This window comes from Chelmon rostratus, chromosome 13 (assembly GCF_017976325.1).
Source record: "Chelmon rostratus isolate fCheRos1 chromosome 13, fCheRos1.pri, whole genome shotgun sequence".
Lineage (NCBI taxonomy): Eukaryota > Metazoa > Chordata > Actinopteri > Chaetodontiformes > Chaetodontidae > Chelmon > Chelmon rostratus.
In genome coordinates this window covers 11,664,287-11,807,257 of record NC_055670.1, presented here as the reverse complement: position 1 = coordinate 11,807,257, position 142,971 = coordinate 11,664,287, and the positions used below count along the sequence as shown (strand labels likewise).

Here is a 142,971-nt window from a genome sequence, read left to right as displayed (position 1 = left end):
TACAATTATAAATTAATTCACACATGGCCCGCTAATCTAAATATTCTAAATCCACACAATTAAGTAATGGGGATAAGTTTTATGAGGTTTAATAGATGAGGGGTGGGTATAAATGGCTGCATGCTGATAAGTGATCTGGCCCTGGTGTGAAAAGCTGTGGAGCACTTGACAAAACCACTGGCCAAACTCAAGCACTAGCTCAGATTAAATGATGGCTTTATTTAATTCAACACTTATTAAGACGCTGCGGTGGCAGCCATGTGTCCGCTGCAGCGCCTCTTCTGCTGGCATCAGGACAGCGTCAAAGGTTGTGTTTAAAGAATATCTTTTTTGGTTAACGTAGTGAGAGTGTTTACTTGAGATAAAGACTGGTCCTCCTGCAGAAGCAGCCTGCGTGTTCATTTTTGCTTACATACTCCACTGATGTCTGCTTAATTCAGAACAAACAGGCAGTTAAGTTCTGAAGCGATAGCACTGTTTAGTGGCTCTAATTAAACCTTTATTCACATTGTTTCAAGAACACAATATGCAGAGAAGTGCTTCAAAAAAGAGAGAGAGTGTCAGTGTATTTTAATTTTAAAGCAACAATTCAGACAGTTACTTCACAATAAACAAAACTAAGAAAGGGAAGTTTAGTTTATATTTGAATAAGAAAGTAGAATTTAAAATCCTAACAATCCTCACGTTGATATTTTACTGTGGCTATACTGGGACAGCCGATACAAAGGTTTCTGCAGATGATTTAAAGCTATGGCTGCCTCATGTTTTCATAAGCCCCCGTCTGATGCCCTGATATCATTATGTCTTAGTGTTAAACCCTTTATGTGCCTGTAAGACATTTGTAGAAGTGAGATTAGGCAAATTAACATACATATGTATCACCAGTTCACCCATGTTGACCTTAGAGGGATGTACAATGGTTTCCTCATCCCTAACTCGCCCAGGGCTGCCCCACGAGCATGTGGATTATCACCTGGCTTCAATGGCTCGAGATGGATCATTTTAGTAGTTTTTCTGACATGAATAATACATCAATATCATCTCTTTGAGGATATTTTTCTCTATTTGTTTGCAGGAGTCTGCTTCTTGCTCACCTGGTTGTCATAGCATGCGTGTGCAGTGTGCAGCGCTGAGAGATATGCAGCCAGTGCTGGCTTCTCTGTGAGGAACCTCAAAGGGTCTGATCACTGACTTCTCCATCTCATTTTAGGCAAATCAAAGTGTGAAAAGTCTCTCCTGAAGCAATATCTCCATCATCGGGCTGGGTCAAGAATGTTTATGAAGGCTGTGTGCCATATTACCTGTAATCTCTGGAGTATGAACTGCTGTATTTCTTACTTCTCTATGCTCCCAGGAGGGAAAAAATGCCAAAATTATCTTGCATTGCACCTTTTCCGCAACACCTCAACGTGGCAAATCAAAGCCTCAAAACCGTACATGTCACTGTGCCCAAGGTCACCGGGAGAAATGAGAAATCTCTGTGTACTGTACAGTCCATCCCTATAAACATGCCACACAGCCTCTGAAGTCTGACTCTGCTTTTAAGAAGTCCAAGTTTGTTTAATAGTACATAATGCAATAAGTCGATGGACCCCTGGTGGAGTTCAGAGAGGCAACGCTTGAATTAGGTTGGGGGCAGGTGGGTGGAGGTAGAGGGGCTTGATGGGTTGGGGGGTAGTTGAGGTAATCATGAGTTTTGCAGGGGAGAACTGTGAGCTGCACTCACAGTACCCACCAGACTGTCTGGCATCTGAAAACATTAGCAACAATATCACAGCCCTGCTGTTATTTCTCGCTGCACGTTCTCCCATCAGTAGAACACGTCTTTATTTTTTGCACCTCGACTGTTGGCGACTGATCGTGCTTCGATCGATCCCTGACTGGAAACATACAGTCCAGGCTGCTGATGTGAGAATGCACCATTTTGCATTTTTTGCTGTGGGGTCCTGGAGACCTTCGTGACAGCTCAAAAAAACATACACGACACTGACTTAATATTCAGGTTTTGTTACTAATTTTATGAAAAAGGATTTTTGAGATGTTTCAGAGGTCTGCTACAGAAAATTGACTTGCTTCTAAGGGACCCCCAGCTGTAAAACCTGGTTAAATAAATTTCCATGTGCTCTATATCTGTGCTTTCTGTGCAGCTCTCTCCCTCCCAAATCCCAAATAAGTGTGTGCACACACTTGTCAGTAGTCTATTTGGATTTCTGTTATTGTTTTCTAACAGTTTGTCCATAAGCGGTCTAACAGGGAGTTAAACCTCTCTGGGGTCCTGTTAACCCTAAAGTCCTCTAACATCACTTTGTAGGATATATAGAACTTTACTGTATTTCTTTATTAAGGACTTTTGCCAAAAGAAATGTGTGTTTCATTGTACATGACATATATAACAGGATTGTTTGGTGTAATAATGAAGCTTTATGTCATTTCTGTATTTTATCATCTTCATCTTCATCAAATAGGTCCAGTTTCTGACAAGGGGAAGAAATATCACATGATACTTTTCAACATCTTAGGTTTTAATAAGATCAGAAGACAAGAACAAAAAAATATTTGAGAGGGGAATTAAAGGTTGATTTAGTTATTTTTATTTTGTACATACAGCAGTGGGATTTGTGGGACCCCAAACAATAAGGAAGTAGAGGATGGCTTTTCTCATCAGACTGATAAATCAAAGTGAAATAGATAAACAATGGATCTCCATGCTCCCGCTCCCAAAAAATCTGAAGCATTTCTGAAATAAATTTTAGCCATCATCTCTAAATGCTCTGCAGTCTTTGTGAACACAGCGGTTGTGAGGTGTGCCATAGGGACCATCAGGAGGATGCTGTATCCCAGTCAGTTTTAAAACAGAAGGAACTCTGCTCTCAGTGGGCTGTTCGGCTCTAAAGCTCCCACTGCTGTCTAAAGGACCTCACTGCACTAATAACTTCACATACTCAGTCTCATAAAAAGGAGCATTATTTCACAGGACGTGTTCATGCATTACAAAGGCCGGTTTCAAGACATACAATTTAATATGAGAACATTATATACGTGCACACGTGTTGGTACTTGAGGGGAAAAAACGGGTGCAGATGTTGTGGGGTGACACAATTGAATTTTTGGCAAGGTTAGACTTGTTCAAAAGATCCTATAGCTGGTAGGTAGTCACTGGAATCATTACGTTAATAACCTAAAACATGAGGCATGGGATTACTCTATGAATCCATCAATAAATTAGAATAATGTCAGTGAGAAGCCTTAAAAAGTGTTCTTTAAACTGACATGACATTTTTTGTTCCATTTCCAAATGACCGCTGGCAGAGATTGCTGGCTCTCCTATTAATTCTCAGGTTTTCAAGGAAAAATATATCTATCATAAGTAGAAATAATGAAGTTGAAGAGCTGATGCCCCGAGGAGCAGTCACAAAGAATTATATCTTTCTATAACACAGGACACAGGCAAAAGATAAGTACCTGTCAGTTGGCATACTCTCTGCTACATGTGCCTATCAATAAAAAAGAGATTATTTTCCCCAGTTATTACAACAAAGATCTGGGGGGCTCGAAGATTGCACCTTTAATGAGAAGGAATGATTTCCTCCTGCACACTCACCACCACACTTGAAGTGAGTGAGCTGTAATGCCATCAATTTCCCCTCTCTCTCTCTCGATTTTACAAGAACTTATTAAAATGAAATATTGCCAACATTAATTCACAGGGATTATTTATTACATTTTAACAGGATTATGGTGTGCAAAGCTTGATTTGGGATTCACACCCTGTATTGTGATATCGTGGTTTAGCAGTCAAATTCTGCAGTCTTGTCGTAATTAACGGCGGCAAAATAGATCATTGCCAAATGATACGTCGCTCCGCGGCTAATCTTTGTGTGCTGAAATGCTGGAATACTGAAGGAGGCATTTGGTGGATGGAAACTTGGATTTTGTCTCATCAGTGGAGGGCTTGTCATCCTGCTCGCGGTACTTTTCTGTTAAAGAGCCCCCAGTCCAAATTGCAAAAGGTGATTTCGTCGTAGCTGCGTCCGCTGCTGGATCCTGTGGTGTCAGGTATGGTGGTGTTTAACAGAGCTGACACTGATGGCATGTCTGTGGCTGTCAGATCTGTTTTCTCACACGCACAGTTTTGCAGCCATGGTGTAATGCACTGGAACAACCATATAGATGCCTCAGCAATGACAATATAAAGAATGCAAGTGTGCGCACCTCGATGACAGCAAAGCAATAATTTGTACGGGCTCCTTATCATATTCAGCAGAAAATCCAACACTTGCAAAACACGTCTTTAATCTCGAAACGTGGCCGGCTGCTGAAACGTGACATTAGTTATACTGATGAAGGAGCATGACTTCATACCTTAATTGGGAAGTAATGCGAAGGTCCTCAGAACAAATCTATTATGAATGCTCCTACCAGACATCACATGCAGGGGTCCTTCTGACACCCCATACTCCTCAGCCACAGCATCACGCTGTGTCTAGTCGTATTGTGTTGTGGAAATTTTCCATGTTCTTTGTTACCACAAAAAGGGTTACATTGAAGGTAATGGCTTTTCAACATTGTATTTACACTTGCTTTGTTTGCTTGTGTGTGGGAAGAAAGGGGATCTATAGAGGGATGTGAAACAGGGAAAGCAATCAAAAGTCTGGCCTTCACTCTCACTGTGCTGCTAACAAAAATGCTACAAGGCTAGGAGCTGCTGAAGTACCTGCAGACAGAGAGACATTTCTGTCTTTCTCCTTTGAGCCACTGAGAGGTCCTCTTCTCTAAATGTTTTTCTTTATTATTCCTCATGTAGGATACATGGTTTTATTCAGCCTCTTCTTCTGCAGAGTAAATGGCTGTCTAAGTTACCAACAGCAATTAAAAGTATGGCATAAATAAAGAACAGAAGCACATTACACTGAACTGTTGCTATACATATGATGGATCCACGGCAAAGTCTGGAACTTTCAGCATTTTAATTCAAGTACACTGAAGTTGTTTGCATGAAAAGTAAAATGGGTCAAGTAGAACAGTGCCCTTTGACAGTCCTTTTCAAAATGGAATGAAATAGAGGCATTTATTTCCTCCTCAAAGAGATGGCACCCATACAAACTCTCACAGGAGACACAAATGAACTTGAATGTCTAAAAGCAAACCTCTACACTTTGATATTAGTGCAGACAGGTGTAAAAATATACATAGCTAACACCGAGCAATAATAAGAGATTTATGTATGTAGGGCGCAAAAGAAACGCGGATCCGTTGCCTGGTGCTGTCAGGTTCATTTTCCTGTTGCGTCATTCACCATGCCACCGCACAGTGAAGCCAAATATGGCAGAATCCTCTATTTCTCATACCACGTGCATCATGAGCTCTTGTCAGGCAAACAGATGCCTGAGCACCATGAATTGTTGGATGTTTGTATGTGTGTGTAAGAAATGAGTAAACAAGTTGAAATATTTCACCCTTAATTTGATGCACAATGCATCTTGACAGCCAATTGAATCCATGCAGATTCAAGAGCCGGTGTCACATGTCAGGCCCTCTCTGCTCAGATAAGTAAGTTAGTTTACTAGCAGGGAGCTAACAACTCCGCGGCGAGTCAGGCGTTTCTATTTGTCCTGTAATATTATCACCTCATTCTGACCCTATCTAACCTTTTACCTGTACAGTCAATACACTCAGAGGTGATAAAAGACCATGAGTGAATGGAGTGTGTGTAATGTTGCAGCCAGCAGCGATTACAGAGGTAACATGAACACTTGGAAGCGATACTGAGACAGGGCTTTTTGTGCCTCCTAAATTGCTGGACAGCTCCAGGGCTGACATTTAAAACATAACATCACCAAACAAAAACACATTAAAAGAGAAAAGCTGAGCACGGGGCTTTGAGCAAAACCTGAAATTCAAGTTTTGGCGAAGGCAACTGACCCAAATTTCCTGCCCCTTCTTCTCCTTAACATGCTTCTGCAAGCCCGGGCCCTGGGGTGACGTATCCCTTACACAGGGATTGCCAGTGCATTTACATAGCATGGTTAATGAGAGATCAACACCAGGAAAGCGCCTTGAATATAAAGCTTTCTTGTAAAAATAATGAGCGAGCGATTGATCCATACTCAAACAAGCCGGTTTGCTGAGTTAATACCAAAGGCAGATTATAGCCAGTGCCAAAAGTGCCCTGGCGTGCGACGCCTTTTGCTTAGAGGGTCCCCAAACTTGTCATCACATTAGCACATGGTCAAGGAGTACATCCTGCCACTCTCATAATCTGCTTTCCTGCACAATTAGCCTTCTATAATAAGGCAGCCGCCTGACAGCCGGCAGGGAGAAAAGAGGAAAATCACTGAGTTTCACATAGGATGGATGGATCGTTTACTGCCGCTGAAATATAGACTCTGAGGCGATTCTCTCTCCAACTCATCACCTACTGCTGGTCCTCACATTAGGTCTGAACGTTATGACAACATGGAGGCTTGCTCCTCTTTAGTGTGCCAAGCATCTATTGCACTTTGATGAAGCCAGACAAAGGAGGGTAAGCGGGGGTGGGGTGGGGGAAAGAGGGAGAGAGACAGAGAGAGAGAGAGGGAGAGAGGGAGCACCCATGGCCAGGGTAGATGTGTTTTTAGCTCAGAAAATCTGAGAGAATCAGATGTTGGAGAGGGTAGAATGGCAGGGGATGGCAAGTTTTCTGAATAAAATAATAGATAATTTCATTCTGACAAAGGCGAGGAAACTATGGGCAAGAGAACAAAATAGCAGGAAGGGATGGAGAAGGGAAGGGGTTTGAAAAGAATAAGAAGAATTCAGTGCTGCTTCTTGCAAGGGAAAAGAAAAAAAAACATTGATGACACCCGGTTCCATTCTTCCGCTCTCCCCTTTCTCTGCTCCTCGCCTCGCAGCACGGCGGGCTAAGCTGGGAGCTGTAATGTCATTAAATTGCAAATGCTTTTTTTTCATTTCCGACACACACTGTTTACTTATCTGGCAAAAACATATGTTGGAAGGAATCCGTTAAATTCTGCCCATTGCCTTGGGTGAAAGTGCAATAGAAACGGGCCCACTGAGCTCCTTCTGTCGTCTCCTTTTAGCACTTTGCCTTATCTACAAGGCTGCTTAGCAGCAAACTGGCGAGTTCAATGAAAAATGAAGATACAGTGCAAGATTAGGGAAGAACAGTGAGGGGAGAAATGCTTGGAGAGAGGGTCATCCCATTGCAAATGATTTCACTCCTCTCCATCTGCATAAATGACTATTTTTAAGGCATCTCCAGCGTCTGTATATTTTTCTCACTCTGCCACACATTTAATTTCACGCCCCGTGTTCTGAATATGCTTAAATGCATATCTCTGATGCACCTTTAAGCCAGAGGAAAGAGGATGGGGTGGGGGGAGTGGGGAGGGTACGAAAGCAAAATTAAAGATAAAATGGTGTGATTTGCACTACAAGTCTATTACTTTATGGCATTTACATATAGTTTACCTCTGCAATTCCAAGATTTTTTTTCTAGCACCTTCCTATCAGTATTTGGGCTTGTATAAATATGTATAAATCTTTGTTGAGAAAAAATAGAATTCCTAGCACTGCACTGGAAAGTTTGAAGGGTGCACTTTCTTGCTTCAACTTCTTCTCTTGCTCCCAGGAGACTGTCAGCATATCTGCTGGGGGTGTTCTCTCCCAGCTTGCCCCAACAAAGGCACAGGCTTCAAGCACTTTGTGCCCCATGATCCCCAGATACTCCTCCCCTCAGTGGAACGAGTGGGGAGAGGGATCCCAGGTCAGGGCTTGGCCGTGGCTTTAGAGGAAGGGCCTGGCAGAGCCTGATGCGAGCGAGGAGCGGCATCCTTGTCAAACAAGTGGGTGAACCACTCTGTGAAAGCACAACAGGGACTCGGGGGAGGCTATGGAGATAGTCATAGGCAGTGTTTGCAGAGGACCCCCGACTCCCACACGGGTCCCTCACAGTGACGTGATGAGCGGCGGCCACATGTGTGCTATCAGGTGGATGTGTTGTTCTACAGTGGCGAGGAAGTTTGAGCTGCGAGTGGAAAGCCCGCCCCTGACAGCCGAGGAGAGGAAGGCTGTGAATTGGCCTGGGAATGAAAAGGAGAGAGAGAGAGAGAGAGAGAGAGAGAGAGAGAGAGAGAGAGGCTATTCAGAGCACGATTCCTTTCCTTCATTGTCTGCCCGCTTAGATTTGAATACGCTCACTCAAAGCAGACGAGAAAAATGCTTCAGACCCTCGCATTGTTGGCTTTCTCTCTCTTCTTTTCTATTTGCAATTAAATGCATTTCAAATGGAACAACTGTACAGAGAGCATTTCTGATAAGAAGGAATTCCATTGCCTTTAACCTCCTTTGTAATGGCTTTGCAATTTTTGAGCACTCTTATTATGAGAATTGCACAATCAAAACACATCTTTGAATAGAAAATGCCATACAACTTAAGTATTGCTTCATTGAAAATTAAATTGCATTTAAAAATCATTTTTAGTCCCCTGTGTTCCTCATTTCTTAAGCCAATCTTAGTGTTTCTGTTTTGTTGCTTTGTGTGTAACATTGTGCCTTGACAGGACCCTTGTGTCCTGAGCAGTATCGCACACACTGGTCCTAAGCATGGGATGAGATCAGTCAATTAGAATTAATGTCATCTGGTCATTTAGAGCTAAACACCCTCCATATGCATTGTGTTTGCTTTGTGTGCAAAGCATCAACTGCAAAACCAATCTCATCCTCCAGACATGAATTTTTGAAGGATTTGAACGCTGTAAATAACTCCAAACCCTCTCTTACGAGGTTTACCCCTGCAGCACTTTGTAACTTATCAGGGCTGCCTTGTGCCTCCTCTAATGCTTGCATTATGCTCAAATGTAAATCGGTAAGCTGCCAGAGAGGTGGGCGGGAATCACTGAAGAAAGAATCACTGAAGGGTCTAGCCAATATTCTGATTGGGGCATAGCAAAATAAACAGTATAGTTTTGTTTTTTAGAAGCCAGCTGAACAAAAATATATCACACTACTCTGTTATATTCACAAACAAGAGTTCTTTGGTGTTACACACTTCCAGAGATTAAGTAATAAAAAGTGAGAGTCCTGTCTTGGAAATGTTAGAATAATTGATAAAGTTTTCGAGGGTTGTAGGTTTTCATTTTCAAAATGCCAACACTAGTAAAAAAGGAAACTCTAATGTATTCTGAGTGAATGATGCCCAGGGGTCTGTTTTGTATTTCTAATTTCCATCTCTAATGGTACAAGAGACTGATTAGTAATTAGGACAGACTCATTTAAATGCATGTAATGAGCATTATAGGTTTCCCATATACTGTGCACTTCATACTGATGAAAATGGATAGCATCTTCATCAATTTAAACGCATGTTGACCTTTAATGGCGATTAATCGGCAACACGGCTCTCCACGCTGCTCGTCCTTGAGTCGGCGTTGTAGTGTAATGAGTATATCATCGGCATCTCCCAAATAATTGACCTCAAGCATGTTTCGCAGCATAACTATTAATCTTATTTTCCAGTGAATAATTTGATCAGTTTGCAAGAGAAGTGGGTTATACAGAGTACAAACTAGTGCAGACGGATATGTGGCCCCTAGATATTAATTTGGAGATGGATAGGAGTCTTAAAGAGGATTAAAACTCTATGCAGGCTAGTCATTTCATATGACTGCATACCACCCAGTCCTCTGTATATACTGTCAGTCACTGCTTGGCATGGTTGAGATTTGAAATGGTGACAGTTAAAGTACAAAGATGTCCAATCCTAGACTATTTCATGGCATATTTCTTGGAGCATCCTGAAGGAAATGCAAACTGTTAGGACCATTCCAGTGAACCAGGGCCACCAGAAATAGCAACACTGCCCCCCTGCTATTGTCTACAGACACTGCAGCTCCCTCTCTGTCTGAACAGTCTCACTCCTTCTCTCACACCAGGGTACACTGTCATAGTGAACATAAAGGAGCCATATTACCACAACTGCTGTTAATATCTGTGTGGCACCTATTCTAAAGACATGTTTTTGACATTTGTGTTTCTTCATGCAAAAAATGAACAAAAGGTCATTCTCAAAGGAATGGCACAACTAGAAATATGCACATTATATCAGACAAAATAATACTAATAATATCACTCCTGCATGAGGTTTACACCCCATTGTTTTGGAATATAATCAGAGGAAGTGTGCTGCAAATGTAAAAAAAAAAAAAAAGAAAAAAAAGAAAAGGGAGATTAATCAAAGTGGATTAGATGCTTTCTAATAGAATCTAATAATATTCATTTGTGGAGAGTGATGTGGATTTGGACAAGTTCTTAAGAATTAGGCATGCCAGGATGTTTTAAAATGCGATCATGCATTCAAAGGGTTTTATCTAAACGCTGGAATAATTACAAACGTTGGTTAGTTAGAGGTTTTCCTCATTAATTAGTTAGTTAGACAGCTGTCAGGAAAGTATTACGAGACATTAATTTACAGGTAATCGCCCGACCTGTGCCGTGTTTCTACACTTTTAATGAACTTTGTGCAGCTTTTATTTTGAAAATCAATGTGCATCATTTTTTGTTCATCTTCTATGATTGTTTTGTTGTCATTTATTTTGCGTATGTGAGGTTTCATGCAAGAAAACAACATTTGTGCGACCTGTTGTCCACTCAGAAATTCGGTTTATGTGTATTTTTCACAAGAGTAAAAAGACTTTAGTTTTGTTCTGTGCTCATAAAAGGAAACTCCTATGAATATGGAGAAGAAATCCAAAGTGAGCGTGGAGTGGCTCTTCACATTTCACGTCATTAATGAAATAATACCACATAAAAACAAGCAAAAACATTTGAATCAGTTGCCTTTCACCAGTTTCTACGACGCTGAGCCCTGCTCTCTGTAAATGCAACTGAAGTGGCCTTAATTCAGATTTTAAAAGGTCTTTTATTATTGAGCCAGCACATATTCCTACAAAACACATGCAGAGTGGGTTAGGTGTGCAATATTCACAAGAAAATGGACGCATTTCTCCATCCACATGGTAACAAGTATGTAATACAAGTACAACAGAATAATCACCTCCATCTGTGATTCTCTTTGAAAGACCATTAACAGCATGGTTTCATTTGTCCTGCTCTAAAGATGCATTAAGGACTGTTATGCACATCCTTATGTTGAACCTGAGAAGGAAAAGACAAAAGACTGTGAGTAAGAATTTTCTAAGTGATATGCAATTTAAAAACATCTGTTCTTGCCATTATTCCTTTGTTTTATATTATACAGATTTTTCCATGTTTTCACATCAATGTCTTCCTAAATAATCATAGAAATATAATGACAACAGCCTGTCATGACTGCTGCCCTGAACTGATGAGCAGAAGGCTCCAGATAAAACATTTTTTTTTCAGACCCACCATCCTCTTATTAAAAATATTTTCCGCTCACACAGCCGTGTCTTGCGTGCCATTATACGTAGCAGCTTGTTTCTCCACGGCTCTCTGGCACCATCCTGTGTTTCAGTAGGATTCTGTTTATTTACACATCTTGAGCAAGTCAGCTTTTGGGTGGAGGAAATGTCCATGGAGTCACGGAAATAAAATATCTGAAAGAAGAATGATAATTTTGTTGTTAAGAGAATTTAACATCACGTTGATATTTCACACCCTGCAGCTGCGTTTAGAGTCTGATGACTGGTTCAATTCAGTGATAATGGAATTCTTCCCACTTTAAACAAATTAAGAAACACAACAAATTATCATATTTGTACATGTTACTGATCCAGTGTTTATTTATATGTTTACTGGAAATTCTGTATTGGTCTACAGTATTTTTGACGTACATGTTTATATGCACCTGCATGAGTTTGTGTGGAAGGTGCTCATTCATGTCTGAGCACATTTGCTTGTTTTTTTTTATTTCCCTAAATGAGCTGAACATTTAACTTGGTGTGTGTTTTTTTTTTTAATTCGATAGCATCTGATTTTATCCTGTCTGTAATTTGATTTGAGTTTGGATCCTGCGCTGAAATGAATTCTGCTTTTTTGCACATAAAAAAACATTGGATTTCCCTTTGCACGATGAGCCTCGACTGTGATGAACAATCAAGCCATTGTTAAATTCATTAGAATCACGTACGCCCGGGGGGCCTGATCAGTCATTTTTCCTCTCACTGACACGCTCGCGCGCTTGTTTGCTGAAAGAAATGTGAAATAATTTCTATAGAGACATTCCATTTGACTCCCTCCAGGAATTCTGCGCACTAATCCTGTTGAGTGCAGTGAACCTCGCAGGACCTGTTGTGTAAAGGACTCAGTGGTCCCACATCAGTTCTCTCATGAGGCCATGTTTATGTCTGTTCTCTGGACTGACTCTCGTGCTTATCTGATACCTCACCACATTAAAGCTGTTTCGGACGCTGATTTTAAATCTGTCTCGTCTTCAGCAATTTCATGAGCTAAAAAAGGTGAATCTGATTTACCTGAATAACATAACAAGAAGATTGAATGTGATATTTTTATATCGCTAAGACCCCAGGATTTTACATTATAACATCCCTCAACTGTTTTATTTCCATGCATTTATAGTGAAATCATATTCTGTGGATCTGAAATGGAGCCTGTGTTGACATGATGCTCTGTTAAATTAATGTGATACATAGGATGTAAGCAGGCAAATTGACCCTATGGAAACACTGAGAGAAGAATGCTTGTATATGGTTGTGGTTTTACTGTAAAGAACACCTTCATCAGTAATAAAAGAACACCAGAAATTCTGATAATTTCCAAATATTTAAATACCTGTTAATCTTGCCTCAGTTCTAACATGGATATATCAGTTTGTAGCTTTCCTAACAACAGCAATGCGTGAAAACACTCCTTGACTTTGTCTTTGGTGTGTGGACTAAAGGCTGCTCTTAACTCTAAATGGTGCATGTGCTTATACTGTCAGGAGTCACATGGCGGCCCAGTGGAATGCATCAGGAGTGTGGTTCAAAGACACACATTTCAGCGTCAGGAGTTTCTTCTCTTCATAAAGCCTCTTTGACGAGTGTGGAGCTCCTGCTTCCGAACAAAGGCTGCTTGAAGGAAACTCTCGCTGAATCATATCTGTTTGTAGAGAACAGGGAGAAGTCACGTCCATATGACAAGATCAAACCACCGTCAGGAAATCGCTTGTGACGAAAACTCGGGGCAGGTGATTAGCCTGCTTTAAGTCACAAGTGCAGCCTCATGCATGCTTCTGCGTGTACATGAGGGTGGTGATGGGTTTGATCTTTATAGCTTGAGTTCTAACATTTTTTTCAGTTAAAATGTTAATTTGTTATCACTTTTGATCAATAGAATTTAGTAGAGCATTGATTTGTCTTCTTGAATAGGTTGATCCCGTTCAAGTCAGGCTTGAAGTTATTATTCATTTCATTCATTTGGAATGGTGTGCAAAAACTACATAAAAACTGCCTGCATGCCCACCTCCCTAAATTCACCTTTAACCTCGTATTTGTGTAAATGTTGAGTGAGTCACATGAAATCCAGTCATGTATCCTCAGCATCATCCACTCAATTATATAAAGACCTCTTTGACGTAGTTTTCTATCAAACACTAACAGAGGAGGAATATTCTGCCTTCAGGGCGTTTTGTGGTTCAGACTCTCTCAAAGAAACCAAACTTCTGCTTCTTCTTCTTCTTCCTCTTCTTCCTCTTCTACTCTTCTTACAGGGCTGTAACGTGTTGTGGTCTGTTTTATTCCTTTTACATTCCATTGCATAATCTTTACATTACTGCCGACCGATCTTTACGGGCACCGTCAACACCATGTTTGCTTTAACAAAGTTCAACTATGCATCTACTATAATACAGCTGTCAGCACAGAGTGTTTTTAAATGTCTGTACTACAACAAAACCCATTTGGTGTTTAATGAGTCATCATTTTCAATAATTTCTTAAAACTCAGTTTTAATAGATTTGATTTATGTGGCTGTTTACTCTTTACTTTTGCAAAGGGCAGAGTGGCGGAGCAGTTAAACCCTCTACATAAATAAAACAACCAATACACCAATGTAAAAATACTCCATAACAAGTATAAGTCCTGCTTTCAAAACCTAACTGAGTAAAAATACAGTTAGTATTGTCGGAAATATTCAAAAGTTTCTAAAGTAAAAATCACTGGCACTGCTGTACACTGCATGCTCTTATTTATGACATTATTACATTGTTTAAACTGCATCACAAGTTTGCATGTTTTCATTTTTTTTAATGTAAAATCAATCTGAAACGTCATTTTAACTGCCAGACAAATGCACTGGAGTAAAAAGTGCAAGTGCCTCAAAAGTGTACTTAAGTGCATTAGTAAATGACCGTAGTAAAGCACCAGTGTGGATAGGGTGTGAAAGATAAGGAGACAGTATAAGTCCTGGAGTTGCCCTTTTCTCAGCTGACATGCACAGCGGTGTGTGTGTGTGTGGTGTGTGTGTGTCAGCTGAGTCCAGGGTGACAGGTTTGATCAATGGAACAAAAAGCTGAGAATAGACCCTCTGCGATAGCAAGCTGCAAAAAAAGCTTATGAAAAACTGCATCTGGCTGGATTAAAGTGATTAGTCTCCCATTAAGATTTATTCAGTAGATCCTGGCTGAACGCTGATTTTTTTTCACTCAGTGCTTTGATTATGAAAGCTCAGGATGACTCCACTAATCAACTCGTTTGTTTTGAGACAATGTTCCTGCTATCAGACTCATCCGGTGAATTGTATTTGTTCTCACATCAATAATTCATTCTGCATTTGACCAAATGTATGCTGTGTCTGAGGCAAATCTGATGCATTTGCCTGTTTCATTATCTTCTTATCTCTCAGTCATAAACACAGACTTTTGGTACAAAGTGGCAATGCAACATTTAACGGCCCCCCTCAGGCAGTTCCTTGGTATTCACCCAGATCTTAGTCCAGCTCACAGCACTGCTGTCAGGTGATCATCACAAGACCGGTGGCTTAATCCCCCTCCGCTTTACAAAAGCAGGACCAGAAATTAGAGGCTGTCTTAATGTGCATGTAACCAACTGGAACACAACATGATTTGGCTCTAAGTGTTGTTTCCGCAGATGTTAAGACTATCACTGAATCTAATTTGAAGATACACAACCGGGGACCGTAGCAGACTGAGATTCCACACTCATCTGGGGGAACTAATTGACCGTTTTACTGCTGATAGTTGATGTACAAACTGATTTAGCACCACTGACTGGAGGAAACAAGCAGGTGAAATATGAAGAACGTGCTGGGTCTCGGCCTTATTTGTTTGCTCCTCTGGCCCGAGCCCGCGGAGGCTCAGTTTCCCCGAGTGTGCTGCACAGTCGAGGGGATCCGGTCCAAGCAGTGCTGCCCCTCTCTGGGCTCAGATCCCGCCAACGTGTGCGGCTCTCTGTCGGGGAGAGGAAGCTGCCTGGCCGTTCGCGTCGACAACAAACCCTGGGGAGGACCGTACAGACTGAGGAATGTTGACGACAGAGAGAGGTGGCCCACCAAATTCTTCAACCAGACTTGCAGATGCACTGGTGAGTCTTTGACACTGGTGACACTTTTATTAAGATGCTGCTTTTGTGAGCGAGTATGTTCGAGCGGATACTGGCTCATTCTGACCTGGAACATCACCAGCCACATCGCATCGATCTGACACGTTTAGCTTGCTCTCTGTGTTGCAGGTAACTTTGCAGGGCATGACTGTGGTCTGTGCAAATTTGGCTGGACCGGACCGAACTGTGACCAGAGGAAAGCCCCTGTGGTGCGGAAGAACATCCACTCCCTGACCCCAGAGGAGCTCCAGGAGTTCCTCAATGTTCTGGAGCTGGCCAAGACCACCACCCACCCAGACTATGTCATTGCCACCCAGCACTGGCTGGGACTCCTGGGACCAAATGGAACTGAGCCCCAGGTTGCCAACATCTCCATCTATGACTTCTTTGTCTGGCAACATTACTACTCTGTCCGAGACACTCTTCTTGGTAAGTGGTCACGTTTCTTCACATAAAAACTGTTGGAACTGGTTACTTCATGTGGTTCACTGTTTATTGGGAATCTGATAGGAATATCACAAAAAGTGTCATTCCCTGTATTAAAAAACAGTTCATTTAACAGAGAGTAGGATGTCTTATGGCATTTGGTGTTTTTTTCCTGAATATTGGACTCAGACTTTTAAATTGCCAGTTTCTTTTGTGAGAAATCAGAAGTTAGTTGTTGACATGGATGAACTTTTCTTTTACATCAAACATTTTCTTTCCCTGCAGGTCCTGGTCGTCCATTCAAAGCCATTGATTTCTCCCACAAAGGACCAGCATTTATCACCTGGCACAGGTATCACCTCCTCAGCCTTGAAAGAGAGCTACAGGTACGTGTCATCTTCTGAAAACACGTAATTAAAGTCATTCATGTCTGCATTACCAGATGGGATCAATTAGGGATCGAAATTAGAAAAAAAAGCTAAATAACACTCAGTGTCAGACATCTTGGAGGGTCTTTCCAGACCAAAGCTACATAAAAACCTTCTACAAATTGTTATTTTTCCTTCTCAATTGATCCATCAGGTCTATTAAGTCAATTAGTAACATTTTTGTGAATACATTCAAGCACAGACACACTTTTGCTAAAGTGAATCTCTGGAATCACTCAGGAGCGTAGAAGAGTGTTTTAATGTCACATGCTGTCCTTCCAAATGATGTTACACATTGACCATTCTTGCTTGAATCTGGAGGCGCTCCATCAAGTTAGAAAAATGGAAGAGAGATGAGAGAGAAATGTGGGCTGTGTAGATCGTAGGCTGGATCCAGACTGAGGAAGCTCAGTTACAGTGGCATCCTGGACTCGAACATTAGCCGTTAAAAGCCCAGGGTAGCGACCAGAACAGTCATTTTAACGACTGATGTAATCTAGTATCAGTGAAATCGGTTTGTTCTTTGCAGAGACTGACTGGCAACGAGAACTTTGCGATCCCTTACTGGAACTTTGCCACAGGGCAAAGTGAGTGCGATGTGTGTACCGACTCTCTGCTCGGGGGCCGAAACCCAGACAACCCGTTCCTCATCAGTAACCAGTCCAGGTTCTCCAGATGGGGGGTGGTCTGTAACAGGTCAGCACAAAATAATGATAGCAGGGGACAAAACTCATTAATTATCAGTTGGATTATGATGGAATTAACATTGTGGAGCAAATTAATGTGCAATCTGATAGAAACATTTTTGAATTGTTTTCTCTTCCAGTTTGGACGACTATAATCGTCTGGTGACCCTCTGTAACGGCACCAACGAGGGTCCCATTCAGAGGGGCACGATGGGGGGAGGAAATGCGTCTCTGCCCTCCATGAACGACGTCAGGAGCTGTCTCGGGATCAGAGACTTCGACAGCCCTCCATACTTCACCAACTCCTCCTTTAGTTTTAGGTATTTCTCTCTGACAGCAACTGTCTACAGGCCAGTTTAACTAAAGATGTAAGGGGGTTAACAGACTTTGTGCATTGTATCCAACAGAAATGCTCTTGAAGGGTACGAAAAACCAAATGGAGAGCTGGACGAATCTGTCAACAACCTCCACAACCTCGTCCACTCCATGCTCAACGGCACCAGCGCGTTGTCTCACTCTGCTGCCAACGACCCCATCTTTCTGGTCAGAGTCTGATTTCTTGGTTTACTCCAGAGCGACACGGTGGCGTCGCTTAAGTCATTAAAATCACTGTGGCGTGGTTTCTGGCTGTTTGTCTCGCAGGTGCTCCACGCTTTCACTGACGCCATTTTTGACGAGTGGATGAGAAGGTTCCTTCCATCCAACGCCACCTTCCCAGACGAGATGGCCCCCATCGGTCACAACAGGGACTACAACATGGTTCCCTTCTTCCCTCCCATCACCAACGAGGAGATATACGTTACTTCAGAGCAGCTGGGATATTCCTACGCCGTTGATCTGGATGGTGAGTTAGGAGGAATGAGATCAAATGAATCGTTTCGACATTTTGGGAAAGACGCTTATTCACGTTCCTGCTGAGAATATGGAGCTACAGCCAGCAGTCGGTTAGCTTAGCTTAGCATAAAGAGTGGAAACAGGGGGAAAAAGCTGTTGGCCTGCTAGCACTGCTCCTGTGTATTTATGAACTTCCAGCTAACAACAAGGCATGAAGTCATCTCTGAAGCTCTCTCTTTTTAGTGACGGCAGCCTCTAACTTACAAATAAAGCCTCATTTTTCATGAGAACACATTCAGTTATACAGTATTAGTCACTGATGCTGATTCACAGCTTCATCAAATCAAATCCCTCTTTGTTACATCGGCGCAAATGTTTTAAACATTTTAGTTTAACACCATGACCGTACGAATAACATTTCCACTGCAGCAAGGCTCTCACAAATATCTCCACCTGTGCTTCATCCTCACAGACACAGAAGGAGGGCCGAATGTGTTCGTGCTGGGCTCCACTCTGGGGGGAGTCTTCATCGGTCTCTTGGTGCTTCTCCTTATCTTCGTGCTCTACCTGCGTCAGCGGAGAAACAGAGGCTTTGAGCCGCTGATAAAAGCAGACTTCACAAATAGAAAGTACACAGACGAGGCATAGATTTCAGCTGCTGTTCTGAAACGCGCTCACACACACACACACACACACCTGAGAAAGATGGAGCAGGCTAACATCAGTGTTCTATGATGCAAGAGGAAACTACTAATCCTGTAAATGAACCACTTTTACTTCTTAGATGTTAGATCTAATTTCATATAAAAACAACGATGTGAATCATGTAGTATCCATTGAAAAATACGAACCGTGACCCAACACGAGTTCAAGTGAGACCAATCATAATGAATGTATACTTTAAGTGGTTTCATAACTTCCTTTTTTAGCAGCTAACAAAAGCATGGCCCCATTTCCACCCATCCTTCATGACTATACACCGTCTGCAGTTCCTTCATAAGAGCCACCACAAAAACAAATCTATTGGAATGTTTTTAATAAATATTTATTCTCAAGAACAGTAACAAAACACAAATGCAATCATCTTAATTGCACTGAAAAAACAATAAGGCATATTTGCTCAACTAGTTCTTCACCCCTCTCAGTTTGAATGAGCTTCAAACTCCAACCAAAAGTCACCTCATGAGGATAAGACTTCATACAGCAATGCGTTGATTGTAAAAAAAATGCTGACGTACTGTGTTTCCTGCTAATTGTATTTTTCAGATTATTTGTCTGAGCAGACATCCATTTTCCATATTTTATTGCAAAAATATTACCATTAAAAGTTCAATGATACAAAACATAAAAAGGGCATCCTGTAAGACCAATAGTCATAATAAAGAATCCTTTTAAATGACACATTTGACATATTTCTCGATATTTTTTGTTCTTGCAATGTGGATGCAAACGCTGACGTAAATGCAATAATGAAAAGCTCAACAAATATTCATTGATATACTGCTAAGGACATAAGACTGGTTAATTCCTTGGATATGTAAGCTTAGCTGGCCTGGTGGTTATGGAGCTGACGGGCTCTCAGAGAACAGTGGACGTACGTACAGGCTGGTTTTGTCCGCCCCCCTCAGCAGTGCCAGGCCTCTCACATTCTCTGTAAGTACGCTCCACTGAGGAGCTTCACTGAAGCATTCAGCCCTGTCCGGTCTCCACAGATTCTCATTTCACAGGTGACTGTGGTCGGCTTCAAGCCTGTCTGTGCTGCAGACATAACCATTCAAGCTTCACAGATAAATTTAGGGACCCTTTCTTTGCATTTCCAGTAACCGCTGTGTGCTGTTTGCGACTTCTTCTCTTAATAAATCCCTCAGCTTTTACATAACGGTGTTAATAAAATTTCAGCAACATTTAACTTGACTTTTTAACTGTCAGTATTTCCGTTTTTTTTGTCGCTTTTCAAACACTACAATGCACATTTTAATGACTATTTTATCCAGACTGTGAAAGCAGTTACAGGGTAAGCTTTGGCTAATCAATCACATATGCAAAAGTGGCAAACAAGTTTTTTTTTTCCTCTTCCTGATGCTCCTGTATATGCAAATCCAGAATTCCTGGAACTTCTAAAAACCTTGAATCTTTTCTGAGGATGCAGAGTACACCTTTAAAGGCCTCAGTTACTGTAAATGAATATAAAGATTACAGCAGCACAAGACTTCCTCCTGTGATGGTGATCCAGTATTGAATGGGTGTGTCTCTCATACTGTAATGTGCATGTCGACTTACACACACACAGAACAAGGTCACGATTTTCCACTTGTGTGGAACTTCCTTTATGAGGCTTTATAATGTCAGAGGAGCATGTTCAAATATCACTTAGAAACAGCTGATTCGTGTATCTTTTTGCATGCAGGTCACTGATGCTACTGCCCACTGATAAAAAGAAGTGAAATAAATTATCGGTCAATTGTTAGATATTTGCGAGGAGAATTAGCGGATTACACACCAGGAGCACTACAGAACCAGCATCACTATGGTGGCATTACTGTACATTTGTGGCACCTACTGCTCCACATGAACTTCGTCCAGGCCGTCTACTCCTGAAGCCGAGCCTGAGAAACCAGCACGATATGAGAATATTTTGCAGATAATAAATTTGTTGCAAGGCAAATGAGTATATAAAAAGGTCAGTCTTATCCCTTTGAACAAAATGTCAGTTTTAGCACAAGGCGGCTGTTGAAGAGTTTCAGTGGATAGCTAAGAGCAGAGCAGATCCAGGAGCGACCCATGATATACTTAAACAAACGTAAGATGAAGCGACATGATTCGGTGGCTGTATCTGATCTCAAAACAAGTATGGATTTATGATAACTTTGATAAATATTCAATAGCTTCTCATCAAAAATCAATCATTGGCACATGATATAATGACAATGGAAGAAGGATTCAATTAAAATTTTAGTTGGAAACCACACGTTCCTGAATTTCATCACTGTCCTGTGTATTTGTTTCAAAATATAATGTTGAACATACATTAAACTTATTGTGCCTCTTTTAGGTGCATCAAATAACCACATTCTCAACATTTTCCAACACACAAACAATTTTTGCATCAAAAAAATCAAAACAATCAAAGTGCGTGTTATATTTTTCCACATGGAGACCTACATTAATACCTGCCATATGTGCAAGAAATCTCTGCAGCAGAGTTTGTTGGGTCGGCATCAGTGCTAGATGGTGAAGTGATGCCATAAAATATCAAGTCAAAGGATGGCACTGCACAATCTTTGGGAAAGTGGGAAATCACGATGCATGACTGCTCTCTTTTTCAGAGCAGACTCTTCTAGCCTCGAGGCTGGCAGCCTGAATACTGTCTGCTTGACTGTAGCTCCAATCTGCCTGAATACAAAAACTGCAAAAAAAGAAAAAAAAAAAGAAAAAAAAAAACCCTGCAGTCCATGTTTAGCCAGTTCCTCTAGCATTATCTCCATTGTCGGTGGAGTGCCAGGGCTGCGAGGGCCAGCGTGGCTGGCAGGGCTACAGAGGGTGCACGGAGCGGGGCGGAGTCATCCACAGGCCCACTCCGGTCGGCTTCCACCACTGGGGCTTCAGTGGCGGCACCGTCCATGTCCGTGGGGCAGACCTCTGTGCAGCCACTGCCGCTGCCTGAGCCACTGCCCTCATCGCCTGCAACGCCATAACAACACGCAGAGTGAGCACGAGACAATTATGACAGATTTCACAATCCTAAACTGTTGCTTTAGAGTTAAAACATTCTGCTTTTTCACATTTAAATTACAGCTGCTACAACCCTGATTCCAAAATCAGCAATATACTCAACTGAAAAAGTACACAGACAATATATTTACTATTTGACCACATCAACTTCATTGCTTTTTGTAATTGCTTGGCTTTTTTAGAGTGTATCAAAATGACGGCCTGCACACCCAATGTGCTGCCTCCAAATTGTTTCTCAACAGTTTTCATCAAGGTTGCGCACTCCTTGATGAAGACTGGAACTGCTTTTATTGCACTCTGCCTGTGTTTGTGTTATTTGCTCCTTCAGTACCTCTTACTGATGCTGATTACCTTGGCCTCAAGGTCAGGTAGTATTTCAAAGCAGACATGTTTTCAAGGTGAGTGACAAGCTGGAGCATGAACTTGACGAACCAGGACAGGGAGGGCGAGACTGTAAATATATTTCCTGCCTTGTTGTTGCATGTTGTCACACACGTGTACATGGGAAGTGCATCAAATTGCTTACTTGAGTCTTGAAAGTAGATGTCATTGCCGTTGTAGGCGTTTTTCAACTTGTTCGTCATCACCCTCAGAGCCATGATCTGCTGGCGGATGAAGGTGTCTGGGCGGGTGATGTCCACGCCCACCTCAGGGTTATTCACCTGGTTGGTCAGTCCATCCTTCTGGACTTCAGGGAAGTACCTTTTCGGTTAAAAACACAACAAATAAAATAAACTTGATGTCTTATTTTTGACAAGGTGCCTGTTAAAGATCCAGTGTGCAGGATTTAGTTGCATCTCCCGGTGAGGTTGTAGATTGTAACCATGGCAATCCTCCTCGCATCATCCTACCTTTCCAAGTATTTAGGAGAACCTACGATCGCCACTGAAACAGCAAAAAAAAAAAAACACGAAACTTGCTGTCTAGAGCCAGTGTGTGGTTTGTCCTTTCTGGGCTACTGTAGAAACGATATAGATAGGCAGGAAGGTAGACAAGACTGGCAGAAAAGATATAAAGAGCTAATTTTAAGGCAACGAAAACACATGAAAGCATAGTTCTTAATATTATATTCCATTTCTGCTAATAGATTCTCTGAAATCCTATACATTGGACCTTTGAAAGGACAAGAAGTGCTTTTTAAGTCAATAAAAAATGAGATTTTTGACACTTGACAAACTTAGTATAGACTCTGAGGTCTCTCTCTCTTAAACAGGAGTCCTGTGTCAATAGCAAAGAGCAGAGAAAGGCTAAGGGTGCACTTGAGAATAGCTCGTTGAGGCAATAAAAGTGCTGGCAACATCAACATTTGACCTAATAATGTCGGGTAATGTTCTGACACACTTGTGAGACATTTCTCCAGGGAAAACATGTCAGCTGCCTGCATTCCTGCTTGATAAATACGCAGCAGGCCATCATGTGAGGGCGTTTCACAAACCGTCTCACACAACAGCATTTGTTTCCCATAAGCCCAGGTCACTCTGGATAATATGCGCCTCTGAAATCCCGGCGGCTTGGAAGAGGTAACGTCGGACTGGTTTCACTCGTTAAAATTTTTTCTTTTTGGTGGCAGAAAATAGCAGCGGCATCCACATCGAGTACCGGCACACAGGGTTAAATTATTAGCTTTAAGGGTTGCTCAAAGAATTTCAAACATGAACGCTGAGCATCTTTTGATCGTACAGTTGAGTTAAGAATAAGAGCAACGCAAATCAATTAACTGTGACCTCAGCCATGGCTGTGGGCATTTGGAGAGCTTGTGCAAATATTTTCCTTGAGAATGAAATCAGATGAATGGGGATGCAACATGCTGGTTGCACATTTTAAAGGAGAATGAAAGCACAATTCCACAAAATAACACAGACAAAAATGCACTTTGAGTTTGTTTAGTTGAAGAATAATAAAGTATGACGGGCGCTTACACAGTTTAACTCAACGAAAGTAAATAATCTGGTCCTTAATTCTAGGATTAGACTGATTAACATTTGCTGAGCCGAACAGACTTTGGACTTATTAGTAACCTTTTGTATAAGCCTGCATTAGCCACCGGCGCTGGTGCACTCACCTGCCCTTACTGTGTCCATTCCAGCACTCATCATCACTGGCATTTCCAGCGGTCACTCTGTCCTCCATGCACATCGCCTCAGGCAGGTTGGACCAGAATTTCTTCGACAGCTTCAGTTTCTCTTTTATGTCAACCACCTTAAGCAAAGACAGGGGTCGTTACACAGGAGACCAAAGGCTTCGGCGTAAACAAATCAAGGCTGTTTTCCAACATAGCAGTTGCAGCCTTAGAGCTGAAAATGACGCACATATATATAAATATACACATAGTGCATGCACGGTGTATATACAGGACATGACACGAGAAACAAGGAATTTGTTTAAAGGGGAAACATTAATTGGATGCACATTTTTAATCAAATTGGAATTTATTTAAGAGAAATTAGGAACAAAAGATAGGACAGAGTGTTGACAACGACAACCCTCTCATTCCTTTATTTACCGCAGCCTTCCAACATTCCTAATTACCATATAGTCTCGTAAAAGCATCTGAGAGACACTTCCAGATATCCTTGAAGTTTCTGATATGTATGACAAATGGTGTGTCGAGATGTCCCAACTCAGTTAGCGTTTTTTGAAACGCTCTCTGGGGCTGAACAATTAATCAAAGTATTATCGAAATCGCAGTGTGACCAAGCGCAATATCCCGATCACAGGAGCTGCAATTTCTTTTTTTTGATAAAGGTAAAATGTGTCACAGTGAAGCGTTAGAAATGCAGCATTGTGGTGCTGCAGAGAGGGAGCGGAACAAGCTTGTTTGGTACAGGCCCCAGCAAAAATTCCAACATCACCATCCTTTATATATTTTTTTTGTGAAAATGAAATGCAAAAATTACCATTAAACCATTAATTGTGACTCATATTGTAATATCTGTCAAAACAGTCAATAATTGTCAATACAATTCTTTTTGCATGTCATTCGGCCCCACATGATGTATCTCATTTGTAAACTCATTATAAACCTGCCCCATCTTCACTTATTACCACATCTTATCAAAGGGATTATAAATCTTGGGATTTAACCCTGAGACATCTTTAACTCTCTGACTCCCCAAAAAACGATTTGGGTTTAATTTTCCTTCCATGCTGACTATCGAATGTTTGCATCATGAAAAAGTTAAGACCATGCAGGCTTGCAGCAATAATTTCAGCTTGAATGTCAGACTTAAATGCTCCTTTGCATCCCGGCCATGTGACACAGTCAGATATCGCTTCCTGACTTGAGCCTGTTGAACTCCAATCTTTCATCAAACACAGAATTTGACATATTTCACTGAAGCTGAGGGAAAGCCTGATAGCAGCAGGTTGGCCCCATTATCTTTTTCCGTCTGACTTGCTGTTGGCTTACGTGAAATTGTAGTGAACCTGAGCAGAACATGAAAGGTGCTGTACTGACTGTGTGACGCCGCTGTAGGCCCCGACTCTGCTTTTGATGTGTTAATCCTGTCACACTGATGCCAAAGCACTTCAGCGGCTGTGATACTGCCCAGAGGGTCAAGGCTACACTCAATGCAAGAGATTGACTGGCAATGTTTGACTAAACCTCATACATTAAGTTTAGTTGAACAAGTGAGAGATTCTCAGTTTTTCTGAGCATCAGCTGGCAAAACCAGGCCGGTTAAAAGCATGAATTAAACTGGGAATTACATACTAACACTTAAGTAATGCAAATATTTAATTAGCACCTCCACTAAATATTGTACTGCCATATTTCATGAAGCTGAAAATAGTTACACAGTCAGTTTCTTCGAGGTGACAATGTCTTAATGATAATTAAATTTCATAGTATTCTCTACTGAGCAGTATAGACACATAAAGCTGCATTCATCATATCCATTATACAGAGCAACTGAATGGTGAATGTTTCCTATTTCTACCAACCATAACAAACACACAGCCATTACATAAACTCAAGAAAATCCACTGGGACCAAAATAAAAAGCACCCGGTGAACCTAAAATACCTCAGATGTCTGATGCTTAAAGGAGAAAAGTTGAAAAAGAAGAGGAAAGGTTGAGCCTTTTCTCACAAATTACAAATATGCCTCTGGGAAAAGTCTGCCTCTCACTTCATTGCGCATTGCCCATGAATAAATAATACGACTGCAACAAGCGGCCCTGGCATGCAACCAGACGCAGCGCACACTAGAGGGCACTATGTCTTTGAGGAAAGGGGAGCTGAAAGCAGAGAGAGGGAAAGCACAGGGAGGACACTCATCTGACACATGTTTACTGATGATGATCCCATGTGGTCTTCACGTGGTCTAATGTAGACGCTGTATTCGCCACGGAAACAGACGGAAGACTAACGAAAGTACACAAATATCTACAGCACAAAACAGGAAAACATGTCTGTATTGTAATTCCAGCGTGGCGGTGGCATGCGAGGGAGGAGAGAGGAAGTGTGTGTGCATGAGCAGAGATCCTCATTATAATCAGCTGCCTATTACTGACAGGGTTGATATCCTCATTAAAAATCACAATGAAGATCAAAACAGCTCCCCTCTCTCCTCACATCAGGATATTAAATTGTATTTGTTTCCAGTGACACGCTAAAAGATTGCTATTATAATCACGCGTGATGGCTACTCCAGCTCCTGATGACATGCATGGTGTTAGATGTGCGTGTGATACCTATGGTTCTGTAATAAGGGCTGACAGGGCAGCTGATAGAAGCGTTTGCTCGCCGGATGTGCGAGCCTTGATCATTTATATTGGAATTTTTTCCTTCGGTGACTTCATGAACTGAAGTGCAACATTAAAACATTGCTGACATGCAACTTAAGGCATTAGAAGTTATTGCACAAGCGGTATACAAAGATTTAATAAATGGTTTATAACACACAATAATGCAGTTGTGCACAGCTACAAGGACACTCTAACTGTACAGTACTGCTCAACAATTATTCAAGCTGTCCTGCGAAGACATATTTTCTATCATTACAACAGTGTTTGATTATGTTCAGCGCTTCCGGATGCCCACAGGAGAACTTATAGCTGTTGAAAAATATATCAATAACCACTTAGAGTTTGTTGTAAACAATTTATTAGATGCTTGAATGCTAAACACGTGAGATTTTAAGTAACTGTTGCAGAAAAACAAACTGTATTTTTTTGTGCTATATAACCTGATTTTTTTTTCTTTGCATCTTTTTTTCTGCTTTTGCAAAATCTCACAATTGCATTGGCATTAAATTGTATTAGAACATTTTTGTTTAATGTATCGTTCAGTATTTATCATACAGTGCACCAAAAGAAAGAAGAATTGAATATATTTCCGCTTTGCCAAGGTCTTTACGGGGAAAGCTCTTCCTATAGGGATGTGCAGGGCCTTGATCTCTTCCTCTTTCATGCATCATATACTCCATGTTTCTCGCAGGCATGATGTATAATGTTCACTGCAATTTTGTGAAAATACATGCCTAGAGATGCTGTAAGTAAGAACGACAGAATATTCTGTTCATATTAATGACACTGAAGGTTCTCAGTCGTCAGTGCATTGGATTTACATTTTTAGTATTAACTGTTTAATCTCATTTCTATTCGTTATTAAACAGAAAATCGTCTTGCCTGCAACTCGCGCTGCTAAATATTCACATTATGGATTAAAAACGCTGCAAATGTTGCTTCAGGTTTGGAGGTGCTAAAGGTTTCAGTAGTTCAGCTGGACAGTCTGGATAGTTGTCTCACACATTGCACAAAAGTGTGAAAAAGAAAATTCAAAGGATAAGTCTGGTGTTATCCTATATTTTTCTTCAGCACAGTCAAAAAATCCCATCAAAAGAGCAGAACCAACACTGCTTAATGTCTCTTTCAATACCATCTGACTTCCGTGTCTCATCTGTGGGACTCAGCCCTAAACCCTCGGTTCCTTCTAAACCTTCAAAAATGGCCAACACATATATAATTTTAGCGTTAACAATTTCAGTCCTTTTCTAAAACAGCTGGTCACTGTAGTTTTTAGCAAATGTTTCTCAAAGAGGATTTAATAGTGCTAATGTCGGGGACTATTTTTAGCAGTGGATTAATACAGATTTGAGTGTCCTAGTGCACTGGTACCCAACCTGGGTGTCCTGACACCCACTAGGGGTCGCCAAAGCTTCACAGGGGGTCAGGACTTCTTGACATTAAGAGTTGTGAGAAAACCTTTTCTAAGATATATACAGAGGCCTCTATCTCAGCATTTCATGCATTTCTGTGCAGAAAAAATAAATGAAATAGTTATTTTCTTGGTTTAGATTATGTTTTAAGATAGAAACTCTCACATGATAGGGACGCGGAGAAGACATGAACACAAACTATATCACAGAGCCTTCACTCTCTGCTAAACAGCCTAGTCAAGCAATAGACAAGTATGCAGCTAAAAGAACAGCTAAAAAAATCAATGGCCAAACACTGAATAAATGAAACACGTAGGACTGTTACAACAACAAAAGAAAACCATAATGCAGACAGTGAATTGTACAAAAATATCCAGCAAACTCATCTCTGGTGCAATATTCACAGGAAACAGTCCTCTGAGAGTTCATGCAACTGGCTTGTTTTACACAAACTTCCTACAGTTACAGAGTTCACTGCTTGGGTTAATCATACAGCTTATCAGTCGTTCTGTACTCTTACTGTTATGCATTGAACATAATATGAAACATCCAGAAGATGTGTGACTTTGCCAGGAAGCATCGGTTGACTCGGTGATGGAAAGAGGTTGGACGGTGCAGTGGTCATGTTTATTGTCAGTTTTGGTCTTTTAACGAGGCTTGATAACGACGCCACTCTTATCCTTTAAACGTGTTTGTGCTCAGCTGAGACAAGGAGAGGAACTTTTCATAATTAAGCGCCAGTTTAAACCTTGAGGATGAAGAGCTGCAGCGAGGTGCAGTTCTGCCCGCTCTCTCCTCGCCTTTGTCAGCTTCGCCCTCCGTCTCCCTGCTTCCTGTCATGAACCACATGTTCCTTCATTGCGTCTCTCTCGCTCTCCGTCCCCTCACTAAGACTCTGGTCTCGTCTCTGTTCGGTCTTCCTCTCTGTTCACAGTCTTAAGTGAAATTGAAGGTTTCATGGCTAGTTGACCTGAAACCAGACTCCCATTCTGAGGAGCTTTGTGAGTAAAGCCCCTGGTCTCTCTTAGCTGTGTAACACTGTATGCTCAGTCGTCTCTGGACTGTACAGCATCTGTCCTCTTTCACCTTTCCTCCAGGTCCTCATCTGAAACATCTGGAGTACCACAATGGAAACGAGCTGCAGAGCACGCGTGTAATTGCTCTAAATTCTTCCTGCCACTTAATATATGATTAATCCTTTAATATAATTGAGTTGAATCACAAACATAATCAAATCAGTCATCTATAATTTTCTCCTCTGTCTGTTCCCGCTATTTCTGTCTCTTCCGGAGCAGGAAAACAGGGAGTGAAACCACAATAAAGAAGATTAATTCAACAGTAAACAGCATTGAGAAGTCGCCTGTAATGTATTACAGCTCACACAGCTTAGCGCGCCATGATCCAAACATAACCTCACCTTTAAATTTGCTTTTTTTTTTTGTGTCACACCCACAGATAAAATCCAACCAAACATACTGGATATACAGTACACTGTTTACTCGCTGTAAAAAGTAATTGGCTGGCTTGAACGGACAAACACGAGGAAATGTTTGCAGATAATAATTATTTCCAAAAACAACAGCGTGGGCCAATGAGATAACGGCGTTAGCGGGCTTAAAGTGCGCGTGTTTGCAGACACTCCAGTGTATTTATCGCCAGTCTTGTTTTTGTGTGGATGCAGCTGAGGGTGCATGCGGGGCAGGTCGCGAGCTTCCGCTGTGCACGCGGTACCTTTCAGCTCGGCACGAAAAAAAAAAAAAACGTGAGAGATCTGTACTTTGACCAGTGCCTCTCAGATGCCCTTGCCTATCCTCAGATCAAAAGCTGACGTGTCACTGGCTTTGAAGCTGCAGTCACACTCCTGGCAACAGCACAATGTCAGGGGCCCGGGCTCTTATCTGGCCGTGGGACGATGCCCGGATGTGCTATCTGCCTTTCAACAACAAAAAGAAATAAATATACGGCCAGACTATCACTCTAACTTTTACTCTCGAAGCACATCACGCTCACGGCGCTGACCTACAGTGTTCGCCTCGGTCTCCTCTGGCTGTTCTGTCAGCTGGTAAATCTCCCTCTCTCTCACTTGCACACACACACACACACACACACACACAAACCCTGCTTATCAGACATTCTGCTGGTTAAAACACCTCTATCTTGTTAAATTAACAGCCCTTTTTCAAGCAACTATCAGGAGATGTCATCGTTGCTTGACACAGAGCATATCCCTCTGCTGCCAGTCTGAGCTAAGTTAGTGCATGTTCAGTCTAATCATAGACCCGGCAGCAGGTCTCGCCACGAAACCACAAGGGGCAGACAACTCCTCGATCAACTTATTTTCCCTGGCAACTGCTCCTCCTGTCTGCGTTAAAATAGTTTTTCATTTGATACGAACGCAGTTTTCTTCCTGCATCTCAATTACAGAGGTCAGGGAGTCGGTTCTGCTCATACCAAGACCTTGGCCGTGCCATGAGTCTCTCCCTGACCAGTGACCACTTTGAGGACGGAGCGAATAGTTTCTCACAAGGAGGAAGGCCGCAGCAAGAATAACTCTGCCTCCTCATCGCATTCTTCATCAAAGTTATATTGTTGAGCGAGGCGATCCTCAAAAGCTAATACAGCTCTCCGGGTCTGGGGCGCACTGTGTGTTAATGCAGCCAACAGATCAGCTTCTCCAGTGTCGAGTATCAGGGTGCTGAGGCCCTGCGGGTGTCTGTCCCCCGGACACGGCTATTTAATCTGGTGTCTAACACGTCATAAAGTCCCTCTCATTGGTTCAGGTCCACCCATAAACAACAGATTCTCTCAACCAAGACCTGCCATCTGGCTCTAAAGCAATTTTAGCACATTAAAAAATCAGCAGAGTAGAAATAATATTGGCTATCCCAAAGCACACCAAGCAAACGACCTCTGTGATAATGTTCTGAGCAGCGGTTGTCGCCCCTTTGTCAGGCCTCTCTCGTCCTTGTCGGCAAACATTCACCTCAAAGGTGACCGGCGGCGTTGCTTCGAGCAGGCAACTACCAGACTGCATGTAGATGCGGGCTGTTTTCATCCAATCGATATCCATCAACGGAGGGCCGAAGCAAATGTGCTTCCCCTCTGTGGCTTCACAACAGGCGAGTGCAGAAAGACATCGCCCAGCTGTTTATCTTGCAGCGCTCGCGCAGATGGGGATGGTGCACCAAAGGCAAATCATGGTTAGAAAACAGCACAACCACTTGCAGACTAAAATGCGGTTTGATATGACAGCGGCGGCGCTTTCTGCCCTCCACTGCCGGGCCGCCCGCCATGTGATCGCGATAAACCCATTTTTAGCATCGTTCTGCGGGCCATCGCACTTTTGTCGACTCTCAGCCGGAGCCGCCCTCCTTGTTTCCCTTGATTACGACTGATTATGTCCCAGCATAAATCTGCCACGGCAGACGTGGACGTCTCCACAAAGCCTCAGCCGGGGCAGCGCTGATGTCTTCTTCATATCTCCTGCTGACAGCACTGTGTGATTGCTATTACGCTGCTTCCTGGGAATGGATACTTGACACACAGTGAAACTCGATTGTTATTCAAAACTGGCTATTATTTTGCATTTCTTTTGATTTTCCAATAGCTGAAATGCTCTGAGATCTGTCTTAATGATATATATATGACAGCAACTAAAAGGATGCAGCTATCACCGAGGCAATAAACAAAAGTAATGAATATTTATCACTAATCAGTGTTGTACTTACAGGAAGAAAGCCCGTACAGTATGTGGATTTCTTCCCATACTGTCTGACTATGTTGTCAAATTTAGTTCTGATTCCACGCCTCAGTGAGAAAAAGCTGAATACTGAATTGAATCGCTCACTTCTGTGACACCCTAGAGGCATAACTATATTCTGAACTTTCTTCATAACTGTTGTAGGAGAAATAATTCATCACGCCTTTAATTTAATGTGACGGCGAATCTCTGTGTACAGTGGAAAAAAAAACACAAAGAAAAAATAATGCTGCTTCCAAAAATAGTGGAGGCTGTGTTGTTATAGGAGATGCATAATTACAACCACTTTGGTCTGTTTAGGCTAATTTGATCACTCTACTGAGTAATAATAATAATAATAATCCCTCAAAATGGATTATATTTCAAAAAAGCACCAAAACACTAATGATATAACTTAAAAAATGATGCAGCTTTCCTTTGGGAAGGACATTTGTGGTCGCCCAGTTGTTAAAATGATGCTTCATTAGTCACAAATGAAAAATGGCTGCATGTTGTTGTGGCTCATGTAGTATTTACGTACTGTCAATGCACAATAGGACACATTCAGTGGTCCATTTACATAACATTGCCCCAAACCATTTGCTCAGTCCCATGGCATCTTACACAGTTAGCCAATGTGGTGTACGATGGTGAGCAAAATTTATTACACAATGATCCCACAGTGAGAAAATATGACAGAATATTGATGAAACAGTGGTGAGTTTGCGAGTGTGATTCGCCCAAGGCTACGACAGCAGAAGTTTGAAAGAGGGAGATGATTAAAGGGAAGCTATGCGCTGTGGAGAACAGAGCAATCATCAGCAGGCCTGCTCTCTCCCTGCTGCCCGTGCTCCCCAGAGAGCTACGAAGCCTAGAGTGCAATGAGGCCAATGTGACTCATTAATGTATTGACGGATATGAAAAGCAGCAGAGCCTTTGTGAGGACGAAGGAACAACGTATGGAGCGATTTCAAGAAAATCACTCAGCTTGTTTGTCAAAAATTACAGCATTGGCATAACAAGCCTTTACCCTGAAAAGGGAGTTGTACCGATTACCGCCATGAGTCGGAAGCGCTGGATGACCTTTCACCTTGTTGGGGATATTTCTTTAAGAGTGTGCGTTTGCATCTGGCACAGATCCACTTCCAGATGTGACGGATCTGCCCCCATTCCACACAATGCGTTCTGCACGCAACTCACATACATTCGTTTTTTTCCCTCTCCTCAGACACACCTCATTTTAATATCGAGGTCTAAACACTCTTTCACATGTGACACAGTCGAACTTCTCCATCCTGTCACATGTCAGACTGTTGCACAACCATTGGTGCACTGACAAGGCTTCTCACAAACAGCAGGTTCATGAAATCGATGTTGTTCACAGCTGCATATTAAATGCTCTGGATTTCCTATTCCCGACTGGATGAGAGATGTGTTTAATGTAGCTGGACCGCTTCGCTCTTATACATCACTGGAGTTTGAGACAACATGTTAACATGTGAACCAGTAACTTAGCAAAACCAGGTGACCCAAAGAGAGCCAGGGACCCCCGGTGAAAAAATACTCTACTTATCATACTATACCTTCTAAAGAACGAGCTGAGTACACTCCGAGTTTACCTTCAGTGTACTCAGTTAGTCCTTAGGTACTACTTAAGTAATACTTGAAGTGTAAAAACCTGCTAATGCTAACCTGTTACAACAAACTTAACCCCTTGACGCCTGAATTTATTTAGAATTATATTAAAAAATTATTTCTTTGGCTTTAAGCTTTAAAATTGATCCTAAATTAAGAGGAGTTTTAATTTTTCTGTAGCACATATTTAGGTATGATGCAAATTAGCGACAACAGGCGTTACGCGTTACTAACAGCGTTACTCACGGATGTAGTTTTCACTTCTCACTTTGACCGGTCCGACGAGAAACCAGTGCTTGCAAAAGGTTCCTAGGTGTGTGTTGAATATGCACAAACCGGCATTAGAGGAATGCATGCGCGATTCGGCTGCATCGTGGATTAAAGCTGTATGATGCGAATTCGCGACAATCTGCGTTAAGGGGTTAAAGTGTACTGAAGTACCAGTGAAATCATGACTTTTAAAAGAACATTTAAGTACAACTTATACAATAAAGTACACTTTTTTTAAGTACTTTGAATACCACTTAAAGTATTGCAGAAATGGCATATTCATTTTTAATATAATTAAGTAGAACTTGACGTCTATTTAGAAGTAAATTTTTTTATAAGTTTATGTTAAGCGTACTTTAAACGAAGCCGTAAAAGCAACTTGTAATGACATTTCTATACTTAAATTATATTTCTAATACACTGAAGTGTACTACTTTTTGACCTGGCCCACTTTTATCACACTGCGCCACAGAGTCAAGCGCACAGCTTCGAGATACTAAAGACAGAAAGTTGACCTTCGAGTTGAGATTTTTTTTTCTTCACACACTGTGTTTGTCTGCACATGTCGAAGTGTTAGCATGTTTCTGAGCTCCGGTTTTCTTGTTGTTTCTCGTAGTTTCGGCCCTGTTTTTATGGTTCGTGGCTCCTTGTGAATTTCACGCGGCTGATCAAAGGTGCACAGATAAAATGAACTTTTTATCAAATAAAATGAACTAATTCTCACAATAACGACCATAATCACGATCAATCACATGACTGCTCGTGAGCTACTGCCGCACTTTGCTGCAAATGGGCTCCAGTTGCTTGACAAATGTGTGTTTTTCTTCACATTGTGGGACTTTTTTCTCCTTAGCAGGCTCCTAAGAGCTTTCTTAAATGTACTTCACAGAACTTCACAGATAAATACAAGCCCAGAACTCACTTTGTGATACAGACTCAGGCTCTCCTTTTTGAAGTTTACTTTCAACCACCTTGGACCAGGCTTTGGAAGTGGTGTTATTATTAGTTTCACACTACATAGACAAATGTGCATGCATGAAATATGTCTGGATTTGTCTCAGAAAACAGACCTGGTGACTTTTTATTACTTTTATAACTCCTCTCTTATAATTCCTAATATACTACAGAAGTCTGAATCGTTTTAAAGCTAAAGCCACACTGTTCTCATTTTGCCCGTCTCCTTGACAGCAGGACTGGTGTTGCTTTGTGAATGACAACAGTGAACTGTGGCTGATAAGTATTCTATTGTTGTTGCGCCTTTTGGCTTAATACAGCATGTGTGATGTCTTTATCTCACAACAGAACCAAGGTCATAAAGCTTTGGTGCAACTCCAGTTCTCAGACAGCCTGAGTGAGATGTTCGTCAGACACATTATTTAATCATGCCCCTCCATCTGACACAACTTGAGGGAGGGCAATGATGGAAGGTGTGTGCTCCACGTTCATCTACATGCGCAGCTCCTGTCTCTCTCGCAAAAGGTGAGGCTTTTCCCTTCAGAGAACCACAATGTATCTGCTTTGGTGGATGTGGGGATTTGTGGTTACTGTGGTTACTAGGTCACCCTAAGTGGGTTTTAATATAGTACAGATCCCAGAGGTCCATTTTGAACAAAGTGCACAGTCCTGACTGTACAACAATGTGCCTTGTAATGAGCAAGAAGACTCATCTGCATGGTTACACGCCCACGCAAACTCATCTTTTTTTAAAAGCTTTATTTAGTTTCAGCGAGGTCTCTTCGTGGAATGCACTGTTCCACAATTGCATACGATAAGAACTGGAGGCTGTCCAGAACAATTACAGTCTGATCTGTTGGCCACTGGGCTCCACTGCTCCACTGGAGCAGTTGGGGGTTAGAGGTGCCAACAGTGGCACTGAGCAGGAGATATATGGATGCGTCTCTGAGCGGTGTCCGGTCTGGGGATCAAGCTGATGACATGGTATGTGCACATGTGAGTTTTTTATTTTCAACTAAACCTGCAATGAGAGCCATTAATGGCCTGCAGCTCTCCACATCTGGACTTGACAAATATTGTATTTTCACATGATAAAGATCTACTAAAGTTAAAGTACAAAGTCACCAAAATGTAGTTCAAGTACCAAGAGTAAAAGTACTCATTATGTAGGAGAACGGCTCCTGTCAGTATTTTACATGTTTTTTACTGATTCATTAACATGCAAGCATTGTTTTAATGTTGCAGCAAGTGGAAGTTTAACACTTTAATATTCAACATGCTCATATACTTTTTAAGAAGCACAAAGAGTTACTTAAATGCAGTTGAGTAAATGTACTTAGATACTTTGCACCACTGAGTCTGGTGCAATTATAAGTTTAGAACAAAAATAAAGCAGCTTGATTGATTTACACAATAAACGGTTAATTTTCCTGGCATGCACAGACTGGAACGTACAGACCAAACAGTAATCTGGATTCAGATCATTCATTAACACATATAAATAATGCAGACTCTTCCTCTGAGTGGGGACCTGAAGGTCTACTACACATTAGAACTGTCTCTCGGCATAATTAGAATTCAGAGAATATAGCCCCAAATCCAATCTGTCCAGTTAAAGATCTGTTTACTTGTGCACGTTCATAATTAGCAGCACGGCTGAATGCTGGGGCAGAAAAGCTTTAAGCTGCAGTTCCTCTAAAGGCCTCCACATATGCAAGCTTGTGCAGGGGAGTCCCAACATCTCTGAAACACACACTTTTTCCTGCAAGAGGCAAATCTCAACAGGTACAGTAGTTTCACCCAGTCTAATGTGTTGTTAATATTAAAATAAGAACATTTAAACGATATCAATATTACTGCATGTGTTTTCCACGATTTCTCACCATATATGAAATTTCATGTTAACCACAGAACTGCAGAAAACTCATGATGACTAACAATGTTTATTCTAATTTTCCGATGTTTGTCGTCCACATTCAGTCGTTTATGTGGCAGCAAAACAGCAGTTCATCTGCTGAAAATTCCCAGTGTCCCGAAATGTATTTTACTGTTTAACTGGGAACAACAGAACATTAATTATTATTTGATCCTGACCAATTCCATCACAAAATTAACAAAGTTAACGATTCTGTGCCAGAGATGTGGGTGATGGACTCTGAGTCAGGAGGCATCAGTGCTTACAGCACTATCACTGCTGTGTGATGAGGTGACCTCCAGGTGTCCGCCTGCTGTGAAATATGGAGTATCTGCATGTCGTGTGAGGCTGCAGCTTCTCATTTGATCACGTTAAGAAATGGAAGTTCCTGTCTTTTGCCTCGTGAGCAGTAAACACAGCTGTTTTGACTGAGAAAACGGTGCCTTGACATCAGGCCTGCTTTGGGAAGCTCTTTATGTTTCGGTCTTTCATGTTTAAGCTACATTGCAAAGACCACTCAGTAGTATAGAGGCATGGCTGGTGTGTGAGCTTGAAAAGAGAAATGATCATGCATTTAAAAAGCAAGAGAGGTTATTGACCTTCCATAGCAGCCATTATACAGTCACTAAGGAACCTTTTCAATCCGCGTTTGTTTTCCACATTTCTCTGGTAATAAACCATGAGATACTGTTCGGGTTACACACAGAGCAAGTCACACAAAACCTCCAGATCCAGCCGGTGCTGTAGGGCTGATTCACACTTAAAAGGTACATTTAGAATTTGTCAGTATGTCATTTTACAGCAGTCAAATATTTATGCTCGAGATCCACTCCTCACAGAGAGATTTGTTGAATTTACGGTCAAACAATGCCCTAAACCATGATGCCACATATGCATTTCCAGACTATTTATTTTTGTGCGGTCTCAGAGAGTCATGTTAGAATCTGTGGAATCTACATAATTGCACGGCTTGGTCAGGAGTGTGTAGATACAGCAGCTCAGAGGACGGTGCTGTGGACAGGCCCACTTTACTTCCATTAAGCTGTATCCAAAACAAGAATGTTTCAGTGGCTTGACATGTTCCTGGCCTGCACAAATATAAAGCCTGGGTCAAGATTTTGGGAAAGGAGTGGTTGTGCCTTTTTCCTGACAACTGACTTCACAAACCACACGCGGATGTTTTACTCAGTGTTTCCTACCGAACATGGCAGAGAATGAAACAGAGAGAGAGAGAAAAAAACGGTTGTGTGCATGAATATTCAGTTTCACTTAAAAACAAATATCTGGGTATTGTTGTTGATAACAAGCTGTGTTTTGAATCCCGTGAGGATGCAAAGACTTTTTTTTTTTTTTGAGAGAAATGAACTCTTTTAACGGCTCTACTCAGATGACGACTCTCTTTTACAGAAGCTTCATTGACTCTGTTCAGGCATCTAGATTTGTCTGATAAGCACAGATTTGGATGTCTCGCAACATGGCCGGTAAGATCTCAGGAAGTGAGTCAGGCCAAGCTTTTGGGACGGCTAAAGCTATACTGGACTGCCAGGACCATCCACTCCAGAGGGAGTTTGAGCTCTTCTTCTACTCCGCTGTTTCTTACTCCATGCTTCTTTCATCCCAAGTGATGCTGATATGCTTAATACCAATTAGCACTCTGGCTGCATTCCTTGCACTATCCTGGCACATTTGCACACTTGCCCATTCTGGCATATTTGTACTTGGCACGAATTTCAATTTCCCTGCACTACTTGTGTGATTTACTGTCGATGTTGTTGTTGTCCTTTCTTATTCTCTCATCATCTCTCAGCTCTAGTGGGACATTAAAGATAGCCTCGAACACTGAACCTTGATGCACAAGTTATCTATGTACTAATCTGTATGAATGAATAGTTACGAGAAAGTGAGTAGAGGATAAAACTATAGTTTCCACCACACACCATATGTAAAAAAGATTCAGCATGCAGCTTGACAGACTATTCCAGGCTGGCGGAAAAACTACCTTTTTTTGCACCTGTTATTCATTCAGTCACGCTCTTCACACACTTACTCCCGATCACAGCCACGGAAGACCGGAGCTCAAGTATTGGATAAAAGCAAGGACAAGCCCTGGGCAGATCACTGGCTTCCCACCATGCTAACAAACACAGACAGACAATCACACAGTCACACCTAACGGCAGTTTATTGACCAGCATGGCATGGTTGCAGGAGAACCTCGAGAAAAAAAAAAAGAAACAAAAAGCAAACTAACATTCAAGTGCAGAACTTTCTTGCTGTGAGGCAGCATTTCTAAGCATTGATCCACCCCGCCGTCACCTTCCCTTACTGAGAGGGCTCGCCAAGAGTGATTGTCTCTTTCAGACTTGAATGTCTCACAGCAACTGAACTGCACATTGGCACGATCAGGCATATAGCAGACCCAAGGATATAACACTCAACGAACTGTCCTCGCTCTAACGCCACAGTCACAGAGGAAGCTTTTGGTTATTTTCTATGTCCCACTCCTCTCCAAATGTGTTTGCTCAGTTGGATGTTTGACCTTCACTGTGCAGAATAGTGTTTATGCAAGAGTTTGACACTAGTTTACATATTCATCTGCTAAAGAGGGAAAGTCTCTCTGAGCTCACCTTAAAACTGCGTTAAAGAAGCGTGATTTGTGACATCACAACCAGACTGACCAATCAGATTTCAGTTTCAATAAATAGAGCATGAGCAGTTTAACCGCGGAGGTTGTTTTATTTATCCCAGATTGGAGGAGTAAAAATATGCCGTATTTCACAAGCAAAAAAAGTAGCAAAGTTTATACAGAACCTTGAAAAAGAAGCACACAATGTTCTGTTTATCTTGCTAATCCTCATGTGACCCTCCGCACTGAATTTGTGACCTCAGGTTGGAAACCACTCTGTGTGTTCGTGTCTAGCAGTTTCCATGGAGAGTATGGTCTACAATAGTTTGTACAGTGTTTTTCTGCTCGGAGCAGGAGCTTGGAATTTAGACTAGGTTTAGACTAACCTTGGGGTGTATTCCTGAACGCACTGTAGATTGTTGACTTGGGTTTGCAAAAATGTTTATCCCGCAGCACACACACACACACACACACACTCACACACACTCACACACACAAAAACGTTTGACAGGGCACGACAGGCGGAGAGATGAGGAGAGGAGAGCGGCGGGAGTGAATGATATCTGAGCAGATGAAAGGGGAGCTACAATTTGTTTACAATTATAGCTTTTTCATTTAATGAGCAGTCACAATCCTCAAGCTTCGATCACATTCGTGCACAGAGGCAGACAAGAATATGAAATATTAATAGAATAATAAAGAAGAAGAAAACGGTGAAAATTGGATTCAAAGAAATGAAACCATTTTGGTGGAAATCAGATTTTCTGAAAACCATTTGTGATGCAAACATAGAGTCAATAATCAGAACCTCGACTGTGTTTCCTCTTGTCTTGTCTCCTCTATTGCTGGGAGCATTTTCTGTAACGTACTTGATGCACACAGACCTTCTTTAACGTAAACGGCTACAGCCTCTTCTTGCAGGAAACACAGAATAGAACATCCAGGTGAAATTCTGCAAAAGCTCGACGAGTCTCAGACGTACACATAAATTAACCCGACCCAGCTTCCTGGACTCATCATGGAAGCTGGAGCCGGCCAGCTTGGCTTTCATTTATACATAAGCAGGGAAGAACGTGTGCAAGAGCAACCTTGTAGTTGCAGGTGATGACTAAATCAGGCAGATGGAAACAAATCTGATACGTCTGATTGACTTTCATGACATGTCTTCTGAAGGCTGCATGAAAAGAGGGTCCTCTACTCTTTATGGACATGACGTTATGGATCAAAGGATTCATTAATGATAAATATTGTCCCCCGCCGGCTCTTTCTACAGTCTGTCTTGTTTGCGTTTTGCTCTTATTGTTTATGCCGATAAAATGTCGACCGTGTATTACACAAGGGAGACAAAAAGAACCAATAAAACTACACCAAATTGAACTGCACCAAACTTGTTACAAATGTCAAATTAATAGCTCCACCTCTTATCTATAATGTGCCTCTGAGCCTGACAGTCTGTTGTGCCTTTATCCCCTCTTTGGACTTTCAAATCTCCATTTCTCTCCGAGCTTTGAGGGTGTGTGCGCTGACAGAATGTCAGGCAATTAAACAGTCACGGCTCATTGAGCTGGAGGTGGGCCCGCTCCTCCAGGCTCCTCTAAAGGCAACAGAAGAAACGAACGCAAGCACTCCCTGCCATCCCTCGCTCATTCTTTAACTCACAAACTTAGCTGTAAATCCAGACAAGAAGGTCTTATCAAAGGACACTTTAAACCACTGTCAACTTTCACAAGGCTGAGCAGTGTCACTGTCACGGGTAATTATCCCGTGGCTGAATGTAAAGGAGGACAGCGTGTGGGACAACAAAGATGCACTCTCACGGGGGGGAAAAAAAAGGCATGTGCCTGGTGCAAGACAAACACATAGATGCTGCAGCACGAGGCGGGCTGCTAGACGAGACTAACACCTTTACATCTACTCCTAGCGTGCAGCACAGAGGCGAGAAAAGAAGTTTCAAATAAGACACGCGCTGACAGGAAGCTCCAGGCTTCAGTCGCTACCCTGCGCCTGGTGCACCAGGCCTCCAGAGAGCTGCTACTGGTCAAAACCTGCATTTGAACGTCTGTATTTTGTTGCATGCTGGATACGAAGAGAGAATCGTGGCCAAACTTTTCCAACAGTTGCGGACTAACGCCTCTATCTTTGCAAATCTAAAAAAATATTTGTTAAGTATCTGTGATACCCTTTTTGAAAAGATTACTAACAACCTACCGGGGTCCAGCTGAGTTGCCATATTGAAGTGAAGAAGCAAGAACCGGGTTCATGAGGAACAATGGCTAATAAATCGCTTTTCATAAAAGCCACCCACTGACCACCTGTCCAGTCTTAGCTCCAAAGAGCCGCAGAGATGCAATGGTAAGCGAGGGGAGATAAGTGTTCTGCCGCTGCTCAGTTGACTACATACCGAGCAACCGAATAATAGCATGTATTCTTGTGCATCCTCAGACGAATAAACAGGAAATATTTGCACCTAGCAAGCAGGTAACGTGTCCACCTGACACTGCAGAGGCAGAAAAAATAAACATGAAATCATGAATATAACAAGCCCACACCACCTCTGAGTGAAGATCACATGCTGCTGCAGGCTTCATTTGACCACAGCATGGCTTAAGTGACTAAGAATTATAATACAACATACAAGGAACCGTAGCTGTTTCTATTCACGTCAGTAGCCTATACTTCCTGACTCATTGTGCAAGACCTTCTGTTATAGATCCAAATGCTGCCTTCTCTCTCAAAGGAAGTCTGCAGTTAACGTTAAAAGAAGCCATTATTTTAAAATGAGTACTGCAAAGGTACTTCTTCCCTTCAAAATGTCCTTCAGTGAGATTATCTCATGTGAACTAGCTACCTCAGCAGTCAGTGTGGATGCATGCATGCTGCAAGACGGAGAGCAGCGTATTTTCTGCCCGCTGGGATGGTGGCTGATAGAGGCAGACGCATCAACTGCAGGACCTCGACAGAAATACATACAGTCTCTTCACAAATTAGATACGTATACTGCAAATGGAAGGCTACAGGCCACCCGTGCATTTTCAGGACATCGTTCTTGCCATGCCTTTGCTTGCCCGCGATAGGTTAATAACCAATGTTACTCTGTTAGATGTTTGACAGCTGGAGGTAAGCTGATGTGTGTGGTATCTAAAACATGCGTCCTCAAGCAACATAATTCAATGTTAGCTGCACGAACCGCTGCCACCATCAATATTTCCACAAAATGACTCACCGTTCTCTCTCTCATGAAGCCCATGTTTCACTGAATCTAACTTTCACCATCTTTGGCTGACAATGCTCGATGCAGACTGATGCTCTGCCGCTGTGGCTGCCTCACTTGCTGTCCTCAAAAACTGTCCTGTGGTCAGTTTTCATTTATGAAATTAAAGAGTTGAATGCCACTGATATAGCACTCACATATAACACATCAGTTCCTCCCCTGCTTCGACTTGCTTAAGTGCAGCATGATCGCTTGAATTAAACCTTTAAGTTGTATCAATCAGGATGTACAGGAGGATGCTGCCAGCTGTTAAATACAGTACATACTTTAAATATGGTGTTATTTATATGAAACAGGTGGCTCGGACTATAAAGGCCGTGTGACATAATAGCAAGACAGCCTTTTCTCTCTCTCTCTCTCTTTTTATCCACAGACTTTTATACCGTTTTTGCCTTTGTTTGATATTAAGAGAGAATAGAGAGAGGCAGGAAACACAGGGCGAGAGAGAGAGATGGAGGTGATAACATGCAACAGAGGGTCACGACTTGAATCAAGGACCCAGAACGTTGCGGTTGCAGCTTAACCACTCAACCACCAGGATGCCCCTGAACTAGTTATTTTTTCAAAATAGTCCAAAAGCTAGCTCATTCAAGTAAATCATACCTTGCATACAGCTATAAATAACTAACAATGGATCACATAACTACTTGTATATGAAAGGGGACATTTGCAGTAATGAACCCACAGAGAATTAACACTTGCTACTGCAGCTCTACTAAACTTTACATCATGATTCAACTCGCAGGTTTGATTTTAAGGCCTAAAAGTTTGCTGTTTCGGTTCACTTTGGTTGTTGTAAACGCAGCAGGGAGCTGTTTTCAGTGAAAAACCTCTAAAAACGCACTATACAGTACCTGCTCAGCACCAGCACAGAGGAGCATTTAGCGGCTAAAGACATATTTCCCTCAGGAGTCAGTGGAGACCAAAAACAGAGCTAAAAGCAGAGTGAATATTAGTCCAGCTGCCTGAACCACGACTCCAAAGGAATGCTAATGTTGCTCTGTGTCTCCTGGATAATCAAAAAGGCAACTTTTGGAGTTTTGTGCCTCCCAGAAAATAGTATGTATTTGTCTCAGAGTCAACACAGTATTTTGCTCATTTCTGTCGTATGTCGTATTGCAAAAAGCCTTCAAACACTTACTAAGATCTCTAAACGTAAAAGCAGAGTTGTGATTTTCAGCTAACACCTGGTTGCAGCTGAAATGACGGATGCGAGCCGCACTGAGACAAAAGACAAACCAAGCATTTCCTTTCTCTCTCCATGAACCAAGCAACCTTCATTATAGCACATTATAGAAGTGTCACTGTTCTCCGTTTCCTGTGGCCGCGATGATCAGCGTAGACTCCTCCAGCGCACGGATGTTGATAATAGAATTTTCTGCTCAGGTACATCGGTCTAGTTATCGTATGTCGAAAATAAGCTCCTGTCACCGAGCTCCATCTTGTGAGAGTCTCCGAGCAGGCTAATAGCCCAGTTATTCATGAGCAGTCTGGAGCCCCCACTTCACTGTGCTGTCAGAGCAGATGCTGGCTGCAACACTCCCCCAGCAGCTCTTCACAGCTCTCCCCTCTGCCAGCTCTGACGGGGCAGGTCACCTGCTGATTGGTTGGCTTCCTCGAGGAGTTGACTCTATTAGCTATGGCAATGAGGGTCTTGGATGGGGATGTGTCTAGAATAGATATGGCGGTTGACGAAGGTTCGTGTTGGATCTCCAGAGAGGAATCCTCACTGGCTGAGGACATCGTGGCGTGTGTTCAAAAATCTCTGTGGTGATAGAAACTCGGCTGTAAAATATGGTGTTTAACAGCTGATACTCTGATGCTACAACACGCTGCAGTGGCCATTAGCGAGTCTGAGGAGATCCTGCAGCAGAACCCCTGATATAATTAAAGGCAAAATGCTCTGTTATAGCAAATTAAGTGAGGCTAGGTGACACCAACTGTCACGCGAGGATTTACAGGCCGCGGTGCTCGTTGACTGTAAATCTCCAACGCTTGGAACACAATCCTACGCATCCCCCACACCACACAACATTAAGACATCATTTTTTGCTTCCAGTCACAATGCATGAAACAGTTGCAGACAATACACCCAGCAAAAACAAGTGAAATAAGTATAAAATCTTGAACCTTACACTGTGTTGCATCGCATTCCAAACAATCCTCTGGTTTGCAGCGTAAAGGCAGGGAAACAGAAAGTCTTAATTAATTCAGTGTAGGTGGAAGAAATCGTTGATGGACATAGAGAGCTAAAGAGGCTGTATATAAAGCATCAAAAATGTGTGCAGAATTAATTAGATGGTGCAAAAAAACATAATTAGTATTGAATAAAACACATAAGTCATTTATTGTTGTGGGATTCCAGGAGCCAGATGGCAAAAAAATACTGCTATTCAAATTATGTATTCATTAAGTAAATAACCTATTATTAACCTGACACAAAACACTGAGACACTTGATTTCGCAGGTTTTAAACACTGTGGGCGAAGCTGTCGCTCCGCTAAACTGATTCAAGAAATTTGCTATTTTTCAAGGGTCGAGAATGCAAAAAAACAAACAAACCCAAAACACCAACACAAGTGAGACACGACTTGAAAAGATTCACTCTGAAAGGGGCTGGAGGGGAGAGAGGAAGGGCACAGTGGCTGCAAAGGTAATCCATGATGAGAACTGTCTCTCAGCTGAATTGGTCTGTCAGCTCCGCGTTAACCTTTACCCTGATGCTGCATTTTAGGTTTCAAGGTTGTTTGAGATGGAAATCCATGTATCAAGATCCAATCCGACAAACATGCAGCTAATCTGATAGAAAATAAAGGCGTGCTTTACAGCAAACAATTGATACTATGGTCAGCCTCACAAAATCTATCCATCAATTCTTTCATCCCTCTCTTTTCTGTTTGCCAAGTACACAGGGATGAGAAGGGCAGCGAACGCAGCGCGCCACACCTTCCGCTGCCCTCTTGGGGTAAGACTGTTGATTCGTTAACAAACACAGATCGATAGAGGGGCCTGAATGGAGGACAAGCACAAAGAATTAATTTCCGGCTCCAGGGGCTTACGGTGGCAAATCACCAGCTTTAATCAACAGTGTCAAGTCAGAAAGACAAATGATGTTTACACTGAAGCGGTGTCTTGCCTGAAAACAGCAACACCGGCTCTGCCTCCTTACCAGTCTGTCCAGGCTTGTGCCAGCTGCAGTGGTGGGCCGCTCCTCTGGGCTGTACGGCCTGAAGCGAGCGTTGAACACATCCGAAACACCACGGGTAGACCTAGTCATTTCTGCGGGTTTTGGCTGGCCGCAGCCTTGAAAAACCTGCAATTACAAAAACATGGGCACCCAATTGTCAGGGGTTTAAATTACCCTGGATGCAGAAAATAGGGAAAACATGCTGTTTTGTTAAGGTCTTGCGAGGCATTCACCCCACATTACCGGCGTGACAGTGCTCTTTGTCAAGCTGAGGTAACCACGTTGATAGGTGATTCAACTAAGAGCTGTGACCGATGCTATTTACGATGGCAGAGTTACGTTTTTACGGGCTTTTGGGAAAATACCACATATACTTAAACCATAAACAAAACTGCATCTGCTGCATGGGAAAGCCAGCGGAGCATTTAGCTTCGAATGAGAACTGGCATCCAAAAACTGTGTAGGCTGAAAAAATTCTTCACAACCACCTACCTTTTTTTTTCTTTCTGACTACAATTTTGTGGGCAAAGAAAAATGCAGTAAAACACAGGAAACACATTAACTACTGTTAGTTGAACTAAGATTATCTGACCAAATTGAAACATATAATTCAAATACAAGACCTAAACTTGGACATAATTAGAACGTGTTGCACTACACACCTTAGACACAGCCCAGTAAGACTTAAAGCGAGCTCCTCTACAGTTCTGTCTGAGCTCTTACTTCTCCTCTCTGGCTATAAACCTAATGGACGTACCCTGTAAGAGACCTGGGCACTGTTATCTTGCATATTCATGATGGCCTCTGAAATCTTGACATCAATAGGCTCCATGACGGATTCGATGTTGAAAGGTCCCTCCAGCCTCTGTGCCACCAGCAGCATGGCATCTGTCATAACAGTGGGAAAAAAAGGTGGGGTGTTGAAGGGAAGACAAGCAGAGGTGCAAAAAGACACAATTCAGTTGAAAAATAAAAACACTTTTCAGTGGTACCTAAGTGGTCATAAGTGGTTGTTTATGAAAGGACTGCACTGGAAAGTAACAGACCATCTCTATTTTCAGTCAATATATTCTAATAGCATGTCCTATGTGGGACTGCTCACATGCTTAGTAAGACATTCCTGTCATGTCTGATGTGGCAGGGTCCAATATTAGTAACGCTTTGGAGAACTCTCTCACTGCAGCTTGAGAAAATACGAGCATATTCCAGTGTGATCGCACATTTACAAGTTCACTGAAAATGCAGAAAACACCGTCATTGACCGGCTCCGCGCATGTACTTGGATACATTTTTATTGTGCTGCAGCTCAGCTCATTTGTGTACATCTGCAGTGTCTCTATATTTGCTTGGATTTTTATTTTTATATGCAAGTGTTTTACATAATTGCTCGCATTTCGTCGATGCAGGTTTTCTGTATTTGAAGCGCTTTCCAAAACACAAAGTTGTCAAGCTGGTGAGCATGCTTTCCTTATTTGCTTTTTTTTTTCTCTAGTCCCTTCTGCTTTCTTAAGCTCCTGTGTGTCAGGCTTCGTCAGAGAGTTAGGAATAAAGAAAAAAACACAAAAGGTCGATTCTACACACAACCAAAGAAACACTGTTAATTTCCATATTGCAGACTTCTATTTACAACCCAGAGCCAGAAAATGTTGGGACGCTTTGTAAGACGTAAATAAAACCAGAATGCAGTCATTAGCAAACTAGCTGTGTTTACTAACAACTGTTTTACGAAGTGTGCCTGAGTCCATGTTGTAGCATCCCTTATACAACAAGTGTTGAACCTCGCTCCATCCTCACTTGTGAACGACTGAGCCTTTCCAGGATGCTCCTTTCATACCCAATCATGACACTATCACCTGTTACCAATCAACCTGTTTACCTGTGGAATGATCCAAACAGGTGTTTTTGGATCGTTCCACAGCTTTCCCAGTCTTTTGTTGCTCCTGTCCCAACTTGTTTGAAACGTGTTGCTGCATCACATTCAGAATAAGCAGATATTTACAATGAAAATGTAAGACATTAAATATATTGTCTTTGTACTGTTTTCAATTGAGTTTATGTCAAAAAGGATCAGCAAATGATCACATCCTGTTTTATTTATGCTTTCCACAGCGTCCCAGCTGTTTCTGTGATGTGCATTTTTTTCACCATTTTCTGACATTTAAAAGACTAAATAATTTAAAACAAACAGAAAACGAATTGTTAGCTTCTTATGTGACATTTCACCAAAGGTCATCCATTCAAACGGCACTGCATCCTGCCTTCTGATTACTACACGGCACTGTCAGTTACCTCCGCCTTCTCCTCACAGCCAACACTTATGAAGCATGAACGTTTCTTGAGGCAAATTAGATTTTTATGTAGATCGACTCAATCAAGTCAATGAAATTTGGTTATGCTGTGTGCAACAAAACGCGCTGATGAGTCACTGATTTAATAGAACTTTTGAAAAGCCCAGCGTTTATTTACATCGACTGCGGGAAATGAATCCTATAAGGTCAGCGGCTCATTAATATCCTCGTGTGGACACAAGCCAGAAGGGCTTGTTGAACAGGAGACACTTAGCATTATCACCTCCACAGAGTCCGTTTCCTTTTCATCGCTTTGAATTAACGCCTCTGATCGCTCTATATAAAGACGCTGCCTTCAAAATATTTCATATTTACAACTGTGGTGGTGCAGATTCCACAGTAGCTCAAACTAGTTAACAGCTGTTACCCTTCAGAGGCTAAGCGAGTTAATTGATATTACCGAGAAACTTAAATGCTCTCAGACCTAATGCATCTCAATAATGGCAGCTCCGCATATGAACGGTGTGCCACAGGGAGTTGGACATCACCAAACCACTAACTCAGGCCCAGATCTGGAGACAGCACTCAGGCAGTCTGTCAGGAGAGGTTTCCCCATCCACAGACCTCCCAGGACAAGACCTCACCAGCAGGCCGTCATAATGACTCTTCAATTACCTCGCTACTAAATCAGGTCACGCTGTCATTTGGAGAGTACAGACACAACGGATTCTTACATGCTGCCTTAACAGTTTATTTAATCTGCACCAAGATGCAGGCAGCAGCGTGCTGTTTTCTTTTAAAATAATGCTTCATATATTTCTTTTGGCTAGCTGCTCCCACCACCCCACCCATCACAAGAAAACGGCATAATTTATTCCCAAACTGTGAAGGCACAGATATTATTCCAGAGAACAGACCCAAAAGGAGCGGCTGAAACGATTAAAAAAAACATTTCTACGAAAATTAATTGAAACTAATATTCTGTGTAAAAGGCAGCCAAAGGCCTGAAGGGAATATAGGAGACAAATGCTGTACCTGAAAAGAAAAGAAAATCAAAATTATACTCAGTTTCTTTGATAGCAGGCCTGTCTAGCTCTTCATTCTTCTGGGACCTGAGATCAGTAATGGCAGAGGAAAAGAGCTGAGAAACATTAGCTCAGCTCTGGCTCCATTTCCTTTCCAATTATGGCAAAATCGGAGCCTTTGAAGAGCCCTTCTGTTTGTTTACACTGTGGACTGCAAATAGCCTGTGATGCTCACTGAGATTTTAATATACAGACTATATCAGTGCCAAATGGTTTCCTACAGTAGCACTTCAACTGCACCACTCTGCAACCACATGTCCTCAGTGTAGATGACACCTGCACCGGCAGGACAATCAAACGAACAGAGGAAATAAGATTTGATGCTGATCTGCTGTTATAATATGTTTGACACCGAACTGCAATTAAGACAGAAGCACTTTCTTTTGCTGTTTTTCTCTGAAAATAATTTGACTTTGGTGTTGCTGTATAGCTTTGCTGTTAAATCTGTTTATGATGGAAATTCATTCGACTGCCCCAGGTGTGTCTGCTTCCTTTATGACAAACAGACATTAAAAAAAATCTACATTCAAACATAAGCTTAAAAAAACAGTGCAAACACTGAAAATTTAGGTCAGGGGAGCCAACTGGGAAAAAACTCATATTTCACAATAAGAGAAAAGAAGAGTGCCTCTAGCATCAGAGATGATGGCAATCTTTCCCAGCGATGGTGACTTATCTGTAACTTATCAGATGGGCTCGACAAACAGGGGGAGCTGGGATCTCTGTCTTCATATATAACTGAGAGAGAGCAGACAGAGACGGAGGAGAGAGCGGAGGGGGACGGGAAGTGGTGTCGATTGGGTTGAGTCAGGCCAGGGTACGGCTTTGTCCCAGAGGAAGAGGGGCTCCTGCACCGCGTGTGGAGAAACCTACATGGAGAATTAATGACTCTCATTTATGAGGAGTGCATGAAGTCCAGTCCGCTGTGGCACGGCTGCCACGGCAAGCCAAATTTCCCCTGCATCACTTTTGCAGCACTGAGATAGGCCACAGGCCAGCTGGAGGAAATCTTTTTATCATCACGACACAGCCATGCAAATAGACGCATCTTGTCCTGTTCTGAGCTGAGAGGTTTTAAAAACAACTGAGACTGGGCCTTACTGGATATAGACATATTCAACTAAAAGACACCACGCCATGAAAGCACAGCGTGATCCAAACATTTAGTTCCATATTGGAGGTTAATGTTTCAGTTTGTGATGTGAAACATGCTTATTTGCACTGTCTCGCTAAACAGCTACAAAAAAAAATCTGAGGAGGTAATATTACTCTGGGCTCTGCCTCTTTATCGAGATTGATGTCCACTTAAATTCAGGCTATGTCAGCCAGCAGCAACCTCCAGCAGACAAGGACAAATAAGGAAAGTGAACAGGCCCATCTATGGCTCTTTGCCTGTGAAGAGCTCCACAGAATGAAAAATGGCTCCAGTGTAATTTAGATTCTGTAAAGCACAGCTCATCTGTGGTTCAGCCAACCAACAAATGGTGCTATATGAAACGGTATAAAATTGGGGAAGAAGAAAAAAATGCATGTTGTTGCTTGGTCATACTTTGTCCTCATGAAAGTCCTTGAACATACACATATGACACAGAGACACACACACACGTTTGCACATACTGTTAAGTATTAACAGCAATAAAAGCGAGCCGGCACACTCAGACCATCAAGAGTTCATTTTTCCTGCAAAACCTTAAAAGCTTGTTCAAAATCATTTGTTCTTTTATTAAAACTCTCATATACAAAGGGATTTTCTCCATAGCAGACAAGCTGGTGGCTGCTCGTCTTCTCTGTCATCCTCCGGTGACTCTCGGAGAAAAGGTCAACACGCCGTATATGAAAAGCATCCCCAGCCGATGCGAGGATCACAAAGAGCATGTCACGACCATATAAACACAGCACACGGCAAGAAAGAGTGCTTCTACAAGATGTAGAGCTTTGTTCAGCTTAAAGTCTGGGAGACAATGCGATATGGATCTGCAGACCTGTATGCACAGCAGCCGCTGAGCCGCAAGCTGGATGGAGGAGAATGAGCCTCTCCCGGACAGATTGTCTGCTCTGCTGTGGAAATAGCCTCACCTTAAACATACTCATGAATACTGAGCTAAAAGATGGCCATTAAACACTTCCTGCTCTGCTGTACCACACGACAGCCATAACACCCATGAGAGGCCGCGCGTTGGGAAATGATGGGAATTTCTTGGAGAGGTGTTGCCAATAGGAGCTTATCACTTATAAGTGCAATCTACTGGGGTGAAGTTGGCTTTTACAAAGACTCGCTTTAAGAAGGATGTGGCTCTACTATGGATGGCAATTCTGTCAGTGGACCACTTTAGTCCAGACTGCAATATCTCTGATGGACTGCTGTGAAATTTGTCCAGACATTCATGCTTCCCAGAGGATGTATCTCCTGACTGCCCTCTAGTGCCACTGTGAGGTCAACTTTTGTAGTTTTGAGTGATGTATCACAACAACTATTGGATGGATTGCCATGAAATTAGGCACAGGCATTCATGTGCCCCTCAGGAGGAATTGTAAGTTTTCACAGAGCCATCATCAGGTCAAAATTCCCCATCAGCCACGGCTGTGCTTTGCTTTTAATGCTAATTGGCAAATGCATGCTAACAAGCTATAGGACGGCAAACATCAGCATGTTAGCATTGTCACTGTGAGCATATTAGCATTACCATTGCGCCTACAGGCGGAGATATGCTTCCTTTTAACTATGTGTTTGCATGTGCATGAAGGCCGCCTTCTGCATCTGTTTGAAGCACCGGTTGTGCACATCCTCAGAATTTAAAGCTACGGCAGGATGTGGATGGTGGCAGGTGGACTTTAGAAAATACTGGTGGTGTCATCATCAGTTTCGCACACTGGCAGAACGATAGAAACATACTCACCATTTTCACGACGCGCTTGATTTTGGGGTCTTATGTGTCATCTACGTCAGCGCCACTGTCGCTTTTTTGCTGTGATCTAAGAACTCACAAAATGGTTACTTCCTCAACTCCACCATGTTTACATGCTTAAATGCTGCAAATCTAGACTGTACTAATCTATGCTGTTTTAGTCATCCGGTGTGCCCGCTAGTGGTATCTTCCAGCAACATGCACAATACATGGGCGAGCATATCAACAATTATGTTCTTGACGCAGGTAGTTGTGTATGCAATTACATGATTAAAAAGCAAGCGCATCTCCACCCTAAGTAGAACCCCAGAGAGCTGCAATACTCATAATTGAATATAACATGACACTCATCATCATTCTTTTTTCATTATCACTGCACAGATTTGCAAAGGAGTGATGACAGCACACGAAACACTATGCAAGGCTGCTAACATGAAAGCCACATACAAGAGCAGCACTGATACTGCGCTGCACTGCTAATGAAAGCAAGCAGCACAATCCGATAGTGAGGCATTCAAAAGCAGCTCGTGTTACTAATGGGGTTGGAGATGTAATGGAATTTCTGTCTTAACTGTCGTAACTTGCCCACAAGTGTGTTAAAGATGTCCTCCCCCCTAATGAACAGCCCCTGTTTGCACTCTGCAAATGCGACGTGTTCCGGAGCATCTCGCCGCTCCAAAACTCAGACTTGATCTGGACAGCAAAGACAACGAAGCAGCTCCGTGCAAAGACAACGACAGGCCTCGCTGCTCGTAAAGACGCCAGAGAGAATAATTTCTCTCTCTTCACAAAATTTCTCCCTTTCTGCAGATTTGTAATTGCACAGGTGGGAAGTGAATCTGTAATTAGATCCACTCAACCACATCTTCGTGTAGCTGTGAGTGATTAGGAAAGCCAAGAACTCTAAAAAAAAAAAAAAAAAAAAAAAAAAGGAAATTAGTGTTGTCGCTACAGATGCCTTTGCAGAGGCGAGAGCACGGTGTTCACCGGGTGCTGCTTTATGAAGGCGCGCAATATGTTCTACAATATTTGTTTGAAATCTGTAGACAGATGATGTACAAGGGTGGCACAGGCTGCGTCTATACTCTGCCAGAAATAACTCCTGTCTTTGGAAGGCTTACAATGTAATGTTTATTAAGGAAACTACATGGTTTTGTATATTCCAAGAACAACAACACAGCACCGCTTTCATTCTTTTGGCCTAACAGGTTAAAGGCACAGTCGTCACCACAAAAACTAAATACCGAAGTGAGCAGGTTCATCTTAAAGTTAGAGGTCTAAGTTCCTCTGCTCAGTGTTTCTTTGCTACGATGTGGCGCAGGAACGTGGTTTAACAGTCGCAACTGCCAGGATGAAGACGCAAACTTGATCTGATGAAGACTGCTGAACTTAAAGGAATAATTAGATAAATTGGGTTTGTTTGCTTTCTGGTGTAGAGTTAGATGAGAGGATCAATACCACTCTCATCTCCCTCTGTTAAATATAAGGCTATGAGGTTTAGCTTAGCACAAAGGCTGGAAACAGGGGGAAACAGCTATCCTGGCTCTGTCCAGCAGTAATAAAGTCTGGCTATGAGCTCCTCTAAAGTTCACCAATCAACACGTTATGTCTCATTTGTTCAATCAGCGTGCAAAAATGGTAATTCTGCATTATACGGGTGATTATATTCCAGACTATTTCCTGGACAGGTCCAGTTTCCAGGCAACCAGTAGGGACTGTGGATTTGTCCCCAACTTGGTTGCTGCTTTAGTGAGGAATCTCTGCACGTGCAGTATGAGCAGAAGGAACCATTGCAATGTTAATGGTGATCTCAATACGTACATACAAAAAATCCTAACCGATTCTTTAAGGCAGGCTGCTGCACTAGCGTTAGACTGGTTCAATGTTTCTGGCCCCTCTAGGGAAGAGGAAAGAAATCATCACCTTTGGGTGAACTTTTTGGCAAACAGTTGCTTATTTACACATCCAGCAGGCACGGAGCAATATTAGCATTCATTGAGTCATGTCTCTGATCACCTGGTGAATGAAAGTTCAATATTCGCTCTCTTCTCAGCTCTGCTTTTATTTCTGCGCGCTCCTGAGGGAAATACCAGACTTTTTAGATGCTAAATGCTTCATGTTCACCAGCGAGCGGCTAACTGTAGTGGGCAGATTCTCTGTGAGTTCATCACTCCAACACTGTCAACTCATCCATTGCTATTATAAAAACATTGATTATAGCCACTTTAAAAAAATGGCACTTCTAGAATATTCTTTGAAAAAGTAAGCCTTGTTTGAAGAGGACATCTTTTCACTATGACTGAATGGTTAAAAGATTACTGTTAAGAGCACCTGGTGTGTCACGCTCTCCTGGTGAAACTCATTTTTCATCAGGTATAAAGAAGCAGAATTAGGATCTAATTTCAAGGTTTTATATCTGATATTGTGCACAACAAAAATCCAGATTCAAGAACTTCTATCTTGAATTTCTTTTAGTATTCATTTCAAGATTTTTCTTTTAAAGTTTTGCTGGATTTAAGGACAGATCTTTTTTTTTTTTTTTTTGACCGTTTTACTGGACTGTAGAGTTTGCAGTGCAGCTTTGTATTTTCTGCCCATGGGTGGTGAAACACAGCACAGAGATTAGACTGTGCAAACAACCATTATAAATCCATTTAACTCCAAAGGTGTGCGCAAAATGGCTTTTAGGCACCACTGTTCTAAATCACCGCTGTTCAAAAGCATCTGTCCTCTGGATGGAAATGCAGACCTCACGCAGGATGGAAAAACACAAATAGAACAGAGGATGCAGGCATCCTTGACACTAATTTTCCTTTGGCATTTCATCACAGACTGGACCCCATGCAAGGTGAAGACAATGACGGCCAGCTGAAGTCTGCATCGTCAAATTAAACTTTGTTCCTGTGGGTGCTGCAAGTCTGAGGAGCTGAAATGGCAACTAAATATAAAGACCTGTGGCTGCACTTTGCTGCCTGTGGGAGTTCAAGCTCCCTGATTTCAAAACCACTGTACAGTACATGTGACTGCACAGTCAGGTGTGTTATTAGGCCCACATCAGATGCAAGGCGACTTTCTGTCTCTCTTTTTCTTGCAGGTAATCTAATAAATCATTGAAATTGTGCGCACAGAGAGCACAGAGGCCCATTGAGACAATCGTATAAAAGGACGGTGTATGAGTCAACAGTTATTTCAAGTCAGAAAAAAAGGATCAAGTCTGAACGTTTCACGAAAAACAGCTTTACTCCACATTTTAGATGCTGCACTGACAGATGCAGCATGTGATCAAAAGTGGTATTAAGGACAATTTTTAAAACTTGATTCCTGATATTCAATCATCCCTAGCTGCTCTGTCACCACTGTTTAATTAGAAAAACTAAGAGAAGTAACAGAGAGTGTTGGTTGCAAGAACTGGCAACTAATTTATATTTGTGATTTCATGGCTCCAGCTTGTCAGACTTGAGCATTTGCTGCTTTTCCTTTCAATGAACTCGCACTCTTACTCGCCCACTCATGTGCCTTCTCTCCCCCTTTGCCAGACCAGCTGGAGACCTGCATGAATATATTCTAAACGTTAATAACATTGAATGAAATGACGCGTAATAGAAACACCTGATCGCTAAAGCGGAGTATTGTCTGAGCCACATTAAACCCGGGTCAGGAGGAGGGTCATCAAATCAGGTCGGATGATGCGCGTTGAGCCTTTCGGATTGGCTGCTAGCGAATGTGTCCCTGTTTGGGTGTGAAAGGAGAATCAGCTCGCTTTAATTCTGGTCAAGTGCAAAGATGTATCAGTGTCTGAATTCACGCCAGTAAAAGCATAAAATCTCAAAACCCTTCAGCAGCCTTGTGAGCAGGAAATAGTCATGCGGCCTGACTCTCAGACACGAGTTGTCCACTCACAGCGGGTTGGAGAAGGTTTTTCTACTCAATATTTTATTCATGAGGAATTTTTCACAAAGGAAAGGATATGTTGCTGGCTGGAATTTTCATAAACAGCGAGGCTGCGGCTGGCTCCGGTTACCAAGTGAAACAAATCACCTAATTAAAAAGAAATGAGCAGATAGAATCGATGCACATCACTTCCAGTGTGGTGACACGTCTCTCCAGAGAGGACAACAGCCTGTAAACACCACTGCAACAAGATTGCAAATAAAGCGGCGGCGGCGGCAACCAGTTGGTGACCAGTTAATGAATTACTTTAAGCCAAGCGCGCGTCTCACTGAGAATATTGTGAAGGTGCAGGAGGAGAAGCTCCATCACAGGTGTTGAACACCTGTCAACGCAGAAATAATGATAATGGCGCATGGGGTGGACGCCGCAGTGGACAATATTCATCACCGCAGCATGCGGCTGATATTCAAACGACCTAAGAGGAAGAAGACGTCGACGCAGACAGCCTGATGAATAACATTAAAAATGGTTAAAAACAGCCTGCTTCAGAACACGTTTCAACAAAAAGAAGAGTTTTTAAACACAAAGACAAGTAAATACCGTCAAAGCGGTCGCCTTAAAACAGATATCTAGCCATATCCACATGCAGGGAGCGTAATGCTCCATCCTGATTATGTTCTCAGGTGAGGAAAACAGACTGACAGCTGTTCATCAGTCGCTCCATGCTTCAAAGTAATTCATGCAATTAAACTCTAATCCCACTCTTAATCTCATCACGTGGAGCACTTTTTTAACCAGATGTTTATTATGACGAGCAAAGCAGCATTTATTACGAGTTCATTTCTCAATCAAACTCTGCAATGGGTTTACTGCAGGAATGCTTATAAAGCACTGCTTAAAAACATGCTATAATTAGTGTGTGTTTCCATAATGAACGCCCTGAGCAAGCCTTGTCGTTAGCTGCAGAACGGGGATAGGTCAGCGAGGATTTGTCCTCCAGTGGGAACAAATGGATTCCAGACTGGCTACTCAGCAGTGCCATTTAATCTGCTGTATGATTTATTCAGATTTGATTCATCCGCTGTAACATTAAGGAAGAAACGCAGGTTACACACTGACATTCTAGCTCTGTTTGGCTTGTGTTCGCTAAAACCGTAGGTATCATTTTAGCTGCTGCATGTCACACAAACATTTAGCAACGCTACTGAGCAAAGAGTGTTTCATGTCAATATTAATAATGGGATGGCGCCCTGGAACTAAAGCGGTATTAGCTCGGGGAACAGCACCTTTCCAAGTGAATCCGAAATGACAGCGTGAGACTGCTGTAATTGACATTGGCCTTTTGGAGGCTGGAGTCAGCTCATGCTTTAAATGAAATTTCTTGGTCAAATTTTATTTGCTTGTCTAATTAATCTCTTGCTTAGGGGCAAGCAAAGCATCTGCACAAGGACATTTGATCTAAAGTTGCTAGTGAATACTTAAATAAAGATATCCTGCATATGCATACTGTTTGTCACATATAAATAAAGTGGAATGAGTGATTCAGGATGGACAGATACAAGAAAGAACCAATCAAATCATCCAAAAATTTGCAATCTGAACCAGTTCTGAAAGCACAGTAAGTAAATTCAGAGATAGTTTCTAATCATTTCACATTTCTGAGGAATATACAGCAATGCAGCTGCTCTTCAAACACACATCTGCCTCAGCCTGCCTCTGGCGGTGCCACATCAGCTCCTCTCTGCTTCACACTCACGCCACGGATAACTAAAGGTGAGACCCTGCTTAATGTGAAGTGGCATAAGGTTTTTTTTTTCCCGCTTTTTTCAAGTTCTGTCACAAGTTGGAATTTTTTTAATCAGAGGGTGTTATTTCCTGCAGGTGGAGTCGTTGGGTGAGAAGGGGTTGCAGGGGAAAATCGTTGCTATCAGGCGCACAGCCCCCAGGTTTAAAGGATTTCTCACTCTTTGCTTGGATTAGTTTTCGCCTCCCCAATATCTTGTCTTCTCTGGTCAGTGGAGCAGGTGTATGATGTTGGTCTGAATGGATGCCACAGGAATCAAGATGAATATCTTAGCTGCGAGCCTGTACCAGCTCTGTGTCAGGACTATCAGGTGTTTCTCGCAATTTCCCTCTGAGCCCTCAGGCCTCGGCGCCTTATTCTTTTTCAGCAAGCCGATATAACCCGGTTAAAGTTGAGAAGGCGACTAACTGTCAGATCTGAGTAATAATTATTGACTGTTGCCGATGAGAGCGACACATTTGCACAGTATGATTCATATCAGCGTACCGCTCATCGACTGTACACACATTACGACGATCTGTCCGTCCGTGCTGGACACGAAACAGCCTTCCTGACAATTTAACACCAAGAGCCAAGTCAATATCTTCTTTGTGGTTGGACCTTAAGCTAATTGAAAATCCTTCATCCCATAATGAGCATGAAATGTCAGAGCCAAAAGATATAGAACTGGCATTTAATCTACACGGACGGACAATAATCCAATTGACAAGAGTCCTGATGAAGACAGAATGAATGCTGCTCCGGGATTAAATGTGAAATCGTCAAATTCGAGCGGAGCCGTGGCTGAATTTCATTCTTGGTTAGAGGAGTAAATGTAGCCCAGTAACATCTATTATATATATTAGTAGAGAGACAGAGAGTTTTTGTGCCGCTCAAAGAAAAGCAGCACAGGTGAAACGTTGACTCTTAAATGTCTGCAGGTGTGAATGTCTGTTTATATGTGCTGCCTCGCTGAAGTAATCCAGGGTGTCACACGTGACCCTGAGCAGGAAAAAGGGGTTTTCATATAGATGGATGGAGGCTAACATTACAATGTATGCAAACAAACTTCAAACGCAGACTGTCCGGTAAGATGAGCATATTGTCGAGCCTGCTGAAGCTTTCATTTATGCTGCTATAGCTTTTGATGTCGCTCTGTTCACTTTGTTGGCTGCTTGTTGAAGGTAAGCTGTCATTTCGCAACCACTTTTGTGCATTACTGAGCTTTAATAGCAACAGAAGCAACAGGAATAGCATTCTTTCTTTCCATTCTCGGCTTATCTGTGTATTATTTTCTTGATTAATTGTCAGGTCGATAAAATTGTCAGAAAAGAGTGAAAAATGCACAAACACAATATCCCAGTTTCCTGTCTTATCAAATATTTTGCTTTGTTTCAGCAACAGTTTAAAACCCAAAGATATGAAGTTTGTCAGATGCAAACCAGAGAAAAGCAGTGGCTTGCATGAAATTAATTAACAATAATCGTTTTCATTAACTGAGTAATTGTTAAAGCTCTGTGTTCGATGCCTTTATCTTACTAGTGATACAGCTAAATGACTAAAAAAACTCACACTGAAATATAGCCTATACACACAGATTTTAATTAATTACATTGTATTTTCAATGCAATTAGGTGATATGACATTTGGATTTGAGTTACTTATTTGCATTGTGTTGCATTTTCTGCTGGAAAAGTAACATGTATATACACAAAGCAAAGACACACAGTGCTCATGATATTAACTCTGGCCCTGAAGAATGAGTACAGCAGTTGTATTAATGTGGATCACATGACTGAGTCAGTGAATGACTGAGTTTCGAAAGCAGACACATCTTTATAATCTTCCTTCTGCCGCTCAACAGGCCAACATTCAGCGCTGCAGACTCCACTGGCTTCTCTCGGTTCGCCCGTTTTAATATTAGCTTACAAAGTGTGCACTGTGGGTTAATGAAATATCATGTTGAAGCGCGGTGATTCCACATTTATGACTTTGACTTCAATCACTGCCGCGGTCATGAATTCACTCCAGTGACAGGAAAACACTGTCGGGGGCCAAACGTGGTCAGTGTGACTGTAAGCGGGAATGTTGTTTATTGTGATGGACTGGTGACCTGTTGAGGCATTTTCCCTGACTTGTACCAAACGCTATAATAAGTTACAGCAGCAGCAGCACCTCCTTTGAAAGGTCATGTGCTGTCGTCGTAACACATCACAAGCCTGGAAGACGCTCAATGTTCTGCTCACATGCTGTGTGAGCTAAATAAAGGTCTGAATGTCGGGCTAATATTTTGACTTCAGGACTTTTAAATTCACCTAGAAAGGTCCACTAGAAACCTTCTTATAATGATTCTACCTAAAAATTAAACACAAAGAAGTATATAGTTCTTTACATTACGAAATAAAATAAAAACTAATAAAGATGAAAGCTAATATTAAACAAATACAATATTTATGAATGAACTAAACATTTTCTTCAATGGATCTGATCCGCCATCTGCCCCGCCACCTGTCCAGTCCTGCCCTCCATTGTCTGCAGCAGTAGTGTACTGGTCCTTGTCCATCTCCGCCCCCTGGGTGGCCCATCAATGGACCCGCTACAGTTCGCCTATCAGCCTGGCATGACGCTGTCAGCTACCTCCTACATAGATCCCTCTGTCACCTGGAACAGGCTGGGAGAACTGAGAGAATCATGTTTTTTTTTTATTTCTCCAGTGCCTTCACAACCATGCAGCCCATGCCTCTGAGGGACAAGTTGGACCGCAGAGTGGTGGATCACGGATCACGGACTACCTCACCAGGACTGTGAGTCTGGATGTCAGCAGCGTGGGGGTCCTGCAGTCCTGTTTCCCTTCCTCTTCACCCCTCTTCACTTCACACTCAAATCAGCCTCCTGCAAAAGTTCTCTGACGACTCGCAGATGTGGACGACAGGAAGAACAGAGGACTGACCCAGGGATCTGTGGATTGGTGCCATCAGACCCGCCTCCAGATCAGTGCAGGGAAAGCCAGAGAGCGGATGATGGACTTCCACAGTTGCAAACACTCTCCTCATATACCAGTGAACATCCAGGGAACAGACACTGAGATGGCGAAATCTTACAGGTATCTGGGTGCTGTATAATAAACTGGACTGGACTGACAATACAAATGCACTATATAAGAAAGGCTAGAGCAGGCTGTGTCTGTGGAGGAGACTCGGATTGTTTAGAGCACAGGGGGGCACTCCTGGGGGCCTTTTTCCACTCTGTGGTGCCACCAGCCATCTTCTATGGTTAAATGGACAACAGCATCTCAACCACTGACAGGAAAAGACTGAACAGACTGGCTAAGGAGGCCAGCTCTGTCCTGGGATGCCCCCTTGACCCTGTGGAGGAGGTGGGAGAAAATAGGATGATGGCTAAGCGATCATCACTGAGGGAGAACATGCCCCTCCTCATGCAGGGCACTGACAACATTGGGCAGCTCCTTCAATGACAGGCTGCTTCACCCCCGGCGTGTGAAGGAGAGAAACCGCAGCTGACAAGTTCACACATGTGCAATACCAGTGCATACTCAGCAGTGCAATATTAATATTTCCTCAATAATGAGAATTCAATCATTATCCGCTCACTTTAACTTGTCATCCTTTTTTTAATGATGTTTCTTACTATGCCACAATCGCCTTTGCCCTGCAACACTGCAGTTAAACCCACTGGGGGATTAATGAAGGGGTATTTTATCTTATATGATCAAATAATATGCATGGATCTGTGTGAAAAAACGAAGGCATGCACAAACTCAATATATATGCAGATTCCTTTGGTCAAATGCAGATATCTTGTCCTGTTTGCTTTAATGAGAGCCCTTAATGTGGGCCAACTCGTGTATTTAGCCGCTCTTCTATGCCATTTTAACAATTTCTGACTGAATTCTTTTGAATTTTAAACTGACAACAAATACTAAACGATGTAGGTCAATACAATGCAAGTTTCCAACATGGCCCTCGGTGTCAGGAAAGATCAAATATGGCAGGAGTTGATCAACAGAGAGAGCTATATGACAGTCTTTAATGAAACATGCTACAACGTCATAAAGAGCCATTAATCCAAGTAAATCTCAACTGAATTAGTCATGTACGTGTACAAGTACAGCTAATAAACACAGCAGTCCTGGAAATATGTCCATGTAATCTTCATGTTAATTAAAACTATATAAAAACATATGGAGGGCGCTCAGTTATTAGAAATATCAAATAATATGTATTCCTTTGCAACAAGCTGTATAGTGAGCTAATACGTTTTCATTTTTCATTTTCATAATGCTCACTTGGATATGCAGTGAACTTTATCAGTACTACACAAAGCTGCTGGCATTGGTGAAGTTTAAATACAAACTAATACATGCATAAAACATTGTAGGATATATGGAGTTGGTTTTAAAGCAAAACCCGAAGCAAGTTGTTATCAGTATTTGTCAGTTTGGTTTAAACTTATCAGACGTCCATCCGAACTATCAGTGTCTTCTGTTAAAGTCCCTGACATAACAAATTACTAACAAAACATAACAAGACTGAAACAAGAAGACTTACATGCTTTTATCAACATTAAATAATTGTTATCTACTGAAAAATAAAGGATTTGCTTTTATGCACCATTATTCCTCATCTTTGTCCTGAAAGTTTAAACATGTGTACCAAATATATCTTTACATCTCCATCAAGAGATAATCTTGATATTAAGGCTGAATCAAGTGACTCTGTGCTTTGTGAAAATCTGGGCGGTGCTTCTGATCACACTGAGAATCAACCCTCCACCCTGAAGCTCTTTGCAGCTTTCACCCTGTTTGAGCTGCTCATTGTTTTGGTTCGCTGGTCCATATAGTCCCAGCGGCACTCACAAAGACTGGCACGAAACTTTGTGCAGCCGCTCCAAGGTCACGAGCTTACACAGGCTGGTTGTACACTAATGCCCAGCGTAAAATGGCTGAGTGCCAAAGACAACGAGGGGCTGAGGAGGAGGAGGAGGGCTGAAAATCCAGCAAGCCAAAGTTCTCTCAGGAGAATTCACTGGGGCTACATTCGTCAGGTGCTCTGAATCTGCAGGACGTGTACGTAGACGTTTCTTTGCTAACACACACTCGACACTGAGTGTGACTGTTGCTGTGAGTCTTTCTGCCCTCGAGTGGTCAAATTTCACTCTCGGTCCGAGCAGGGCAGGTGAAGCATCTTTAACTTCTGGTGTGTGACGTGTTTGAGAGTGAAAGAGCATGCGGGCGAGGGGATAATTCAAGAGGCGTTCGATCGCTCTGCAGAGGAAACCAGCGATGTTAGATCAGGAAGTGGAGGCTGAGAAGAAGTCAAACTAGACAAACACACTCTTTTAGAAAGAGCTTTGATTGAGTGAGATTAGTCATTTAACAGGAGGAGAAAAGACTGGAGCTTTGAAATAGAAATGCACAAAAATGCTCTTTTAGGTTATACATCTGGCAAATAATAAGAGGTAACAAAACAACACATAAATTGTACTTAATTTTGATAATTCTGCTTAAAAATCCCAACATCTAAAATATTTTCTTTATAAACACCCTCAAATATGCAATTTCATGTTTGAGTGGTGGGATTTCACTGTTTTATCTGCCACAGACTACAAGGAACAACCAGAGCTCCTTCCTCTGTTTGTCACAGCAGCCGAGTCAAGCTTTCGCCGCCACCGCCTTAGTTCAATCCTCCAGGATGAGCCTCACTAAATGACAGCGGGAGTCGTCTGTGCCGGGCATTCTATGAAATGTTGCAGAAATATATAAATATTGCACTCATGTTTGTGCTTTTTGTGCCTGAGCTGAACAAGTTCCCATTGAACTTCTCCTCACAAAACTTGACACTCCCCGCAGTGCACTCCTGCCCTATTACAAGTCCCCACTTAGCCCAGCAGGAGAGCAGAATCCCATGAATAAAATCTTTTTTTATGTTGATAAAAGAATGACAAATAAAGTGCCTTCTTATCCGAGGGGCCCCAATGTGTGTCAATGGAACTGATGTTGTCAGAACATGATAACAACACAGCAGCAGCTGTAACCCCTCTTAAAATAGAAAGCTAAACTCGACGGCATAACACACCTATTTCTAATCCTGCAGACTGACAGGGGAAACATTCTGACCTGACTGAGCTTTTTACACTTTATTCATCACGTAGAGTTAGAATATAGTGTTATGTACATTAAACACTAAACTACTCAGCAGTATGGAAGCAAAGAAAGGCCATAATAATTTGAATCCTATAAGAAACTCAATACCTAATAGAAATCTAACCTCCTGGAAGTTTCAGCGAGGGAAAGTGAACCATGTGACCATGTCAGATCGATGCTTTATAAATCAGAAATCTTTCAACACTAAGTATTCAGCTTTTCTTTGCCTCCATAGAGCCTCAAAGTGTGTGAAGCATTTATGTTTCATCCCTAAGCTGTTTATTCTTTCACGGGAATAACAGACAAAAGGTGTAAAGCTACATTAGGTGATATTTGGGATATTAAATTGAATCCAGTCTCTCCCCGTCATTGTAAGAGGGCTGCTTGCAGCAATCAACACTTATTCTGCAGCTTTCAGCTTATTCTTTAACCTGCTTTCAGTTCATTGTTATACAGTTGTTTGCTGGTCCAAAACACGCAGCTTAAAAGATTATTTAAATCATACTGTTCTCTGTACAGTTCAGACGGTTTTCAAGTAATTCATATTACTCGCTGGCGTCCGCTATTAACACGCTGCTTTACCGAGGTGTGTGAAGGAGAGATAGCGCAGGTCCTTCCTTGCTGCCCCTGTCAGACTTTACCATCAACACTGCTCCAAGTAGACCACACACACACACACATCCGAGCTCACTCATGTGCAATATCAGTGCATGCTAAACTTGGCAATATCAATATTTCCAATTGTTTACTTATTTATCACATCTTGCTTTAGTTACTGATGCATCTTACTGTTATACAATCTACTTTTGCTGCTGTAACACTGCAAATTTCCCCACTGAGGCATTAATAAAGTGTTATCTCGTCTTATCTTATACAGCACTCTGTAAAGCAACAAATAGCAGTAGCTTAAAAACTTGAAATTTTAATCTACTAATGTTTCATTATTGTGCGTGCTAGTAAGTGCTTTTTCCCCCAAATCCACCACATCAATTAGTCCCATTTAACCCCACTGTGGAGCCATGCACGCAGGTATAGCTGTGTACAAAAAACGCCTAATAGGTTTGATGGGATGTAAAAGAGCAGCAGCAGCCAGGAGAAAGGTGGCTGGAGTAACGCTTGAAAAGACTTACCGATGTACAGGTTCCACTCTGGGTCCAGATCAGCTTGATTGGCCAGACAGCCCTTCATGACATTCAGGCAGTAGTTCTTACAGGGTTTAACTGCCGGCATGCCCTGACAAAAGGGGCAGTACAGCATCTTGGTCTGCGCTCGGATACATGCTGGAGTGCTGCTCACCTGCAAACACACACAGTGTGACAGAAGCCATTAGCAGCTGGACAACTCCTTCAAAATCCATCATTTCAATCACTTTCTGCCTTAATTGCTTTAATTCCAGAAGGAAGGAAAAGTTTGCCTGACAAGTGAAAAAGAAAGTTTTAACAGAATACTATCATCAGTTTATTGTGAAAACAGTTACAGTCAAAAAGTCACGTTCAAAGAGCGCTCGCGAGCACTGTCAATCACGGCGTGTGATCAGAGTCACACAATTTGAGCTGCATTTAAATGTCAAATGTTAAATAAAGACAATTATTTATTTGCCCACTCATCAGCCAGAATTAACTGTCAAGCATTTCATATTTCGGTTGTTCATCTTTCTCTGTTTTTAATTTGACTTCACACAGAAAAAGGATATGATGTTGTTGGGTGACAACAAGTAAGTATCATCAGTGATTGAGTTACAGACACACATCAAGGAATTCAAAGTCGAAGTTAATGAATAACATATGATATAGACAAGATAAGCACAGATGTTGCTGGCACAGCAAGTGTGGTTTCACTGCAACGAAATCTGGTAAATCATGTTCAGCACCTCGCCCTAACTTACAGCACTCATTTGGTTTGCAAGGAAGAAATCCTACGCATCGAAAAGGCCTTAAACAGCAAAACTACACACTCAGATATATCAGTGTGTTGTAGTAATATTATGTCCCGTTGTGTCTGTTGAGGTGTTTGTTTCACTGGCTTCATGTTTTGTCTAGTACTTCCTGTTTTATTGTGAAACCTAACTCTCCTCTGGTTTCAGACCCTTGACTTCCTGGTGTCCTTTCCGCCTGTCTGATTGTCTGCCCCACCCTGATTGTCTCCACCTGTTCATTGTTACCTCGTGTATATATAGTCCACGTCTCCCTTTGTCCTGTGCCAGATTGTCTTGTGAACCCTGTGATCCTTGTCAGTCCAGGGTGTTACCTTAAATTCCTTGCCTTGCCTTGTCTTGTGCGTCTTTTGTTTTCATAGTTTTTGAGAAAGAGAAATTATCCTTAGCGCTTTTGTTTGCCTTTTTGATGATTATGCACCTTCTGACATTTTTGTATTCTGAAGAGACTTTTGTTATTAAAAACCGACCTTGAGCCTTTTTTGTTCTTACCCTGGTGTTGAGTCGTGCATTTGAGTCCAGAGTCTTGTGCCTGAGTGCTTGTGATAAGTAACTCGATTAATGTATACAAAAATAAAACAGAATGTGCTAACTTACTAATCATTTTTGACATAAACAAGTTGGGACAGGAGCAACAAAAGACTGGGACAGTTGTGGAACGCTCCAAAACAACCTGTTTGGATCATTCCACATGTAAACAGGTTGATTGGTAACAGGTGACAGTATCATGATTGGGTATGAAAGGAACAACCTGGAAAGGCTCAGTCAGTCACAAGCAATAATGGAGCGAGGTTCACCACTTTGTGAACACATGACTGTATAAAGGACGTTACAACATGGACAGGTTTGAGGCAAACAAACATCATACTGAATGAAAAAATCGTTGCATTTTCAGGCTGCTTGTACAAGATCAGAGACAACGTATGCCCTGACTTTGAGTTTGTATTTATGAGCGATACGTCGAATAGCAAAGACAAACCTGACTGCATTACCCAGTAATTTTACTAATTTTATATGATTATTTCTAAAGAGCGTGCAGCACTCAACATTCTTAGCGCCATCGCTCAAACGCTCGCGCTCCGGGGCCCTGTCAAGATGTTTGAAGTGAAAGCTCCCGGGTCGCAGCTAATGGACTTTTTTCTGTGTTCCACGATGCGCCAACAAGCATCTTATTAAGGATGTTTCATGCTGGAAACCAACATTTCCAGCCATGCAAGCACTTACTAACGTCTCATTTCCTTTACAAAAATAAGAATTTTACTCCAGACACTGAACACACTCTGAGTGGTTTTCTTAGAAGGGATGCACCAACAATTTCTGACCGCAGCTAGCTCTTGTTCTATTGACAATTGATGGATATTTGGGTCATATTCCTATACTTTGATAAGTTTGATTACACACATATATTCTGCTAATAGTTCGATTACATGCATATGCTTATATTAATGATAAATGATGATTAATGGTGATCCTGATATGTTGATCTTATTCATATTTTCTGCTGAATGATTGTGTGACTGAATAATCAACAGAAATTCTACTTCTCCTGGTTAAGTTTTTCCTTTATGATTCATAGAAGTGATTTAGACGAGGAGTGATTCTTTGTGTGCAAAATATATCTAAGGCCAGTGTGACCTAGAACAGGAGGTTTTGAGATAGAGGCCTGGCATGGGAGACATCTTGGAGCCCTCGACTTAAGATAGAACAGGTTGGCGTCAGGGATATGGTTGTCTCTCTAGATTTGTCCTTGCAAACTGGTTGCTGCGGTGACGTTGGATTCTTGAAGATGAGCAAGCAGAGGAGAGAGAGCGCCCGACGGCAACGAGGAGGAGCCAACGACTGTTTCAGCATTTCCTCATGTTCTGTCTATAAAAATACTGGGTCAGGGAGAGATAGTGTGTCAGACTTCATGAACTGACCCAACTCTGTTGTGGATCAGGGAAAGAAAAGTTGAGACCCAGAGCTCTGTTACCTTGCACATTCTACTGATGTTAAAATAAATGCAGATTCTATTGATGTTAGAATAAAACTGATTTTTTGGACTCAACATCTTCTCCTATTGCTTCATTCAAAGAACCCAGAGGACCAGAGAGATTTTTTGAGACACGTCCTCGACACGATTAATGCACTAATCGTAAGCTGTATTGGTTAAATCAACGTGAATGTAAACATCCCGAAGAGGAGAAGTTCCCACATGACATTCAATACCTTAAGCCTCGCTTTATGTGAATACATGTGCACGCACCAGAGGATGGGACACGTGGCCTCTTCACTTCGATGAAATTCAAGGTACGATAGCATACCTCAAGCCAAAGACACTGAATGGGTTCGGTATGTGAAATGAAAACTCACAGTAAGTGCATTATCACAGCAGGGTCAGGAATTTTTTGTTCGTTTAGTGGAAACCTATAACAGAACACACGCTGACACAAGGCTGACATTCTTGTAAATGCTTTGTTGTTGCTTGGCAACGATAAATTGAGTTAATGGTCAGGTTGCTCAATCAGAGCATAGAAACAGCAGCCGAATAACATGTGATTAAATGGGCTGCGGCTGTTGTACGGGACTTAGTAGACAAAGCACTTCGCGACGTCGACGCCATCCTCGTCCTCTATGCTAAGCTTCACATGATTCAAATACTGTATATACAGTTGCTATTATTGGTAATATTGTTGTAAAGCAAGTTAATCAAGCCTAAAATGTGGAAAGTAAAAGCAGACTGTGTAAGTGAAGTGAGACAAAAATCTACACTTTGCAGAAAGTTTTGCTCGGAGTGGCTGAGATCTGACTGCAACAATTTAGTATCCATTCATAAAGCACACAAGGTGATTCGCAGCAAAACAAGGATAATACAGCAACAGATGGTTCGAGAATAAAATAAATAACAAATAGTAAGTAAATACAAAGAACCATGACAATTAAAATTCCCTCAAAAAAACGACAACAACAAAAAGGTTTTTGGATTTAAAAGAGGATTTGGCTTGCCTGAGGGGGCCTGGACAACAAAGGCCCAGCCACTCGCTGTGACAAACTGAGATTCTGGACCCAATAAAAGGCTAAAAGATCTCAAGCAGCGATCGGGCTTGTGGGGAATTAACTGATCACAGAGCAGGAGTCTGACCGAGCAAAGCCTTTAAAAACAAGCAATAAAATCTTAAAATCAATTCTGAAACAGACAGGGAAGTGCGGCGCGGCAAGGAACGGTTTATTATGGTCAGTTGTCTTGAAATGTGGTGAAAGTCTGGCAGCAGCATGTTCTGTCTGTTGATATTTCACCTGCTGAGGCCAGAGTAAAGTGAGCAACAGTAGTAAAGCTCGGAGGAAGAATAAACATGGGTGACCTTCTCCGGGTCTGCGAATTAGAGAGACGACCTGATGTTGGCGTGTTAATGTCTGATTGGCTGGACCCCTGCCTCCTCCTCAGCCCAGCGGCGAGCATCATGAAGAGAGCAGCGGAGGTCTTTTAGCAGCTCCACGCGGCGCGGCTCAAAGGAACGCTCGCACGCGCTCAGTCCTCGCGCATCACCTCGCAGGCTGCGATCTGTCACGTGCTAACTTGCCGCTGAGTATTTTTAAAAATGCTCATGCCAACATCTATCACGCCTGACACAGGTGTTGGCCAGTCTGAAAAACAGACTGGAAGGTGCTCCCAGCAGATTTGTGAAGAAGGAAATAATGTTACTACTAATAATAAAAGTGGGAGTAGAAGAAGCAGTGATAGTTCCTCATGTAATTAACACTCTCGATGGAAACTCTCTAATTTCAAACTCTGACTTTCATTTTCAACACACTTAGTGATACGATGGTATTTAAAAAGATGTGCGATAACATGAATATTCATCGGTTAAAAATCAATTAAAAGATCGTTCCTCCGCACCCGTACCCTCACATTTTGAGGTATTTGAATAAATATCACTTGTGGAACCCACTGGCGACATCTGATGATGATTCAGCCTCTGGGGGCAACAGTCGAGATTGGTCAATTCTACTCATATGCAGGTATCCGCTTATAGAGAATATGTAAACATTGCAAACAATAATAACTAAAACAAGAATAGAAGTGAGTCTTTCTATCATACGATAAAAGGAAATAAGTAATTAAGTGACTGAATGACTGAATGATTCCTGTGTGATTCCTGTGCCTCACTGACACAATGCTGTGTAATATTAACAATCCATCTTACAAGGTTGATGCAGCACATTAACGGTCACTGTGGCTTTAATGGAGACACAGCACACACACACATTGGCTTTGCATTTGGCAAATCCATTGTCATGTGACCACTGTCAAATAAACAGAATTAGACGTAGTGTAACGATCGGGGATGAGTGTGAGCTTTATTTGGGAGACGCAGCCTCCACACAAGAGTTTCTTCCTCCCCCAAAGCTCTCTTGGGTTTTGTGTTTTGTCTCTTAAGCTGCGAGAAGAAATAAAGCACTACATCATCCACTTTAATTCAATATATATCCCAGCAGCAATAAGCACGGGTGTCACATCTTAAAGGCGCTGTGCAACACTCACCTCTAGCAGGGTGTCTCATTCCATTATGCTTACACCCAATCCCTCGTGATGAGTTTATACCCTGGGGGATCAAAGGGCTGCGGTCCCAGACACATGACCTGGATCTCAGGTCTCACTGAAATGTCAAGAGGTGACGCTGGGACATGCCGGCTTGTAAGAAACGCAGAGTGTAACTCAGTAAACGCATACTAACAACACAGCCTCCGTGGCAGCTTCTAAATGAGCCTCACAGCTACTACTGGCGAGGGGGGTGGTGTGGGTGAAGGGGACGTGGTTGAAGTTCACTGAGTGCACCAAGAAAGCGAATGCTGGGCTTCTTAGTGAGCAGCAGGGTCTTCTCCTTCCTGTCTGCCTCTCTGTCTCTCAGGAGTGGCGGTTACTGTATTTTCATCGCCTTCTGTTCATCTACTGTATAGCATGTCTATAAATATTTATAATAGTGTTGATAATCCAATCTATCTGATATCAATACAGTGGTGAAAGGAAACCAGGGTGGCTGGGGATTTGCAGAGTCGTGTTATCGGCGCTTCTCTCATCCCATAAGAAGGCGTGCAGAAACAGCCCTGCTGTTGTTGAGTGTGACTAAATCCAAGCCTTAGCCCTCTTGCTTTTCCTTTAATCTCGCTCTGTACATGATCAAAACTACGCACACTCCCAGTGGCAGCATGATATACTGCAGGAGCTGCATTAAGATTACATCGCATCAAACAGAACGCTAAGGCTACAGCGTGATTAATGGCTTCTGTATACTGGCTGAACAAATATTAGGCAATAGAGCAATAAACAGTGATGGCAGAATTTTCTTCTCTCTTTTTTTCATTGTCTGGGCATTTCTCCTGAGCAATCCACATACCCTTCATGGCTGTTTTCCAGACAGCACCTAAACAAGCCGCCCTGAGTCCCAAAACTTCCTGAGGACACGAGCCGAGAGAGAACACATTAGTCAGAAAAGTATCTGCGAGGAACTTGTTCACAGTGGAAAACCGGGGGGAAAATGTGTGCTTGCTGCAGAAACACCAAACAAGACCTCGGGCTTGTTAAAATTTGTGGATTCACAGTAAGTCTTAATTTCATCTGAGGTCAAAAGCTGAATATTTTCCAACAGGACCAGTGAGTGTCAGCTGGAATACGGTTTTGTTTCAGGTTTGCAAATGGCGTGAGCAAAGCAGTTGATGAGGTGTATAATCCAGTAAAAGTTTTACTAATAGCGGTGAGCAGTTTTACCTTAGACACTCTCTGAGCCACCTCCCGGCCAACAGAGAGCCCTTGGACGAATGTGCGTGCAGCAATGAATGCCCGGGTAACCTGAGCCTTCAGCTTCCTGGGCACGTCTCCAAAGGGCTTGAGCTGGTCGGTGTACTTGCTGATGCACTCCAGATAGTCCTCGGTGATGACGTACTGGGAGTTGAGCAGCGTGAACATGCGCTCCAGCAGCCGCGACCAAAAGTCATTAAGCATTTCCTCCAGGTTGACATTTCCTCCCGTGTAATAGCGCTTCAGCTCGGCGAACAGGTTCTCGAAGACCTCCGAGTTCTGCATGTAAGGCTTCCCGTAAGTCCTCACAAACATCTCATTCAGGGACCTCTCTGTGTTCTCCAGCAGCTCCAGGAAGAATTCTGGGTGGGGGAGGGGAAAAAAAGTGTTATCGTCTGATTTTCTTTCATGAGTGAGTGTGTTGGTATATATTATACTGTACATGGCATACACTGATATGCCTTGATAAGATTCACTGGGAACCTCGCCTACATTTGAGATTAAAACAGGAATGCAGCAAAATGACTGCCTGATTGCAAGACAGAACGCATCTTAAAAATGAACGGCTGCTTGATTGCGATGCAGACAACGCATCTGATGATGATTTCATTTTGAAGAGACTTCACAGCTTTGTTGATTTTCATCTCCAGTAAGCCACTTTTGGCATCGCATTGGGGCCATTCCTCATATATTTCTGGAGAGCAATAAGTTCTGTGTTTGCAGTGCATGAGGTCTGTATTGTCCATATCTCACCTGTAAACCCAAAATGCATTCCTGTACTTCGGCAGAAAGGGCATATACAGCATTGCTGATATTTCCCCCTATACAGATTCCACGGGAGTGCTGCTCCACATGCACGTAGCATAAGGCTGTCAGATTAAGTGCAATAAATTATCCTTCAGCATGATTATGATTCCACAGTGCGGTTCATCGGTGTGGTTTGCAGCCATTCTGCAATCTCCTTTTTAGGCACCGCTTGTTGTTTGCCTCATGACCTCTATGACTCACCAAAAATTGGGATGAGATGATAATATTTCTGACCATCTGCTATCCATAATGATAGTCCTGTCTTTCAGGGACCGAGATTAAAATTTAAATAGGCTTCAAAACTCTGCACATTCAACTGCAAAGTGAAATAGTTCGGGACTAGTCATAAGAGACTCCAGGGCCTTGAAGGGCTTTGAAGATTCTAGAAAGTCTTAAATTCCTCGGTTATTGTCTTTTTATCGGGTAATTTGTCCACTCCAGACCTATAAAGCAGGATTAACTGATGTTTCTTTCTCACCATATCAACTTTATGAGGTTATGTTAGCAAACAGTTTTCCATTTACCCATCAACCAGACAGATTTGCATGTCTTTGGAGTCATGTCACACAAATCTAAGTCCAATAATCACTTTACTTTAAGCTCTGTTTTGGTCTCAAAGTGCTAAATGCTGCGCTACGTTCACCAGCTCGTCGCTAACTTTGTGTGTCTGTGCTGGGCAGGTGGTGTGCAGTGGGTTCATGAGACATTTGTCACTGAAACCAGCTACCTGCAGCCAGTGGTGGAGGAAGCATTCAGGTATTCAGGTCCAACGCACGCTAAAACACTCAGTTACAAATGAAAAGTCCTGAACTGACCAATGGTTTAAGATCACATTTTGTCTGATTGTTGACAGTGCATCATGTTTAAAAAAGTTTTTCATATGTTTTGCTAGTAAATTTTACTAAGTAGTCACTACAGCTAAGCTAGCTCAGATAATTGCAGTCTATCCTTCCCTCTGAAATGTAGTGCGGCAGACGCAGAAGTGTGCTAATGTGAAAATACTGAAGCAGTATAGATACCTCAGATTTTTACTTAAGTACCGTGCTTGAGTCCAAGTACTTAGACAGCAGACTGAATGAAAACAGTAAAGTTGGAAGCTGAAAAACCAAAAGAATGAGCTGAATGACTTGTAGAGTTCCTTGTAGAGTTCAGGGTAGGGTTGCAAAGGTGTGAGATTTTCATGGCACAGTAACCGTCTCAAATAATATCACAATTAATTGGTATTGTGCAATTATCATAATTCTAATTATTGGTCACAATGACGCTCAGAGGAATGAAAACAGAAGGAACCCTAGTTGAGGGGAACTCAAGAATTGGGTGATAATTCTCTGTGGATTCGTCAGTACAAGCAACACCTTTCCCATTATAGCGATTTGATCCATTTTTAATATCAATAGTCTTGCTTATTTCACAATCAGTAGCTTCTGAATTAGCATTATACAGCAGAACCCTGGTTGCTGGGGCACATGACATACTCTGACCACACATCCACTAAGAGATCCATCCTTCTGAGGCTTTCACATTACAGTCACTCTTCAGAACGGTCCTGACAAAGCCGTAATGGATCTGAAGTGGTCATTAGTGCTCAGCAATGCAGTAGAGATTACATATTACAGTGGCACGGAAACAAAATGGCCCGGATCTCAATGACACCACACCAAATCATTAGCTACCTCGAGAGCTGCCCCTGTTGCACACCAGCAGAAAGTAAAATGCGCCTCATCTGCGAGGTAGTGCAACACACAGGATGTTATTTCACCACGTTAATACCTGATTGAGACAAATGTATTTTTAGCCGAAACGAGCAGCGATTATAACTCACTTGATGTTAGCTTGGAGGGTAAAGGTCATGTTTGCCACAGAAGAAAGGCTTCTAATCCTGAATAAATCTACTCAGTCCGAAACTGCTTCTGATTTATCACGTGCTTGTTAAACACTCTCTGTTCTTATCGCAATTAATTATTGTTCTTTAGCACGTGTTATCAGGTACCAGGGAGTATTAACTGTAAGATTTCCTCTGGGGATCTGATAAAATTAGCTTTACTTCACAAATATTTTCCTGCTACCTTAAGAGGATAAGACTTTTAGTAGCACATACACTGTGCAGGACTTGTGATGTCAGCCAAAGCGTGGTTATTATACTTTTTAGCGTTCAGTAATGAAAGACTACAGTGAGCAGTTATTTAAATATGCAAAGCTCCAAGCATGATTAGTGCTTGAGCGACTCATTTTTAATAGTCACTGGTGCTGAGCGATATGCACACTGATTAATGACAGCTTCAAAGCTAATTCCATTTAAAAATGTGCATTTTAGGGGGGGCGGGCATCTTAATGCAGTCAAGTTCTCAGCCCATGTGTCAGCTGAAATATTAATTGAATATAAGCAAAGTAATTAAGGCTAAATTTATTGTAAATGTGAACAGTATATTTGATGTAATTATAAGCTCTGTTTTGGAGTGATTTCCATGAATGATGGCATTGTGGATGACCTCAGTATAACTCACTAAAATATTTAGCTAAAAAAAGACAACTTAATCTAATTAGTGAAAATTCATGAGAGGGATCATATTTCACAATCGCAAATTTAGTGAAATGTCAGAGACTAAAAATGATCAGGAAAGCTTACATAAATCTTAACACATCTTAGTAATTAAGAGGTGTGCGCAAATGAGAGGCTGCAAGTGCTGCAAACAGAGGACAGTGATGCTGAAATGCTGGACAGAGGGTTATTCTAACACTCCCAACTTGCAGAGAGTTCATTAGATTTCGCTGATAAAGCTCAGTTTGGCTCGAATTCCTCACTGTTCGCAGACAGCTGCGCTGTGCAGAGGTTACACCGAGCCATTCTCTGCGTGATAAAGAGAAAGCCTGTGCTTCCACAGCTGTTTGCTCTCACACGAACCTGCTGGATGATGCTCTCCTGGATGTCAGGACTCTCTATTTCGGCAATTCTGAGACAGCGCATCCCTGTTTTGGGGAAAGGCAAGTTGCATGCTTTTCATTTATAAGCAGACCACAGTTTTTGGAGACAGTAGAAAACATGGAGCTGAACTGAATCGGTCGAACAGAGGTGGCTGTGGATGGGATGACATCTACTGGGAAATGTCCTGCAGAATGAATCACTGCAAAGTCTCCCGTACTGTAACCAGCCACAACTTCGCAGGATAAAACAGGTTTGCTTCCCACCACAATTCACTCTTCTTAATTTGAGTAATTCTAATCTAGTGTGGTCAGCAAACTGTGGCATTAGCTTTCTGCACCACATTCTCACTGGACCGCATTTGACATCTGTGCAAGCACAAATCTTATGTGTTCATGCACAAAGTAATCAAAAGCACAAATCAGGTAAGATGGACATCCTTATCATAGACTATGGCTTAATACATCATGAGCAATTGATTACAATTGGAAGATGCTTTTTGAGGAGAGGGCAATTTAAGAATCAATACAGTGAGGCCATGTAATCACTGCAAAAGCTTGGGAACATAGATCATCTGCTCACCTTCATTTGTCAAAGCTGGGCTCATGTAAAAGACTCTAAAGAGACTTTTGTGATCGTGTCAGACGGACATTAATACATTTGCAGTGGGTTTCTTGATAAAAGGTTAATGCAGTTCATGCAACCTTTTATTCGTTTTGTATTCGATGGAGGAGATGTGAAAGAATGGCCAGGTTGTGGAGGGGGGAAATGATCATTTGATGGTTCTTGTTGAGGGCAGTCTATAACCTGGGAGCAAAGGAAAAAAGGCCCTATGGACCAAAATATATTTGCAAGATATTTGGCTTGTTGGGTTTCAGGAAGGATTTCATTTGACCTGGGCCTGTAAAGCTGGCTGAGAATCTGATTATTTTATGCATTATAAACAGTCTTCCAATTTGAACACTTTTTGCAGAAATATTGTGGAATTGCTCAAAAATGCAAGAAACTGGTTGAATTTGCATCAGTTCTTGTGAATATACAATCTGAAATCCCATGAGGGACTAACTAAAATGCTGCATAATGAAAAAAAAAAAAGTTCTTCCCATTATAAGAACTGTCTTTCGTAGCTCCTGTGCAAAGACATTTGTGCATCGTGACACTTTTACAACTGCACATTTTCAGTGCAGCATTTGACTCTGAGGTCACACGCCAAATAATAAAAAAAAAGAGCCACTCACGGAAAGTTAATGAATTCAGCAGAAGAAGATTTTTCTGATCACCTGTCAGACGTCAGTTGTCTCTGTAAAACATATTCCTCCGAGCAACACATTGTCAAAACTATCTGTAATTTATCAGTGAAGCTGCCCTGAATAAACCGCGAAGTGACTTGTTTGGCAGCAGAGTAAACAGCCTGTTATCTCCAGCAGAGCCACCCAGCGTCTGCTCCAACACGACTACAGCCAATCAAAGAGCGAGCCCATCCCTTACTCTTATTGAATTATTGAAACAGCGTAATGTAACACACAGGGCTTGGTATGCAAACTCCTCGAGCTCTCACGCCTGTACATGAAACGACCAATTTTGCTGCCGAAAAAGACCACTCCTAATTCCACGTGTCACTCAAAAACTGGGTCATTGATTGGTCTGGCAGGATGCGCTGGTCTACAGAGGGCTGCTATGAGTGCTTCTGTAGACACATTCCACGTCTCCATTTTCTTGTGTTCATTTGTTTGGCGTGCCTATTGTGAGCCACATATGGTTAAAATCTAAAATTAAATGGTATGCTGGTGAGTGAAGACAGAGAAGTCCCACTTAAAAGGTCTAATCCAATCTAATCTAATGTAATTTCATCTAATGAGATTCTATTTCCTCTTATTTGAAAGTTGCCATATCCAAATCTATCAAGAGTATCTTTGTGTTTTCCTTGTATATAACATAATGTCCTCAATCATATCAGAGTCATGTGACATCTCAAAAACAAAAAATCAAACCTGAAGTTTTTCCAAAAAAGCACAGAGACACTGTGGCACTTGAACCCGACCTCCCCGTCCATTCTCCAACTGGACTGTCCAATATGGCTTCCAAACAGAGGAAGGGCTTTGCCCTTTTCCACAGCGGCCAGCTTCACATTCATCCAGTCACACACATCGACGCCTGGCAGCCGGCCAGCACAGAACAGCCTTCTATGGTCGGCAGGAGTAATTTCAGGTTAAGTGCTTTGCTCAAGAGTACCTGGACAATGGCTGCTGAGGGCGGAGAGAATTTCTTTTTCACTTTGGATGCTATGAAGATGCAAAAAAAAGCCATTTCTTAGCCAGTGATTTTTACTGTGTGGGAAAACGGCACTTTTTTGCATTTTTTATACAAGAGCATAAAAAGTGAAAAGGAAGTTCTCTCCTCCCTCAGCAGCCATTGACTGAAACCGGGTCTATACAGCACAAACTCAGTACTGGGTTAACATTACCAGCAGCGTACTGGCTGATTTTACCCAGTGTGCGCATTATTTTTCATATTAATGTTGGGTTAATTCCCGTGAATAAAACATTATTTTGACTCAGTGTCACAACAAGCTCACTTTAAAACTGTTATAAATCATCAGTTGCAGGCAATATTTCGTTTTCACAAAAATACCTCATTTACCTCATTTTGTGTTAATACCCAACAGTGATAATAAAAACAAATTCAAAACAAGTCTTTAGTGGTTTTCTAAAGGTTGTCTTGATAGACTGACGGGAGATTTTTGCCCAGAGATGGAGTCAGTGACTCCAAAAAATCAATTGTAGAGGGTGGACCACATTAATATTCTGTTTGGCTCCGCAGCACCATGGTGTTCACGGTCAGAGGAGGGCCAACAATTGATTAGCAATTAACCCAATCTTTAATGAGAAAGTGGAAAAAAAATTCCTCATGCCGGCCGGTTGTCTCATTCCTCGGAGGGGTTGTTTCCAAGGATCTTGAGGAGCGATCCGGTGAAAACGATGAGGATACTCAGATTTTATTAATAAACTGCAGTAACTGTGCCTCTTCAGATGAAGCTGTTTGTCTCCTAGATCCACACAGCTGTACTGTGGAACACAGGCTGCTGTGGATATTTCTGTATTTCTGCCCCAACGGTCTTGGCGTAGCCGAGACTGTGCCCTCTCGCTGTGACACACAGGCTACGGTGTCAGGTGTGCGTGGGCTGGCCGGCTACTGTCAGCTACAGTAACACTCCTCACAGCCTCTGCACGAAGAGAAGAAAAACGCACACACATGCACTGAGTTTGTAGGCAGGACTCCGGAGGAAGGCGCTAAATAGATGGTAAAGAGCATCTAAATGAAATAACATCTTTGCATTGTTTGGATCTTTAACTGTGTGCTCAGACTGAGTATCAAGGCCGACACAATTATTTTTAACAGTGCTTCGTGAGGAGAAAACACTCTTTAAGGAACCTGGAGTCAGAGAAATCTTACAATAAACAAATCACGCTTCAAATACTTGAAAGGCATTTTTTTTTTTCTCCTAGTATTTACTTGCTGCTGAAATCTCATCTGACATCTCCTGTTTAAAATTAATAACCACACAACTTCCAACGCTCAGATTCAATTAACGCCACACAGAGATAAGGGTGACATTCAAATCCGGTAATCGATATTTGAGATTTCCCAAGCGGGTGGTCTGTCGAGACCCTCAGCAGACACGAGGTCACCAGACAGCGCACGGCCACCGAGCCGAAGCCCGCGCACGGCACCTACTTTGACACTGATGAAGTTATGGAGAGTGGCAGCAATGCCCAAGAGGAGGAGACGGTGCCTGGAGTCGTGCATCTAAGTGCTGCTGGACAACCTGCATTTCCTCCCTCACCGGAGTCCTCCTCGTGACATTCACTGCCCTGACAGCGGCCGATCAAAATAACACTTATTTATTCATGCACGCTTCCAGGAATCACATGTGAGCTAAAGAAGTGTATATTCCTGGAAAAAACCGACAGGCATCACCCAGGCGTGGTGACATTGAGCTTCTGGGCAATCATCTGAGAGCCGCGTGCTGTAACTGAACAGTATTTGTTTCATATAATATGTTTGTGCAGTTTGGAAAGAGTGAGCACAGAAAGACAAGACATTGACTGGCGAGTATCAGATTGCGCTATTAATCACTCAAACATTATCCACTCGACACGGGACGTATTTAAATAGCCCAAAGTGAAAGTCTGTGCTCCGACCTCCCACCGTTGGACAAAGATTTCTTTAAACTTATGGACTGACTGAGTCTTTGGGAGAGTTGCTGTTCAATCATGTGATCTGAGAGATTATATTCATGCTGCCTGATACAGGTCTGACACTTCTGTGCTTTGCCTCGTGCTTATGCGCTGCTGCACTTCTTTTAAAATGCTGTATTTTACTTGATTTTATGCATCCTATGTAATCTATTTTTGCCTATATTTCATCATTTTATGCAGTGATTTGATGCTTTATGCTTATCTTTATTTTCATCCTGATTCTATTCGATTTTCAGCAGATTAATCCTGTGGTTTAATGCACTTCTTCATTTGTATTTTTATCCTTATTATCATTTTTAAGTGGATTTTATTCTCCATCTTATTTTGCGTTCATTTTTCTTCTGTTTTTGTGTCCATTCTGTCTTTTCTCTGTAAAGCACTCACATGGTGCATGTGATTTCTTTCTTGTAAAGCACTTTTCATTTGCATATTCTGCATGAAAGGTGCTACACAAATAAATTTTATTATTATTATGTATTGCTATATGTTATTTATGGATATCAGCTGCAAAGTATATGCAGCATGTGTTTTAATCACAGGAGATATACTGTGGTGGAAGATAAGCTTTAATTCAAACCAGCAGTCAGGGACATTAAATCGTAGATGTTCAAGGCAAAACAGCTAGAGTGAGCCTTTGTTTTAGTTCGCCATGTGCATTGTGTTGTATTCTCAATGACATCGTTAGTCTGCATGTTGCGTACCATCAGCTCAGCACTCTCAGCGCTGCGCAGGTAGCACGATTTTAAATCCAGATGTAATTGAAGACTCATCGCTCCTAATCTCCTCCGTTTTCACAGAGAGACTGTCGTTTAAATCCCACACATGACGGGCCAGTAAATAGATTTGAAATAAACAGCAGGGGGAATGTCAGCAGAAGTGCAGCTATGGGACGCCTGACTCGCGAACGTCACCCAAAATGAACTCTGGATGCGAGCGGGCGTTGCTGCGTGAAAGCAGGGAGCTTGCTTCTGTGCTACCGTACATGCAAAGCATGTCACAGCAGCACGAGATAGTATATATTGATTATAGCAAATGTGAGTCATATACTGGAGAATAAATGGGCTTCATTTCATTATCGACCACATTGATGGAGTGCTTGCAGATGGCAACATGTTGAGCGTAGAATACCCTTTCATTCAGTTCATTATGCTTCCTTTGTTGCTGCTCCCGCACGGCCTCCGACTCTTATCTTATTTTAAAAAGCATCTTAACTCTTTCACTTTCTTCATTTAACTTCATATTTTCTTGCTTTTTTTTCTCCACTTTGTATCCATTATTTTGGAGAATGCTATGATAAAGTTTGCTTATACTGGCACTGATGAATTATCTGTTGTTTCAGTCAAGGTCGCCACAATTTGACGGCTACGAGCAGCTTTTCTTCATGGTAATAGCTAGAAATGATTAAACTACACATTGATCAAGCAGCACAGGAAGCAAAATCTGATCTGTGGTTTTAAATATAGCGGTTTGTTATATATACACAGTACGTCAAGGGTTAAGTGCTAATGATGGGGGTCGTTCGTTGATTTTCACCACTCTTAACGTACATTAAGAAAGTATTTTAATCCAATACTCTTTGCTTTGAAAAGAGGGACCATTAGGGCATTTTACTTGAGAGTGAAGTTTTGTCCTGTCATTCACCTGCAGAGAAAGAGAATTCGGATCTCTTTAAAAAGCTCCTGAGTGACAAACTAATTGAAAGGTTTTATGCTGCATTCCTAATAAATTGTTTGACAATGCTGACAGGTGGCTGCGCTTGACAATTTTCACCTCCGCCACCCCTCACCGTTGTCCACAGTGATAAGCTGCTGCTTCCCACACAGTATAATGTTGGGAGCTGGAGGGATTATTATTTCTCATTAAACTGTAACAAGAAGGAGCTGACTCCAGAGAGAGGGGGACCAACAGGGAGAAGTGGAGAGGCAGAGTGAGGCTCGCTTCAGTAATGAGTGCACCCCCTCCCGTAGTGGAGAGGCAGTGGATGTGCGGTGGTCAAGACAGTCACCATGGGGCTAAGACTAGATCACACACACAGCACAAGACCACCAAACAACCTTAATAATGCAGAATTTGGCTCTGTGGTGCTGTTCAAGCTGTCAATCTGCTGTGCAAGAAGCCATGTTTGTCTAATCCAACAAGAGGGTTTTCCACTCCGAGGCATATTAATGAGATTTTCACATCTCGTCTGCTCTTGAGGGAGGGCAGCTACAGAACTACAAACAGTGAACCTTTTCAAATTAACTCATACAGTCTCAATCCTTTGATTTTCCTCTTTGCAGCATTTTGTTCTACTGCGACTGACCATTAAGACTGTTAGGGGAAAAAAAAGAGACAGAATAGGAAAATTAATCAGCGTAAAGCATTCAGCGAAAACAAGGAGAAAAAAAGACTTACCATCAAACCTTTTATGTCTGGAAACAAAGGTGCTTCTCAACTCATGGCTCGTTTCATCGACAAGATTCTCAAAGTCCTGTTTACTCTGTTGGCCAAACTTGTCCTCCATTTCCTGGGTGCAACATGTGTTTCCCTGAGGACATACACGGAGATGTTCACCTGCAAAACAGGACAGAAAACAGCTCTCAATAAATGTGACAACTGGAGCACATAAATTAGAACATTCACTCTTGCAAACCTTCAAGAAACAACTCCTTATTACATTTGTGATTTCTATATATAAGGAGGTGAAATCACAGGAAGTTCAGATACACTTTCACGAGTTAGACATGAAAATATCAGGGGAGGAGTGAGAGGTGGGGGGGGGGGGGGGACACCACGACGAGCAGGAATATTTTCACATCTAGCTCACTGAATGAAGGGTTTATTTCAACCAAACCAGAGTTGGTGATTGTCGGAGAAGTGGAAGCACTAACCGTGACGGTTTTTGGTGAGTTTTATTTTTTTCTGTCAAGTTTAAATCAAATGTGTTTCACGATGATCTGCAAGGCAAAATGGCTGCCTTTGTCAATGGAGTCTGGTGAGCGATATAGATGCTGGTAACAAAAGGTCTATCTCTGTAGCGATCATTTCCATAAAGTTGTTGGATGCTCAGAATAACGATCTGAGCCTGTCAGTGGCAAAAACAAGCACTTTATGTTGCAGCCAGTTTCGTGGCTGCCGGCTGAAGCGACCTACTGGACCAATTCCAAAACTTCTTGTGCCTGTTGCACTGAAATGTGTAAAAAATACAGCCCAGGTTTAAAAATACCAGAATTACCTTTTGATATTTGCAGCTGACTAAGGAGAACCCTGTAAAGAGGGGTTTGAATATTTTTTGCTGGCTACGTACATGATATCGTGCAAAGAGACTGAGGCTGAAGCTGCATGCCCCAGGCACCATGTCAGCATGCTCACCAGTCCAACAGCACGCGACCAGCAGCCACACAGAGGCACGCATGAGCAGTGAATGTGTGTACCCAGTGACGAACCACTGATCCCCGCTGTTTGTCTGGAGCACTCCTTTGCTGTTGTAAATGACTTCATTGACTAAGTTTTGTTAGCGCCTCTCTGTTCATGACACTTCAGTTCCACGCTGAAAACAGCCTACAAAACACGTTTTGGAAATTAGAGGAGATGCATATTAATGAAACGATAGCGCTAGTTGGTGTCAGCTTAGTTTAGCTTGACAGTTTTAATAATACATACATAATGACATCATGATTAGGCAGATAAGTGCGTGGCACAATCGAGCGTCATCTGGCACCTTTCCAAGCAGCCTTTAGCTGCTTTCCATCGATAATAGGTGCAAAAACTGTTTAAACTATTCACACTTCTTATGTTTTTGGTTTTGTTGCTTTGGACATATTTAGACTTCTTAAATAACCTGCAACATTTCAAGAATTTGTGGCCTTTCTTTGGAGACACTGCGCCACAAAAGAGCCCGTATTGAAACATAGCAGCATGAAAATGGGACTTTTTTAACAACCATTTTGTGATGTCAAAGGTTTCTGGGTAGCTGATTTCAGTGTCCTTGAGTTGGGGAGCTTCACTCTTTCATGTACCCTTTTAAACATTTCAGCACATTTAAACACAAAACTACACTAAACAAATGAGGGGCTGAGAGTAGATGGGCACAAACCACATGCAAATGAATTATAGTTACTCCTATTCATAAACCTTAGCCTCTCGGCATCTCACAAACCAACTGACATTTAAAGTGTCACCGACATGAATGCCTCGTCAGGGACCGCTTCTCCGACAGGAAAAGAAATATGCGTGTTCACTGTAATTTTCTCTTTATAGAAATGGACGGAGTAAAACAAAGGCTGGTGCCTTCTAAGATCTTTAGCATGGTTTTGTGTAGAAGAACAGTCGCTCTTTTTTTCTCATTCGGTTTGACAATAAAAAAAATACAGTCGACAAAGGGTTATCAAAGTGAAATCAGTGGGGAGAACAGATAATACTTTCCTTTAAAATATTCTCTTGCACATTGCATAATTGATGACACTGGGGAATTACTGAAGTGAATCAAAAGTTAATGATCTACATCACTCTGTTCTCCCGAGCAGCGTTTATAAAAGAGCCATGGATGAAGCAGACTGTCTTTAACTGCATTAATTTCTACATCCCAGTCCAAAACATATGGAAGTATATTGACAACTGAAGATCCGGGAGAGCGAAATACAAATTTGAGCGCAAACCAGTCCGCAAGTCAACCTTTGAGAGGATAAATCATTAGTTGGGAAATGATCTTGTTTAGTCACTTGCTTCAGAAACAAAGACCTACATTATTGTTGCTGTTATTGCTGTTGGTATTATGTGTAAGGGTACATGAGGCTGTAGCAAACCAAGCAGCACTTCTTACTAAAAGAGCAAAGAATATACAGAAATGTACTGAATCTAAATGTATTGCAAAGCGATTCAGTTGAACTGTAGGTTAAGTAGTCTTCACATACAGAAAGCTGTATGAGTGCAAATTGTTATGGCAACTCCTTTAACGCTCTGAAAAACTTGAACAAATCAAGTGCACAGGAACAGGCGATGGAAGCACAGCCATCCGATAAACGAATTACATCAGCATAAGAAACGATACCATACTGGAATCGGCCGTGACTCTGGAATCTGTGCCTGTGCGCTCTCAAATGTCGGCTTGCTGACCAATGGCGCCCAGAATTTGTTTATTGCTTTTGTCGGCAACATAATTCAAACCCAGCGCGACTGTGGGCGGCTGCGAGCGCGACAGGAAATGAAATCATGTGATAAATCTATCCGGACCAGAAACTGATAAAGAACGTCAGTGAAGACGGCTGTTGGAATTCAGTCAAGCTATGGACTGACCTGACATGATTTCCACGGGTCCCATGACAAATGCAAGACTAACAGCAGCCTTTTCCAGAGAGGATGTCATGTGATGTGCAATGTGCATGTGTGTTGTAGCTAGTTGTGGCACATTTCAATAAGATTCCCTTATAATGACCATATCTCGAGTATGATAGTCGTGCTTACATGGAGGGCTATTTCATTTTTTTATGTCCACACACATTATATGATCTGCCTTCTCTTCCCCGCACAAAGCATCTAATGCACATTGTCCACAATGAGTATGAGCTTTCAATCAGGCCAGCAGCTGTAAGCAGATGGCATCTGTAAAATTCCCCCTGCATGCAGCAGAACAAGAAAATGGCTTTCACTTAGCGAGCACCATACTGAGTAAGTGATATTATATGTGGACATGGTCCTGTTGTACGTTGGCGTCTGCAAATGCTAACAAGCTGACGTTTTAACCCGGATTTTATGTCACATGTGATAAATTACCCGCACCCAGCACGGCCATGTTTACATCAGCCAGCAACTAAAAAACACCAAAGGGGAAGAGATGAAAAAGTTCCAATAGGTGACACCAGCAGGTCAGAAAATAGCTTGATTCATAATGACTTTATTCAGCTCCTCAGTGATTCCTCCTTTATTCTGATAACATAATAGAGCATGAATGCTGACACCATGTGTGTGTGTCGTCTCAATAACTGCTGCTACTTGTTCAGTCCACAGTTAAAGGAACTGCTACAGAGGAAAGATTGAAATGATTACAGCATGAAATACAGGCGTGCCACATCATATTGTTCACAATAATACCGGTGCGGATCAAGAAACGCATGCAGAATGGTGACCACAGTGTGCGACAAAGTAATATCATCTGAAAGTCCTGTCAACCAGCAGCTCCGGTGCGATTATATCACCTCGGCGTGTAACGTCTGTCACGTGATAGCGGTGCAGTGATGACACCTGAGCCGGCTCCGCTCGCTGATGAAGACTGAGAGAGGGTTAAAAGCTCTGAAAAGCGGCTGCTGAGTAGAGATTATGTTGACACGCATAGAGAAACCAAAATTAAGGATGAACTTAAACGCTCAGGATAATGTTGCACTTATCATTTCTCTTCACCAAGGGAAAAAAAATGACAAAACAAGACGGCAGTTTCACAATTACAATATTAAGCCAGTGTATGTAGAACGCCATGGAGGGATCTCAGAAAGTCTTAGGTTAGCTAAATATTTTCATATACAGTATCCTGTAGAGGTCAACTACAACAATATTAAAAAAATATAGATTTTAACTGTATGCACTAAGTTTTGTAAGTGTATTTTGGTTTAACGTTCTCTGAGTAGAAGACAGGGCAACATGATTTATGTTATTTACTTAATACTGGCTGACAAAATACAGCAGAAAAACTGTGCAGTGCTGATGATTTCATTTAGACGATGTTTAGTAGTAAGTATGGCAATTTTTGTATGCATGTGTGGCGTGTGTGTGTGTGTGTGTGGCACACTGGGGGCAGTGAGACACACAGAATGAATGCTTTTGTTGCTAGCTGGATCAGCACAGGCTTGTGCAGAATAAAAGCAGTGCGGTTAGTTTCTCTTTTCTGCCCTTAAACTGAACATAAATCCTCTTTTCAACAGACAGACCAGCTGAAACAGAGGGCGGTAAACCATTCTGATAACACATGTCTTACAGCATGTTTTCTCTATATATCTATATCTATATATCTCTGTGTGTTTGTTATGGAATTCAAATGTGTTATTAAAAGTATTTAATCTAATTTACCATGGGGGTTTGTTTATAAATCTGTGCCATTAATTTTCCTATACACAGTCAATAAGGATAACAATGAACATGCGTGTCAATAGGGAACTGCAGGATCAATCAATTAAATCAACATCCTACACCTTATAAATCCAGGGAAAGGTTTCAGGTATGCACCTCCACAAAAAAAGGCTTTGATCTTAGAGGAGAGAGAAACTGCAGTGCAAATATGTCAATGGAGCGTTCACTGGACCTCCCATTGCAGATGTTTTGTGTAATAAGGCCAACGAACGATGACGATTCCAGCATCACAGCCCCATTCTCTCTACACACTTCCCACACTGATCCCAACTGCACTGACTGAAAAGAAAGTAAAAATAGTATTTTAAATCAACACAAAAAAATAAAGTCATTAAAAAAAAAAGGATTTGGCTACCGGCAAGTCCCTCGTGCCACACATTTTGAGTGCAGCCTTTTCATCAGGTATGTCAAGAGGGAAAAGGAAAATCCATCTTGAAACAACAAACCTACTGTGTGCTCCAGCGGTCTCAACAGAGCAAAACATCACTTAAAAATAAACCTGTCGTACATCAACATATGGGAAGGTTCTTTCAAGGGACTCTACCACTCAGCAAAGTGCCATGACCTGACTCGCCAAGGTTAAAACAGCACTGAGGCTTCGCAGATAATCTATCTACCGGAACACAGACCACACGTTACCAAGAGACAGGATGGACTGTGGCCCAGACAGCTACAGCAACGAGAAACTGTCAACGATTTTACAGCTCATTACCTTAACTGACATTATTTGGATGAGATTTTAGATTATTTATTGTGAATGAAGTGAAAAGGCAGCAACCAATGACAAACTGACCTCCATTGTTGTCCAAAACTACAAGCCCACAAACACGTGTAATACACTGGTCATATGTTCCTTCTTAATGATGAACGGCACTATAGATTGTTTTGACTCAAACCCAAAGATCAATTCATGGAGCCTGAAATTATCCAATTAACTGCTTTTCTAAATCATATATCAACCTGTCCTCTACCTGCTGCGACTTGCTGTGTCCATGCATCATTTCAGCGAAGCATGAACACATGTGTAACCACCGGGAACACCCCAGCAACCAGGAATCGCCATAACACTTAGCAACCACATGGATAACCTTGACAACCACCCAGCAACCGCTCACAGGACCACAAAGGCTATTACCCCTTTTACAATATAACTGTTTGTGATGTTTTTGATTTCTTTTCATACTTATTTGACTTATACTTACTTAATACTTAACACTCACCAGGGAGAAGTGCACTGCTAATGTCATCTTGTAGGTTAGCTAGCTTAACAGCTAACTGTTAGCAGGACTTATCACTTCATTTCATACAGATGTTGGGTATGGTAGGTGCGGTTCTAACTCTTACATACCACTGCTAACAACACACTGTTTGCCTGTGACTTAAAAGCAATAATGCAAGTATGGCCGGTATCCAGACCAGAGCGACAGCTGCTGCCAATCAAACACGAACATCGACAAGCCCCCACTACAAACCAAAGGGACCATTTCTGATATTATTTTTATATCATAATAATTTTTTTCTTCCTTTTAATAATAAAAAAACTGTGGCTGTAAACTGTTCTGCTAATCTTAGCACACGCAATGTGACTTGATTTTACTCACAGGCCGACTGCAGCCAAACTGTTGACAGTGAGGATGTTTTTTTGACTTTTTTGCTGGTTTTAAAATGTAAAATCAGGTTTGTTGGAGCTGAGGTGATGCTGATCTTGTTGCCGTTTGGCAGATTACAGTGTGGAAGTGTCTCTGTGGTAAACAGTGAAGGCCTGTAACACAGGTTGGTTGTGGTGATCCTGGTGTTTAGCGAATACTTTGCCAGCTCTTGTTCAGCTTTGGCTGCTGCAGCAGCACCTGTGACTGGCAGACAGATCTGAACCTAAACCCCTCATCTGAAGGAACTGTGGGCAGGACAAACAGACTGACAGTTACTGCAATATTACACATACATCATATGAGACAAATTTAAAGTCACTGTTCAGTAGCCATAAAAGAATATAAATTATTAAACAATCAATTTAGACTAAGATAATGTTGGATGTGTCACAAGGCCACCCTACAACAGCAAGATCTTTAGTTGGAGTTTAAATATTCTAAAGCCTAACCCTGAACACATCATTTTCCATGTGGTCACACAACACATCACACAAACTGCTTCTTTATTCGCGTAACCCATCAGATTTCTACTAACACTCCACCTCCTCTTAACTAATAAAATCCAACAGACACAAACTCTTTTAGTCTACTGTAGCTTAGATTTCACCAAACACCTCAGATGGATTAACAACTTGCATTCAGCAGCCATCTCTTTACACTCACTACACTTTCACTCACTTGTCAGCTGTTGTCAGGACTTACACCTCAATTGAACCTTTGACTGCTTTCAGTACACTTCAGCTCATTTCAGCGCTCACACTTTTTTCTATTCATTTCCTTAACCCTTCCATACTGTTCTTTATTTCAAAGCACGCATAAAAAACTCCTACTGTTGATACTCTTTCGGCTGCCTCTTCGCTTGCAGCTCTTCCAAGGTACAAGGCTCATTAATTCATTATTCTATGATTTATCATTCTACAACCCAGGGTTGTACAATGAATATGATGTCTCTGGAGCCCTGATCAGACGGCAGCAGGGTGAACAGGCTGTGGGGTGGTATTGTTTTTGAGTAGCCTTTGAACTCAACGCAGGCACTTCACCTCACCAATGTCACTGATGCTGGTAGAGGGGTACCAGCGATGCTCTGTGCAGAGTTAATCGCCTGCTGCAGAGTCCTCCTGTCCTGGGCCGTGCACACCCCATGCCAATCTGTGAGGTTTCCTGTCAGGATGTTTTCTGTTGCTCCTCTGTAAAAATTAATAAGAACCTGGCTCGGCAATTTTGCCTTCTCAAGTTTCCTTAAAGAGATATGGTTGTTTCTGAGCTTTCCTTGCCAGGGTGGACCTGCTTCAGCTCAGCTCTACTGATGTAAACAGGGGTGTGTGTCTTTGCCTCATTTTTTCTCTAAAATCAAGAATCAGCTTCTTGGTTTTGCCAACTTTGAGCAGTAATGTCTCATTGTTGTTTGAAATCCAGCCAATGATGAACAAACACATTTCGCAATAGAGTTCTCTCCAAGTGCAGGATTGCAGTCGTGTGTGTGTGCATGTAGCATGAACAGGAGGGGGCTGAGCACACAGCTCTGGGGGGCTCCGGTGCAGAGCAACAGAGTAGAGGAGGTGCAATCCAAACTGTCTGAGGTCTGTTTGTGAGGAATGGCCAGGTTCAGAGTGTTGTACTCGAGCCTAAAGTGATAAGTTTGCAGTGAAATCAGCTTCATGGATTCGCGGGCTTGATTGTGTTAAACGCTGAGCTGAAATCAACAAACAGCATTCTGATGTGCCGTAGGTGTTGTTGTTTTCAAGGACAGAGACTGAGGGGAGGGCTGTGGAAACAGCATCCTTCGTGCATCTGTTTGTTCTGAATGCAAACTGGTGAAGGTCCAGGCTGGCTGAGATGTTGTCTTTGATGTGCCAGAGAACCAGCTTTTCAAGGCACCTCATCAGATTTGGGGGTGAGCTCCACAGGGCAGTCGGCAGCTTGGACTGGTCACTGCAGACGTTTTAAGTACAGGGATGTTGTTGGCAGTACTGAAGCAGGTGGGAAAACTCTCCTGTGACAGCGATCTATTAAAATGTTCAGTAATGACATCAACTAGCTTGTTGGCACATGTTTTTAGTGCCCAGGTAGGGATGTTATCAGGCCCAGCAGCTGTACTCATATTCACGCTCAGCAGGATTCTTCCCACCTCTGCTGTGGATACTGACGGTGGCTTTTAGCTCTCTATTCATACAGGCTTTCTGGTCGGGTAATGATTTCATTGTTTCGTGATCAGCACGTCATCAACACATCTGCTGATTTACAATGCCACATGTTGATGATGCATATTCTTCAAGACTGATGTGGTCCTCCTGAGTGGTGACATCTGATGGTTTGACCCTTTTTATGGGTGTAAGAAGACAGAATCAGTCGGGAAATACGGACTGATAGACCAAAGCGGGCTCTGGGGACAGCTTTGTTGCTGCAGAGTGCTTCCCCTGGTGGGGATGTGGACATGCTGGTGAAATTTGAATTAATCAGTTCTGAGGTCTGCTTGATTAAAATCATCAGCTACACTAAAAATACCATCTGGCTGTTTTGTCATGTGACTGCTAATGACTTCATACAGCTCCTGTCGTGCATTTTTTGAATTTGCATCTGGAGGAATGTAAACAGCAGCAAACACTCTCATAGCAGATAGGTCAACATCTTAACATTAAAACCTCGACATGGGAACCACTGTCCAGTCACTTTGACGGTGTTTGAGCACCAGACTTTATTGATTGAGTCTTGGGTTCTGTCGGTGTGGAACATGGTCCGCCCATCAAGTGCAATAGCTTGATCCAGTATTCTGTGATGGAGGCAGGTCTCTGTTAAGATGTGGGCAGCCTGAGTTCACGCTGTTGAGTTTGACCAAATTCTTATTTCATCCATCTTATTTTCCTGCGACCAGACATTAGCCAGGAGTAGGCTGGATAGAGGATTAGCCTTAGGACCAAACTGGCTTAGCTCTCTTCCCTCTGTTCCTGGGGCGATCGCACCACTCGCGGTGACGTGCGGCCTGGCTGGTCTTGCGGGGCAGTTGGAAGATGCTGTGGGCAGTTATCGTCCCCACATCCACAGCACTTAAAATAAATCCCTGCACTTTCTTTTCTAACACTGATGAGTATATTTCTGTCATAAGAAATATGTGTCACTTACGAAGGCGAAAACAACGAAACTGCTGTTTGAAACACTATTTTGGTGCAAAATGTCTGGAGTGACTAAACTAGGGGTATCATTGGCTCCTCACTGGATTCATATTAGCATCACCACTAATGTTCCTAAAAGATGGAGGAGAAACTTCTCAAAATAGGCCAGCAGCATAATCCACTTCTCTGCCATTGATTTGTATGCCTAGTATGTTCACAACTAGTCAACTATGCACATACGTATATACATGGCTGGTTCATAGCCTTGGAAAAATTGGTGGTGCACTCAAGTTCGCTGCCAGACTGGCTGAATACAGTTCCATTGTCACATTCCATTGATAAATTGCTGTATTTTTTTAAGTATATGTTGCAACTGGGGATGAAACATTAAACAGCTTGTTGGCATTGCTGCAAAAGAAGTGCTTCTCTGTCTCCGTCTGTCTCTCAGTCACACAGACATGTAGAGACACATGAAATGCAGGGCTAGTTACTTTTTCTGACAGCGCAGGACTCTGAAAAACTGTGTAGAATCAAAAACGTCTCTTCTGTGATGAGGTTTGCCAGATGCAAGGCTTTATCAATGATAAATGTCTTAGCACAGCTTTGGGATGGCTTGTTTCTTTACTCACTGGATCTGCACTGAGCCAAGTCTTATGCAGATGAGGTTTTGTTTGTTTTTTTCTGGGATGGCACCAAGCATGACTTCCACCTGAAGGTGTCTGTGATCCTGACTTGAGCAGCTGGGGGGGACTATTTCCCACTAATAGCCTTGCATCAAAGCTGGCCTTTAGCGAGTTATTCAGAATCAAGAGGACTGTGAGGGTGAAACAAGGATATTCTCCCTGCTTAGCTTTACTGTACCAAGCCACTCCCTGTCCTTTATTAATCCAGAGCTAACAGGAGGATGCAAAACCTAGCACCATATCATGTTTAACATGCTTAGAAATCGACAGATCTTACTCATATTGTTAACGGAACAGGCAGCCGATTCAAAACATACTAATGTTACATCATTAGTGTTAACATGCACCATGTAAAGTTGATAGGGGGTTTTGCATGCACTTGATGATTTATTAACACTCACACAAGCTGTCATCATGAGAAGCAATTACTTCATGTCACTTCCCTGTATGTAATCAAATGGAGTGTCAATCAAAGTAGCTAGCTTATTATCACTGCTGAAGGAGCACTGCAAAGATATTTCAATTCCTCCTTCTTCCTGCTGAAATGTGCTCACATTTTACAATGCATATCATCTATTTGATAGATTTCAGCATTGTTTTTTAATTGGCTGCAAATACAATACCCTTTCCCATGTTAATATCCAAACTCCCCTCTCCACTTTCTTTGCTCCCGCCGTCCCCGTCACAATAACAAGTGGTGCAGCAAATTATCATTGCAAAACTGCATATATTAACACATACAGTAATTGTTCCTAAAGTGTGTCACATTAAGTTATCTTCCTACAAATCGCACAGCCTTGCATCTCGAAGAGTTAGCTTTGAAGATACAAGACTCAACTTGGCATGCAAGTATTTCTACTTTTCTGATATGATGCAGAGAAAAGCTAACAACAGCACTGAATGGCAATGCTATTTGGTTCCTCTGATCATTCTTGCAGAAGTGCACAGGTAAAACAACTGAAATTGGACAAATTTTGGAGGGACGGCAACTATAGAGATCATGCAATCACCCAATAGTCACGGCACTTTCAGTAAAATTACAACATGACTGTAGAAAACTTTTTTCAGTGTATATGAAGACATTTTGGCTTTTACATCTTTTCCAAACTCAATTCATGAGTCAGCTTGGAGGATTAAGTGTCCGAGTTGTTGCGCATACCAGCAAAGGTAGGCCACCTCTCAGAAGTATTCATCAGTGTACCTGGCCAAAGAGACCCGCAGCATATGTGCTCTGCCATCTGCTGTGTCCCATGGTTCCCCCGACAAACTTTTTATGGATTCACGCTTGAAGCCACACTGAGTCCTAATGAGATCAACATTACTACTGTCAGTACAGTTTCTTCTTATTCCATGTCACATCACTTTATCATCAAAAGGCAACTGCAAAGTCGCCGAATTTTTGCACCTTTTTTTGAGACATAGTCCTGTACTTAATTCTTAGATTCAATTCCTTCATGTTTTTGGTCAAATTTTAGTCAACAAAGACCCTCAACTTAGTCTTATTTTAGCCATCCATTAATTAGAAATCATTTTTGAGAATGTGAAGTAAAAAAACGTCCAAGTGTCTGCCCATTTTCCTACCAAACCCTGTTGTTGCCATCATGCATTTTATCTGTCATCCTCTGACGTTAGCCAAGCTCTGAACACATGCTGTAGGCATGTCATTTATATAATTCATGGGAATATATATAATTTCATGCCTTGTCTTCATCATCAATCGTCTTGGTGATGCTTGATGTGATGCGGTCACTGGTTGGAAGAAAACTCTCAAAAAAAAAGCAAGCCTACGCGAAAACAAGTGGAATCAAGTGATTTGTGCTCTGAAACTGCTCAATTGTTTCGATTAGTCTAAACCAAGAAAAATGTTTTTCAAGTCTATCTAAAGCTAAACCAATTTGCCAGATGGGCAACGGGATCACCCTTCAACCGGGCAGGGCTTCACACAAAATACTGCACTCGTGTCACATCAAAAAAACAGCGCTGCTCATTTCTGCTATCATATCGACATCTTCAATACAACTTCTTCAGAGCTCCTCCCGACGCTCAAGCAATTCCCAGCGGATCGTTTTCCTGATAAATATCTTCCCGTCTCTGAGTTTCAAGAGATTTAGGCTGGCTTGTGTGGAACTAAGGTTGTTTAAACCACATGATTGAATCCACAGCCTGGACACAAACACAAAGCAGCGCACACATTACTCCAGAGAGGAAACAAACTCTTGATGCCGGCTCACTCAAGACGCAGCATTGACAGGCTAACAATGAGGAAATGCACGACCAAATGAATTAATGAATTAGTCTGACTGCAAGGAAGTAAGTGGGTGGATATACCGTACGAATAAATTACCGTGCAAGTCATGTTCTGGCTTTATGAGCATCGTATCTAGAACTGATGCACTGTAAGGATCTCATTATATCTGACCCTAAACAGGCTGAGTTTGCCAACTCATTTCACCTCCTTGTTAAAACTAAATCAAGAGGTTAGCCAGAGGTTGCTGTAAATCACTATTCTATCCAGCACTCATCACATTCACTCAATGTCATAGCTTTCAGACATCCAAAGGTGCTTAATGTACATAGTTTGAATTCACCCTTTTTGTTTCACCACTCTATATAGCACTCCTGAACATGCCCTCTGACTGATGGATAATCAGACTTCGACAAGAAAACTACATCACATCCTTAGGAACTGCGGCACACGAGAATAAAATCCAATGCATATGAACATCGGCACGGATCTATAAATCTGCGTATTCCACACAGTCATTCCTTCGCACTTTTAATAATGTCTCTAGAGGGCTTTGTGTACAGAATAGCCAAGTTTCTCGTTCGAGTCAGAACTCGCATCAATCAAAACTGAACGACATTATTCCTATCACATTTTGGGTCATGTCAGAAGTCATAATGAAAGGCATGCTCGCGTTTTAAATAACTGGGGGATGCTGATACAGAGGAGTGTGTGTCCTTGGGTGAATGAGGACAGGTTCAAGAGGAAATGAATTCTCACTGACATAAAACAGTCTACAATAAAAGCAGCACAGTACAATGGTATGATGGTATTCTTCATCCTCGGGAGAGTCAGCGTGAAGGGAAAAAGGACAGGAATAAAGATGTTGGAACAGTTTCAGACTCCTAGCAAATGTGTCAGTAATTTTTTTTTTTCTTGGAATATGTCAAGATATTCCACTGCAACATGCCATGTGCAAGGATGTGTGCGTGATAAAGAGGACTCGACGGTATGTCGTTTCATATTGAAATATTTTTAAATGCACGATAAAAAAAAAATGTCTTTCAGGAGAGAAATATAAATGCATAACTGCCCTCTGTCACAGCAGAAGAAACATTTTAAGAGGCTTTGAAGAAACCGCGGCGGAGGAATATGTTTTCTAAACAACATATTTTGTTTTAAAGTTGATCGTTCCCAAAACTGGGCTTCACGGCGGCATTTGAACATGAATCTGTGTCTGAGGCTGATGCCTGATACATTCCAGTTCAAAGACGAGAATTCTGGGTATTCTAGTACAAAGGAGATGACCATTCAAGTTAAAAATGTGTGTTGCATTGGTAATTTACCTTCTCTACAGAATTATTTTGATAACTGATTCATTGTTTCAGCTGATTTCAGTCAAAAATGCCAAACATTTTCTGCCTCCAGCTTGTTTATAGTGAGGATTTCTCATTTTCTTTGAAATGCATGATGATAAACTGCCTATTTCTAAGTTGTGGACTGAAATTATGATGTGCATTTTTTTCTTAGTGTCCTTTGCAGACCAAAGGATTAATGGAGAACACATTCAGCAGATGAACTGATAATAAAAATATTTGTTAGTGTACACTGAAGCTATCCCCTACACTTAAAAAAACAAAACAAAAACACAAAAACACAAAGACCAGACGTATCCTTGTATAAATCTTTGCCAAGAAGATAAATATGCAACCAAAAAGTACAATACATGTGACCCTGAGGTTAATAGCTGTGGAATATTCATGTGCCATAGCTTTCTGCAAGGTGCACCAATATCATTACAGCTTAGATTAATGTATGGATTTCCCTTACGCCATGTGCAGCACATTTAGGGATGACAAGCACCGCATAATCAGCATGTGTAGCACTATGCCGCGGCTTTGATATTTATTGTGGCGCATGTAATAAAGTGGAGGCATGAGGAGACTGGTGTGGATATTCGATCCACATGGGCAACGCGCCTAGAAGCCCCTGAGGATGAGACGAGAGCGGGCGAGCCACTCTCTTCTGTGTCAACTTGCTAAGTGGAGCATGGCAGAGGACTGCACTACAGGTAGCAGCTGGTGGCTGTTTGGAGACCCGCAGGGCCTTGAGACCTGCACTGATCATTACCTTTCACTCGGCATTTACAGCTCAGTTTACCGACACTGGCCGTTATCAGCCCTGATACCTTGTTACAGTGTCCTCTAGTCAGCAGCCTGCTTAACTGGGAGGGAGAGGAAACAACTAAACTGCACGACACGCAGCTCCCGGCGGCGGCTCACCGAAACACACCGCACTGAACCACCCTCTGGAGCAGTGTAAGGCAAACATCCTCTCCAGTTGCACATCATGTCTAGTCAGACGTTGTCAACAAGACAGGAGTGGCAGACGTGCAGCTAAAGATAGATCCAACGACAGCAGTGAGGCATTTGGGTGTGGGGGGGGCTTTGTTTCACGGTGGCTAGGTTTTGACAGGCAGATGAGGTGTCGGGGAAAAACGCCAGCTATACGTCACAGCCAAAAGCCAAAATCTGATCCCCATGTCAATGAAGAAACGCACATTGATCCCGAGGATTGCTTCCTGAAAGCCAGCGATGATCCGCGGACGGCTCGAGAAGAGAGACAGCGGAATTTTGTCAACTGCTGGAAAACGTGTAAACAATTCAGAAAACCGAGCAAACGGAATCAGACAAAGCAGGAGTAAGAGATATGTGCCAAAAACGTCTGAGCAACATCACCAGTCATCTGATCATCTTACACATACACAGCAGCATTACTCTGGTGGCATTTCATGTTTTGGGTGAGAAAAAAAAATATGACAGTCAGTCTCCCAATTTAACCAAAGTAACACCTCTCAGCTACCTGCAGTCTGAGGAGATGAATAAGTCCATTTTGGGCTCGGTAGTGTCTTTACAGAATGATGTCCGTCGATTCAGCATCATAAGATGTAACCTACCAAAAGGAGCTGAACACTTCTATTTTTGCAACAAATCAAGCATGTAGCACGCAGTATGTGTAGTCTATAGTGGTCAAAAGTTTTTTGTTTTTTTTAAAAAAGGAAGAAAGGAAAGTAGGATCAGTGACTGGTGGAGATGTGTTTACGCCAGCTTCTTAAACGAGGAATGAAAAAGCTCGTTGTCAGTGGCTCCAGGTTAGAATTTAATTGGACAGCTGTTGACAGGAACTAATAGATCAAAATAACATCTATTCAATCTCTTGTTGACAGCGGGAGCGCTCATTCTTTCACATTTCAAATGATTCTTAAACCATTAAATAGCTATTGCCACGTTGTCTCGGGAGAATCACTTCAATCCATTTTCCTCGTTTCTCACGGTCGATTTATCTCGAATGAGTTTGACAAACATTCATTCTTTCACGGCCGTGTTCGCGGCGTCGCTCCCCCAGTAACCTATACGATAACAGCTGCTTATCAGCGGTGTAAACAAAGCTTGTCTGGCTTACAGTATTTGGTCAAGCTTCAATAACCCTGTGTCTCTTTCTTGGAAAGCTTTTGTCGCTATGTTGAAATGAATTAAATGCAACTTTAAATATCTTAATTATGATTTTCTTATTCACACAATATGGACTGGAAATTAGCCAAAACAAACAGCATCGTTAATAACTGCCAGCTATAACCCCCTCTGGTTTTAAACTATGGAGGCTGTATTAACATCTCAGCAATCAGGTTTGTGAGCATCAGAAAGTTGGACGTAAACCCCGCTGAAGGCCACAAACAAAATAGACAGAAGGCTGGCGTCACAGGCGGGATTAGGGCTTAGAAATATTACCCCCAAACTATTTATGGTGTCTAAAAAAAAAAAAAAACATTAACCCTGAAGATGCAAACAAAATTCATATCTAAAGCTATCTTACTTTTGTGAGCTGGAACAGAGCCTTGCTGCACAGACTAGAGACTCCAGACTGACAGAATGAAATAACTGTGGAGTGTCGGTCACACAAAACAAGATAATGGCTTCATGAAGGTGAGCCAGCGGTCCATTTGAGCAATTCAGGTGGCCGGAAGACAACAGAGAGTGACAGTCATGCTTTGAATATCGGCTGATGAGTTAAAGAAAAACTTAACAAAAACAGATACGGCACATTCAAAGAGATGGAAAAAAAATGGGAGGAAATTACAGAAATTATATAAGTGCTCCTGTTCCCATCGTGTGTAAAGAAATGACAATACAATGAAGTCCAGAACAGTCCACATTAACTAAAACTGCACATGAGCTTGTTTCATTCATGACTACATAATCAACATTAAAATGACAGCTAAGGGAAAAACATTTAAAGTTTAACACTCAAAAGCTCCTATTTGTTCATCTGGAGCCTGGTTGCTAGCCGCTAGCTGTCTCTCATAGCAGCCGTGCCCATAATTATGCACAGCTTTAAGCCTTAATATAACCCAGACAAGTGAGTTATATAAAAATTCACCCCATGTAAAACTGTCACATACAAGAAAATGTGATGAATGAAAGGAAACTGTTCAAACTTCAGCAGAGAAGTTTGTGTTCATGTCGGACTCAAAGGCACTTTGTCAAAAACTGAGTGAAGAAATAAGTTTTCAGGGTCTTTCATGCAGCTCTATTATGCTGAATAGCATCAAATTGTACAGGTGTACCGAATACACCTCTGCACTCACAACTCAGTCTCACAGCAAACTGTGAAACAGTCACAAAATCTAAGTCAAGGTCAAGTTATATAATAAATATGCAACGTCTGGTGAGACTTTCAAAATAAAAGCTTGCTGAGAAACAATGTGGTAGCAGTTTGGTTAGCTTTGCTTATGCTATATATGCTATAATAACACTGACTCTTGGTTTCACACAGGAATTAAACCCCAGTCTCCTGAGTGAAAGTCCTGAGTTTGACCCTTCCATCCAACCAAGCCAGGTCAGATATTTTGCTGCTCTTTAAGTAGTGGTCTTGCTACCTTGATACTGGGCTGGCACTTCATACAACATCATATATAACTTTATTTAATTGTAAATCAAATTGTCTCTCTATTTAAAAACAAATGTAAAATAAAAATCAAACAGCCCCCCCCCACCTTAAGCTTTTTGATATGCTTTGAGTGTTGTGTTGTTGTGCTCCCAGTGCTGCAGCGCTGAAACACTTGCAGGACACAATGTTTCCTGCAGCTCTCAGAGGGAACACCCGTAGAGAGAGCCCATCATGAGACCATTTTGGCATTCATGAGCATGATTGATGACACAGAGACGGAGGCAGAGTTGGAGAAATCCCCTCCGCTGTGGGGAAAGTGATGATTGTTTGGATTCTTCTCCCCCGACAGTGCCCCCCTCTGCCTCTCAGTAGGACGCATTCACATTACATTACATGGCCGAACGCTGCCTCACATACTGCCGCCGCCGTGCACAAACTCAATAACTCCGATCCCAAAAGTCTAATTATCTGCAAGTTTATCCCAAACATTTTGATGTTTGCAAAGCAAAAAAAGTAAAAGCATAAACACGCCACAATCCCACCAAGAAGCTCTCAGGACTTCACTCCCAGTCATACCTCCACATGCGTGTGTGACAGGAAGGTCACAATGATGTGACAATACATCATAGCAATACCGGCGCGTGCTGCGGGGGCTAACAAAGTCACCTGGCCATTCCCTCTGAAGGCACTCCCATTTAGCCCTTTTTAATCCTCTCCATCCCATTACATGACTGTAGAGAACCTGTGCACATTTCACGCTTCAGCAGAGATCGTTTGCCTCGTTGTGCAGGCAGCCAAGTATCACATAAAATATCAGCACCGTTATTTCCGTCCCATCTCCATCTCCTGGCCGGGAGTAAACAGAGCTGGACGTCAAATGATAGTTCAGAATATGACATGCTAAGAAGTTCCACTGAATCCAGCAGTCTGCTGCATGACTCACTTTCCATATCTCGCCATCTTGTCTCAGATGTTGAGTGGAAACGGAGACAGCAGGGGCAGGACTGAGCGCGGTTCTGATCTTTCACCAGGGCAGCCAAGGAGTGCATTTAAAAAGGCTGAAATGTTCGGGATTTGTTGAATTCAACTGATTTAAATACAGGCTGGTGCGTGGAGGGAGATGCTCTGGGCATTTTTAAATGTGCGAACACTTAAAGGGCTCCTCAAGTTCATGCTCCCGTGGTTTCACAACGGAGCTGTTGACAGCCTCCAGCCCGGCGTGGTCAGCAGACAGAAGCATGGCCTAAGTCTAGCGGAATTGCTGCACCAACCGACCCCTTCGGCTTTGGTTCACAACAACATTTCTGTCAATAACACACCGACTCTGCCACTGTCATTCCACCTGACCTGGTTCCTCCTGTTTGACCAAACACAAAAGCAAAAACCTGGGATCCGAAGCTTTTCGTGAAAAACATACCGTAGCGGTGGTTGAGCACTCCAAGTTGTGCTGAACGCAACACTCCTGCAGAAATACCCTGCTGAGTTCCCTGTTATGTTTGCACTGAGTGCCTCATGTTGGTCAAAAAGCATCCAGCACGATCCTAACTTGAAAGGCAACTACCATGAATGTGATTAAGAATTTCACAGTAATCTAATGGGATTATCTTCAAACAGATGGCTCAAGTCACAAAACGTGGCATACACGTAACTTGACGAGAGAAATGTGTGTTTTCTGTCTAATTTTCCGTCTAGCAAGGTCTCTGATGGCATCTCACATCAAAAGCAGCGCGAGCGAGCACGCCCGCCTGTCACTACGATTTGATTTTGAAGGCCCCGCAAATATTGGATAATGACAGCGATTTCAAGAATCCCAACAGCAAAAAGCGGTGATTCAACATGATCGTACAGAACGTGGAAGCACAATTTGTAGAGGTGGACCGCGGAGGTTGATGTCTTCCGCCAAATCATCAGAGTTAATGGAGTATGATGGCAGCTGGGAGGCTGACAGGCAGCAATAAGATCGAGTCACAACGAGTCCCACAAGGACCAACTAATCAACAAGTACTGGAATATTAACTCCAATGGAATGTCATCACTGAAGATGCTCCCCGTCCGCCACATGGACGCTCTAAACCGCGTCAGTGCCACCTCCTTAAACCTCTAAGGTGTGAAACCTGCTGCACGGATGTAATGGACAGAAAGTGAGCACAAATGTGTTGATGTTGTGGAGTAATCTGCCAGTAAAACGGCCAAAATCTCTGACACATATAACATAATGCATCATGATCTTTTTTTTTTACCTTCACAGACCCTCTAAGCAAACAGTGAATCTACTCTGAACAGCCCTTTAATGAGAGAAACTACATACTCAACGATAATTCACCGACACAAAATGATATCAATCTCCAGAGTTTAAGCAGTTTAAATGTTGTTTTCTGCTTCTGGGACTTTTCAGGAGAGGCTTTTTAACATTTTATATAAAGATATTTACCCTCATACTTCACTCCCGGCTTAGCTCGAATGTTCCTCGCATGACTGAGAGGCAATACGTTGCAGCCTGAAGGACGTGCCCATCACGGCGCGAATGTGCTGAGCTGCTGATAATGCGTTGTCTCTCCGGCAGACATGTAAGGTTATGACTCACTCAAAGAGCAGATCAAAAGACGTTTATTCGGGGTGACATCATTCGGAGATGAGAGAGATTGAATTTTTCACTCATTTGCGAGATTAGTTGTGATGTCAGCGACACGGATCCAAAGGATTTAATCAGTTGGTTATTCAACCCATCTCTGAACAGGTGTGCCTGTTATCAAATATGCAGCCTTTTACTGGTGCCAGGTTCCCCGCTTTACAGAGAGAATCATCAGTCCTGAAGCATAACAATGGCCTGGAGAGACAACTCAGGGGAAAAAAACACTGATTATTCCTCATTACTTTTCTTCAGCTGCAGTATTGACATAACAGGCCACATGTAGGTACAGCTAGATGATCATCTGTTCACTGATCATGAGAAAGCTCTTGTAAAATCATCTACTACAAATTCTGTAGCAATTTACGTGCTGACACATAAAATAGTGTTGCAGTAAAACACTGTTTTGACTCTTTGCAGGACTAATTTTTATGCATTGATGTCCACTTCCAGCACTGCAAATTGCATTAAAAAAACTGTTACTTTAGTCCCATGAGAGCCAGAAGAAAATCCAAATTAAACCTCTCTCATCATAAGCCTGGGTGACACAGGACCCAAATGCAAACAGTCCTGAATGTGGTTTTCACCCAATAAGGTGTTTAAGATAATTGGCCCAGAGGATAATGGCTGAAATGATGGTTATGGACTGCTGCTGAAGCACTGCAGGAGCCAGCGCTTCCACTTCCACCTTATCACTTCATTTTCTCAGGACGGGAGTTCATCTCCAGAGTGGACCGTTCATTATCTCCGCTTGGTCAGCACAGCCGGGCACCTCCGCCGGACGCGCGGGGACGCATCTCGCCAGCAGCTGCCTGTGGGACTCTTTTCACATTCAGCACTGATGCCGCCTGATAGGACACCGCTATCGCAGCATGAATATATTAACAGCTAAACCGGCTCCCATAAACTGATAGCCCCTGGGGTTGTGTGTTCAGGCGTTTTAAATGAGGGGCTTTACTCTTTCTGATAACAGCGGGCCTGTCACTTCACCGAGGCGGGCTGTGAGGACGCAGGAGGCTGCTCGTCCGCTCGCCTCGATTAGGACTCCTCTGGTAATCGAGTACGCGTCTTGTGTGCGGTTCAAAACTTTGGTCTGTCAGACTCGCAGCTGCAACTTAGTGAGTGACAGGTGGTTGAGGTGCTGTACTAGTCTCAGGCTGCCCCCCCTTGCAGCATTCCGACCCGCTTTAAGGACCGACAGCAACGACTTTTGCATCACAAATGAACTGCAATGGGATGCATTTTTTTTTTTTTTTTTTTTTACTTTTCCATGCGTAGCTCCGCATCACATACAGACGTGTTCATTTCACAAATCTTCATTCCGACGCGCACAGCTCTGCGCGACAGCCTTACCTGGGATCTCCTGAAGAGGAACATGTGCGAAGCTGAAGCCTCTGCCGACACAAGCTTCCCGCACCTCGCTGCAATTCCGCGCCTTGAAATCCGCCCTCGCCGCCACAGACAGCACGGAAAAAGTGCAGATGAGAGTCTCTAGTCTGAGCATTGTTCACTTCTGCGGAGCTCCTTCTTGTTCTCTGCAGTATCCCGCTTGCTGGTAAAACTCCCCTGCAGCAGATCCGCAGGTACTTAATGACCGGCCGTCTGATGGTCGCAACTCAACTCTTAGCGTCTACAAACACATTCCCTCCCCCAGAGCGAGGTTTTCTATCGCAGCCGAGAGCGGTTTAAAGTCCCCCCGGCGCCGCAGAGAAGAGGGCTGCGAGCCTGGAGGTGCCACATGAATCCGGGCAGTGCGGTTCCCGGCGCCTTCACTCAACTTCGCTCCCAGACGAAGCCTCCCGGTCGCTGTGCTGGAGTGGAAATGGTGCGCGGAGGGGAGCGCACTGTGCTCACATTAGATATACCGGCAGGGCACAAAGCGGGACACAAAATATGGAGTGGAATCCAGCCTCTTCCACTCCGGTGGGGGCTGCAGGTCGGCACCTCCCAGCACAGATGTAGTAGTAGTTTTTTTTTTTTTTTTTTTTTTTTTTTTTGTTGCTGCTTGTTTTTGCATGAGTGAACTATGGGGTGCAATTAAAAAGAATCACACAGGTTTTGAAAGAAGTCATTTTTGTGACATTTCCAGCTGTTACAGTAAATATTCAAAACCCATTTAGGAATATTTTGTAATAGTAGTCAACTGGAAACTCCTCATTCCTACTGTAAATCCTCTATTTTAGGTCTAATTGTTTTTAAAACAACATTTGACAGTTTTTTCCTAATCTGTTAAAATATTTGTGAAATGTAAAAGGTGGCTGTCTGTGTCTAAATGTGATTTGAAACACTTAACCAGCCTTTACTCGGCTCCTGCTGTGCTTATGTTTCAGTGATGGGGATTTTACTGAAAACAGAAAATGTAAATGCTGCCATTTTCTTTCTTTTTTCAGCTGACACCAAAGCGAAACACCAGTAGCATGGAATCACACTGTATTAACTAGAGGATGTAAAGGATGTGATGAAGACCAGCAGGCAAGCTTTCATGGCTTTATTGATTTTGGAACAACTTGATCCGTGGGTAGATCAACAGTGGATTAACATGGCTGCCATCACCGTGCAAAGGATTCCTATTGGTATGAGATACCACATTTTGAAAGGCTTGTTGCAAAGGGCGACACCGCGCTGGGATATTGTGGATCAAATATCCAAATCTACAGGGTTGGAGGAGAAATACTGAGGCACGTTCTCCTTTTGTGTGGTGAAAGAACCTTCACTGGCTTTTCTGAGGTCAGATTTCACTGCTTTTTGGAAAGTCATTCCTTTTGTATGTCGGCGTTGGTTCAAGGTGCAATGTCCTTTGACCACAGGTGCAGTTTCATGTCTCCTCCTGACAAAAAACACATATAAATAGCTGAACTAAAAACATAGCTGGCATTGTAAACTCTGGTAAAAGCACAGCCATCACAAATTCAGAAACCTTGTAAGACACCAGTGTTTACCCTCCTGTGTGTCTGTGTCTCAGATGAGTGTGGTTGTGGTGTATCGCTGCAAATATTCAAAATAAACCAGCTGACTGCTATTGTTCACATCATCTAAGGTGCAAATGTGGTCTCACACACAGTGGCAGCGGTTCGTCGAAGCCATCCTACAGCCTCCGTCCTGAATTCTCCACTCTACTCTTAAAGCGAGACTTTTTGACCCGCACATGTCACAGTTAATTAACGCGTCCAACTCCGAAAACTCAGGGGACGGCTTCATCCAAATGAAAATTTTTAATACAATGAAAAATTAATTTCATGGGAAATTCTCAGCTGAGATAGCCGTCAAGTCTATCTTGTCTAACTAGACCGTAAAACACTGCAGGAAGGGCCTCTGTATGTATGTGTGTGTGGAGGCATATGGGCAGCCTGCGGTGCTGCCTGTGCACTATGTTTGCAATATATGTATTTTCCATTTTATGTGTCGGCTTGCCAAGACGTGCTTTTCTCCAGCTCTTTTGGGATTCCCAGGCACTCCCAGACTAGCTAGAGATGTAGTCTCCGTTGTGTGCACTGGGTTTATCTTTGGGTCTCCTTCCAGCTGGTCAAACCCAGCACTCCTCCAAAGGAAAGTGTAAAACATAGTCAGTCACGAACTCAAGTGCAGGAGACTGAGGAAGCACTAAAAATGCAGTTTTATTATCTTGGCAAAACCGCAAAGACCACTTGGCAAAACAGCAACCACTGCAGCCATCAAGGTGAATAAAACTATAACTCTGGCAATCACTTGACAGTGCAGGAAGCAACAGAGAGAGCAGAATTAAACTGTCATGCTTTAACAGTACCCATGAAGAACACATTATCAGCCAAAGGCACACAAGGAACAGTGACTGAAGACTTGGCAACCAAGAGAAATAACTCACACTGTATATCCACATAAATATGTGCATTCAATAGTTAAACAAGTTCAGTCATTGTCTGGCGACTTCCTGCTGGCAGCTACAACTTCACCTGGCACCTGGAACAACCTGCAATGAGTACCTGACAGTTCCTGTGCAGCTGAGGTCCACTCAATCAGCACCCCGGAGAGCGCCGCGTCCTTACCAGGTACCTGTGCCTCGACACCAAGCTCCCGCTGATGTGGAAAGTGGTCGAGTTTGCCAGAACTTTTCGGGAATGATCAGTCCTTGTTTGGCTGCTCTCATTTGCAGCCTTTTTCTCCTGGTCATCAGCCAAAGCTTGTGGAGCTCATAAGCAAAATAAAATATTAGATGAAGCACTTTGATCTCCACATGATCCAGCATGCATCACTGCAGCAGAGACCCCGAATGCTCATGATGAGTCAGCTGATGATCAGTCTTCCAAATAATACTGGTGGATAATGACGGCCGGCCGTACAGTACACACATGCTAAGTGTTATGCTAATGAACATGACTTTATGAGTAAAGTAAGTGTCGAGGGATTTTAACACATACCTCTCTGATATGTTCTATGCATTTTAGTATGTTTTATACTGAAGTCTGTGTGTGATCAGTTAGTGAAGAAGGTGGAACAAGCTTTGAGTGTATAGTAAGAGCGGGGAAGTAGACAAGTGTTTTCAGCTCAGAGGGTTTTATACTTTTGGATGGAAACTGAATACTGATAGGAGGAACGCTGATAAACTGTCAATCCCAGACGACCTGATTTCTGCCCCTCCTTGAAGTCATGATAACAGAAACAAGAAAATTACCGAATATTATGTGTCAAACCGTTCTGCCTGACTGGCATCCTAATGGGCTTTGATTTCAGCCCTATAGAACACTGAATGGTTGTACTTGGGGCAGCTGCTCACTCCTCATATGGACCCATGTTTATTCATGGCGACGAGCAAGGTGTCAGGCGATTCCCAGAGCCGATGCCATGATCTAATGAATGCGGAAGGATAGTGTCATCTGCAAAAAACAGACTGACTCATGAAAATGAACGCAGCCCTCTCTCAGTGCACGGAGACTCCCACAATGGCGTCTTTACCAAATCCTAAAAACCTGCAGAAAGCTAGCATAGAGCAATTTGTGTTGTTTCCAGCGCTGAACCAACAGGTCAAAATGTTTATTATTTCCAACATTATGTGCAGATACGAGAATGTCATGCTGTTTTAAGATAATTGATTAAACCATTGTTGTCCTAATAAGCGCTGCTCATTGTTTACATGTAAGCCCAATTAGCGCTAATCACATTGTCAATCAAAATGTCTGTGCATGTCCTTGGGTTATATAGGTCCTTGGTGAGCTGAAAGCTGGTCTGTGAGCTTTTTTCCTTGTTATTCTTCCCATTGCTGTTGTTGAATTATAGGACACATTTTAATCAATTATAGCAATGAATCTAAACAGCCAACACTTCTTCTGTCTTCTTTACATGCTGATATAATGCATAGATGAACAGTAATCAGAGCGAAGCATTAGCCCAATTAAAATGTTTATATAGGTTACATACAGGACTGTTCCATTATTCGTTCTGGATTCACGCTATACTGCATAGTCTGATTTATGGCTGAGGACTCTTCGCAATACAAAGTCAGTGTTTCCGCTCAGCACTGAGTTTCACTTAATCTCCATGTTATGGTGCTACCATAGCAGGCTATAGGCTTTTGGGTATTCACAGCTGTGGGTACTCATTTCACAGAAGCATTAGGATAGAGCATGTGAAAAAGTGACAACACTCTGCAGTGTGGCGTTTGCTTGTAGCCTTGAGAGTCGGAGCGGGACAAAAGCCAAAATCTGAATCTTAATATGTGGTGACGCCGTTTGTTTCTAACACAGAGATACCTTTATTGCAATATGTTCTGTTGTGCTACTGAGGCATTCACCTAACTTCAGAGTACCCACAGTTTGTTCTGAACTCAGCCGAACTGCCTTTTCACACAGTGCGCCATGGCCTTGGAATAATTTGCAAGATCAACGTCTTTTAGACCCACTGCTGTTGTGTCAGACATTCAAACAAACCTTTTGAAAAATGTTTCATAAGAAATGGAAATGTGTAGAATAGGCCAACAGCTTCTTTCAGTTTTTTAATTCAAACAGATACAGATACAGAGAAAGCCTGGTCAAATACAGGTGAGATTAAGATACTGAAAAGAATATTGAATATAAATTATAAAACTTCAGAATTCTATGACACTCTACAACACTCATAACTCTATAACACTGTTAACACAGTGGTTCCTGTGCTGTAAAGTGTTCGTTTGCCATTTCAAGGGTATATTTTCATAGACTTCATGTTGTATTGTCGATGACTCCTTTGCCATACATCACATGGTTTCTGTTGTCGTGGTGCGTTCAAGTTTGTGGACAAAATATTGTTTTGTATTTGCTGGTTAACTTTAGATTCCCAGCCTTCCTAGAGAAACGTCATAAGTGATAAAAGAGACGAAGAGAAGAGAGCTATAAGGAAGAGACATCTGAAGCCATAAACAAGTATATACAATAATCTCCAAACTAAAGTTTTTATCAGATTATTATGTTGCAAAGAACTGCTTTCTGAACTTCCTAAACAACATCTCTGGAGTTCAATAAACAGGAAATTGTGAATAAAAATACCAAAAATCAAAATCTATTTTTTATTCTCACTCTGAAGCACTTCAAGCGAAAGCAACTCGCCACAAACCAGCCCACTTCAAACTGAGAGCCTCCGAACAGTTAGAAATCAGCTGCTTTGAACCGCTTTGTGCATTGAACTTCTCAACCTTCCAAACCAACCCACCCCTCCCAGGGGGACTGCGAACATTTACAAACTGGGAAATAAGTGCATATGAAAAAGTTTTTTTTTTTTGTTTGTCTCTTAAAAATTCTTATTTGATGTCTGTTTTTTCAGTTGTATTTTCTGGCACTGAGAAATTGAGATGCTTCCTGGGAGAAATAGTCTGCATCAGTCCATATCTTTGGCACCTATGCGTTCCCATTCAGATTTCTCTGAGATGTGAAAACAGGCTTTTGTACGAATCGTCTGGAGCAGCAGGGGGACGTAACGTCTCCTGCTGCACGGAACAGATGCTCAGAGGACGGGGACTCTTAATCTGCTCCCAGTGAAACGAGCTGCTGTGTTTCAGCAGAGGAGGGAGGCAGAGGACCCACTGAGAGAGGTAAAAACAAACGCTTGCTTCATCGATATGCAACTACTAATCAAAATAATTAGACTGTCTGTTGAGTCTAATGGCTTACCTAGTCACCAAACCCTTGACTGTGTGCATCACTCCTAAGCTGGGAAGTGTGCACCAGAGGTTCACTCAGTTTATTAAACAACTTGTAGAGTTCTTCTTGAATTGCTGCTGCCCAGAGCGCCACCTGAGACCACTTAGCCCTGGGTGTCCTTACTAGGAGCATGAAGCTCAAATCGACCTCATGGTTACTGAGGCTCACAAAGGCCTCCACCATAATAAGTCTGCAATTTCAGGAGGAATATGCCACACAGATAAAATCTATTTAAACCACTCTTTTATTCTTATTTCAATGTCAATATTTGAAACAGATGGAAAACATTTAAGGTTGCAGCCAAAATACAAATGCTAAAAGAAGCTCAAACGGCAGGTGAAACGGAAGCGCTGAAAGAAATCGAAGTGTAAGCACTGAATGAAATTTGAATTGTCCTTTAAAGACCGAGAGAGAGATATGAAAGCAGCTGAACTGTCCATCCGAAGTGTAAAAGACTGAAAGCAATTCAAGTGCCAGTGGATGTGTTTGTGGTGAAAGCAGCTGAAATTTCATCTAATGAACAAGATCAGTCCAGGTGTCAATTGACGTGTCAGAGAAAGTGATGGAAGTGTAAAATGCAATTTAAAGTGCAAGTTAATGAGACAGTTAAATCTCACCTGAAGCTCCTTTAACTGGATACAAGACCCGACACCCAACAAAACTGATAGCAAGCAGAATTATCTTCACTCGCGTCTGACTAATTCCACTCGCTTTGCGACTCCTGCAGCTTAATTTAAAATGTATTCATGTCTCACGATTCCCAGTTCGAAGTGGTAACTGTAATAACAAGGTATCCTTATGGGACGCTATGCTGAAAGTGTAAATGTTATGTTACCGGCAACACGTCACTGGTGCACATTCTTGATTATAATTCTGTTTATGATGAACTAATAACATTGAACAACAGACACAAAGCTAATTGCTGTCACCTGAAATCAAGTCAAGTGATTCTAATTAAATCGCTTTTAACTGCAAATACACTAAGGGTTTCCCTATTGCATAGTTTACCATGCAGACCCAAACAGCTGTAATAATCTGCTGTTGTCGTGCATTAATGTTGTGATGTTTGCAATCTCGTTTCCAAAAGGTTCAGATTAGGACAAAGAAATGAAAATAATTTACAGGCCTTAATTATGCTCTGGAAAGAAATGAAAACCCTAATTAATTGGTTGAAATCTGAAGTCACAAGACCCTTGATGATTTCAGGCTGCTCCACCATGATGGATGGCTGTACGAGGATCAAAGTATTACCAAGAACCCCAAAACAACCTTAAATATACCCAGAGAACTTACAAACGCACAGCTGACAAGGCTAGAGTGCCAGACCATGTATATTCTCTAGTTATGTATGCTTTGTGGTAACGCAATGCAAACCTTTAATCTTGCCATAATTATGTAAGAAGATGGTCTCCTCAAATCGTGAGGAAACCCAGCACAGCCCAGCACATAAAGAGCACAGCGACAACTTTAAAGCATGATGATAGTACACATAGTACATTTAGAAGTGGAGTACAGACTCTGCTTATTAATATGAAAGGCAAATACTGTAATACAGTTTCATCCATGTTTGCTTAGTCTTTCATTCCCTTCATGGCTGGCATGAAATTGTTTGTGTTATTTTATGGGACACAGTAAGCACTTATTAAATTAAAACATGCACAAACTGGTACAAGACTGACACTTGTGCATTTTGAGGTGTTGATTAATTTCTCTACATTCGATTATTCTGACTTGACGACAAATAAATGTCACATTTGTACCCACACCTAACAGGTGTGAAAATCAAGGTGATAGACTTGTGCGTCTATGACAGCGTCAGCACTCCTCTCCTAAAGTACTTCACCAGTGGAGCTTCCGTAAAGTATGGCCATTGAGGTCCCACACATTCCCACCGAGCCCGAGGCAACGGGAGTCTCTGAATATATTTTCATTACTCATTCTTCATCACCTCAGCAATTGCATTAGAAACAAACATGTCTTTGGGGCATGTCATGGCCTGTCTGTGAGAAATGAATCCATTATATAATGAGGAATGATCAACACTTACAGTATGCAAATACAGTAAGCAACAAACAACAAAACGAGTTCTCTCCACGATAAATCCTGTGTCTGCTGTAATCGACTGTAGCAGAGACCTGTTCAGGTGGCACTGTCCAAACCAACCAAACCTCATAAGCAAGAATTTAAGCAACAATCTTAAAGATTTTCATTTAAATAAATGTTCGTTAAGCCACTATCTATAACATTTCCTGCTGTTGCAGCTTCACATTAGAAACGTTTATGTAGCGAAACAAGTAAGTTGAGTTTTGTTATGAAGAAGTCACAGAAATTGCACTGACTACTACCTCATCAAAAATGCTTTTTTTCTGACATCAGATCTGTTTGAAATACTGCAGGTAGTAATGGGACCAGAAGGAGCAGCCACAGTGAGCTGCTTGATGAGGAGCAGGCTGCACACCTCCAACTTCTCAGAGAGGTAGCAAACACTGTGCCCTGCTGTCTGCAGACTCATGCTGTGCATGTGAAAACCAGATCACAGTGGCTCACAGAACAGAGGATAAAGGCCAATCACTGCCTGACTTCTTTATCAAAAAAGTTTGTTTTGGCATCTGCCAACTGAGAAAATCAATTAGCATCTTCACAACACTGGATTGTAATCTAGTCTGCACGTGGACCACCGTGAGGAGAAGAATCCCACCTGACAGAACCTGCAAACACTAGCAAACATCCTGGGCAAAGCAATAAAGCTGGGTAGATTAGCACATAAAGATAAGTGCGCTGTCATTAAACCTGACCATTTCAATGATTTATCTTTAGTCTGATGGCCTTGGCTGCCCCGGTCTAGTCTGGGCTCTTTTATGGCAGTGGTGTTTAAAGATCTTGGTTGGCTTCAAGTGCAAACACTTAGCTGGCCATAATTAAGAGCTTTTTATTATGTTGTGATAGAGTTTGCAAATATTAGAGGACTGATTACTTAAACACATGTTCATAATTGAATTTAATGATGAGTAAATGTGTTCATTCTCTGCAATTACTTACCAGCTATTTTCACATGCAAGGATCATGCTTTGACTCATTCTGCAGTGGGACAGGTGCTTTAAAAACACTGCAGGCAAGACCCATCAATAAAGTCATCCATTCATACAATAAGTGACATTGCATTAAGTCAATCGTTTTATCTGCCATGTCGCTGCCTGCAGTTTATGTTATCCTCCATCCAAGAGTCACGCATTTCCAACCAGCGACTTGTTATTTTATATCTGCATGTGGATCTTCATGGGATTTCTTCATTCCACTGATGTTCAGCAAGACAGATTTAATATGCTGTGCCATCCTTCAAGCTTTGCCCCTTCCCTCCTCCTAGGGCATCTATTGCAGCATAATGAATCAGCGGAGGATACTCTCAGATGAAGCCCGTGTCAGCGTCAGTGGTATGGATCTATGAAACTTTCATGAATGATCCAAAACATATGATGCATTTGCACACGACTGCACTAAATGTCAGATACATTTTCAAAGACATGCTTTCAGCTGACTAATTACATTAGTTAACATCAGTTGCTCAGAGCGAGTAACATGAATGCCACACAACATTTCTAAACGTGATAGTTATGTACCTCTGTAGTCTATAGTCACGCACAAATGTCAGACTACTAAATGCAATGTAAAATCAATGGCTTCAGGGCAAGATTAGGTTTACCCTTTTTTTCTCATTTACACTTGTGCATCTGGCCATAATTGCCTTATGTTACACTATAAAGGTGTGTCTGTTAAAGGAAAAATTCGCTCAACCCAGGTGGAAAGTTTGTTTTTCTCAATAGCCATTGTTTAACCCGAAATAACTGTTTAATTTTTCCATCAGGCATTACTTCCCTAATACAGAACAACTCTCCCACAGACCTTAAAACAGCAAATATCTAATCATAGTAGCTCACGAAACAGTCATGGACACCAGAATCCAGGCATCACGTCCTGTCTGTCATTAGGTTTAGGCAACAAAAAGCACTTAAGTCAAGGTTAGGGAGAGATTACAGTCATGTGGTTTTCAGATTTTCCTTTTGACAATCACAAAGTACTGATGTCAGATTATTTTATCATTAAGTGGCAGATCAATAAAATAAAAACAGAGGAGGGATGGTATCGCAGTCTCCCTTTTGGGGCATATTTTGGTGCATGCATGCCCTATCCTTCCCATTGTAACACTTAATGTTAACTCAAATCCAGTAAAGTGTGCCAGTAAGCAGTGAGATATGATGCAATCAGATTAGAGGTAATTGGTTCACAAAAATAATTCTCTAATCTAATTTAATTCGATCACATGATGCAAACACTACACTACAGTTAAATCATTATGGTTGGTAAAAAAAATGATATTGGACCTTGAACTGGTTTAAAATCCTCCAACAGCAGCAATCCAAAACTTGACTGCTGATGCTTTCCTCTCTGCCAGTTAAGTTTCATTATTTTTCTAAAGGTCTCAAAGCTGGCACCGCACATTACCCAGACAACCCAGCTGAACTCGAGGCATCATTTGGCTGGTTACTTCAGTTTTTCATTCAGCACAGCAGACTGACATTCATCATGACTGTGCAGTCATGAACAGGAGCAGGATGGATCAATACAACCCAATTAGAAACACAGTATCTCTGGGATCAAAGGCCCACTCCGATCTTAAGGATCTGACTACTAGACAATACGCTAATATAGAACCTAGTTGTTGTAGTGACAGTAGCATCCCATCCTTTGATGCCCCTGCACAGCCACTGCCAGAATATCAACAGTCTTTCATTGTTATAGCCCTTATGCAATCAATTTCAATCTAAGGCCAGTGGTCAATCACTCTCCAACGGTGGACACGCAGAGCCTGCAAATAAGTGTGAGGGGGGGGCATTGGCTTGACAAAGCTCCTGCAGTCTGACGCCTCTTTGCTGTCTGTTGTGCTGGACTGAGCAGACTATAGCACAGGGGGTTGTAAACAACACAGCTGGGACAAACAAACCAAATCCTGACACTCCTTGGCTCCTCTCTGGTTTAATCCTTCGCTAGCCCCGTATCTGCCAGAAACCATAATGATTTGGACTATTCCGGGCGCCTGGAAGATGTTCTGAAAATATATTGCAAGTCAAATTACCTGTGGGAATCGGCAAGACACAACACACCTGATGGCTTATAAACACAGATAAGAAAAGATGGATGGCAATAGAGAGGGAGCGCCGGGATGCAAACTGTGCTGTTACTGAAATGTCCGAATTAGAGCGCTGACAGCGTGTCTTTCATCTGTGTTGATGTGCGTCTCATGCATGTTTGGAAAAAACAGGAAAGAAATGGGAAAAGCGTACGTGCGTGTTGATGTGTCAGCATATGTGTTTGTGTGTTATGGGGTTGAGGTTCATTCTTGTCACTGACGTCCAAGAAGCACATTCCAAGACAAAAACTGCTTAACTGCACCTAAAAATAATGCATGCCTATTACAGGCATTTCCTCACCTCCGTTACTGGTGTTGCTGTTAATGAATGGAAGCACCTCAATCTGTTGCTTCTTTCTGAACAATCAATCAGCACGACTCCTAAAATTGAAACCGATTGATGCAAACAAACACAGCTCATTCTGTTGGCAAGGTTGTGTTGTTTTTTTATTTCACTCTTAGGTCAATTTACAGCATGTGCTTCCGTACTAAATTCAGTTCCTAACACATATTTACATTTTCAAAGCCTTTTCACCGGGGATATCTGCAGCGTATTGTCTCAGACAACATTTCCAGTTTCTTTGTAAGAATTGTCAGAAAAGATATGTTGTTGTCTGCCTTTCCGTGCCTCAACAAAGGCCACCACAGAAAGATTGTGTATTTCACGGATGCACCGGAGAGACAATTCTGTATACGTAGCTGCAGGCGCTGCACCAGGCACATACCTCTCAAGATAAGCACAATTAAAACAAATCAGTTTCAATGTGCTGCGTGCAGCCGGCTACACATTTCGGATATAATTAACTGTCTTTGTTGTTCTCAATTTACGTTCCAAGAAAAGTTTCAGTTTGTGAAAGAAGTGCACCTATTTGTCTTCATGGTAAATGTAGACAGTGCTTACCTGCCCTCAATTAGCCTGTATTTTACCTATATTTTTTATCTTAGTGCCACTTTTCATTCATAATTTTGGTACAAGTCACAACATCAAAGTATTTCTTCCTTAATTGACACACTTGAACATTTCTTAGTTTCAGGTGAAAGCGTGCCATTTGACACGGCCTGAAAACAAATCAAAAGGCTGCGAACAAGTCCTGACGGCCTGCGAATCTTCTTCTGATTAAAGTGAATTTCCATCAAGGAAGTGACACACTCTGAGAATTCAACACCGCCAGTATGCAAGGGTCCAGGCACCTTGGGGACCCCGAGTCTAATTTGCCTCAAACCTAAAAGGCAGATAATAGCGCTGATCTGAGAGCCAGCCAATTCCCAGCTTCCCTCATCAAGAATACATTCAATTTCAAACATCAAACTGCTCGCAACAAAAAATGAGAAACCCTTTGAATGAATGAAAGTTGGATGTGGGGGGAAAACCTTAAGGAATCCTTGATATACTTGACAAGTTTGAAACACCATCAGCCTCAATGTTATGAGCTCACGTATGGTTCAAATTATTAATTAGATGATGTTTCATTTGAAAGTCACAAACTTGTTCAAGTTTGGAGAAAAGGAAAAAAGTTTAGAATCAGATGTCTTCATCTCAGTGTTTGAGTGAAAGGTGAGAGCAGAGCTGGAAGGTATTTCTGTCATCATGTGGTGCTTTTTCAGTATACAGACATACATATGTCCCATTGGTTAAACCCTGTTGCATCAAAGTGCAAGACTGAGCACAGTGAATATAATAATATAATAATATGTTGTCAAGCATGATATTTACATTTAGGAGTCATATATATGTATCATGTTCCTTTTGCATTTTACTACATGCATGGTATATGGATTTTTTCCTTCCCTCCAATTAGATTCATTCAGATCATTATGATTCTAGTAATACACAAAAGATTTCTTAACCAAACACAGATCATGCATGTGCTTCCCATAGATCTCTCAATGGCTCAAACACTATTTTGCATTAGATAAATATAGTTTGGTGTTTGTAATCACACTTGGATTATATTTTCTTATTCTTAAATATTGACAGTGTAACCACATTAAACATTTGTGAAATGAAACTGCTGTTGTTTTCACAGATGAATTTACTCTGAATAGAGTAGCGCTATATATTTGACAATACATAGATATGCAATGACTGGACGACGCTACCGTAGCTCACAAGGTTTGATAAATTTTTGTTTCTTGTGTTACAGCTGGCTATGGTGTTGTGGTCTGTTAAGGCACATTGAAGCACTTGGTTAAGGTGTCGTAAGTTTGGTTATAAAGCCAAAGATGACTTTGTATGAACCCACTGATACCAGTGCAAATTTGCTGTAAATGAACATAACTGGCAGGAGAAATGCTTTGGATCTTTCCAAACTGTAGATGAAATCAATGCTGGTGTAGTCAATGACAAAGAATGATGTAACTCAAGGGCGAGAAGATAATGGAATTAAAAAGCAAATGGTACATTAATCGACTTCTATCTGCAGCCAAGGAATTGCATCAGCAATCGACAGATTTCTGGCAGTTTATGGGGGCCTGTAATTGAAATAAATAAGCCAGCCGGTAAACCAGCTAATTAAAGAGGAGAATCAATGGATCAGAGCAGAGATCTAATGAAGCCATGTAGGTCTTAATGAAAAATCTCACAATATCATGCTTCGCCTTTTAGGAACGTGAGGTTTGAGGCCGAAGTATCGGCACATGTTAAGGTCATACTTGATGCAGGTGTAACCTGTCACATCCTTATAGCTGTGATGGATTTTGGTTGAGTGGTTGTGAACACAGTCATCTCCGAATGAATGCACACAGATGAGGATATGTGTTATTTTGCAGCATAATATCAGGTTGTGTCATGTGACATGTGATTCTCGTCTATTGTATTGTAGGTGTAGATGGTCATCATGTTTAATCATGACACCTGACTACTGACAGGTATCCAAATCTGGATTTAAAAAATTGTGATGGTTTTAGCTGATTATGTTTTTTGTTTGTTTGTTTTTAAATATCTGTTTGAGAGCATTGAAGTCAGTCCTGACCTGCATCAATAACCACTATTCTTATTTTACTGCAATGAGGTAAATACTCAACAGGTTTTTTGGGAGGGTCCCGTGGTCTCAAGTTAACATTATGTCTCTTCTTATTATCGGACTTTTCTAAAATATCTCTATTTTAATTTGGGTTTGGTTTCAATTTCCTTGTTTAATCATTTTATTGCATTTTACATATATTGGCAAATGAATGCAGTTTTTTTGTTTTGTTTTGTTTTGTTTTGTTTTGTCCAACTGAATTTGTGCCAAATCTATTTCTGTAGCAATCTTCATTATAGGGTGTTGCTAACAGATGCCACTGAGTGGAAGCCAGTGTGGCCTTCCTCCGGCCGGCACTCGGTGGTAATTTATTGCACTCTCACCTTCCTTTGGCTTTCTGTGTGAGTGTTATTTAGGTGTTGGTGTGGAAGCGTGTGGCGGTTTTACTTCTCCTGGCCCGAGGCAACCAAAGGTCCAGCCGGATTTTATAGTTTTGTTAAGATTATTTATACTTTTTATACGATACTAACCCTGGCCAGTACTAATTTGCCGGCTCCTTGTGTAGGGTTTTGTGATGCTTTAGATTACAGCCTGCAGATTACAGTGTAGTTATTTAGTATATAGAGGATGTAGATGAAATACTTATTTGGTACATATGCTGAGACAAATATGGAAGAAGAAGGGAAGAAGTAGCCTGGTTAGGGGATAACAGGGGATAACAGCTTTGTGTTCAAGAGGGATGAATTACACTGAAAGTATCTTTTAAATGACTATTTAGTAATTGTCAGGTACAGTAATATTATTATGGGGTAACAAGGCAGGAAAAAATGGGCCAAGTGGAGTAATTAAATTATCTATGGTATCATTTATTCTATTTTTTCACTCTAATTATAGTGTAATCTCAGGTTATGCACACTGTCAAATAAAACAGTCTCTCGTTCAACCGTTTTTGAAGCTGCATAGGATTTTGATAATTGGAATTAAGCGTCTTGTTATATAGTCTGGTGCACTAATACATTTGCCCATCCTCAAGCTAAAATACACATCAGTCTTCATTTTCTTTAACTTACCTGCTTTCTGTGGGCATTTCGCTCAGCTGCAGCGAGATGATGTGAACTTTGCTCGGTCCACGCTTCACCACCAAGACGGCGCTGCCACAGAAGTTACGGCTCATTAATTCAAAGCCTGCATTACTTGCGCCGGGATGATGGAGGTTAAGACAGAGGTTCTTCATTTGCAGAACAATATATCGGCCTCAAAGGATATCCTGCAAGCTTAAGGGTGATTCCATTATCGTGTACAATTCTGAAAGGTGAATGTACACTCAAATGATGCTCACCTGTTTGATAAGCAGCTTTGTGGTGAAAATCTCCTTTAATGTAATGAAATCTTTTCTAATGAAAAGCACTGTCGCACTGAAGCAAAACGCTAAAGATGCACTTATGCAGGTCTGGATATGCCTGGGATACAATCCACCCACTAATTCATCAATAAGCTCTTCGAGCCTCCTGTTTTCATGTAATCCCACGCATTTCTATAGTAGGACCTCTTCTTTGATTTCCCCTGTTCTTTTACAATGAAATGCACGCAAAAAACAATTCAAATCTCTACGCTGCTGCAGGAGTCCACTGTGTGAAGGGTGCGGTATATTTTCTGGTGCGCTGTGAATGTGTCAGCGAGGCAGGTCATGATAAACTTTGCTGTAGTCTTCACAGCATCTGGCCGATGCATTCTGATGCCTGTCTCTTTGGTGGGCGAGTCAAAGTCCTTTCAGCATTCAGCCTGGCAGCATCGCCAAGTTTCCTGTCAGAGCTGTCGAACTGTGAATCTCGACCAGCCTCGATGAGCACTCTTTGGATCGCATTAGCAGAAAGGCTGGTTCTTACATCTAGGACAAAGGGCACGCCAGTACTACAGCTGTACGTGTACCACAGGAGATCTTTCCAATCTGGCATGCAGTCAGAGCTGCCTTGCAGCAATTATGAAATGTAAGGGGACAGAGAGCTGTTGCTGAAAGGAAATATTAGTTTATTTCTGACAAATGGTACATGTTTAGCAGCAGGCAGTGATGTGTGTCATCCAGAGTTGGCCCCAGCTGTCTCATTTGACATTGCCTGCAGGAGTACGCATGTCAAGTATGATTTTCAGACGAGTGGGGTCAAACCATCAATTCTCCCGACTGAAGATGGTGACAGATAATTGCTTGCAGCTTTACTTTGTAAACTTTCCTAGGATGGAGCTGAAATATTATGCTAATTCAGCCGGAGCAATTAGGAGACATAGTAATCTAATAGTGGCTCAGAGGGGAATCACTCTGTGATGACAAATTATATGATTCATTGGCCACAAAGGAACTGTAAACACATCTTTTCACTGTCAGTGAGGTAGGAGGATGCTGCAAATGTTCGTACCTGTCGTCAGCAATATTCATTGACATGTACAACTTACAACATTACCAACAGTTTTTGGTTTTTCAAGAGGTTAAATACAGGAAAAAAGAACATCAGTTATTGCTTTTTACTACACGGGATGAGCCAGTTCACACCAAACCCCCATTTGACTAATTCTGATCAATATGTTGAGGACTAACAATGGCCTGAGCATTGCCCCATTATCAAAATATTGCTTAATTATAGATGACAAATGGACAGTGGTTTTATAAATGGCTGAGGTTTTCTGCTTCTCACCCGCAGCACCTGCAACAGCACATAAGATGCGGTGTTACAAGACCACTTCCCCTTTGAGATACTTTATTAATTAATGAGATACTGCTAAGAGGCCTGTGTCTCAGTTGGTTTCCTCTGAGAAAATCAATGTGTCATTTGAACTGTCAATAAATCTCTCCTGCCACAAGGTTTTACTTCCCAGAGACCTCCGTATCAAACGGAGTGTGCAGAAAGACAAAAGAAAACGTCAGACAATGAAACAACATGCACGCTTAAAGGAACAATACACTGTTTTTATCCTTTTCCCTTAATGGTATGAGCATGGTGCATGGTGCAAAATCTGCCAACGCTCAGTAATCCAGCCTATCAGGAGCACCCCAGATTGACAATACAACAACAAAAACCAGTGTCGGACCAGCACAGTCATGTGGGTCAGGCTGGCTTAAACTTGAATGGATCAGTGTGTGTTACCTCGGGTGACCTGGCTTCACAACTCTCCTCCAAAACCCTCGCCGGGCTGGAAAGCAAGAGAGCCAGAGAGGGAGACTAAACTAAAGCAACCAGCATTTCCCCAATTTATTTATGACTGCAGCCAACAATAAAATCAGCAGAGCTTTCCATGAGATGATCCGCTGTCACTGACATTCTCACAGATAATCAAATGCAGAGCTCAAAAGACTTTATAAAAGGAGTTTTTCTTCAAGTGGACGTCATACAGTACGTGGTCGGAGAGAAGATGTTCTTTGAGGGGAAATGAGTTACGCCCAGAACTAAAAAGAAAGCTTTGCCTCTCTTCGATTGAACATAACTCGCCCACCGCAATGCCTTAAGTGAGATAAGGCTAAGCCAATGTTTCATGTCGCCATAATAAAACATAAGAATGGGCTGAAAAGACTCAACTGCAATCTTTTCCCTTCCTCGCCTGTTGAAAATAAATCTACATTTCTCTGAAAATGTATGTTAGGTCTTGCAGACACACTGCCACGGTGGCACACAATGTCCTGTCATTTATCTAACATTTCAGTGTTGCCGTCGGCCAAGACCAGCGGCACGACTGAGGACAAAGAGTAAGATGACGGAAACGTGAAACACCACGTATGAGGATGTGTCAGCCTGGATGCTATTCTTGCACAAGTGTGAACATGCTTTCAGTTCACTCGGTAAAGCAGAAAAGAAAAGAAAATGCCGCATGATGAAGCGTTAATGAAGCTGATGTTTCAGCCGAAAATGAGTAACCTATGGAACGGTGGCTGAGGCGGGTGGCAGCCCCCATCTCGTCGCCACATTCGCCGTAAACCAGTTTACTTTCAGTTTTTAATTAGGATCCGTCACTTCAAAGCATTCCTGCTCTTTTTTAAGGAGGAAATACATCAAATGGATTTCTGTACTGGCTTTTACTTGAGCCACCATCTGCCATTCAGAAACCTTCTAAAAACATTCACTGTTATTTGTTCTGGAAACAGCCTGCTTCCTGTTCAGCAGTAATCCACTATTTCTCCCTCAAAAATCCAGTTTGGTGGCAAAATACTGTGAAAATGCAGCTTGCGAAGGCCATTTTCTTTCATGCGTTGCAAGCTGATCACTACTGAAGAGAATTTCCCAAAGCTATTTTGCTGTGTAGTGAGGTATGGCTGCATTTCACATTAACGGCTGTGATCTGTGACCCACCAGCTTTGTTGCTTTGAATGCTGCATGTGAGTCATATGATAATTTTCTGATCTGACACCATAGTTAAGATTTGACTGGAGTCTGTGGCTGTTAAGTGGCAGTTTTAGTAAGGAAAAGATTATGTTTTAGGTTCAGAAAATGACTTTTTGTGCACAGAGATCACATGAATGTGGAGTTCTCCTGTTTCCAGAAGCAGCAGCAGCAGCAGCAGCAGCAGGTCACTGTTTTCACTAAAAGGCTTTTAATTATCCTACTGTAATTTAGAGAACACTGCAGCCTATATTAGCTAAATGCTAATATATGTGCTTAAGTAGGCTACACACATGAAATTGGGATATTTGACTGATAGAGACCATTGCACTCCAGAAAAACTCAAAATGTGGGAATAGCACAAGACAGTGTTGTAGTGCCACTGTTCATGGATGTGACCAAAAGCCCAGATGGCACATATTGGATAGTTCACACCATATACTCCTGATGGAATACATACAGGTGTTTTACCACCATTTGCCCTGTGTGGCCTTTCAACAGCCCAAACCCAAGGGATAATACCCAATTTCACTGCCACCCAGCTTCTCCAAGTCCTTAAAAGACATAACGTTCCTCCATAGTGCAGTTTGGACAGAAAACCCGAAGAAAGACAGGTGCTGCACTACTGGTTTATCCTGAGCAGCACCATTTAATGTGGTTGACAAAAGGCTACTTAGAAAGTACACAATCACAAATAGAGTAAAACACTGTAGTTGCACACACTAGATATCATTGTCCCCGCAGTAACAGCCCTGAAATTGTCTCTCACACTGCAGAGCCAGAAAACTGGAGAGCAGTTGGTGCTGCAACATCTGCAGTGCTGTAATCTCTGCCAGTACCATCTTACTGCCTGGCCTACTGGAAATTAGTTGAGCAGATGAAAAAAAAAAAAAGATTTGAGAGGTTTTCAAGCCAAAGGGAACTTTGACTCCCCAAGGACAGGAAATGAGAGACAGGTGACAGTAGGGTTGAGTGGAAAATAGGACATGGTAGCTGTGAAACAGTGTGGTTAAAGACATTTTGTGTGATTTTGCAGGCCAGTCTATAACCACAGCAGTGCTCTTTGTTGCTCACAGCGCCTTTGGGGCCCTACTTGAGACAGCAGCCTCCCACCATCATCCCCAAACTGGCCTATATTTTACAAGGACGTTTTTTGCATAGTTATTCATCAAGATCCACATATAACTTGGTCATGAACTATTGTATGGGAGGAATTACAACTTGATAGCATTTATTGTCAAAAGGTTATATGGGTGAAGTATCTTTTTTGCGTAAAGCAATAATATGATTCAAGGGTGTGTGTGAAATATAGTGTTGTGGAATCATTTGACTAAATGGTAAATTGATTGTATTTATATAGCACTTTTCTACACATTTGCTTTTTAATTCACACGATGGTGGCTAGGCCGACGGCTCATTACAAGGATTAACACACTCTCACACCGATGCTGAGCATTGGGAGTAATTAAGGGTTCAGTGTCTTGCTCAAGGACGTTTCGACATGTAGAGTGCCGGGGCCAGGGATCGAACCACCGACCTTCTGAGAAGTGTACGATCGCTTAACCTCCTGAGCCCCAAAACCAAAACCGAAAACATCTGTCTGGATTCCAAGTTCTACTGAAACATTACATCACATACCTCCATGAAGGTCTAAAAGCAATTTGTATTCTTATGTATGTAATACTGCTGTCAAATGATCTCAGACTGTCAGGCAAGAGAGATGCTTTATATTGGAAGATGTGTATGTCTGTATCACTAGCAAGAATTAACAATTTAGGATTACTGATATAATAACTATTAACTGTTAACTAGATCACGTGTGTGCACAGTATCTTCAGCAGGAAAGAGATTGTTTCCTCATCTCGAGCGGGCATACTGCCCATGTCTCGGCTCCCAAGCCACACAGTCAGCAAGTGCTCTAGCACAAAAGATTGCGATTATGCTCCTCGTGAAAACTCCTCATCAACCTGCTCAGAAAATTAATTGTTTTTCATGGCTAATTCAGAAGTGCATTAGCATAAATTGACAGCTGCGGTGTGCCATATGCATACGCAAAACTGGGAGTTCATCCTCCGGTCGGGCACAATCGTAGAGACTGAGCCACGGTTAACTCTCAGAGGTCAGCTGAAGGAACAGACCCCCGTCAGAGTGAACGCCAGCAGTGAATCGCAGCCTCAGCAGCATGGCTGACACGAGCGTTTTTGTGTCTGTTAGCAGAATTAAACAATCCCCTGAGACATAACATCAACACACACAAGGTCTCTTCTGAATATTCAATTAGGCAGACGAGTACCAAGAGGAGCTAACCAGGATGGTCTAAAATCAGTCACTCTGAAGCTGAACAGAGCTTTCTGGGTTAAAGACCTCAAGCGAATCAACAAATTGAAGCTTCTATATTGTGACTATTGAGAGTGTCACATATTATTCTGTAGTTACACACAGACACCGTCGGGGTTGAGTAATTACTATCAGGGCACGAGTCGGTTCAGGACTCACGCTGATTAAGCGTTTGAGGCTGTCTGCAGAGAACCGGGGGTTATTAAAAGATGACGGAACTGAAAACAAACCAAACCTCCATGAAGAATGACTCACACTGGTGGAACACACACAGATGTTTCACCACCATTTGCTCTCTGTGGCCTTTTGACAGCCCAAACCCAAGAGAAAGCACCCAATTTCACTGCCATCCAGCTTCTCTAAACCCATAAAAAGACATTATGTTCCTCCATACTGCAAACCTCTAAGAAGAGACAGCTGCTACGCTACAAGTATATCCTAAACAGCATCATTTGATGTGGCTGGCAAAAGACTGCTGACGAGGTACAAACCTCTGTGAGGAATGGCTCGTGCTCAGACTCACGCATGCTCTTATTTGTTATCCTTGCTAAAGTCACAACAACAATTGCACGAGGTAAACCCGGCAAATTCAAGCGTGCACAAACAGACTCCCAGCAGGCCCATCATCAAGGAATTACAGCGCATTGATTGTCTTGTTTCCTGTTGGATTTTGGCTGTAGCTCAGAGGAAAGGAGAGCACATCGCATCCAGACAATGAATGAGCGGTGTTGTTAATTTGACCGTTGTGTCCTATATCATCTTCTCTAATCCAGGGGGCAATAACTGTTCACAATAAAAGGTCATCTTTGCATAAGCCTGAGCTGAAAAATACCAGTCATGGGTTAAGGGGCTAGTAAAATTCCTATCATTTCTAGCCATGGATGAAGAGGGGGAGAGAGACAGGGAGAGGCCGAACTCTGAATACAGATTAGGGAGGAATAAGTCCGCGAGACGAACAACACAATCAAGCAGAAAGTCAGAAAGCCCAACACATCTAGCAAAGAGCACTTTTGTGCTGAGAGGGTTGTGTCTTAATTAGAGTCTGCCTTTGAATGACTTGAGACAACTGGCGTCTGCCAAGAGACAGGCGTTCATTTCCCACGGCTACAACTAATAGCTCATGAGCAGATATTCTCTTATCACCGTCTCATCGCAAACGCAATACGATGACATGTCCCAAACAACATATTGAAGTATTTAATAACCCGAGCGTGCCATCGGATGCTTCATCGTCTTCACTCATCTGTTCAGCACGACCCCTTGAGGAGTAATCACTTATGATTTCCATTCTAATATGGCTGACAAAGGCAATCAAGCAAGACTACTCTTTGCTCAGGTGAGACTATTTCGACAATTACTGTACATTTATTGAAATGAGTGATGTGACTTCCTTCAGCTTCCTTTTGGGTGAAAAACAATGGCATTGATTTAACGGGGCTGACCGTCTACACCATTTGTGTGCAAATGCAGCGACGTGCTAACACGCTCACAATGCGAACACGCTGATATTAAGCAGGTGTAATGTTTTGATACTGACAAATTTATATTAGCATCTTAGCATACTAAATATGCCACTTAGCTCTAAGTGCAGCTCAGGCTGATGGGAGTTAATTTTGCAGGTATTTGGTCATGCTCTAAACTATCAGACACATTGGAATTGATTGGAATGATGGCCTAAGATGTCAGGGAGTCCGGGATCAATAAAATTTATCCCGAATTTCACTTCACCCAGTAGTTTCTGACAATTTGCACAAACCCACAAACATCAACTTTGTGGAAAAAGATCAATACAGTCACTAGGATTCATTCTTTGGGAACCATGAATGTATGTTCGAAGTATCATAGCAATCCATTTAGTACTTGTTGAGATATTTCAGTCTGGAGCAGAGACCCGGATGAAGTGACCGCCCATCACACAGACGGATATTTCCGTCCCTGCAGCCATGCCACTAGCCAAAAGCTGGCCCAGACTTGTAATATGCACGTCTAAAATCGGTTCTCTACTGTGAGCCTTCCTCTAAGTGTTTTATTTAAATGTCATGGATTTGAAATAAGGACGAATTCTGTATTAGTTGATCTCTGACAGTTTTGCCACATTAGCACAACAGCTTGAAAACACCAGGTGCCATCCATCTGACAGCCCTCAATCACGCTGCATTCTATGTCTAATAAAAGCATACGAGTTTCCAGTCATCAAAGTAAATAGAGGCTGCTAGAGCAATCAGCATGGGCTGACAAGCAGAAATGCATCTTTGAGTTCATGTCCTTCCTGGATGCTTCTCATTTATCTCGACTGTCAAGTAAAGAGGACATGATAATGAAAGGTGAACACTCCAGTGAATGGCTCTCTCTGCCAGCCTACCATACACTGCCGTATAATGAAAGTCTGCTCACTGGCCAGAGGTTGGCTGGATTTGTGTGTGTGTGCAGTTGGAACATTCATCTTGTGAATATCTGCTTGCATAATGGAATTTAGGTTTAAAGCAATAGAAAACATCCCTGTGGTTCATATATTTAGATAATTCCAAACAGAGGCTATGATTATTAGAATTAGGGAAAAAAAACACCACGAATATTCTCTTGATTTTCTAAAAACTAAGGTCAACATTTTGGTGACCTGTTATTTTTCTCCTTTATGATTCAAGTTCTTGATTAAATCCCAAAACTCAAGTGGCCATCATGTTCTACACAGTCTGAAGTTGGAATAGTTGTGTTAAATTGCATGCAGCTTTTTTCAGTTTGTACTAACATTTCATTTAGTCTGCATTAAGTGCTTATTAGGCATACAGATACCTCCCTCTGCTGGAGGAAGGCACAACTGCACTCCAGATTCAATTTAAAGGAACAATCCAAATGATCAAAACATTTCAAAACACAGGACTGAAGCTTTCCACCAACCCCGCTCTGACATCCTTTATAGCAATTAACACCAACCAACAACTACACCAAATTGCCCTCTGGTGGCATTTTTGTATACAGAATTTGTACACACACATTATATATATATATATATATATATATATTATATATATATAAAACCCTGCTGCAGTCCAGTATTATATTCTCAATGTTTCATTGTTTAGATTGTACAGTTTCTACTTAGATTGTACAGTTTTTACTTACTTAGTTTGGTACAGTTTTTATTTAGATTGTACAGTTTTTATTTATCTTTTTTTAATATATGTCCTGTCACAAAGGGTTGAAGAGTAACGCAATTTCGATTGTTTGTCCTGTACATACTGCAGAATTGACAATAAAGCTGACTTTGACATGTAAAACTCCCCAATGATTGTGACCACAAATGACCCATCACTTAAAATGCTGAACACATTCTTAGTCAACCTAAATGTAAATGTTTAACACAATAACTTTAACAAATTGTGAATAATTCATTTCAATATATTCTACAAATCTTTAACATTCAATAACTCACAGCAAACATTTAAATTACTGTTCTGTAAAAATGTTTGTAATGGCCTTGAAAACTTTGCATTATTCTCTAGGCATCAGGTTTTCCTCTAAGGACAATGTTTGAATGATCTCAGTCTATGCGGGTGCATGACAAAAAATGTACTAGCAGGTGTTTGCATAATTCCTTACAGCCAAAGTGCATCATTGCACAATAACTCAACCAACCATGCATTCCACAAGAGCTTTAGGCATTTAAAAAAACATCATTTAACAAAACAGTAATGAGGTGCAGTGAAGAACTTGGAAATACAGCATCAATAGAATTTTAAAAAGGTATAACTGTTAGTGAATAAACAGACAATATTAGACTGTCACTGACAATTAAGGGAAAATAAATTTGACAAGATTTTTACATCCACCTTCATCACAAAACTAAGCTGTGATTTACCAACAAAAGAGCTGTTCTACATGTTCTAAAAAAAAAAACTACAGCCCTAAAAAAGGTGTATATGTTTTTTTAAAGACACCTGCATCACCTTTGTTCTGTAAATCTGCTCAAATCGACAATCAACAGCTTATCTGGTCAAACAACAAGCTAGAGAGCCAATAGGAATATTTTCACTATTTATTGTTTGTCAGTGACATTACTGTTTTTACACACATTTTGGCATTAAGGGGGAAAAGTTGATTAAACTATATATACATACACACACAATGGCACAGGCAAGATGGAGTTTGTGCCAAAAGAACGACAATCCAAAGTCCAATACAAATGTACCCTAGATAGCCACTTCACAGGAGAACTTGGTGCAGAACAATTCCCTGGTTCCTAAACAGGCCGGGACAAGTGCAATACCGCACGAACACAGAGCATTGCTACCTCTCCCAACCTGCACAGAAAGGGATCACTTTTGATAGATTCATTTCAGTTCTATGATCAGTTTTGCATGGATTTGCACAGCAGTACATTGAAAAGCTGAAAGCAAACCAGCAAAACTAACCAGAGACCCATGTGCACAAGCTACCTCTGCAGTTTTCTGAGATGAAACGCATCTAGAAGTACTTTAAGTGCTCACACTGCAGTAGAATTTCATGAAACTACCTGCACTATAAGCACTTTAATACTACTGAAACCTGTCTTTACCTTAACACAGCTGCTTGACCACCGTGGTGGATGAAACAATATTAACAGGCGATTCAGATGAAAGCACAGACCACCATCAGTTTTGCATAGATTTGCACAACTTATTTCTTCTTGCAGCGCAACTATGCAAAACTAACAGGGAACTGTCGCAATTAAAAGGTGTGTGTAAATACACACACACACACAATTAAATACAGAGCAGATGAGAGTCCCAGCTCCTTATGCCAGAAGGAGCACTTAGGGCAGTAGGTGCTAGTCTACTTCACTATCTGCACTAGATGCACCTTAGCATAAGCACTAGTAGAAGGCACGCAAGTGCAACTTTAAGTTATGCTGAATACCAATAAAACAATAATTTGCCATGACAGTACATATGCATAAAAAGAAAACTAAAAGTTAAACTTACTTAGTATTTTGTGGTAGTTAATAAATTAAAAGATAAACAGCAAAATTCTCAACAACATTGTGTAACCATGCAGATTTCATGTACTGATGAATTAGGAATCGTCATCAACAGTGACAAGATGCATGATGTCTCACAAATAACAAGCATGTTTGATAGTCGGGACCTCGCTCCAGACAGACTCTGAACAGCGGGGCACCGAACCTCACAGCAGGATGGTGGCGAGGTCCGGCCAGATGTGTATTCACATGAGCATTTGGATTCAGTCTACCCTGGACTGGCATAAACCAGTCGTGCCTGTGAAGAAGTGGGATCCTTTAGTTACCATTTTCAGAATAGTGCTGAAAGTGCCTTCACTGCAGTAGATGTCATTAAACTACCTGCACTGTAAGCACTTTGACACTACAGTGACTTCAAACTGTTCATGGGCAGTTTTCATTCACAGAATGAATTAGGGTGTCTCTCAGTCCACAGTGAGGGGCTTTCCAGAGGTGATACAGATGTGCACAGGGGTCTGAAAGCATAAATGAGACATGGGATCAAAAGTATGTCAGCAACTTCAATCAGGGCTGAAATCAACATTTTGACTAAAATGCATCATTTTCATAATCATACAGTCGGCAAAACATCAGAAACATGTGAAGATTGCATGTTGTTTACAAAGGCCAGGGGATGTTTATAAAATGTTTGTTTGTCCAGAGTAAGAGTCCAAAATTCACAGGCATTCACTTTGCAATGATATGAAACATGGACAAGCAGCACATCCTCACATTTGACTACCTGGAACCAGAGGATATCAGGCAGTTTGGTGTGAAGAGACTATTCATAATGACATTATTGCAGATTCATCATCTGTTGGTTCAACTGAAAAACCATTTCAGCACTCACACAATTGCTGGTAACTGAGCAGTGCATTGTAAAACAAGTTGAACCAACGCAGACTGTTATCTCCTACCAGAATGACCCTTGTTATGTTAGACTTGTTTTGTAACCTCCACCAAGGAAGTTTTGTTTAGTGCGCTGTTTTGTCTGTTGGCTTGCAAGATCTGAGAATTATTAAGCACACTTATGAAACACCTAACTTTCTTGCTTACAGTTACTTGACTTAGAGTCTATTCAAATGGGTCATTTTGTTTACAGTCCAGCAAAATGTCTTGAAACTCTTCACTAAATTTGGACCACCACATTGGCAATATTTACATCAAAAAGCATGTCGATACAAATCCGGCCACAGCTGCTGGTGTCTGACTTCAAGTGGCATTGCAGTATGAAAAAAAAAATCTAATAGCAGGTCAAGGGTCAAGAGACTGATTCATTCACAACTTTGCACATTCATCCTTGCACAAGGCCCCAATATCCCGAGGACTGAGGTACCCCGACCAACCCGCCAAACTGCCTGTTCCTGTCCACACTGACGAAGATATGGGTCCAAATGACAACCCAGAAAACATTTTGTAGTCAAACACCAGTGAATACATGCAAACAAAAAACGCAAGAGAAACTCCCAAATCAAAATGTCTTCAATTACAAAAGTTGAATGGGGAAACCTGAGTGTGAACCGGGGCTGCTAGAGGATAGCAGCACTTGCGCTCCATTCACATTGCTGCACCCCTCCCCCATGCGCTAACATGGCGCCCAGGAGTCCGCATTTTGAGCGTTTTAAAAAGCTACTTCCACCGACTGGCTAACATGCGTAGAACTAAATTGGGGGCGTTAAATGTCTTAGCATTAAACACTGAAATAGGGCGCCGCGAAGTGCGAGCTCAATGTGATAGGCGCACCAAGCGTATGATATGAGCTACTGCAAACTTAAGTCAGAAACCAGCACACAACAAGCTAGGAGTACCCGAGGGCTCCATCAAAACAGTCCAATGCAGGCATGTGCTAGCCAAATAGGCTAGCGCGTGTAGCCTGCGACTGCGGTTGGCTTTCACAAAGACTGTTATCCGAGAAAGATTGAACACCACAAATCGGTTTTATTAAAACATGGCACCTGGGCAAATACCTTTAAAAGACACACTAAGTCTGCAAACTAATGCTGGCTAACACCCTCCATCCACTTTAGAGCAATGCATTCTGTTATCTTAGCCAACTTAGCTGCTTTAACATAGCCTACTCATACAAGCTAGCTAGCACAAATCAAATATCAATGTGCCCGACTGCTTGTGTCCCCAAGTAAGCACACATAATATGCCCAGTCAAGCCAGTGTCAATAATGTAACTTAACGACATCTTCCCGTCCGTATGTTAGCATTAGCAGCAAGCTAACGCAGCAGCTCGCGGGATAGCAAAGGCGCGCGGCCTGCTGCAACCCCATGTGCTGCTGCTTTGTTCTGGAGGCACTTTAAGTGTACACCACAGCGCACAAATCGACTGAAAACTTAAAATTCTATCAACACGTGGCCGGCAACAAGAGTAAACCAGCCTACAACTTGCAGCTACTACATAAGAGTGTAACGCATTATTTTCACGAGTGAGTATCACTTCCCCGAGCGATCGACTTGAGGTGCAGCAGTAACACATGCTTTTCAAATCTCCCTCATTCTCCAACCATGGAGGAGAGGTTGCCATGCGCCTCTTGCAACATTGTTTTCAAAGGCGGAAACTGACGATTAAAACGTTTTTCCCCCCCACTAATGTTAACGTGAAAGTGTGGCCCCGGTGTCGCGTACGGTGCCGAGCATTTCACTTTCCTGCCGTTTACCGCATCTCCCGAAAAGGCTAACAACAGGTTTCTTGCCAACAACATGCGCGTAATAAGACACTAGCGTCTAAAAATCCACCATCTTCACTCACTTGTACAGACTTACCGTTTACTCACGCTGTTTCGGGGGCATCTGCAAAACTGAGAAAAGGGGGAAAAAAGACTTCACAAAATGAGTAACAGCTAGGACGCATAATCCAAAAAACACAACCATGTGCTACTATTGTGATTTGCTAGGAGTTTGGGAATCGTAGTAAGATTGCGAAAGTGGCGCGAGTACACTCGAGGTTTAACCATGTGGTGAATGAAGGGCGGCTCCCAGCCAGCGTAGCTAAACCCCAACTCCTTCATTAGCATAAATCAACTACTTCCTCTCCAAGTGCGACTCCCAAGTTTCACCGCTTCATTTAGGCTGTTGGTAAACACGCAGGGGTCGCGAAATACGTCCACAACGAACTTATTCCCCGTTAGGGTAAAAACAACCCCCCCGCCCTGCCCCCTAAAAAACACGGAAACAAATAGGTGACTATTACAGGCGACATCGACACAAGAGTTGCACAAGTGGACGCCCTTAAAGTTTTATAATGTGGTTTTTGTACATGTTTTTTTTGCAAAATCTCAGGATAAAAAAATATACTCTAAGTATGGATAAACTGTAGAAATGAATACACCCTGATATTCTAACGAAAAATCATTTAGACTTACTCAAATAAATGTGTGATGAAGGCCTACTAACATTCTGACATGTTGCTGGTGCTTTCATCTGTTTACCATGTCAAATTTTCCAATCTTTCTAACAGGATTTTCTGTGTTGACGGGTATTATTTCGGGTGTACCAACTGCACAATATTTGAGGCCTTTGCATTGTAATAGCACACTAAATTTACTACTTTAATTCATCAAAACTTACCCAGTTTTTATAAAGTGAGAGTTGAACAGACACCTCATGAATGAAACAATTGATTTGCCTGCAGTGAAATTATTAACAAAAATATAATCTGAGCATTTAGATATACATTAAATAAATTAGTTTCTGATTTGCATAAACAACCTGCTGTTGAAAAGTTTTTTTTTTTTTTCATTTGATATTGTGGACACTATTTGGTTATAACTAGCCTAACTAGACGTACATATAAACCCTAACACCAACTAAAAGTCCAAACAAAGACTCTCACTACTGCCAATAATGTAGAGGGGCAGAATGTTAACAGTGCACCTTAAAGGAGGAACAAACAAAAGAGTTACCTTACCTGAACTGAGTTGTCCTGAACATGAACTTCCTAACAAACAGAAAAAAAATAGAAAATACACATATAGTATTTGTAGAATATTTGTCATTTATTTTAACCGCACACACACAACATTTTGTATCCCCTTTGTCCTTGATTATATAACAGTTTGGTTTTGTATCATTATTATTGTAATTACTATCAACATTTCACAATAAGACTTAACCTACAGCATGATGTCAAATACAATTACACAGCCAGTGCAGGCTTACCGTGGCCAGCTTTTGTTTTACATCGAAACCACACATTATTATCTAACCTAGAACCACATGTTTTGTTTTCCAGCCTTTTTTTCTAAAAACACATGCCGCTGTGTTAGCATCGGTACAAAACTTCGTTTCGGTGAATATCTTGATGCACATGAAGTTAGGATTACTCAGCAAAGACTTTAATAAAAATGAATATAGCTGCCACCAACACAATCTAAGTGTCTGTTGCCAAGGCTCCTCCCACTGAAAGGGTAGGAGGAGTGTTCCTCCTTCAAGCAGAAATGTGGGGGAATTGTCTTGCTTAGGACCGTAGGTCAGCCTAGTTCACCTTTCACCTCTAGGTTCAGTCATGTGTGAAGTCACACAATGGAGGCACAGAATTTGAAGTCGCTCCCCTACTCAGACAGATGGAAAATGCAAGAATGGTAAAAGTGCTGCCATTCAAATTTAGAAACTAATGTGTTTTGTGCTTTGTTTAAATATGAGAATAAAAAGTGAGTACAAAACTAAAAGAAACAGTAATTAGATGTGGATATATGTGTTATTCTGAAGAGGTGAAATTCTTTAATCAACTTCACTTTGGTAGAGGATTAAATAGTGCTATAAAGAGGAGGGGATGACAAAACACTGTTTTCTGATGCTGTTAAAGGTTTGTTTACCGAAGTATTTTTTGTAAGAACAGCAGTTAAAGGCTTCTAAATATAGAAGGCATATATGTATAATATAAAGCAGGTATTTGTTGGCCTAAATCAGTTGAGAAACAAATAACCTCTAACATCTGTTCACATTCATAAAGAGTTTATCTAAATCGCATGACCTCACACTTAACGAGTTGTGGGCTGAGGGAAATAATTGGTTTACAGGGAGAGAAACTGCAGCTGAAAACTCATTTCTGTAAAGAGTTTGCCTGTCTTTCAACAAATGGAACAAATAGTATTTTAATGTCCAATCAATCGCTAACATTCATTGTTTGCTAAGAACCCTCCAACAAAACAAAACAAAACAAAACAAAACAAGCCATGGCACAAGTTAAAAGTATTACAGTAAATATTTCTGACCCATTCAGACTCAGATTAAAACAGATGTTGACTTACATTTAAAACAGTGCAGGCCGTCTGCTTTCCCATAAAGACATTTTACTTTATTAGCACATACAAATAAACACACACAAAAAAATGCAGCAGTTACTATTGATATATTTTCTCAGATTTAACTAGGTTGATCAACCTTCATACTTTTTAGACTTTGCAAGATTGGAGGTAGCAAAATAACAGTAATGACATATCTGTGTGCTGTGCTCAAAATGAATTCACAATAAGTACCAAAATGGCCTGTACCCTAGACCCTGACCCTTATTCATACATAAAATATGTTGCACACATAAAATATGTTGGATAAATTCTTTGCTCAAAGTGCATGAAAACACACAGCCTTCTTGTTGTAAACTTGTTGCCAAAACATTTAAAATCCCAGCAATAGGCCCTTTTCACACCAGACGTTTCTACTCATAGCAGGAAAAGCACATTTGTCGCTAATATTCAGGTGTCCCAGTAAGTGATGACAGTGTGACAATGAGCCAACATGCACAATATCAGGCATTATTCATTTCATGATTTAAATCTGTGCTTTGAGCCAATTAGAGTTTCTAATGAAACTCAGGTTTAGGCCCAAGGATAACTGAGTCAAGTTAAAATTTAATTGAAATCACAGTGTATGTCTTCTCTTCAGTGTTTCGTTTGTTTTAACACAGTTTGAAATTTTAATCATTTTTGTACAGAAAGAATAAAACAGTTTCTCAAAAATAAATAAAAACTTAGCTAAACCTTGATCCATTAAATTACAGGTGTCTGCAAAGAAACAACACTCAATATGTGTGCTAAGATAAGATATGCTTTGCAGTTGATTGAACTAAAAGGGATTTTTTTTTCTCTTGAAATGGTCCAATATTATGTTCCAATATTATTCAGCTCAAAATCAATCAGGCAAAAGAGATGAAAGTGACAACTATCTGGCCCACATTTTTATTCTTAAAGCTTTTGTTTTGTTTTGCTTTGTTTCTTGGAAAAAAAATGTTTTGGGTTGCAGAATGTGTATTACAACAATTACATAATGATGCTGGTAATTAGTATGCAAAAGTACTGGTAATGGTGTACTAAAAAAATACCTGAAAAAATATGATATATTTTTATAAATTCTTTAAAATATAGTTTTTTAGCTTAGTTCCAGCAATTATGTTAAACATGTTTGACTATTTGATGTTTGTCTTAAAACCTGTTAAGATATTTGTTTGGTGTAAGAATCTTTTCCCAATGTGCTCTTTGGGATATGAAAGAAAAAAAAAATGAGCGTGACTTGACTTTCTGTGACTTGTATCTAGAAAAAAATAAAAACAGTTTCAAGCACAATGTAACGGCGGAAGAGTGATAAATTGTTACAGTAAACTAAATTTTTAAACATATATTCTTTAAAATATATACTTTGCGTTTCGTCGTCATGATGTTTGAACCTACCCAGCTGCCATAGGTCATACTGTGTTCAGTTATGGCTGCCCAAAACGGAAGCAACATAACGCTGCCATAATAATGTAATGCCGCAAGTCCGACACGGCACTTTCACAGTCATTTATTATACAACCTAACGGTGACACTGAATATCCCGATGCATTAACACAATGTCTGCATTACAGCACAATTTCCTAACTTGTTTTTAGTACATCAATGATTACATCGTCGAGCTAACGACATCAAGGTCTTTTATTTTGAATGGTGAAATACTTAAGTTCCGGTGTCATCATAGCATGGCTGTGGACTTAACGCCTTCTCCCCTCCTAACTTCATGAGGTTTTTACATGTCCGTATTATTACTAACAGTCCCATGTCGATGCAGGAAGGTTTAAGGTGAGTAAAACGGCCTGTTTCCAAGCCTTGCCTTGATGTGCGTTATGTGAGTTATTCTGGAATTTCCTGTGCCGGATACAGCAGCTTAAAGCCTAAATTCACGTTACAGGCTGTCTGAAAGCATGTTGCCTTTCGAAAGTGTGGCCGTAGCCTGTCAGACTCAGAATCAGCTTTATGGCTTAAGAATTAGTTTATGGTGCATAACAATAAACATAGTAAGCAGAACATGGGTAAACGAATAATGATAAAAGGCAAGTACTGTAAGTCAAGAAGCAATGACAGTTGACAGTGAAACACGACAAAGTAAACAATGTCATAACAATATTTAGAATATGACTAATTTAAATGAAAGATTGTGCAGTTTTGATCAGGAAGTGTGCAAAAGCTCACAGTATGAAGTAATGAGTATTTCTGCAATGTGCAAAATACTTCCTATTGTCTTGCTAAGACAAACGTAAAATGCATGTTATAACCAACACAGAGCAATTTATACAAATCTTCTATGCTAAATGATGAGGTGGAGCTCACCTTCCCACAGGTCAACACTCATCTGTTATGGTCAAGATTGAAGAGGGAAAATAAGCAGTTAATGGTGACATGTCCTGTTTACCTGAACTGAATGCTTGGCCTTGTATGAGAAATGTGCAAGAAATACAATTGAATATTAATATTATTATACAGTTATACAATTATGTTCGTGACATGTATCATCTTTAGTATGCAAAGGTTTAGGACTGTTTGTTTGTATGTTTGGTCGGCTTAGCACTTTTGATTTGGCCTTTTTTTAGCTGTCTTTTAAAATCGTGCCTTTGTCTTTTTAGTCTGGCAGATTGATGGCTACCTGTGTGCTGTGTCGACGGGTGCCCAGGCTACGCTGCCTCCCGGGCTTAAGGAAGGATTTTATGCAGGCTCAGCACACATGTGTCAAACAAGTGGATGAGAACGATGATCAGGAGGGCAAGACAGGAGTACTGCAGCACCAGAAAGCCTCTCTCCGAGAGGGATACAGGCTGTATTACAACCCCAGCTCATATCACTCAGTGCGGTACCCTGCAACCTCCCGGAGCCAAACAGATAATGATGTGGATGAGTGTCCCTCCATGCTCGTGCCTTCCTTCTGGCAGCAGAGCAATCGCTACAGTGTGAGTTGCTCGCGGCATCTCTCCAGCGCGAAAAACACACTTCTTGACTTAGCTTTCAACAAAGGCCCTAAACCCGAGATGCCATCAGCGTCACTGTACCACGGAAACCCCGTACCGGCAGATGTTAAAGTAGATACACGTGCCTTCCTCAAATGCCGACCAGAGTATGCCTCCACCACCCTTGACCGCACCCAGTGGCGCCACACGATCGAATGGAAAGAGGCCATGACGCTGCTGCAGAAAGTGGCCGTTTTGAAGAGCAGCATGAAACCGTCTGATGTGTCTCAGTTTCTTGTGGACCTCAGCCACTTTCACCCAGACAAGATATCATTAGTGACGAATGACCAGCGCTTCAACATGCTGCTCCGATATTCTGTGGAACACCTTTGCCACTTTACTCCGCCTCAGCTGCTGGAGGTGCTGCAGGCGTTCGTGTGGCTGGACATCCCCTCCTCCCACACTGTTCTCGGACTGTATGAGGCTGAGCTGAGCCGCCGGGCCAGCCAGATGAGTCTGCACCAGTTGTTGTTGGCTGCTGACTTGTGGCGCTGTATTGGGAGGCAGGTCCCCAAGTTCTTACAGCACCTCTATAATTCAGTCCAACTACATTGCGGACAGATGGGGGTCCCTGAGCTGGTGCAGCTGTTGTATATAATAGGAGAGGGTAGGCAATGCCCAACAGACTTGATCCGTCATGTAGAGAAGCTTCTCATGCTTTATTTACACCAACTATACCCTGAAGAGGTTGGTGCTGTATGCTTAAGCCTCTTTAAATCCCAGACTTTAATATCTGAGGATGCAGTGACTCGTGTTGTTGATAAGGCACACTCTTTTGTGGAGGAGATGAGCGACTTTGCCATAGTGAATGTGATGAAATTACAGCGTTTCAGCTACTTGTATCACAGGGCGTGGATGGAGGCCATGGAGCGGGAGGTTCCTCAACGGGCCCACAGGATGGGTGTCAAGGGGTTAATGCATGTGGCACTGGGCTGTTCGGCACATCGTTACCGGAGTGATAAAATCCTAATGTCAATTGCTGAGAGAGTTCCCCTGCTGGTGCCACACTGCAGGAGTAAAGACACAAGCAAACTGCTGTGGGCCTTTGGCACATTAGGGTTTCTCCCAGTTCGGAGCCCAAGCTTCTACTCGAGCCTGACAGAGAGCCTGAGACAGAGGAAAATTGAATTCCACCGATACCCAGAGCATCTGCTTACTGGTCTTCTAGGCCTGGCCTTTGTCTCTCTGTTCCCAGAGGACCTGATTGCATTAGCTTTGAGTCCCGAATTTGTCAACTTAGCCCTGAAATCCACAGAGCTGGAGATGAAAAAAGACTTGTTCACTTTAGATGGAACTGTGGCTCTGGAGCTGCCCCAGTGGAGAGGCCCGCGGCTAAGCGGTGAACTCAGAGAGGAGGTGACAGAAATGCTGTGGAGGTTTGTTCAGTCAGATATATGCCAGAAACCAGAAATTCAGATGGCGGAATCTGCTCTGCAAGATCTACTCGGAGGAGAGGAGTTTGTATGTAAGAGGATGATTCTGCCCCACACCCGATCCATCGACCTGGAAGTACATCTTGACTCCACCGGGCAGCCTATTCCTGTGATCCCAGCCACAGCCACCTTATCTCCAGAGAACAGTTCATCCAAATTTCCTTCTCATCAGGGTTGGAGGAGAATGAATATAGGAGCAACTATAACCAATGAACTTGTAGCACAGCTAACCAATACCAAAAACACCACAGAACCTTTAACCCCATCTCCTACAGTTAAACCTACTTCTCTTCACAGATTAGAGCCTGATGAAGGTGAGAGCCTGTTTGACACGGGGATATTCCTGACCAGCGAGCTCACAGAAAGTCTCACCAGACCCAGTCGCCTGCGCTCAGCCCCGCAGGACTCTAAAGGCACAGTCAAACTTGCTATCCAGGTCACCAGCAGGAACCACCACTGCACCCACTCAAAGCAGCTGACGGGCCTTCATGCCATGAAGAGGAGGCAGTTGAAGTTGGCTGGCTACAAAGTTGTAGAGCTCAGCTATCGGGAATGGTTTCCTCTGCTGCGGAAAAGCAGGAATGAGAGGCTGGCACACCTGCACTGCAAAGTCTACAACAGTCTGGACTGATTCCCTACCATCCAAGAGCCAAAAAACCACAGCAGACTCAGACTGCAGTGTAAACGATGGAGGCACTTTGGCTTCTGGACAGTCTTATGGATGGATGGATGTATCCAACATTGACTTTTTTTGAACATGTTTAGTTCAAAATACATTTCTTAAGGATTTTTGTCCAAATGTGTGAAACAATGCAAATTAAAAAAGTATTCAACTCCTCACTGTCCTGGTCATGGTAGTGGTTTGATATCACAACATACAGTAGATATTTGGAGCATATTTTCTTTTCTGAATTGACTTCAGGTAAAATCTCCCAGTTGCTTCCAGGATCTGTAGACGTATAAAGAGAATCTATGTTTTGCATCATGTTTAATCATATTCACTCATGCTTGATGGTCTTGTCGGAGGTCAGTGTGCCTGTTTGTAGTGTTTTTAGCTGCTCGCTTCGCACGCCAAAGGTCAAACTCGATCTTTTCAGCTGATGTGAATTTTGAATGAAACATTTCTGTTGTTGTTGTTTTTTTCATATTGTGTCTGCTCCTGAGCAGTAGAAGCGGTTATGTAATGTGATAAAGGATTTAATTCCTCACAGTTTAATACCAAACAGGAGCCAAAATAATTCATTTCAGTGAAGCATCTACTCAATACAGAACTTGTCTAGCTCAGACGTACGGATTGGCTTTATTCCTGTGGATTTGATTGGAAATAGGACGCTAATTTCCCCAGTTGAGGCAAATAAGGTTTGTTCCACAGTGCGTCTTTTGCGTTCAGATTTTTTTTCTTCCAGCAATGTTTCTGAAACGGGTATCGGGGTATTCTTTTCACGTTCTAAGCAAAACTTGCACCTGACCTACTGAACTTTTACTCTCCCATGAGGAAAAAAAGGCTTTTGTTGCAGGATACAGCCTCTAAAACATGTTATAATAAAACATATTTTTATAGAAAGAAAAATGTACATAATATTTTCACATAATGGGCTATTGGTGGTATCCTTGTTAAGTGTGTTTGGAAACCCTGAATCAAATCAACTTTGAAAGTGCAGAAACTATGATTATTAGCTTTCAGCTGCTTTCAGTCATAGCTGTAGTAGTAATAGTGGGAGCTTAACAGGCTATAAAACAAAAAACACCTTCCTGGTATATAGCATCTATTTAAAAGGATTTATTTATTCATATTGTGGACAAAAGAAAATGATCTCTCAGTTCTGTATAACACAGTACTACCAGCAACTGCAACCCCAGAATGATGTCGTATTGTGCAAACACCTCCATGAAAGGCTCCAGAGATATTAAAAATTAAAGGCTTTGCAAACAGAATGTTTATCAGCACGTATGACATTAAGTACGTTCCACTGCTGCTTTTTTTTTGTGGCAATCCTGAATGCAAAACATGCTTTATATCGCGCTTTGTGCAAAGCTGTAACCGCTGCCTCTGAAACTGCCTGAGCGTACCCAGTGACAGACGGGTCACAGCCCCACTGACTGGGACATGAATCCTCTCACACTGGGGCAGAATTGATGTTCCCATGTTTGACTCCTCCAAGCTGTTTTAAGCTGACTTTGCCGTGGAGGTCATCCGTCCATCGCTCGCTCCACCACTGCAGCAGGATTAGAGATGTTCACAGATGTTTGTATCTTTTATCTTTTTGAGCTAGAAAGAAATTGTCAGGCTTTTTTTTCCCCCCTCCTTGACACATTATTGTTAGGAGATTGTTCTGTCACCTTGTATAAACATGAAGTAACGTAAGAACAGCAGAGCAAAAACAAGAGGCTTGCTGAACAGATTCGTTTTTATTGAAAAGAGCTGTCAAATTCACACACTCAGTCAGTGTTTTATTTTTCTGACAGCATAACTTGTGAATTCAATTTGGTTCGACAGCCCAAGGTCTGAGATGCCTCCCATCAAAACTCCCCATATCAGTAGTACATTTTTCAAAGGAGCTGGCCGTTTCAAACGCATTACTGCGCAAGGTTAAAGTAACTTTGACAAAAAAAAGAAACTAAGTGTGTTGGTATTCGCCGTGATGAATTGCCCAGTTCAGGCATGCTTCAAGATTGTGTAAGTCAATTTTTGTTTGAACTTGATTTTCATGGTGTATTGACATGAATGGAAATCACTGGCTTCCTGGAAAGAGGGAGAACATGTAAAAAAAAATAACTCCTACAAGCTATTGCACGCTTTAGCAATCATACAAGTAATGGAAATATGTTTGTAGACTGGAATCGTGCAAAACCACCACCTTGGTCTCTCCAGAAAAGCTTGAAAAAACAAACAAAAAAACCCTTTATATTAAGGCAGCACATACTCTTCATACTCGTCATTATAGAGCACCTATTAATGCCTTATTCTGCATGACCATATTCTACTACTAACTACGAGTTTTCCTACAATAACCTCCCAATTACTGCTTATTGATTGTCAGGAGGTTACACATGAATTACCTTCTTAATAATCTAACCCTAACCCACAAAATAAAGTATTAATAGCCAATGTGCTACTAATATGCCAATAAGCAACTAGTTAATGGTGAATATGTGTAGCTTAATATAAGGTGCTTCCAAAGTAAGTATAAAAAAGCGTTGCTTGTGTGTTGCTGACTGTCATGTCCAGGTTGGGGAACATCCGTAAGCAGGATATCCTTGTTACTCCCTGAAGAAAAAGCTGGGGTGAGACCTTTGGGTAGGCACACACTGGACAGAGTACAGGTGTGTTGTGTTCCCCTCACATCGTTTCTCTTTCTGCCTTTCCCTCCCCACGTCATCATTTCCTTTGTGACCTAGAAACTGGGGTTAGTGCTTCCATCTTGCCAGCTGTCCCAATAGTGTAGGAGACAAAAACAGCTCCAAGGTCTCAAGGAAAAGAAAGGAGAGAATTGTTTTTAACGGCAAGCCCATTAATGCGCAGACACAACCAGCATTCACCCCCCACACACACGTTAAAGAGAATTAAAGAGAGAATCCTACAGCGTAAAGCTTTGCCACATGCACTTTGCATCTGTTGCAGTGGAAAGAAGAAAACATGACAGAATTTGGAGTACCTGACTTTAAAATTGGTTGTTAGACTGGAGATTTAAGTTAAGACTGCTTCTGTAATGGACATAGACTAATGACATCAGTAAACAAACGTCTTAATTCTCCTCACTGCTGTCTTCTTCCCTCGCCTCCCAATGGGAGACAAGTGGCGTGAAGGGAGGAGAGGAAATGAGCGGTAGGAAAGACAAACTCAATCAGCGCTACATCTGTCAGCATGCGCCGGAGTGCTTGATGATCCCCCAGGAGGAGCTGAAGGGAGCTGCTGGGAAAAGGGACATTACGGCTGCTCTGTTGCCATTTCTCCCAGATCAGGATGAATGAGAACAAAGTGAATGTGGTGCCATGCCTACCATTGGCCAGCTGAGGGCACTCTCTGCTTAGGAAAGCACGCCATGTCTGACTGACAATGATGAAATAGCACCATGACTCCTTGACATTTTGTAGAACATTTTCGTGTAACTCACCTTAATAGAAATGCAAGGGGTGCACCACTGTGTTCAGACAACAGAGGGAGAAAAACAAGCTCAGAATAACTTATGAAAAGGACATTTGTTTTACGTTTTGTCGCTATCACATCACTCTTTTCAACAGCGCAGGCCCAAAAAGAGACAGAAACACATTCGAGAGCATTAAGCACATTTTAATATGATAGAAGAGAGTCAACAAATGCATCTATTCTCCACAGATCCGAAAAACTATAAAACAGATTTCACATTTTGGGCACTTTCAAGTCAGTGCCATCCCCGCAGCTACAAATTTCACACTTCTGGGTGTGCAGGATTCGTGCTTTTGAAGTTGAGATGATTCAGTTTCTCATTTAGCACCATTTTCTTTGGATTCAAATGCAACTGATTGGATAGCCAAATAAATCTCTTATCCATGTAGGGAGAATGCGCTACCTCTCTCGTCGATGTTGTGTCAGCTCCATTATGTTTTCAGGTTGACGCTAACAAGGGCAAACATGTTTAGGGAATAGGGACTTCCTGCCACAGCGCACTAGTTTTACTAGTGTGTGTGTGTGTGTGTGTGTGGAGAAATGGGATGATTATCGACTCAGATTAGATCATTATGATGTTTTTGTATCA

At 41.9% G+C, this 142,971-nt stretch overlaps 3 protein-coding genes across 3 annotated transcripts; 2 read left to right on the top strand and 1 right to left on the bottom strand.

Annotated features, from left to right (window-relative positions):
* Positions 1–15,219: 15,219 nt before the first annotated feature.
* Positions 15,220–19,382, top strand: dct (dopachrome tautomerase). The gene is made up of 8 exons (XM_041950248.1): positions 15,220–15,521; positions 15,669–15,968; positions 16,251–16,351; positions 16,923–17,089; positions 17,220–17,399; positions 17,487–17,622; positions 17,722–17,923; positions 18,386–19,382. Exons 1-8 carry the CDS (start codon positions 15,233–15,235, stop codon positions 18,559–18,561), a joined length of 1,551 nt encoding a protein of 516 aa, XP_041806182.1. The 5' UTR covers positions 15,220–15,232; the 3' UTR covers positions 18,562–19,382.
* A 2,006-nt stretch (positions 19,383–21,388) lies between these two features.
* Positions 21,389–103,353, bottom strand: LOC121616199 (glypican-6-like). Its single transcript, XM_041950896.1, has 9 exons — positions 102,906–103,353; positions 81,607–81,765; positions 71,197–71,588; positions 64,648–64,813; positions 46,159–46,289; positions 45,384–45,527; positions 23,708–23,844; positions 22,172–22,347; positions 21,389–21,594 (listed from the first exon to the last, which is right to left on the bottom strand). The coding sequence occupies exons 1-9, from the start codon at positions 103,054–103,056 to the stop codon at positions 21,389–21,391; spliced, it is 1,662 nt and encodes a 553-aa protein (XP_041806830.1). The 5' UTR covers positions 103,057–103,353.
* Positions 103,354–135,491: 32,138 nt separating this feature from the next.
* On the top strand, positions 135,492–139,890 carry LOC121616388 (FAST kinase domain-containing protein 5, mitochondrial). The gene is made up of 2 exons (XM_041951130.1): positions 135,492–135,603; positions 136,425–139,890. Exon 2 carries the CDS (start codon positions 136,437–136,439, stop codon positions 138,864–138,866), a length of 2,430 nt encoding a protein of 809 aa, XP_041807064.1. The 5' UTR covers positions 135,492–135,603; positions 136,425–136,436; the 3' UTR covers positions 138,867–139,890.
* Positions 139,891–142,971: the final 3,081 nt, after the last annotated feature.

What these genes read in the sequence shown, in the direction of transcription:
- dct (XM_041950248.1), top strand. Translation starts at nt 15,233, where the DNA reads ATGAAGAACGTGCTGGGTCTCGGCCTTATTTGTTTGCTCCTCTGGCCC. An exon ending in CCAGACTTGCAGATGCACTG is followed by an intron (nt 15,522 to 15,668) that starts GTGAGTCTTTGA and finishes TCTGTGTTGCAG; the next exon opens with GTAACTTTGCAGGGCATGAC. An exon ending in TGTCCGAGACACTCTTCTTG is followed by an intron (nt 15,969 to 16,250) that starts GTAAGTGGTCAC and finishes CTTTCCCTGCAG; the next exon opens with GTCCTGGTCGTCCATTCAAA.
- LOC121616199 (XM_041950896.1), bottom strand. Translation starts at nt 103,056, where the DNA reads ATGCTCAGACTAGAGACTCTCATCTGCACTTTTTCCGTGCTGTCTGTG. An exon ending in TCCTCTTCAGGAGATCCCAG is followed by an intron (nt 81,766 to 102,905) that starts GTAAGGCTGTCG and finishes CCTGTTTTGCAG; the next exon opens with GTGAACATCTCCGTGTATGT. An exon ending in AATGGACACAGTAAGGGCAG is followed by an intron (nt 22,348 to 23,707) that starts GTGAGTGCACCA and finishes TTAACCGAAAAG; the next exon opens with GTACTTCCCTGAAGTCCAGA.
- LOC121616388 (XM_041951130.1), top strand. Translation starts at nt 136,437, where the DNA reads ATGGCTACCTGTGTGCTGTGTCGACGGGTGCCCAGGCTACGCTGCCTC.